This window comes from Gymnogyps californianus, chromosome 18, assembly GCF_018139145.2.
Source record: "Gymnogyps californianus isolate 813 chromosome 18, ASM1813914v2, whole genome shotgun sequence".
Taxonomy (NCBI): Eukaryota; Metazoa; Chordata; class Aves; order Accipitriformes; family Cathartidae; genus Gymnogyps; species Gymnogyps californianus.
The window spans coordinates 5,268,839-5,413,017 of record NC_059488.1 but is presented as its reverse complement, the minus strand read 5'-3'; the positions used below and the strand labels follow the sequence as shown (position 1 = coordinate 5,413,017).

Genomic DNA, 144,179 nt, shown 5'->3' with positions numbered 1-144,179 from the left:
AGTTGATGGAGAAAGGTTTGGAGTATAGCTTAGATGCACCAAGACGTCCTCTGCCACTGTCTGCTCCCGCTCAGCGAGTCCCCAGCAGATGATAGCGGATCTGCTGCAGTTCCCCATTTCCAGTGATAAGTGACGGCTCTCTCTGTCCAGGTGTCTTTTTCCATGACGTGCCCTGGCTGGTATCAGTTCCCTCTTTGAAAGCTCAACTTCTCCTCCATGGACTTGCCAGCAAATTTTGCCTCGTTGCAGTATCTGCAACCCAGTTCGGCTAGTGCTGGATAAAAGCAAAAGTGAAATGTTCTCAAAGGGGGAATTAGTCACCCGATGCGAGCTGGAGGTAAATGTGTCGCCGTGTCCCGTGCAAAGTGTAGCAGGGCAAGCACAAGGCTGCATTATAAAATAAGGGAATAGAACTTATGGAGCAGGAGACCTCTCTTCCCAGCTCGGAAGGCATTTTTCTTGCTCTATCCTAGCAGCTGTCCCTGCTTGCAGCACATTATAACTTTCAGCTCTTTGTCTGGCAAGAGTTATGGTAACTCCAAATTAGCCCGTAGCGCTATGTCATCATAACCTTGAACTGGGACCCAAATGGCAAAACCTGCCCGAAACCAGTTGTGATTACTCATGCTTCATGCTATCCCTCTCACCCGCTGGAGTTTCTGCTATGGTAATTCCACTTATTAAGCAAGGAGACAAAACACCTTTATTAAACTTGGAACCAAGCTCGGGAGCAATGAAAGAACCAGGACTTGCTGGCTTCAGACTGTCAAAAGGTTTTCTTCTCTTCAAGTCCCCTTTCCCTTCCTCTGCACAGCCTTTAAAGTGAGTGAGAGAGGAAGAAGGATACTTTTGCTGTTTGTGATGAATAAAAGTCTGCATTTAAATATGTTTATTTAGATTAGGAGAAAACTTGGGAAAGTGTATTGGGAATGAATCCTGTGATGTTGGGGCTTCACTTGATCTCCAAGCTTGAAAATGCAATGAGCTGAGATGGACGGGGGGGTCTTAGCTCAGGCTCTGTAAAGCCTCTTTTTATTAACACTTTCAGTGAGTGTTTATTAACACTGTGGATAAACGAAGCCTTTGTTGATGGGTCTGTCCCTTTGCTCCTCTGGTAGAGGAGCTGAATCTTAAAAGGAACTGCCCTGGGCACCTGCTGGAGTTACTGATGAAAGTTTTCATTCCAGATTTTCTCCACAGGCTTTAACATAAAATAGCCTAAAACCGTCCAAAGCAAGTCTGCCCTCTCTTCCTCCTTAAAAAAAAAAAGAAAAGCAAAAAAGTTGTAAAAATGCCTCTTGCTGCCTGTGTGCAGAGCTGTGCGTGGTGGCCCTCTGCCCTGTGTCTGCAGAGAGCATCACTTCATGCTAAAACAGCTGAGAAGATGTGCGCAAGCCCCTTCAGCAATTTTGTCTTGAAAGGATTTAAAGGGAGTTGCTCCTGTTGTTGTTGGCTTTTGTTCATCTTAACTGCCATGGGAGGGAGGTCTGCTCTGGAAGAGCTGGGCGCTGGGCGGAGAGGGGGTGTTGGGGTCCATCATGGAAGTGCCAGTGCAGCTGGGGGATTATCCGGTGACACGGGGGGACGCATCTGCCTGATCCTGCGGTCCATGGGGTGTGCTGGAGGAGCGGGTCCTGCCCCAAGGTGGAGCTCAGGGTCTGACCTTGCTTCTTGTCTTGCAGCAGGGTGAACCCCCTTGGTCCACCTTCCACTTCTCGTGGATGTCCAAAGTCTCCCTTTGAATGCATCTCTCATCTTGGGGAATTATTAGAGCAGTTTAAAAAGCACTCCTGCTTGCTCGGAGAGAAACCTAGGTGTGATACTTGTGCTGCCCCAAAGCTGGCCGGGCAGTTGTGGCAGCCATCGGAGGGAGCATCTGCTGCTTCCAGGAGATGCAGAGCGCTCCTCTGCTTCTCGCCGACACCTCGCCGGGGGAGGACGTGGTTCCCAGCATTTTCGTATTGAGTTATGGATTGCTTGCACGCCTGCGCCATTGCTGTTAGCATTTCCATGCTTTTGTTCTGTCTTCCCTACCAGTGTAAGAGTGACTGCTTTAATTGAGAGAGAAGGAAAGGATGACTTCTTACCACATCCATCCTACGTCGCGCTGAGCTTTGGTAACTCTGCCTGGTGTCAGTGGCGAGGGAAAGCTGCAGCTCCTTCTGTACGTCAACGGAGCACCCGGTTACCCCATGGCTACCCTTGGTGTAAAGAAATTGGGTTATGTCTTTGCTACCCAAAAAAGGTGCATTTTGCCGTGAGATCAGCCATGTGTGTTTGCCACCTCACCGGGAAACCTCCCCAGAGGTCCAAGCTTTGCAGCTCGTACTGTGATGTACCTACGTGGAGCGATGTAGGCTGTCACGGTCCCCAGCAGCTCACTTCCCTTTAGCGCAGGTTTCAGCCACAGCAGCTGATGGTGCTGAAGCAGATGTGTTATCGCCTATTCTATGATTTCTGTACTAAGCAAAAAAAGGCTTTACAGCAGCCTGAACTTGGCCGTTCCCTTTTCTTCTCAAAGGCAGTGTGAGCACACACATGGACCCAGGGCAGTGATGGCCTGGGACAGCAAACCCCGCTCGCATGCACCCGTGTAGCTCTTGGGGTGGGTGGTTCAGCAGATGCTCGGCACCGAGCTGGGTCCAGGGTGGTCTGGAAGAAGGAGGTTGGAGGCTGCATCCGTTCCTGCCGAAGCTGAATTTGACACTGAGAGAATGAGGAGTTAATTTGGGAGAAAAGGAGCTATTGCATCTGCAGGTGGTGTCAGCAGGCAAGGTCCAGAGGGGAAAAGGCTCTGGAAGGCTGCATGCCTTGCAGCAATGTATTTTGGTTTTAAGTAACTTAATTGTGTCACACAAATGTGCAGGCAGGAGGCAGCTCCTGTAGCTGGACAGATTAGTTCCTTGCAAGCTGGACAAAGTCCCTGCTTTGCAGCCCGTGCAGCTTCCCCGGGAGCGGAGCCCTGGCAGCGCGGGCAGCCCGGGGTGGGATGAACAAGCAAAAACTACTGCATTTGTGCGAAAAAGCTCTTGGATAAAGAGGAGGAGGGGAGCTTCGGCTTTGTTAGTGGAGCAAAGGAATCCTCCTCTGCATGCTTCACGTGGGGTTTTGGGGTTGAAGAAGATTTGCCCTTCTTGACTTGCAATTTGTAACCATCTTAGTAACGGAGGCACAGAGAGCGCAGGTCTCTGGTGATTCCTTCCTTAATTGCTATATATTTAAGGTATCTAGTGGCTGTAATCTGCATCTTATTTGAACTCCTTGCAAGGAAGTTTTTATTTGTTAATTCAAGCAAGGAGAAATCACTTGTATTGTTTAACTTCCCAGCACGCAGCTCTCCTGCCAGCGGGATGCTGCCTTAATGCGTCTTGATATTCACCGGGTGATGGTCAGAGCTGGTAACATGAAGGGAAAGAAGTTGATAAAGTCAGGCGAGGAGTTGTGTGCCAGCCTCGGAGGAGTGCGGTGCTTGTGTTGGCATGGCGGGTGTGCGGAGAAAAGGCAGAAGCGTCCAGCAAGGACTCACTGTGAGCGTGGCTCATCTAGCTACAATGCTGCTGTCGTGTGGAGCTGCCTTCTTTGCAGTGGTAGCTGCTTTAAAAAAAAAAAAATCAAAATAAACAAATGGTACATCTTCTATGAATCTGTCAGATGAACATCCCATGTCCAACTGGGGAAGGGCAGCCTTGTTTCGCGGTTGTCGGTGGGGTTTCTGTGAGTGGTGGCAGCCGTGGCGTGGTGAGCGGCTGCTGTGCCGGGGGAGCTGGGAGAAGCTGCTGGTGGTGAGCTGGTCCATTAAGGGGTCGGTCGTTATCTCGGAGGAGTCGGGGAGGAGCAGCGAGCCGGCAGCCTGTGGTGTGAGCCCACGGACTGGGCTCTTCACCCCTGCACTGGCATCGTCTCTGCACCGCGGCTGGCCAGCGAGCCTTGATGTGACATAAAGGAGCAAAGACAGAGAATGCAGCCTTCAAATGTTCCATATTGCTGCTCAAATGGTCAAAACTCAGGTATTCTGGGTCCTGTGTGGCCCCTGCATGAAGGTTTACCTTCATTGATGGCTCTTGGCAGTAAGAAAGTCCTCTTCTCTACTGGAGTCATCTAGAGCAAGACCCGCTGCGATGGTTTAAGAAGTTACCACTGCCCATTCTCCATCCTCTGCTGGAGGTCCTTGCTTCTCAGCAGGAGACCCATTAGGTGCTGTGGGATGAGGCCGGTGGCTGCACCCACCATCCTGGGTGGGCAGCTGATGCATGGGAACTTGTTAAGATGCTTTTAATGAGGCAGAGCCCTTGGGAGCCTCAGCTGAGGACACCTGAGTGTTTTGCACCAGTTTGTACCAGCATCAACAGTGTCTGAATCGGTCACAACAAATTAATGACAGAAGAAGGTGGCTCGAGGATGAAGCTCTCCCGTACAGACCTGACAGCATCATGGGGCTTTCAGCAGGGTCAAACGGTTCCTGCTGTTTCAGCAGTTAGTGTAGCTGGGCGCGAGGGCTAACGTGGCGTGCCAAACGCTGAGCTGAGCTTTCCGGCGTATTTGGCCGGGCAGTGATCAGATGGTTTTGTGCAAAGTTGTCTTTGTACTGGTGGAACATGGGTGTTGCAGAACTGGTTTCCCTTTCCCTGCTCCTGCCAGCCTGCTCGCTTTTGCATTTCATATCCCGCTCTTTGCTTTTATATTTCTTTCCGGTTAGCATTGCCTTGTTCAGCTGCTTTATCCCACACCGCTCACCTTCCAGCAGCACCAGTTGCAATGCTGGAGGAGCCACCCAGTTGCCCCAGTGTAGTACCTTGTTGTTAGCCCTTTTTAGTGATGTGTGAGCCCGACCAGCACCCATGGGTTGGGTCAACTAATCCCTAGGAAAGGGGACAGAGGGGAGGTCTTAAACTCCACACCTGGCTGTTAGTGCTGCCTGACCTTGGGAGCCTGCCAAAGGTGTCGGGGAGTGCTGATGCTGTCGGGGTGTGAATAACCGCTCAGGAGAGACATCTGCAACAGCTTATCTGGGGAGGAGGAGGAGGAGGGTGGCCATGCAGGCAGGGCTGTCCTGCTGGAGCATCTGCTCTCAGCCAGGCGGCTGCAAAGGAAGATCTGCGGCTGTCTGACAGGCGGTGCCTCCAACTGCAGCTGGGCAAGTAGATGCTGTCAAGTGCATCGGGAATAGAAAGTTTTGCTTGTCTCTACTGCAACAAGTTTGAGCGGCAAACCCGACTGTTATTTAAACAAAAGGTTTTACTGTGCCCTCCCTGAGATGTCACCCAGAGGAGTCTGCAGCTTGTCGCTGAGCGAGAAGGATGTGCAAATCCTTTTCTTTGCTTAACTTACAGTGATGCAGCGTTTCCCCCTTGGGACGTCACGGCACATCAGCACATCTTGGGGCTGTACAGAGGCAGCTCTTGAAAGGTTTGGACATTCACTGCAGAGAAGCATCTAAAAATTTCTGGCTTTTGAAAACTGAGGAAGGAATCGGGTACGTCCCTGGGACTGGGGCGAACCTCCTTCTGCACGGCTCTGAGCCTGGGCTGGTGTCACCTGCCAGTTTTCTCTCAGCATGAGCACTATGTGGGGCTTTAACCGATTTATACCAGTGTTGAGGGAAAGAAAAGAGATTAATTCTTTTAATATGGAAACTTATAGGCTTAAAAAGACGTTATTAGCCTTCTGTTTAAAGATCTAGTGTCACGGTAGTGTCTCGGCTTGTGCATTGCTGCTCTACTTGAAATGCAAACGTATCTGGGGGATTTCCCCCTTCTTTTGCTCCAGCCATGTCTGGGCCAAAAATTAAGGAGCGAGGGACTTCTCCTCCGCAGGGGGATTTATCCTTGGGCTCCCCTGCAGAGCAGGGTCAGTGACCGGGAGGGCCTGGCTGCCCCATTTCTCTCGGCTGTAGAAGTGGGAGCAAATCCCCCAAAGTGAGGGGTGGTCATTGCTGTCATCTCCAGATGGGTGGGTTTGGTGGCTTGGGAGATGCTCACCTGGATGACCTTGCAGACCCATGGCTTCCCAGACCGCTGAGTGGCGAGGGTAGAGCTTCCCCATCATATCCTATTAATGCACCTAAATCCTGCCCTGCAGGGTCCATCCTGGCGGGTGTCTGCATTGCAGTTGCGCTTCTTAAATAGGAAAGCAGCAGCAGTGAAGGCAAAGTAACTTGGGTTTGCACGTATGTGCAAGCCTGTGCAGGAGCCTGGAGCTGGACTGGAGGAGCCAGCCCGAGCTAAATCCCGACCCCTTCCCTCACCCAGGCAAGTACCAGCCCTGGCTGCGTGCTGGGAGCCTTGCTGGGAAGGGTGGGGAAGCAATAAAAGGGGGGGTTCATCCAAGCTCATCCTCCAACTCCTCTCCTAACCCCTGTTTTCTTGCTGGTTATTCATGCAACACAACTTCACAGCCCAAATACAAACAGTTGAAAGGACGATTCTTGTTTAGGGTTTTTCTCCATAGCACCTTTAAAGCTCCTGTATAAATTAACGCGTTCGTTCATTAGCTGCAATTCCCCAAAGCACCGAGCAAAGTTTATGATTTTAATTACTTTTTGCAGGGATCCGAGCACACGGAGACTTCAACAGATGATGATAGTTCATCTGATTCATGCAGCTTTTTTAAATCCCTTTCTCTGCTAGGACATGGTCGATAGATACTAAAATTGAAGTCTGCTGATAAATTCCCAGCCCCGTCCTGTGTGAGGTGTCTTGATCTTCGAACGAAAGCATTTTGCTGACAAAACGATTAAATTTCCTGAGAGGTGCCGCAGAAAGTACGTCTGTAAGGAGGGTACGAGCTGCCAGGGTTGCTGTGTACTGTTGTGGAGGTATTTGCTAAAGTTACATTTCATCCTGTTTATCTCTAAATCCCGAGTTGGGCTGGCTGTGTCACACGCTGGGTGGTAAAAAATACAGAGATTTTCAAACAGAAACACGGAATATTTATATGGTTGCAGATGTTTGTGGAAATATTAGTGGGAAAATCTAACCAACTAAAGTAAAACGCCAACAAAACTATTTTTAAATTAATTAAAAGGCTTGGATTCATTTTTTAACTGTTGAGATTTTAATCCTCGAGTATTTATTTGGTCTATTTGAAGTTACTGTAGCTTCTTGTATCATAAACATTTTAGGGCCACATTCTTCTTTATATGCAGTCTGCTTAGTAAGAGACCTGGCGGGTTTGTCTGCGTATGGAAATTTATTGTTATATAGGAATAATTCTTTAGCTGCAGCTGTGTAATCCATCCTGCACAGCCTTCTGCATTATAACCTGGTTCTTAATAACTACTGGACCTCTCCTGCTTCTCCTGACATCATCTTGTCTCGTTGATGGGAGCTCCTTGGGTATTTTACCCTGCTGTCTGCCCCGGCGGTGCCATGAGCTGGGGATCTCCCAGTGCAGGAGGAATACGAGGTTAATGAGAATCCATATTTTACTTTTTTTTTTGCTTATGTTTACAGGGTTTGATCCTTTAGTCTCCCAAGACAGCTTTACACCTGTGAATCTGACTTCTTTGATGCACTTTTACTGGGGAATGAGCTGGTTCAAAGCTCGCTGGGCAGGTTGCTAACTTGTTTAGCATCAGAAAGGAAGGGAAAGCAACAAAATTGCTCGGTGCTTGCATTGCAGGGAGGAGCTTTCAGGAACTCCTCAGAAACCAAATGCCTGTATGTTCGATTGCAGGTGCAGGGAAGGAATAAAAATAACTAATCCCAGGAGTAAGCAGCCTTTGCATTTGTTTAAGGTCTAAGAGTCCTGGCTGTGGGTTAGCTGAAGGAGAGGAGCGGTGCTTTGCTCAGGACTGGTGGGGTAGGAGGGCTGTGAACCGAAGCAGAGAGCGATGCTGCATCCCTTTGAAAATGCAAAGTGAAGGCAGAGGGGTGACATGGTCTGGGCTGAGCTAGAGTTTGGCTGAAACCCCAAGTCTGCCTGCTTCACGCTGATGAAAAGTGCTTGTGTGGCTGCTGGTGACCCCGAGAGTTGGGAACTTGGTTTTGTACTTCCTTCCAAGTGATAAGAGAGATTTAATCTGATGTAATTTTCCTCAACAAATATGTTTAATCTTTTAACGATATTACAAGTGATGTACAAGCATTGAGAAATCCTTGTCTTTTCCTCCCTGTTGACCCATACAATCCTTTTATGGAACAACACAAGTGACTCGTGTAAAGCTCTTAACAGCATTAATGTCAATGATGCTGTTCTCTTGACCAGCAGCACGCCCGACTCTGCAGCACCCTGAGCTTGATGGAGTCCGTAAGTGCCCTGAATCTGATGCACTCAGTAATAAAATGCATGCAAAATAACAGAAGACACTTCTATATGTATATAAAATTTTTTTGGGGTAGGCGGAGATCCTCTTCCTAGCACTCTGGCTTTGCATTGTAGCCTCAAGTGAGACTGAATTACAGGTCTGAGCACTTTAATGCACCCGCGTAACGCAAGAGTTGACTATTATTTTGTGCTGAGTGCCGTCTAGATGCGAATGAATCCTAGGACTTGGCAGCACACCTCTCTTTAAGAAGTTACAGTGCATCAGCTCATCTCTGATCCTGTTCTTGCAGGAGCTTTTAGCCCATGGCAGATGTTCTGCAGCTCCCTGCAGGAGAGCTCGACCAGCCCTTACCCTTTCAGATCTGCTGCAAGCCATGGGGTGAAGGCACGCTGCCTGCAACGGTTGGAGGCAAAAGCATCCTTACGCTGGGGTAACAGCTCCTGCATTCACGGCGTCAGCTTGGTTGCACCCAGCTACCCAAGCGAGGAGCGATGGAGTTGAATGCAAAAGCCAGTCCAGGGCAAGACTCGACCACACTGAGACGGTGGCATCAGAAATGTGGAAGGGATGGGCTGGAGCTCAGCAAATTGTTCTATAAGGGCTAGGTAAAACAGGACCTTCTCTTTTAACAGACAGCAGCTTGTGGCAAGGCTCACAGATGCTCTCTTTATCCTGTGTCCTGTGCTGGGACGGCACTGTCCTGACCTTCGTCCCGTTGCTGGGGGAGGTTTAGCGCACCAGTGGATCGTACTGAGGGGATGAAATATCTTCTCGGGGGTAAGCGAAAGAGCCTGTTGAGAGGCAAGGGGGAAAGAGCAGTGGTGCAGCACAGCTGCGCCTTTGGCTGTAATAAGCAAAAATTCCCAGTGGAAATAGCCGTGTCTAACTCCTTAATGGGGATTTGTGTGTTTGGGGGGAGGACTGGAGCTGCAACTGTCCCTGAGCAGTGGAAACGGGGAGAAAATCAAAACTGCCAGGCTGGGTCAGAGCAAAGCTTCACCCATCCAAGACTGGCCAGAAGAAGATGCCAAGAGGACAGGGCATAATCCTGACTTTTTGCAGGCAGTGTTTCAGGGACTTTCCCATCAGGATGCTTCCTCCAGATCCCTGTGTTTAACAGCTACCCAGTGGACCTGTCCTCCGTGAGCTTATCCAGTCCTTCTTTGAAGCCGTAGGTATTTCTGGCTCCCAGAACATCCCCTGACAATGAGTTCCACAATTTAATTACAAGGGGAAAGGAAATGGCCTTGGATAGATTTTTAAACCTGCTGCCTGATCCCTTTATTCCTGTGTTGTCAGAAACGGTGCCTGGAGAGGGATTGAGAATGGGAAATGAGGGAGAAGGGAGAGAAGGTAGGGCTTGAATTTGGGAATAAAGTATGGAGGGGCGGGGGAAACTGCTAAATTAATACCAAACCGGAGCCTTTCCGGGGATGGGATGCCATCATGTGCAGTGAATACACTAGCTTCATCCTCTCTGTGCAAATGAATGGGATATTGAGTCGGTGCTGTTTTGATATTTGGGAGGTCGGACTGGTGTGAAGTGAGGTTAGGTTGGTACGAACCCAGTGTAACTACAAGCATTTGGTAATCAAAAAGCGAGTGCCTCCAGCCTCGGACTGGCTGGGCTTTTGGGCTGCTCACCTTGAGCCACGTGTGCAGGGGGAAGAATTAGGGTGCAGATGATGGAGGGAGGAGGTGAGGACGTCTGGCTTTGCCTCTACCAACAAATGACAGGAGATGCCCCCAGCTTGGCATCGTTACTGCTATTTTAAATCCAGGAGGATACCTGTTGGGGTATTTGGGAGGTGAGGTTCTCACTGAGCTGTGTGTTTGCATGGTTCAGGCGAGGCTGTTGGCTTCAGCCAGCCCTGCAGCACCGCACCGCAGAAACCATGCTGGGGCTGCGCCTCTGGCTCCTGGCGCTGCCGGGGCAGTACTAGCACCCAAAAACCTAACAGTACCTCCTGGTTATATATATATATTTTTTTTTTTCCCTTCGTCTAGTCCAGAGAATAGAAAATGGCTGTCTCCCTGGGGATGTTTTTGAAGCAGGACAATAAATAGCATCCCTGGGACTTCACAGCTTGCTCTTTCAGCTGCGTGTTCTTCTAACAAAAAATGTGCATCTCGGATTTTCCATGCTGGCTCCCAGTGAATAGGTGACTCTGTTCAGGGTTTGCACTGTTTCAGGATGTCCCCAGCACATATGGTTTCATATAGACATCTTAGTGTGTTTCATAGTGTTTTCTTCTTTTGCCACTTGTAAATATTTCACCCGTTTTTAAATTATTCATTCATTAAGTGGCTTGGATGGGAGAAGGAATCATGCTTAAAATACGTGTGAAGACTTAAAACACTGCAAGTCTGAAAGGATGTGAAAAAATAATTCGAGGAATTATTTTTACACCAGAACGAGCCCTACTTAAGTACCAGGAGGGGATGGGAGATGAAGGGACGCAGCGTCACGCCAGACCTGGCTCAGGCTGGGACGTCGCTGAGGTTTGCAGGGCAGGGCTTTGCGTTGGGGTGGGATTTGGAGAATGAGCTCCCTGCCTGGGGCTGTGGGCTGGAGGGGCTGGCGCTGAGTGCTGCTGAGCTCGGGGAGCCGGCGGCCGTGCCGAGGGGTCGCAGGGCACTGCGCTCCCCGGGTCCTGCAAACCTGGCACGTTCTTGGTTGTGTTGGTGCTGCTTACAGCCATGGCGTGTACCCAATGCAACAAAAAAATAGAAATAACTATTCTCCAGTTTATTAGTAACCTACGACTTTTGCATAATAATTAATCAATTCAGGGTTGCAGCTAACTGAAATTGCGTATTAAATCCGTGTCTCCCATACAGCAGTGTGTCCCTTGCTGTCCCTCTTCTTTTACTCCACCTGCCTCTAAGCAATGAAAAATAAAGGTTAAAATGCTGCTCATGAAGGGAGCGGTGTTTGGGTTTGGATTTTTTTTTTTTCCTTGAAGGAGTGACATGTGATATGCAATTTTATAGTGCCTCTATTCCAGGATCTCAAAACGTCATCAGGCTGTTAATTACTTAAAGCCTGTCAACACCTTCATGAGCAAAGGTCGTGGTTTTTATCACTGATAGCCAAGTGCTTTGAGCTGTTGCATGGTGCTTTATGGGGAAGGAAGGGAAACCTTGATCGTTTGGAAATGGGAAACAGAGGCAGAGATGAGCAGGGCTTGGAGGCCCTGGGGGGTGGGTGCACACCCTGCAGATGGGGAAACTGAGGCAGAGCAAGGGTGAGTGACTACAGCAAGTCGGGGACAGCCGGGAGTCAGAGCTTGGACCAGTGCCCCCTCCCTGCGAGGTCTTTGCCCTTGGCTCCCATTGCTGATGGTGTTATCCCAACCTCGATACCTCCAACCACGGCTGAGCAGCCCAGCGCGGGGCAGCTCTGGGGTTCATCCACTCGTGTTCATTCCTTTGTGTTTGCAAAAGCTCTCGGTAAGGTGTTTTTGAAGGTAACCTTCAAAAGCAAAACATTTGCTTGAGAAAAGTGAATAAAGGTTCCAAAAACCCAGGCTCTGGCCAGGAGCCAGGATGATGTTCCATAATCTTCTTTTGTGGTGCTCATCATCTTTGCTGTGTTCCTAGAGTCTAAGGTAGATGTTTGTTATTGCTTTCCTAGTCTGGCTGTGGACCATTCTCGAACCCAGCTGCCATCAGGACAACAAAGTGTCTTTTAAATTAAGCCTCGGGTTTTCATAGTCTGGTACATCATCACGTCAAACCTCGATGCTGCGCTAGGCAATGGATTTTCATGCTGCTGTCTGGTTCTCCTCCGCTGCCCAACCAAAGGGGCTTTAGGGCATTTTTGGGTTGCATCAGCCAGGCGGATGCACAAGCTGAGCTGGGTGCAATAGGGGTGGCTTGGGGGTGGGTAAGGGGGGGACCACGCGTGATGCCGCTCCCCTGAAGCGGGCCACCGTCCCTCCCCAAAAATCTCTGGGGTGGTTTGGGGGAGGCAGGGCTCGCAAGGCAACAGCCCTTTTGGGAGATGTCTTCTGTATCTGCCCCGTTGTGCCTTATCACGCACTCGGGGGCGATTTTGCAGCCTCCGCAGCAGACGGGCTCAGCTCCGCGCCCCCACCGGCTGCAGAACCAGCCTCCCCCCTCGCTGCCGAGGCAGCTGGAGCCGGCGTGCCACCAGCCTGCGAACAAAAAGCTGCTTTTTGCCTGTGTTATTTTGGATTATTGCAGCGTTTCTTGCTCTCGCGGGGAACTGGCATATGCAGAGCTGGTGGTGTCTGTGTTGCCATTGAGTTTGGCTGCTGAGGCTGAGCCGCCTCCAGGTTTTGACCCGACTTTGTGCAACTTTGACGGGCAAAGACCTGGGGGGGGGGCGGGAAAAAAAGGCATTGGGAAGTGTGTGTGTGTGTGTGTTTTTGGAAAGCGTCTTTCCAAAAGCGTCTCAGCGCACAAACAGCCCTGCCGTTGGAAGGAAAACCCAGGTTGGTAGCTGGTGCTATTGCCAAGATCAACCCAAAGTCAGCTGCTTTTTCCAGCAAGGCTGTTCATGTTTGCATCCCTCAGATAAGGCAGTGGGGCCTGGCAGGATCCTGCCTTTGTGTCCCACTGCTGCCCGGCATGTGTGGGGCTCCCGTACGTAGCAATGACGTTCCCAGTGAGTTGCACCATGGTTTGGCGATGGCCGGACCCTTTTGATGGATGATTGAGGTCATTTGATAAAGGGCAAAAGAAACGTGAGGCTCTTGCCAATATATGCAGCACCTCTTCTCTGACTTCTGTTTTTTCCTTTTTTGCTATGGCTGATTTTCTTGGAAGGTAACATGCTGTCAACGTCCGTTCTCCCCCCCTCCTGTCAGTATAATATATTTGGGGACAGCCCTCCTTTTTCCCCAAAACCACGTTCATAAAGCTGCTACAGCACAGCCTTGTCTCACTAAGGGCCTTTCAGGCTCTCGCAGTGGATGAAGCTATTTAATTTTCACAGCAGTGTGCCCAGGTATGGGCTGTGCCCGTGTGTCCTTTTGGGCTCTGATGGCTCCCGGTGAGCTGTATCCATCAGTGCTGGTTTGGTGGATGGAGAGGGCAGGAGCTGGGCAGCGCTTATGGATAATCCCCATCGGTATGGAGGAACTCTTTCCCATCACATATGCACCAGCAGGATGGCAGCATTTTGAATGGGAATTTGACTTGTAGCACCCGTTGCTTTCCAGCCAAAGAAGTTCAGCTCTCGGCTGGTGCTGCTGGAGCATCGGGATGGACTCGGCGCGCAGCTGGTGGTGGCTCTGGCTGTGATGCTACTGCAGCATGGGGGTGGTCTCCGCGCGGAGCAGCTCATTGCCGCCGTGCTGGACCTGCCCTCTCAGCGCCTCACATCGCCGTTAGAACTGATACAACGCTTGTTTTCTTTTCTTAATCAAGTCTAGCAGGTTTAATGGCACGGCACGTAATGAACTTTGAAAGGTAAATTTGTTTTGATGCATGTTTGACAAACTCCAAAGTGCTTTTGCTCAACAAGTTTTTGCGGCTCCCGTTGGCTGGGAGAAGCCCAAGTGCCCGAATCGATAAGGTTCCGCTTGGATAATTGAGATGGGAATTTGGTTCATTATATGAAGTGGCTGCTGAAGTGGATAATTGCAGATCTTGAGGTGTTTGTCCTATTTGCTAGTTTAGATTGAATAAAATTTAGGTGCAATTTCACAGGTGTATAGGTACAAAATGGCGTCTGTGGGGATACTGTGCATGTATTGATAGAGTAACAAAGCTAAATAACTCGTATTTCTTTGTGTGTTGGAAGAAAACAGATGAAAAGTAAAAGCGCCGGGGGCTATTTAACAGCCAGGTGCTGCAGCCCGGCTGGCTGTTGGTTAGAGAGGTCCTGCGGCTTCTGCATGGTCCCTTTTTGGGGAGGGGGGGGATCCTTCCTCCCACTTGGCTTGTAGCATTCCTTGAAAAGTCAACCTATAATCGTGTTTTTATGTTCATTTAATGTGTCTGGCAAACTGCTCTGTAATCTGCCTTCCCGTTCTGCTGCAGTCCACAGGCCAACGTGCCCAGGGCGAGGGCTGCTCCCCAGGAAGGATGGACGTTGGGGAGCCTTTACAATGCCACTGTGATGTGGGAGACCTTATGGCTTGTGTTTCCAAAGATAGTCTGAGGTCTTCAGTGTGGTCCAATTTTAGCAGATTACTTACGTATTTATAAATTAATCTTTATTCAGTCACTGGGTTTTAAGTGTGGTTCAATCCAGGCACCCGCTGAGGTCCTTTCCATTGGATTGGGGAACAAATATGCAATATTGTCGTGGTTTAACCCCAGTCAGGGTTAAAACCAGGACGAATATAAATGTTACATAATCTGAAATACTCATGCTGACGTAGAACATTAGTGTTGGGTCTTCTTGACATGATTTAAGCTTTGTCAAGTTTTCTTGGGATGGGGACCTGGCCTCTCCCTTCTCCATGAAGTGCCCTGAATACTGGCTTTTCTCAGGGAATAACAAATACCAGCGGTTGTGTAAAGCCCCCGGTGCTTTATGCACTATTTCTGCAAATAATCCTTGTTTATAATTCACTCTTGGCAGAAAAAGACTTTAAATTATTAAGGCACTAAATATTTTGCAATGAAGGAACGGAGATAAAGCTCTTGGCAGAAACAAATTGCTGGGGAGAGGTTGTTCTCTTCAGTGCGTTTGGTGCTTTAAAGTATTATGAGAAATAATGTGCGGGGGGACTGGGAATTCATCACTTGATCAAAAGATTTGCTTCTCTCTTAAAAAAGCCGCTGCTTGTTGCATGCTTTCCATAACCCCTGTAAATAAGGAGTGTCCCCAAAGCACACGTGTGGGTCCCCAGAGCCATCCCCGCTCACCACGGGGCCGAAGGTGGCCCATTGTGGTTTAGGTGGTGATGGGCAGCAGCCAGGAGGTCTCCGTCTTGCCCCCACCACCGCCACCCCAGTTTTTAAAGCCGTTTTCACGTGCTCAGTGCTCCCCTGAGGGCAGATTTTCAGGGGAGCTTGGGCTGCTGCAGTGGGGAGCCCTTCCATCGGCCCAAACGCCTGGAGCTCCTCCGCTCCCCTGGCTCCCGGTCGGGGTATTCTGTATCTGTTCTCCAGGAGTGGGAGATGCCGATGCCGGTGCCGGTTCGTCGCGTAGGTGTGTTGTGTATGTCCTGTGTCGTAACGACCAGCCCGTTGGTAAATCAGGGGTGGTCCAGGGGTGTGAAATGGAGGATCTTATAATTAGCAATTTTGCCACCTGTTGCTGATTTTATCCTAATGTTACAACAGCTAGCACTTGTCAGCTCCTGGAGTCACATAACAAGACAACCACGACTGTGTATATGTGTGTGTGTATATATACATACAGACATTATATACAGCTACACATATATGTATTTAAGTAGTTACACCCAAGGTTTTTTAAGTTTTTTTTTTTTTTATCGTCTCAACATTTTAAAGCAAATAATCCTTACAGCCACGCTGTTTCCAACCTGGGGTAAGCAAAGGGAGGGCAGTGATGCTGGCCCCGCTCGGGGTCTTGCTGGGCACCGTGCCCCCAGCACACCGGTTTCAGCTTCTCTTTCCCCTTGCAGGAGACCTGTGCAACTGCAGCGCCGTGGGGAGCACCAGCACGGCCGAATGCAACGGCACGACGGGGCAGTGCCCCTGCCTCGAAGGCTACGTGGGGCTGCGGTGCGAGAGCTGCGCCCAGGGGTTCTACCTGGAGCGGAGGAGCCAGCGATGCCGTCCCTGCGGCTGCAGCCCCGCCGGCTCCAGCAGCGCCCAGTGTGATGAGTGAGTAAGGCGGCGTTTCGCTGAGCCTCCCGGGGAGGGGGCTGTGTGCGCGGCGTTGGGATTTGGGGATATTTTGGGATTTGGGATGCAGATCAGGCAAGAATGGATCGTGTCATCTGGTGCTAGTATTTAAAAAAAAAAAAAAGAAAAAAGGAAAAGCAGGAAGGAAGTTGGCCTTTTAAAAATTCATGAAGCATATTTCTCCTCTCTTTCAAGATCTGGATTATAAAAATATCCATAGCTGTGGCAAAAGCCCCGGCAGCCCACAAGGGAGTGAACTTGTATTTCTGAGTTGTACAGAAGCAGAACCTCTCCTCTAATGCCTTGTGCATCCATTAGTCCTTATCAGACGGGACTGCCTTCACGCTTGAGTTCAGGAGGGGAGCAGAGGAGCTTTGGAGAGGTTTGTTTTCCAAAGGGATATTTGTTACATCAGAGGCAAGCAAAGCTTTGTGCTCTGCCCTTGCCGAGCATCGTGAAAGAAGTGGCAGCCCTGCAGCAGTGTCGGCTCCTGCCTTGCCTGGCGTTTAACCCTGCCACCTCCTCTCCTTTGCTGTGTTAAGAAAGTCGACGTAGCTGATGCTTTGAGTTCTTGTATAATGAATGTATTCCTCTTCATTTCACCTTACGCACCCTCATGTCTTGCCTTTTAAAAGCCAGCACGCAATTATTTTTTTTTTTTTCCCTGCAACCAGTGATCCGTCAGTCATTAGAGATTTGTTGCCGAGTTGAGGTGGCTCTGTATTCCTGCAAAGAACAGTCTGAGCAGCAGCCTGACCCTTTGGGTCCCCTGCTCATGCTCACAGGGCAGAGGGTTCCAAGGTCTTTCCTTGGAGGAGACCCCCCAGCAAACCACCCTGCAGTAACTTCCAACCTTCCCGGGCTCCCTTCTCCTGCTGCCACCAGAAAGTCGGCAGCAAAGGTGTTCCTGGAGCCCCTGACCCTTCTCCAGGGCCCTGCAAGGGAAGCGATACCTGCATGCAGATGCAACGAGCTTCTGCTGCACTGGTTGCCTTGCGCTGGCATCAGCCTTGTTGTCTTTTAGGGTTTGGTCCAGGCTCAGCGTGTGTTGAACACCTGCACTGTCCTGCCAAGGCTGGGGCTGAGTCAGAGTCGACATGTTCTGCAGGGACATGCTGTTTGTAATTATTTTATACTCCCCCCCCCCCCCCCCCCCCCCAACTCCCAAACCCTCTGTTGATGTCCTTCCTTTTTGTTTCAATGCTGCGTCTTTCTGCTTGCATAAGCTCTGAAAAATTAGAACTTTAGTCAACTGGAGCATTGCTTTTGGGTGACCTTCTTAGTAAAAAAGGTGATTCTAAGGGGTGGAGAGTGTAGAGTTTTTCACTTGTTTTTTTTAGTGGTTGTTTTGGGTATGGGAAGATGTGCCTGGAAGCATCAGGGTTTGCCACAGACTAGAAAATCTGAGTTTCGTCAGATCTACTGGAAAGGCAAATTGTGCAGAAAGGCAGAGGAGGCAAATCTTATCTTTGAGGGCTGGGAGAGGAGGGAGGTGCTGCTGGAGCAACTGGGTTAACTGAGAGGGAGCGTTCTCGCCCTGACTGTGAGTCACCAGGCAGCAGGCAAAGCATGGACGTGGGTGACGTCTCCCCACGTCTCGCTGCATGGAGCAAGCCAAGAAACGCCCTTGGGAACTTCAGGTGAGATGCTCTGAGTTGTGAAGGAGAATGAGGTGAAGTTCACGCACGTAGTGAGCCATCACACCCAACCCCAACGTGTATGGACCCAGAAATGGCAGAGGACGTCCCTAGCTTCTCCTCTTCAGCACCATTTTACAGCCTTGAGGGATGGGGGAGATGGGGATCCTCAGGCATTTAGAAGAGGCGGCATAGGGCAAAATTTGGAGGAAGACTTGGGGAGGAGGGCCTATGTTAACAGAGATCACTCTGTGTTTCTCTTCCCTGCTCAGTGGGGTTTGCTGCAGACGGAGATGACCCCTGGGTGTTTAAAAAGAGGAAAATTAGGTCAGTTGTCTGTGTTGTAGGGCTGGGGGCATCAGTATGGCTGTGAGATGGGCAGCCTTGCACATAGCGATGTGCATGGGAAAATGAAGTGGGATGCAAAATCCGGCGGGGCAGGAGCATGGAGTCTGTCCCAATGGGTGGGAGAGCCTTTTCTGCATTGCAAGGAGATGTGTGTGTGAATCTAGGAATGAGATTTTTTGGCTCTTGTTCTGGAAACGTCGGGTCTGGAGCTCTGGGTTTGATGTCTACCTGCTGCCGAGTCCCTGGATGAGCAGCGCATGTCCCTCCAGGCAATCCCTGCTTGGGATGAGGCACGCAAGTATTGCCCAACACCAGCAACCAGCTTCTGTTCCGTTGACATTAAAAATACTGTAAGCTGTATATTTTTTTATTTATTTTTTTTTAAAAGCACTGGCCCAACTCTAACTTGCGCAAGTTAATTCCTGCGTGCTGGCTTAAGAAAAAAGTGACTGCTGTTCAGATGAGTCTCTGAGTAAAACAGCAGCATAATTTTGGACTCTGACCCTTTTTGACAGCGGCTGATTTGAGAGGCAGACTGCCCGAAGGCTGAGCTCTCAGGGCACACAAAACATGCCTGATTGATAGGTTTCAATCAGCTTGCCCAGGTTTTTGTAAAACAACCTTTTAAAGCACCACCATATGATGATTATTAGTATTATTTCTAGGCATGCTCTATGGCTGGCCAGATGGCACACCCAAGTACACTGTTTATTAACTAGACCTCAAATGCAGACCATCAAATAAAAATAAAAAATTCCCTTTCCCGAGGCAGACAGTTGATTTTGGGAGTGAACATTGACCTGACATGCTGTCGCTATGAATGGACTCCACGGCTGCTAATCAAAGGTCTGTTTTGGTGGTGTTTTAAATTTGATTATCTGGGGGAGATCTACACAGATCCCCGTCTGGGATGGCAGAGGATTTCTGTGCTGGTTTGGGTGACTTTTTTGTTAGATGAAAAGCTGTGTGTAGTTGAAGCTGGAGCTTGCTGTGGGGCTGGATGCAATCCTGGGCTGCTTGGAGAGGGCTGACATGTCTCGGAGACAGGGAGTGTGTTGTCCCTGTTGCGGTAACGCCTAGAAACCTCAGATAAAACCACATTTCACTGGGTTGGATGCTGTGTAGATGCTTGCTAAAGATAGCTGTGGCCTGGAAGTGTTCATAGTCCATAGAGGAAGGGTGGAGAAAGAAGCTGAAGTTTCAAGGGCCATGGTCAAGGTCACGGAGTAGTGGAGAAGGAGGACGGTGACTCATGTGGGCGCATGGGCTGAGCGGGAAGGGCTGTGCTCCCGCTGCAAAGCCCCGGGGAGGGTGCCTGGGAGGGGAGGGTGCCTGATGGTGGCCCCAGCCCGTGGTGACATGGCCCCAGCCAGGAGCTGCCCCCCACCAGCTGCATCTCTCAGCATCTTTTGGGCACCTCGAGTTGAAAGCTGTATTGTCCATCTGTCTGTTGTCCTCCAAGGGAGCAAGAACGTCCCTACCTGGTGGAGGAGGTGAAGGCGATGCTGCTGAAGGTCACCACACCCAGGCTGACCAGCCCACATCTCCCAGGCTTGCACCTCTGTGCATTTATTTTCCTTTTTTCTTTATGTGAGCAGAGTCCTGCGCCTGGACTCTCATCTCCCACTCCCTGTGGCCGGGCAAGGAGCCAAGCCAGAGGCAGCAAAGGTGGTCTGGGGGGACGGTGGTCTCCAGCCCCACTGGCCGGGGCAGCGGCGGGAGCGCTGAGGCTCCTCGCAGTGTTTCTGTACACCCCTGCCCTCTGCGTCCTGCGGTGCAGCTTCTCCTAAAGTGCCACTCGTGTCCCCAGCTGACTCGTGGCACAACGAGCCGGCACAGCGGCTGCTCCCCACGGCAGCCCCGGGACGTGGCGGGGCTCTGCCCGGGAAGCGCAGGGTGAGAGGAAAGGGGTTTGGATCGGGGGAAGCCTTTCCTTGCTGCAAAGAAGCAATCGTGCACCGACATGAGGAGCTGTACAGGCGCAGCTATTTAAATGCATGCGGAAATAATTTTCCTGTGCAAACCTGTCCTCTGGCTGATTTATTTAAAGGAGCAGGACTGCACGCAGGCAAAGCCCAGCCTGAAAGAGGCAGTGTGTGGTACACTGCTGGTGAGCAGATTTCAAATGACTCTGCATTTTATTTATTTATTTATTTTTACCTTGCTAGCAGCCCTGGCCAACCCCACACTGGGCTGCAAACATGGGTAAAAACTGGCCCAGGGTAGCCCAGTGCAACCCAGTGGTCTGGGGCCCCAATGGCTCATCCGCTGCATGCTGGTGCAGGGCTTTCCTGCGCCCCCGTGCAGGGAGGGAGAGGTGGTATTACCCTGATTTACCTCTTGCAAGGCATTCATTCAAGGTTTTCCTGGCCCAGTGCGTAGGGCTTTGAGGCTTTTCTCCAAAGTGTGGCCCTGCAGCCACAGGGACAGCATGTTTAGCCCACGAGCAACTGTCCCTGCGTGGGTGCTCCTGCACCCCACAATTTGGGATGTGAACGGAGGAGGTGGGCTGCGAAGCAGAGAAGGTGCTACGAGACGCTGCTGGCTGGCTGAAGGGTTCAGCCCTCGATTCCCTATTTCCCTGGGAAGTTTTGTGTTTTAAACTAACTTACCCCGGTTCTAGGGAAGACAAGGTGATGCACCCTTCAACTTCTGTTGCATCGTTACTGGTGCTAGCGAGCAAGAGGAGAGCAGCGGCCGCTGTGGGTGTTTAAGGATTCCCATGTGGTTTAGCTAAACCTGGGTTAACCATCTAATCTGGGTTAGGTTTTTCCAGTTCCCTTAAAAAGCTCTAAACTAAACACACAGATAATACGTTATCATTGTCCCTAATGAAAACAGATGCATGTTAAATTGGGGTCTGTGAATCAATTTAAGTTGATTCTGTGCCTCAGTTTCCCCACAAACAGAAGGGTGATGGGAAACAGAGGCTCCAACGCGCTGCTTGGAGGCGACGTTAGCTTTGGTTCCTGTCCGGCGCTGAAACACACTGCCCAAGTGTGCAGCACTCTGCTCCTTCGCTAACTGAGGAGCGTTTCCTTACTGCTGGCTGGGGAGACAGCTCTGCAGCGTGTGATCCTGGTTCATGCACGGTTCGTGCCGCAGGCTCGGCATAAGTCATGTTAGAGAGAGCTCCTGTCACTCATTTCCGTTTTTAAAAAAAAAAAAAAGATAAAGCATGCATATAAATGCCAAAGTGTTAATTCAGAGATGTTTTGCCCCCTCAAGGGGATCTCATGCTTTGTGTTCGCATTAGAAAGAATTAAGGCAGAGCATCCCTGAGAGCATTTATACATGGGTGTCCCCTGGAGCAGGGATGCTGCGAGGCTGAAAGGGGAGTGCTGTTAGCCGGGCAGTCGCCATCCCTGTATGCCTTCTTTGTAGTGGGCTTCTCTTTGGAGGGGCTGATCTTGTGACCCTTACTCATATGGATTTGCAAGAGCATTGCTGGTGAGAGTAAGGTCAGCAGCACTGGACAATGTTCTTTGTTAAGGTCTTTGAATAAGGGCTGGGGGTTCTGAAGGAGCTTGGGGAGCTGGGCAGGGGGTGCTGCACGCTGGGTTTGCAGAGGTGGTGGGATGTGAAAAGGTGGAAAGAGACCATGGGGGGAAAAGCAGTACAGAACATCAGTCCTGATGGCATTGGGAAGCACCCAGGTGGGTCGCAGACTAGACACGCCTTGAGCATCGTGCAGGATGAAGCCACGTGGGGCAGAATTTGGGGTGGTTTTTTTGCTGGTCAGAAAATGCAGATCCATTGAAATTCAAGGTTTTTGTGGAGCTTTACCAGCCTGGGCAGGAAGGGTGCCTGTGGCAATGGTTTGAGATGAGAGAGACCTCATGTTCCCAGGGCTTCTGCCCATCCCTACCACAGGAGGTTGTTTGGGGGAAGGCGGTGGAGTTCTCGTTTTGCATAGAGAAAATCTTCATTTTCTGTCTGTCATCACACTTCTGAAATGTCTCTTCTTTGCATGGGAACTGTATTTCCATTCTACTGTATTTTTAGCAGTCCAGTAAACCACATTGGGCACTGCTCCCCTTTGGAGATAAGACCTTGGGAGCCCAACTCCTCAAGGACTTATTTTAAAAAAACAAACAAAAACCTCGCCTTTTCCCCTTTTTTAAAAAGACTGCTCTCCCTTTTATAGACTGGCTGAGCACAAGCGGTGGCTCATTATCTCCCAGTAATGCCTTGTCAGCATCACTCGGCAGAGAACAGATTTTTTTTGTGGCGGAAATTGTTACATGTGGACGTCATAAAAGCAGAAGAATACACCGTTAGAGCATATTTTTCTGTGTGCTTTAATTATCTAAATCTCTCTCCTATTACAGACTCTGATATCCTTTACATCCAATTAGCTCTCCTCTTGTCTTCCCCCACAAACAGGTCAATATTGTACCTACGCTCATTTTTATTTGGTTGCAGACAGGGATGGGAAGTGAATGAGTGACTGGGCACAGTGGCAGGGAAAGGTAGATTGTTATCATCTCCCCTACAGTAATTATGGCTTCTCAGAAATCCTGTTATTTTGTTGATTTTCCAGCAGGCTTTGCCGTTCCTGTGTTGTCTGTTGCAGACTTGCTGCTCTGGTAAACATTGACTGCCCTCAAAAAAAAATATTGGCTCAACTTTTTAAGCTCTTACGGCTGAATTCTAGTTTGGGGAGGTGGTGCCCAGCCTGACTTCAGGCAGTGCTTGTTGCCTCTGCCTGTTTCTGCTGCCTGAGAGGAGCCATCAGTAGAGATCTGGGGGATGGAGGGACTACGTTGGGCAAAACCGGTGCGTCCGGCAGGGACCAGCCCCATCTCCCTGCCTTCCCCATTGATGTGTCCTCCTCTGCGTTGAGGTTGCCTGTCCCATCTCCATATTGCTGTGATCTCCAGGGGATGCTCTGGGAAGCCAGGAAGAACTGTTTGGGGTTGAGATTTTGTGGTTAGTTAGGCTTTTGCTGCTCTGCCTCCTGCCAAACTGTAGAGGACCCCATCCAACCTCCCTCTCCAGGGCCATCGTGGTCTTCCCATCGCTTCCTCCCTCCCCAGCCACCGAGGTCCCGGCGGGTGGTGCCGGGAGGGCACCCAGAGGAGATGGCACAGCCCCAGGCTGGAGATCCCCGGCTTTCCCAGCAGCATGGGGCATCCTCGGCGGGGGAGACAGGGCCGCAGAGGCGGCGGTGGCCAGACAAGGTGGCCCTTTGACATTTACAGAATGGCCTTTCAGAGCTGTGAAGTGTCCCTGCTCCGTCGAGGGCTGCCATATAAACAGATGCCGTCCCCCGGCACAAAGCGAGGAATGTGGCGCACAATGGCCCAATGTTTGCCGCAATAAAGCCCCACTTCTTCTGCCCTCCACAAAGGCAGCTCTGAGTGGGGCGGCGGGCATGGGGCTCGGCCATGGTCGCACTAACCCTTCCACTAAAGCGTTTCGGCTGCCAGGGGCTTTGGTTTGAGCCGAGGGAGTGGGGAGGTGAAACCCAACGTGGGGCTTCTTCCTGCTCTCCACTTCCCCGTGTGCTGATATTCAAATTAATTGACCTAAAGGAAAACCAACACGTGGGTTACGAGGGTTCTCGGTTTGCTCAGGATGAGTGTTAACAGCGTTGGTTTTCCATGGAAGTGTCTTGGAGTGTTTAGCTTTCAAATGTTAACTTTTCTACGTTGCCCAGAAAATGTGAGAGAGATTTATCCCCTGGCTGCTGTCAGGCAGCACAGAAAATCAGCACAAAAGGAGCTAGGCTCGCTGGAGAAACGCACCATTTTTAGCGACATCTCTTCTGAATCCTCCTAATCTTGTGCAGCATCCTTTTGTCTTATTCCATCAAAGTGTGACAAAGCCTTTTCATGAGGGTTGTTCTACAGATGCTTGTAGTTCAGCAACGCATTTTTCCTCATTCATACGGAGCACTGTCATTGTTGTTAATTGTATATGTTACAGGAACACCTCCGGGCCCTGCTGGGATGAATGATGGGTATATCTGTAATCAGAGGATTACATAGCAGTGGCTGGGAGGGGATGGGGAGGCAGGCGAAGCTGGAGATGCTGCTGGGTCAGGGAAGGGCTGGCAGGAGCCCTCACTTTCCTCTCTCTCAGGGCAGCATGGCCCCTCACCGGCTCTTCTGGGGATGGTCCTGGCAAGTGACGTGGTCCTGGGAGATGCTTTGGTGTGAGGGGTGCGTGCATATGCTCTGTGCTTCAAGATGAAGATGGTAAATGTATTTGGCAAAGCTCTCCTTCAAAGCCGTGGGGGGTTTTGTGTGGCTCATCTGCATAGTATGCCCTGGTTTGAGACCCATGGGAGCTCCCTCCTTCTCTGACTCTGCCCCAACATCTCACCGGTCTCATATGTTTTTAAAATAAAGGCACAAAAGCTTGGTGCTGTACCGTTTTGGCTGGCTCTAACTTGGTCAGGCAGCCCCTGGGCTCTCAATGGCAGCTGGGCATCCAGGTTTTTCTGGCAGCTGGGAAAACATTCAAAATGAATTTCTCCCTTCCTTCCTTCTTGGAAAAAAAAAAAAAGAACAAAATAAATGATTAGAGCTTGCTGAGGGTTTTCTGTTACACCATTAAACTGTGCACAGCATGCCTCCGAACAGCCCTTAAGGCTATGGTCCTCCGTCTTCCCATCCATCTTGTGTCTGACGTGTCCCTGCTAACTTAAGGATGTTTCTGTGGAGAAGTGGAGACCCATTGCAGATGCAACCGCACATTGTGATCTGTCTCAGATCACAGATATTTTAATGCTACTTTTTTTTTTTCCCCCTTGTGATGAGGCCTTGAGTTCCCGTGCTGTCCTGTGCTGAGCGGTGCAAGGTTAGGGCATTGCCTGAGCTCCCAGGTGGAGCCCGTTCCGTCAGTGTGTCCTTCCCTGGGCATCAGACCTGGCAGAAAATTATCCGCAGGATGCTCCTCGGCTTCAGGCCGGGCACAAGATGGGATTTTGGAGTTGTTACCTGTTCTTTGTGCTCTGCTCATAGGACGTTTCCAAGTAGGGTCAAAACTATCTGCAGTCTTCCTCTTTAACAGTAGCCAGAGTAATGCACAGAGTGGGGGTCTCTGTTCTATCCCCATAGCTTCTGTAGCTGTAAAGCTGCAGTCCTGTGTAAAATCCCACCACGGGGAACGTTTTGTTGCCACTAGTGGCACAAATCACTCGGCGAGTGATGGGATTTCCTGCATCCTGTGGCTGTTTCCCCTTGGTGGAGTAGAAGGGGGCTGTGGGGGGTGGAAGTGAAATCAGACTGGCTTTTGCAGACATATTTTGGGGTGTAGGCTGTTCCCCCTTGCCCAATATTTTGCTTTTATTTACAACCCCCTCCCCAGTCGTCGGCTGGCGTGCTGCTGCCCTGGGTGGCCGCATCCTGCCGGTGGGTGCCGTCCAGCCCCAGGCTGTCGCCCTGCAGGCATCGAGACAGCAGCTCCTAAGGCATAACATGAAGCCCGAGGGCTGAGGGCGGTTAGATGCACGAGCTCCTGCCTTGGGGGGTCCCAAACCTGGCGTGTAGCCCTCACCCCCGGAGGGTCAGATCACTCGGTGTTGGATGCGAGCCTTGCACATGGTCTGCCCCTGTCCCCGCCGGCTGGCTAATCACTGCCTGCTCCTTCTGCCAGGATCTCTTGTGCTGGTGATGTTTTTAATCATTAGGAAATGTATATAAAGTTGATGGATGATGTGATGGTGATATACACTACCTACATGGTCTTTAAAGTATATTCGTAAAAGTCTGGTAGAAACCAAGGCTGGCAGGAGACTTTTGTTACTGGAAGTCTGTTTTTGTCCCAACACATCCTTCCATCAATTCTTTTGTGAGAGCTAAAAATTGGCTGGCTTCAGTGGAGTTAATACTCATCTGAAATGGAGTTGAGCAATTGATGTTGCTGCATCAAAATGTTTCCCTCTTCCCTTCCCCCTCCTTCCCCCCACTTCCCCCAAAAAAGAAATTCCTGGCTGTTACTCAAAATCCAGTTCAGTTCTCACTGTGCAAGTATTAAACTGTGGGTCTTTTCTTTCAAGTTTCTGGATTTTTATGGGCACAATTGGTCTGTTAACAGGACTTTTTTTTTTTGTGGTTTCAATGCATTTATATCATTGACCTTTGCTTTAAAAAGTGTCTGACAGTCTTTACTGGACTGGAGCTATGAAAAGGAGTGTTGTAAGGGGGCTTTATTCTATGGAAGCAATGACCACAGGCAAAGCTTTATATTTGCTGAGTGATTTAATTCTTGCACATGCAGAACTTGGCTCTGTGCCATGTGTAACATGTTGAGAAAAGGTCTGCTTGAGAGGCATTAAAACCAAACTTTCCAAAACCGTCTTTTTTTTTTTTTTTTTAAATAGCTTTCTTTCCTGTTATTTTTAAGCTAACGAGTAAAATCAAGGGACACTGCCCCAAAATGCTGCATTGAGCTCTAGCAGAGTCGTTGGGGAAATAAACCTCCTTTAAGTGAATGAAGTGGGAGTCTGGATGGAAGGGTGCCAGTTGGGAGGAAGAGGAGGGTGTCATTAAGATAAAGGCTTGATCGAGGGACAGGAGAGAGTAAAACGGAGCACCCTGGACTCCAGGAGGAAGCCTGGGAGGGTGAAGATTATACAGCTCTAGTGCTTGGTCCTGTAAAGCCCTACTCATAGGGCACATCCCCAGGCTGTGCCTTATTTTCAGGCTAAATATCAGATCCCCCCAAATTAGTTGCTTTTCCCTGCTTGGCTCTGCCTCTCCCCTGCTTGCTTACAGGAATATCTGTCCAGTAGCGGTCAGAAGCAAATAAAAACAAACTGCTTTTTGTTTGCTCTTATTTTAAACACTGTGACAACATTTGGATTAATGTTAGGTCTGTGAAAAGCTCTTTAAAAGTCAAACATACTGAGCTGCTTAATAGCATCCCTTTGAATACTGCATCTGCCTGCTGCAATTCCAGATAATGGTCTGGAGAGCAAGGAAACATCGTGTTTCTTTTTCCTTCTTGTAATCAGCCCATTAAATATGCCTGAAGTTTCATATTCTGGAACTATTTAACTGTGTAGCCACTTGGGCTGAGTTTCGTATTTTGGTGTGCCTTTGAGTATTTCCTCTTCCTTTGGCAAGCAAATGAACAACAAAAATACTAAATTATGTTAATTTCAAACAGAAGCAATGTCTTCCCAAAAACATTGCAATCTACTGCATTTTAAATAAAAACAACACATCAACAGTGCATCAAGCCATTTGGAGCCTCAGCCTCTATTAGTTTTAATCAGCAGATTTTTCTAGGAGCTTTTAGAAGCAAATTGTGCATTGCTCACTGTTCCCCAGGAGGAGCGAGGGAGAACAATAGATTATCTTTGTGCAGGCACACCGAACCCTGAAATACTGAATTTAAAAAGTGTATGAATAGGGTGGAGGCTATATAGGGGGAGAGCTAAGAGGAGGGTGCATCCAGCGGTGTGCAGGGGGTGCTCCGGGGACGGTACCTGCCTTGTCCGCTGCAGCTGCAAATAAACCCATCTCCTGGAGGAGACCAAATCATGTTGATTTGGGTTGCTGTCCTGGCTTCCCTGTGCAGCATGCAGGGATTGAGGTTTCCTGCAGGTCGCCCCAGGGCTATCGGAGATGCGGAGAGGCACTTCTGCACGCTCTTGTCCTCGGCTCGGGCATTAGCGGTTCCCACGTGTGCAGGTGGGATGAGCCATAGCCGGCAGTCGCCGTGCCGGCGGGTTGAAGGGAAAGAGCATTTTGTCCATTCCTGTGACTCCTCTGAGAGTTGAGCCTAAATGCTGCTAGTATATAAACTTGCTTATGAAAGCGATAGGTTTGAAGCCTCTACGTGGAGAGACTGGCGTGGAAAGCCAAAGGAATGAGGGTAACTTTTGCTTTTTGTAGCCTCCTGGTATTCGCTCATGCCAAATAACACCAATACCCTCTATTTTAACTGTGCAGAGCTCCACCCTCCATGCATTCAGACTCGGTGCCCAAGTAAACAGGCTCCTGTCTGGGGTTAGCTGTAGTGGAAACTGCTGGGGAAGGGAAAACCCTCTCTTGTCTTTCCCTGGCTCGTACTGGGTAGGAGAAGTCGACTGGAGAGAGGCGCTTTGCCTGGGTGCCTGCGGGGGATGTTGCATGGAAGGGATAAATAGGATCATGGAGAAGTGGAAGGAGTGCAGGTGGCTGATGCCTGCCCATGCTGAAACCCGAGCGAGGCACCTGAGCTGCTGCGCTGGCTCTCGGGGGAGCCGGGAAGGCAGGTGGTGAGCAGGGAATTGTCCACTCGCCCGAAAATCTGGGAGGTGCCGCTCGGCACTGATGCGGAGGGGAGGTGATTATCCACGTGGGTGCTCTTTTATCGTTCAGGCGTAGTGATCATGGGTGTCCCAGTGTCCTGCAAGACCCGGGGCCAGTGCAGGTGCTTGATGAAGCTGGGACTGGAGAGGGGCTGTCGGAGCATCTGCTGGGGGCTGATGCATGGGGATGGCTTTGGGCCAAGGCTTTCCCAAATGAGTGAAGATTTCTGGTGCCCAGCTGGAAACTGCTGTCAGGGCAACTGGTTTTGGAGAGACTCAGGCTTTCCTGAACTCCCCATCACTTTTTGGAAATTGTTGCCCGTGGGTTTCATGTCCCGCTTCCAGCAGGCATTTCTGCGCAGAGTTCCCCGCTCTGGAAAGGGAGTCCGAAACACTCAGCATGGGTTTGTACTTTGGATGCCTCCCAGCATATCCAGATTTCACTGTTTGTTTTTCTTCTGTGCAGCTCTGGGAAATGCCAGTGTAAAGTTGGTGTCACGGACCTGAAGTGTGACCGGTGCAGTGATGGGTACTACAGGTTTAACCAAACCACCTGCGAGCCGTGCCAGTGCAACAACCACTCCAAAACCTGCGACAGCTTAACAGGTAACTTTCCTCTTGTGACCCTGGTGGGTGCATGTCTTTACCTGTCTCCTGTGTCTCTGGTTTTTGATGTTTTCATTCAACAGACCTCCGCTCTCATCCTCTTCATCTGCATCTTTATGCCTTGAGTACCCAGAATCTTTACCTTAAAACCGAAATTAAAATGCAGGGCGAGGTTGGAGCTGGTCCTCTTCTCAAGGAAGTCAATAAAGGCTGTGTTATTTACCCCAGGCTGCAGTGCAGAGCCTTTATTCTGCAGTCTCTATTGGAAATCAGTGCTCTATTGTTCTCTGCACTTACACAAACACACAACACGGGCTTTTAAGGAGCTTTTGTTTAACTGCTGTTTACCTGGAAACATATACTGTACTGGCACTGACGGAAGGTGACTGTTACTGCCACAGATAACATGATTAGTGCTGGAAAAAACTGGCAGCACCTAATTAATATTGCCCACTTTTTATACATCTGCCTTGTTCATTTTCCTTGATCATTTCTTTGAGTGTCTCTCACTCATACAGATGTTGATGGAGTGCAAATGTCGAGGCACCTGTGCTTGAATAGCTTATGGGAGGGCGGAGGGAACCGAATGGCTTTCCCATCTCCACTGAAAGGAGAGATCCCAGAGGAGCAATGTTATGTGACTGCCTGCGCAATCCCCACTTCAGCAACAAAACTCACACTTCAAAATCCAAATTCTCATCAAAACTTCCAGGCTGAAATGCAATTTTGTAATATTTATCCAGGAGCTTAGAAAGGAGCAATAATTTAAAAAATGTTGCAGGGTTTTTGCATAGCTGGCAGAGAAGCAGAGCTCATCAAATATGGTATTTCTGGGCAATTTCTGCACTGGTGTCTGTTCCCTTGTGGCCTGTGTGTTTGCAGCAGAGGAATGGGCGGCCGCAGTGCTGACTGTGCCCAGCCAATGCCCTGATCCTGCTTGGCCTCAGGGGTAGCAGCAGGCACCAGATCTGCACTCCTTGAGGATGAATTACTGCATTCATTCCTATACTGAACTTTGTGCTTATGTTCTACTAATATTGAAGGATATAAGATTGTACCTAAAGCTGTGTTACTGATTTGGAGCTGGGTGTGTGGGTTTTGTGAAGGAGTAAGATAATCTGCTCTTCCTTTTTCTCCCTCAATGTTCCCCCTGCTCTTGATTTTAAAAAAAAAAAAACAAAAACCAAAACAAAACCCAGCACAGACCTTGCCTCTGGGATGGGGCTGTTCAGGCAACCCGTCTGCTGGGGCTGTCCAGCGCTGACCACAGCATTGCAAACAAAACCCCTCTTTTTGATTAATGACATATTGTTGATTTGACAAAATCCCTTTTTTAAAATTTTCCTCCATCTGCTTTATTTGCTGCCGGGGTTGGGGGAACCCAACAGAACCAGCACAGAGAACAGTCAATTAAAAATTAGATCCGACGTCTAATAAGTAACGCAGTGCACTCAGCCTGCTCTAGGGACTGCACTTTGTGTGACCTCCCCAGCTTTCCATCAACTGTGTGTAGTCTTTGTCAAATTTTCAAGGTTTCTTTCACATTAATGCTGTACTTTGGGCTCCCTCTGCCGGCTCTGCAGCCGTCTCTGCATGGCCTCGCTCGATGTCGCTCGGCCCAGGAGGAATATTTAAAATTATTGGGCTGGAAATTGGGCAGCCAGAGCTCCCCAGGCGACAGCGCTTCCTTCGACACGACCCTTGTTGTGTCTGTGCGATGACTTTGGTTGCTTCTTCCCAGTTGGGGTACTGTGAGGTCTGATCCTTCTTGAGGGCATTATCAGGATGGGAAGTGCTATTAATTATTAAGGCTTTCCACAGTGATATCTGATTGCAAGCCCATGCATGCTTTGCATGGCTGAGCAACTTGCTGACTCATTGGAAGCGCAGCCATTTTGCAGGGTTGGTGTAGATAAATGCGAGTAATTTCTGCCGATGGGAAAGACATTGGTCCTGAAATGACCAAGACTGTACCGAAAACGCAGGTGTGACTCCAGATTTATGCCACCATTAATGCCTGCAGAGCACGGTTCAAGGCACCCTTGCTGCTGATCGGGCAAATTAACCTTCCATGAGCCAATCTGTCCCATGCATCCCGCTGAAGCAGCTGATTGAGGTTTGCAACTGGAGAAACCGAGCCCAGCAGTTAATTTTCCCCCTCTAACCCTGACACCTCTCCCACAATAACCACTGGCTCGTGTCTGACAAGCTGTTGGGTGAAGAGCAAACAGTGTGTGGGAGCTGATGCCGAGCAAGTGTCCTTAGTCATCAGGGTGCTGCCAGCCCCGCCGCGCGGGTGAATCAGCCGCTTCCCAAAAGCGGCAGCTGCCAGGGTTTGCTTCCTGCCCTTGGCACGAGGGTCGGCTGCAAGGACGCGCCGGGCTTGCTTGGGGACGCTCGGCTGCAGAGTCATCGCTGTGGAAAGAGAAGAGTAGGAGCCGTGCAGCGTGTTGGGCTTGCAAGGGAGCCAAACGGTTCCAATATTAATAAGAAAATCTGCTGTGGTTTTTTTAACAGTCAGCATTAACCTAATTCAGGATTTTTTTCTGTGGTTAATGTTGATATGAGACTTTTCCTACCCCCGCAGCACTACGAGATTAGCTCAGTGAATCTCCTGTCTGTGCTTATACATGCAGTGAATAAACTGCTCTGTGCCGCCCTGGTTTGTTAGAAGGTGGCTGTTGCCTTTTCAGAGTCTCGTACACGGGATTTAATCATATGAGCTTCCCTCAGGTCACTGCCACCTCGACGAGGAGCCTGCTGAATTACAGGATGTTCCTGTTGATGGATGGGCTTTTGGTAGAGGCTGCGTTTTTATAACTAGGGAGATTTTCCTTTCTCTGGTCACAATAGTATCAAAATGCAATTTAGAGGGCCATTAGGACACAGCCTCTGCTAAGACGCAGCACGTCAATTTTCTGATTCAGGGGCTTCCCCAGGAAGGGGAGGTGGCTCATGTCAACCCCCAGTTCTCCTCTGTTTCTGCGGGAAGGTCAGTAATCGCTGCTGCTGCCTTCTGCCTGTGACGGGGATGGAGGAGCTGGAGCCGCACTGGTGGGCTGGAGCCATCTGCCCCCAGAGCGGGACGGTGGCACTTGCTTACCCCTGACCTCCAGCTCTGTGGTGTAGGAAGAGGCCGCACACAAAAAAAGGCAAAGGCATAAACTGGAGGGACCCCTCGTGGGAGTGGGGGATTTGAAGCATCAAGATCCTGGCTCACCGGCACAGATGCAAACTGAAACCCCTTTCCTTGAGGACCATTTAATATTGATAGCATGTGTTTACCTGCACTGACCTTTTAAAGTGATACACTGTGGGCCTCTCTGCTGGGGCTACCTACTTTTTCACATTATCTGTGTGTGCATGTGGAGGGGGGACGACCATCAGAGGGTCATAAGAGGCCAGGATCGTGTTTTGGCCAGAGGGTATTCAAAATCACCTGTGAGCTCTGATAATTGAGAGCACTCCATGCAGATTCTTGCTCCAAATGTTCTGCTCCAGTTCCTGCTGCCGAACGGTTGCTTGTGCTCCTGTCCTTTCCCCAGGCACCTGCCTGCACTGCCAGGAAAACACCGAGGGAAACCACTGCGAGCTCTGCAAGGAGGGCTTCTACAGAAGCACCCATCCTGCCCACGCCTGCCATCGCTGCCCATGCTCCACCGTGGCATCGACTGGCACCTGCCGAATACGTAAGGCTTTCGTTTTGGTCTAATTCCTCAGATAATGAATGTAGCTCTTTTCAATTAAATTGCCACTCAGAGTGCATCAGCCTAGCGAGGCATTGTGTAGCCCATGAATCTCCTGTTTGTGGGAACCGGGGTACCTTGCTGGAAGTGACGCCTGCCGTGGTGCGTCCCTGGTGCTTGTGTTGCCTCTTGTGAGAGCAACTGCACAGTGGAGGGCATCAGAAATGCTTCACTACAGGCTGCAGCCTACTCTGAAGAACCTGCAAAGTTTTGCAGAGAGAAACTGCTGAGCTTGTGGCAGCCAGGAGAGGTACAGGAGATGCCCAGCAGTGCCATGTAGCCATCCATACCTCTGTGAGCCCTCTTCTGAACATCTCCATGGGGCTCCAAGCAGAGATTCTCCAATCTTCCTGCTCTATTTTCATGTAACAGAGAGAAGAAGTCATAGCCATAATAAACATACATAAGACTTCTTTTGATATTTCCTTAATCAGTTTTGCAATCAAGCCACCTCTGGCTTTGTATAGGCCAACAAGTTCCTGGAGATTGCTAGCATCCCCGATATAGTTCCAGCTGTTTTCTGAAATTGGTTGTTTGAGATGGAAGTGCTCAGGAGTAATAATCTGTTTGCTTAGCAATGTGCTGAGCATGCTCTGTGATGCTGGTACGAGGTGTCAGAAACTCCCAAAGCTTTTTCTTCCCCTAGGAACAGAGAAACTGCTGCAGTTCAAAAGTTGCATTTTCAGCTTAAAATTCGAGATTGGTTAATACTCAGTGGCTGGTGACTGTTGTCATAGTGACTTGGGGGTCAGGTCCCACAGAACAAATCCCACAGCGAGTGTTTCTCTGCAACAGGCTATGGCACATACCTGGTTTGCTTTCTGTATTCTTTAGAGCCTGGTGAAACTGCCCCAAGGTGCGACAAATGCAAAACCGGGTACACCGGCCTGAACTGCAACCAGTGCGACAACGGTTACTACAACTCCGACAGCATCTGCGTAAGATGTAAATGCAACGGGAATGTGGACCCAGCGCGGTCACCCAGCGTGTGCAAGCCGGATAGCGGGGAGTGCATCGGCTGCCTGTACCACACTGCTGGGTTTCATTGCGAGGAGTGTGAGGACGGCTACGTCCGAGACCCCGAGGGGACCAACTGCACCAAGAAAGGTAAAACACGCTCCTCAAATCAGTGTCGGAGCTTGCTGTGTGGCTCAGGTGGGCACAAGCTGCCTGAAGGCTGGGGACGGAATACTGTTAACTGTTCAAATTGGTTTAGATTCATCTGGCCTGTGGTACAGGGAAGAAAACCAGACCTTTATAACACGTTGGTGCCTACTGGCCCTGAAATCTGTGGTTTAGAGTTAGCTCTGTAACCACCCTGATTCCCAGACTGTGGCAGGCACCTCTAGCCAACAAGCTGGAAAACAAAAACTATTTGCAGTGTATTTAAATGTAGGTTTTCAGATTTCCATTGGTTGATATACTTGATCTCTTAGTGCCCAGTGAATTGTCCTTATTGACTAGTCCATTCAATAGCACTTTCTAGTTCCCTAGAAAGGGTGTTTATAATAAATTTTGTCACTCCTCATACTCTGCAAACAATAACTATTTGGACCAAGGATATTTTTTTTTTTTTGCTTTCTAAATGGGGAAGCCAAAGCTCAGAGAGGTGAGATCCAAACTTGCACAGCGAGACAATGCCAGAATGTACTGGTACCCACCCTGGGGGTGTCTCATCAGTCTTCAGTCCACATCCGAGACGCTGCATGTAGCATCTCAGACGCAAACTAGCTCTGGTACTTAGAGAGGCCACTGCACAGCAGGAGGACTCGTAGTAAAATGAGAGAAAATGGTTCTTAAGTTGCTCCTTCAGTGGTTATCAGGAGGTTGGTCCACAAGGTGGATCTCCAGCTCCATGCATGGAAACATTACCAGTGTTATGTATTAGATAAGAGAACCCAGAGTTCAGGAGAGTATCTGGGCCCAAATTCGTCCTTGTCACCAACAGAGATTTAATTCAGATCTTCCATTAGGAGCTAATGTGGTTTTCACTCCCATGCTGCTCTCTGGAGGTGCAATCACAGAGTCCTTCTCTGCACGGGGAGATGATGAATACGAAAAAAGTTGAATGCTCGTTAGCTGTAACTGTACCGTTACAGGGCTGGAAACGGCACTTTTGCATCGGGTCATCCATTATCTCTCCCTGCACAGCTCTGTCTTTGTGCAAAGAGCTACGTGACCTCGCTCCATTAAAAGCCATATGTATGGCTTTGCTTGTATACTTGCAGTTTTCACCATTCAGTTTTATTTTAATGGCATTGTTATAGGCAATTCCTGATGTGGGGAAAGACTGTCCCCTTTCAAAGGAACTGGGACATGCTCTTCTAGCTTTCCTGTTTCCTTGACACTTGTTTTTTTTCCTTTTCTTATTAAGTAATTAAAAAGGCATACAGTTTCTTTCCAGTTTCTTGCACACAATTTGCCTAAAAACTGACATGCCGAGGTACTGTGCATTAACTAGTTTTAGGTTACGATTTTCATAAACCACTAGTGCATTTGCGTGGCCTAGTTTTGAGTGGCTTCTAGAATGAAATCATCACGCAGACTCTGTTGAAGTGGTCGCAGTTGAAATAAGACAGCATGTTTTGTACAGCCTGGGCAAAGCTAAATCCACCCTTGAGTATCCACAGGGGCTGTTCAGAGTCTTTAACCTGACGAAGATTTTGATGCTTTCAAGGCTGATGGAGAGACTATTCAAAGGACCCGTGGGGTGACCAAAGTCAGTGTTTTCGACCCCTGGGTGGATGGTGTTCCTGCTGCCATGGTGAGGCATAGCAACAAGGACTGAGTGATGCAGCGTGGCACTGTGCCACCCAGCCAAGCATCGCAGCCTTCCCAGAGAGCTGGCGCGTGGGCTGCTGGCGCGGCCCCGGCTCCTGCCGGTGCTCATTCATTGCAGGAGGTAGCAGAAGCTTTGCAGAGACTGCATTTCAATCAAGCAGCTGGATATGACGCTCACGTCAAAGCTGCCAAAGCGGCCCATTGACTGAGCAGCTGCCGCTCTCAAGGAGCTGCTTTAGGACATCTGGAGGGCTGGCACGGCCCTGGCGAGCGGAAACAGGCATCGCTGTGTCACAGCCCAAAAGCGACAGTCCGCGGTCAGAGCACGGCACTGTTTCACCATGACGTTACCGTCGGTTCCAGGAAATGTTTTCACCCATATCCCCCTTGCCAGCACTTAGCTGATGCTGACTCACAAATAAAGCCCAGAGAAGTCCTGTTTCCTTGCTGGTGAATCAGCCATTGTCTCTGTTCTGTTTTTTTCTAATTATAGCTACTGGCAGGGTTTGCCAAGAATTGAGTGTTGATGAAGGAATTTGGAAAGGATGACTGAATTCCTCATGCCCTTCTCCCAAAGCTATATCCAGGAACCTTTTGCTCCTGTCACGTTGCTTCCTACTGTGAAATTCTGCCTGTTATCCCATAGAGAAATGCCTTCTGGCGTTCAGCATCCTGAGTATCCTTATCAACCGAAGGCAGGACCTGCAGAGAATAGAGGAGCTGCTGCAGGGAGGGGACTCTGAGCAGGAGCCTAAATTAGGTGTGTGATGCCCCCTCCAGAGGAGTTTCTTTCTCCATTGCCTGAACTGGGAATGTGACAGCCCCAAGTTAACTCGTGGGAGTTCCCCTGAGGGCCTGTCCTGAATATTTCCAGCTCCTGTTGCCATTGGAGATGCAACTTAGTGCAAAATTAGTCCTTCAGAAGTGACTCTCCTCCTCAGTCATAATTAGTAGACATCCTCTTCAGGAGAGGTGGGTCAATACAGCACGGCGCTATCAGCTGTAATTGCTGCAGCTGTAAGTGGATTTAAAATGAAGTTGCATTTCTGATAGCAGAAAGAGAAATGGAAGAGAGTGGGAAAGAGGGTGCGGAGAGCCCCGTGGAGCAATAGGTGTAGAGAACATTTTGGTTGATGGAGGCTTCAGCTTCTGGAGGGTTCCTGCTGCCTGGACTTGAGAATCTAAAATAGATCAGTTTATTCCTGTGAAGAAAATGCTTTATTAGTTACACTTGGGAGCCTAATACTCAGGCTTTTATGGTGCTTTCTGAGGCCTATAGCTCAACCGGTTTGAAGAAGGCATAATGAATTTGCATCCCTCTAATGAGATCTCCAGTGTTAACTTGTCACTGACTCCCAGATCTGAGAAGGGCGTTATCCCATGACTGCTGGAAGCAAGGCAGGTTCTTGGCTCTTTTGTGCCTGGGAACAGGCTGCAGAGGAAGACGGAGCTTGTGGCACAGTCTGGTAGTTCCCATGTTCTCATCCTTCATGTGCGGACATATGCCAGCAGCTGAAACCAAAACAGGATCCAAAGTGGCTTCTGCTGTGTTTGAAAGCTTCATAAGAACATCCAGTCTTTTTTTGTTGTGATTTGGTTACCTTCTGCTTCTGGTTATGCGGACTGGGGGTTTCCGTGAGATTTGTGTATGACTTCTTCATTCAGAAGCAGAACTGGGATTATTTTGCTGTTTTACATAAAGCAGTGTAAATATTGAAACCCGTTGCTAAACGCTGTGATGGCAGAATACTTATGGTTCATTTTTAAATTTTTGATCTTCTTGTACAGGTAAGGCAGAAATAATAATATTGTGAACATAATCCTACATCTAGTGTACTAACTGTGAAAGGTTTAAGCTCCTGGAGTTGCTGTGTCCTCCCAGCCTGATTGTGCAGCCCATGCAGACAACAAGTGAAACTGCCTTCATTAGGTTCAAAGTCCAAACTCTTGCTGAGCTTGGTAGAGCCCTGTTTTCATGGGCTGAATATGAGCTGGACTGGGTGGCTTGCTTTCATCGTGAACCCATGTATCTAACACTGAATCTTGGCTGCTATCCATCCATCTGCACCTATCCATCCATCGCCAGATTTTTCACAGGAACGCTGCAGTCAATGAGCACTCAGCACACAGAATTATTGGGGAAAAAAAAAAAAACCCCAAACCTAACCCTGGCTAACCATTTTTGTAACCTATTTTGAAAAAATACCAGCTTTAACAGTGTAGACTTAATTGCCATAACAACTGTGATATAAATGTAAAATCTCTTATGTTTGTGTTTGATTCCAGCTTAGCATATCTTTATCGATCATTTTTTATTTGTTTTGTAGAAGCCACTCTTGGCCCAGAAACAAGGGAGTTAACAACTTCTGCTCCGAATGCCAGCAAGGCAACATCATTTTCAACGGCAGTGATAAACAGTACGTTGTCACCAACAACTATACAGACTATATTTCCTCTAAGCTCCTCTGACAATAGTACCTCTGCTTTTGCAGATGTTTCATGGACTCAGTTTAACATAATTATTTTGACAGTTATCATCATTGTTGTGGTCCTACTAATGGGCTTTGTGGGTGCTGTCTACATGTACCGTGAGTATCAAAACAGAAAACTTAACGCTCCTTTTTGGACCATTGAACTCAAAGAGGACAACATCAGTTTTAGCAGCTACCATGACAGCATACCCAACGCTGATGTTTCGGGGCTGTTGGAAGATGATGGAAATGAAGTCGCACCGAATGGACAACTAACACTGACAACTCCCATGCATAATTATAAAGCTTAGAAGAAGTGATCCAGCTATTCCAAAGTTGGCTTAAAAAAGTTACAGGGCTTGTTGAAGGGGTATCGGGATCCGTGCCAAGGCTCCACGCAGAGGAATTTGCTCTTCAGATACTCTTATGCTGGGCATGCTGTAGCTTGCAGGTGAACAGAAAAAAGTGTAGTACATCCGAATTTCAGGTAATATGGTGAAATGCATTCAGTGTCTTGTTCTCCATAAAGATCCATAGAATTCACTGTTGTTAAAGACTTGATTATGCTGATCTGAAAATATTTTTTTTTTTATGAAGGGATGGTGGGGTGGAGAAAGCAGTACTCCATGATTCATCAGAAGCTACTTGATTTCCAGCCAACCTAACACTTATGTCTGCATCCTTTAGTTTGAAAAGTAGCTCATGAATTAACAGTGGATTTTCAGGAAATAGACCTTTGTAAAGGCTTCATATTAGTTCCTGATATAAATTTGTTTGAAAAGGAGGACAAAAAAAGGGAAGTAATTGTTCACTGTACTACCAAAAGGCAAGTAGAGGAGTGAGTTGCACACTTGAAAAAAGTCACCATTATCAGTTTCCACTAAGCAGGGAAACAGGAAGAAAATCATGAAAATATTGGAGTTAGGGAAGAGACTAAGTTTTTCCCTTTCTGAGTATTTATACAGGGTGATGATGCTATTAAAACATAGCAATCCATTTTTTTTTTCTAGAAGGAGTTAATGAACTTGTATAGTTTCTGTGCAAGGGAAGACAACAAGACATCTCAGGGTTGCCGTGTAAAAATAAAAGCTAGGCTTAATACCCTACCCTGATAGAAATGGTGTGTTCTGTATATAAAATGTAATATATCTTCTTGGAATTGTATTTGTAATTATTTGTAAAAAAGACAACCAACCAACCAAAAAAACCCCAACAAGAAAACCATGAACCCCTCCCCAACCTCCCCTATTTCCCAGGTCATATTTTATCATCTAGATTTTAATTGTACAGCGGTTAGTGGCATTGTTTAAAGAGAAAAAAAATGAGGATTGTTTAAAATACTGTAAATTAGATGGCAATATTGTTGGAGCTGGGACTCTGGCAAACACCGACTGCTTAAAGCTTTTCTTCTAGTGTCATTGAATAACTTTCTTTTTTTAGAGAAAATGTGAGTGCTCCCTACTTGCATCTGTCAAATTTTCCCGTTCCTTTAAATATAGAGTGAATACCAGTGTCGCCATGATTAGGGCCTAGTAGGTGTCCAAAAATCGGATGTACCATTCTGTTACTTGCTTTTAAATCTTTATACAAAATGCAAATACACTGTCATGAATGCATTGAGAGCCTGATTTCGATGGCCGAGCTTTTCTGAAGCAGCTGCTCATCATGTGAGTGGATCTCATTGCTGTCTCTCCCGTGCTGACACGGTGACGGGAGAGACTTGCCGGAGGGCTGAGCACAGCCTCCTGGCCTCTTGAAGGGCAAAAGCAAAAATCTCCTGGATTTGGGTGGAAACGGCTTTCAGCCGAAGAGCTCGCAGGAGCTGATCTGCGCTTCTAGGCTTAAAAGCTAAAAGTGCATGGGCGCTTTCAGGAAATTTATGTAGCACAAGGTGGTGGGGGGGAATCAGCTGTCAAAAAAACCTACAGGGGACTTCAGGTTTTACAGATTCCCCTGATTTTTGTGGGAGGCTGGCGGACTGTTAGCAGAGGGAGAACAACTAACGGGCAGCACGGCACAGGGAGGTCGCACCACGGAGCTCCCCGCTTGGTACCCGCAGCGTGGATGCATGCCTCGAGGCAGGCACCGTGCCCTCCCTGTGCTGGGGAGCCGCCAGGTCTGACCCGTGAAAATCAATACCACTACATTTAAGCAGGGCGTGAAACAAATATTTCACCTAACTCATGACCAACCTCAGAACTAAAGCTGCATTGCTGTGCGTGTTGGTGCTTTGCAAGCGATTGATGCTGAGGATAAATGAAGTACCTGCTAAAGGTCAGCAGGAGCTGACTGATGCATCCTCAGAGCCAGGCAAAAGTAAATATTTCTCAAGATGAGAAACGGTAGGAAGAATGTGGTGATTATTTATTTGCTTTCTGGTGCTGCATGGAGGCTTTTCTTATCATTGGAGACTTTCGGGGGGGGGGGAGTAGGTGCTTTAAACACATGCACAAAGATGCCATTTCTGCCTCAAAAACTTGCTGCTTGATTTAAAGATGAGGCACGGCAAGTAAGAAGGAAAATAGTTGAGGATGGCCAAGGGAAACGGTGAGGGCAGAATGTGGTATTGCATATAGGCCTGAGCCAGTGGAAAAGCTCCCGTTGCCTGCTATGGGCCTGGGTGAGGTCCCATAGTTTAGGTCATAAATTTGGCTGATGTCATTCAGAGCAATGTTACTTTTAGTTATAAAATGGGGGAGGACGGGAGGAGAAAATCTGGATATTGCTAATCCTCAAGTTACTCATCAAACTTTTAAAGAGCAGAGTGGTGACAAAATAGAAAATTTCCTAAAAACTGTCATTATTTAGCAGTGCTGATTTAGCGATACATTTGCACTTGGTCACTTCATAGGGTGGGGAAAGGTAATTTAGGAAGTGTTAGCTTCTGGGACTAATGCTAGCAGGCAAAGTGAAGGACAGATTGTTCACTTTAATGTTTCCAAAATATTTTGGTAGATCTTTTCATCTTTGCCACAAAACACCTCTTCCTCAAATTTTGGTATGACTGTAGGATACTTCGTAACAGGAATAGGCTTTGATTTTTCTCTCACTGTAGAAATAATGACCATCTGCAAAACCAGAGTGTGAGTTCAGATGCTGAGCCCTCCTAGTCCATGCCTACCACAGCACAGGAGGTGTTTGCATCTGGGCTGCTTCTCACCTCCAAATTACTCGAAATGCTTTGTGTTTGAGCCTCGGGTTTGAAAAGAGGAGGAGGTCAGGATGCCTTACGGTCAGTCTGCAAGGGAGGGCAGTACAGCCATGCTGTTGTCTGTGGGTTGCACATCTGGGTGAAGGGATCTAGACGGCCCCCGCAGATGTGATGGGAAGCTTGGTTGGGCAGGGGGGACCTGGCTGCCCAGGTTTGGACAGCAGAGGAAAGCACAGGATGTTCTTTAGCAGGGACTGGAGCACAGCAAGGATGTGGCACTGGGACAGTGCTTGTCAGGTGGCAAAATGACTCAGCAGGAAAATACCAGCCATCTCCAGCCAGCCAGGCCTTTGGCACAGAGGAACAACATTTATAAAAGGAGATCGATGTCTCAGCAAAGAAAGAATAAACAGCTTCGTGTTCGACTTTGGTGATGTGAGATTAGATCCTCCTTGCTCTCTCCATCAATCATGCAGCTGTCCCCTGGGCACCACAGGAGGTGAGGAAGAAGCTGCGCTAGTTCTATCTCCAGTCAGCTTAGGCTGGCATTGTATTTTGAGGGGGTGCAGAGCCAGAACACCTGTGCCAGGGTACTAAAGGCCACCAGGACCACCGACCTGCCGTGTGTTATAACTTGTCAGGAAGCTTCCCAGATGTTGAGGTTTGCCCTACGCCACATTGGGGTACGGGCAGGTAAACCAGAAGTGGACTTACAGGGCTGCATTGAGGCCCAACTCAGAAGCTAGGAAGACAAGGGGAAGGATCTGGGTGACTTCTAGGGCTGATGTGGCAATACAGATACATGTAGCATTCCTGAAGGGCCACCATGCATCACCGTCTAACGGGACGTGCCACTGTCTGGCTGCAGTGCTGGGGCTGTCATGGAGAAAGGCGGTCGATGGCATGGTACAGTAGCTGTAGAGCATAGAGAAGGTACGACGAGGCAGGTGAGGGCTGGGTGAATGTGGGAAACCAGCTCTCAAGGCACGATCCTCAGGGTCGTGAGGGCCCTGTGGAGCCAGCTGGTCTGGATGGGGTGAGTTCAGTTCCACAGTCAAGTAACTGAAGGCAAGAGGATGTAATAGAGCAGATAAAGGGCAAAAAGCAATGATATGTCAAAGGCGTGGGGCAGCCTGGATGGCTCACAACTTAGGAGAGCATTTGGTAAGCACAGCGTGCAACAGACATGGAAAAAAGTGATTGGGTTAATGTGAATAGATGATCTCGAATCTTTGGAACCACTGTAGCTAGAAATAACTGCATGGAGTGCTAGCCCTGGGGAGCTGTCAGGAGATGTCATCCATTGGAATGATAATTCCCTTGGACCAGCCTGAGCAAACTTGGCACGCTGGAAGCCATTTATGAAAGAGGAGGGGATGTATTCAGCATCCTTCAGGTATCCCGGGCCAGTTAACCACTGCTATACAGCATCTTTAACTCAAATGTTACATGCAATATAAATGTGGCAGAAAGTTTGCACAGTCTCCTTTAAATAAAGGATATAAGATTGAATCCTAAAAATACGTTTCTCTTTAAAGTGAAGTTTTAAAATGAGCTCCCACAGGACTCTGCTCTTCATGTGTCAGAGGGATGGATTAAAATAAGAAAAATGTGGGCCTTAAAAGTTGTACTTGCTCCCAGCTGAAACCCATCAGTCTTACTACACATCCAAATAAGGCGTCTCCTAAGCGTATGCTATGCTGACAAATGCATTTCTAAAAAAAAAAAGTGTATGATTTGAATATATGTCAGAATTTATACAGAAGAATGTTATTTAAAATGAATAAAAATAAATGTATATAATTTGTATCTATGCCACTTGGATTTTTGCATTTGTTTTTTGTTCATTAAAGTTCAGCAGGAGTCTTTCCACTGATAGCAACCAGAGCTGGATTGAAACCTAACGGATTGAATCTGATCTCATCCCAGTAATGACATTTGTTCCAAGACAATTATTCCTTCATTATACCCCTGTATGTGAGATGAGAACCATGGCACAAAAATGTTTTTGAACATCAGATATTCATAAGTACAGTTGACATTCTGTGTCAGATAATCCATCTAAAAAATGAGCCCTATGATCTCTTGTGTCTGCTTATTAACCGTTCCAGCTTTCAGCTACTTTCATTAACGTGTTTGGTAGCTAGACAGTCAATGCGTATTTCCCCATTATTGTCTGTAATATTCACATAGACATATTTTGTCAGAGATGTATGCAGTCATTAAAAACGAAACCTACAGAGCAAAGCTAGAAACTGGAAGAGGATATTGTATCAGATTTTTCTTCATGACCACAATGGGTCTTTCAAAGAAAATTTATGTTATCAGATACTCTGAGATCCACATCTGTGGCATCAATAGTTTTGAACGGTTCTGGTAGTGTCTGCAAAAGGACCTATGGAAAACTTGCATTGCTTTCTCACTTGTCAGTGTCAGGAAATTGATTTTTTTGGCACAGAAGCAAATAAAAATGCTAAAGGCTAGTCTTTCCTGCTGAATGTTATGTCTAACTCTTTGGCCCTTATTAAGCAAAGAACTTGAAGAGAGGTAAGTCAGCACCAATTAAGTGAGCGCTTAAAACTAAGTGTTCATTCCAATGTTTAACTGAGCCAAAGCTATATAAGTAAGGGCCACACTGGTGAAATTCCAGGGAGTTTATTGAGACCTGATTTGCATTAGCAGAACAGTTTGATTGTGTATGACATAGGTTAGGAAGAATTTTGCTCTGAACTGTAACAGGAGGAGCCGTAACTGAATGCTGAACCAGGTCCCCAGAGCAGGGACTTGAGAACAGGACAGCAAGGAGGACCCATGTTCAGCTGATGGTGACATCCATCCATCCTCCTTGTGCCGCCGTCATGCTTCAGCCACAGCGCGCTGAGCAGCTGGCTTTCATCCTGCTCCTTGGGAGTTCGTGGTCAACTCATCCATACCATTACACTCACCATATGTATTTCTTTCCTAGACTCCCTTTAGTACTTTGTTTCTGAGGTGGTAAAGATCTCGGGCTGCCTTGTAAAGTAGGAAAGCGTCGTCCCAATACAGCTTCCTGGTTCAAGGATTTAGCATAATCTCCCCAAATGTACTACTAATTAAGATAAGGTTAAACAACATTAAGCAGATTATCAGAAGACCGGTTGTTAACTGCTTCTAAACAATACGTTTCCCAGCCCTTTCTGTCCCTCACAGCTTCCTGGTGCTGCTGCAGATTTTAAAACACTGGGCGGTGCAGTAACCCAGGGAAATTTTCCATCATGTCTGTGTGTATATACACGTATATATCTATATGCCTTTGTCCATCAGACAACCATTTCATGAAGTGATGAACTTAACAAGGAGGGCCCTGCTGATTTCCTTTTGAAAGATAGTATATTGGGACATGAACTGTGGCTCTGCAGACACAGGTGCTGTGCCAGCCCGTAGCACACGAGCAGTGAATGATTCGTGCTGTCCTTGTGGCTGATGGATGCCGATTTAATGGCATGCATCAAATACATAACACCTTACTGTAACCTTAAACGAGAGCAAATTGGCATCATCCTCTCAGTAAGGTCTGCTCTGTAAATAAGTGAAGCCACATTTCAGACTGGCTGATCAGATCCTGGTGCCATATGGCAGACCCCATTTTGCAAACTTAACTTCAGCTTGGCAGAAGGTGAGGCCACTGCAAAAGGTGACCCAGTCACATAAGGTGACAAATGTCTCTCAAGGGCCATGGGGGAGATGAAGGGACCGAACATCTCTTAGGGTCATCAGACCCCAAATGCAAAGCATGAGGCATGTCCAGTTGGATAGGAGATGAGATTAAGAGCTTAGTTGTGCTAAGTAGTGCCTGGCGTTTCCTGGCAGCTTGGGGCACTAACAGCTGCTCCATCATGCGCTTGTACACATAAAATTGAAAGAGAGAAGTAGGGATGGGAAGCCCACTGTGACCGTACACATCCAGTGGTTGCAATGGCTGCTACCACCAGTCTAGGGCACTTTACAGGCTTACAGATTGAATCTGTTCTGAATAGCAAGTAGAGCTGGTGCACGTACATGGAGAAGATGGAGCTAACAGGGCACCATGACAATTTGGAATAATAAAACCACAAAATTACCATGGCCCATGGTCAGCTCTCATCTGTGGCCTATTTCCTGGCCAGGTAAGAATCCTCTTGAGATAGCCCAGATGATAGTGAGCAAGTGAAACCTGACACACTCAGTACCGAAGAGGAAGCCAAATTTAATGCTTCAGCAGATGGTTGCTCCTGTGCGCGAGAGCCAGGCGAGCGTCTCGCTGGAACGGAGCTTCCTCGTGTTACAGGTAAGGCTGAGAGTAAGTCCTAGCACGATGCCCCGGTTGAGGTTGTAAATATTACAGGAAAGTATTTCAATCCTACACACAGGTTTCCAATAATGAATTAAAAAAGAGGGCGAAGAGCAGGAGCAGCAAGGTGAGGTGTGGAGCTCCACCTGCTCCCGGCACGGTCAGCCCCGGCCCGGCCCTCCTCTGTGTGCACCCTCAGGGACAGCGCTGCCTAGGAGGGGAAACGATGGCAGTTATTTAATTCCGTTTAGCATTTCCAACTGTCGATGTCGTGAAATGTTCAACATAATTGCATTTTCTCCCCGAAAAAGCGGGAGAGCTGCAACGCTTAGATCTTTGCTTTACAAAAAAACCCCAAAAATCCTTCAATGCAGGACGGATTATGATAGCAGCTGGCTTCCCGGATCTTCACCCTGCCAGTTACAAAGAATAGCGACTAGAATTTGAAACTAAAGCGTAATTATTTTTCTCTCCAAGTCCGATGGCGGTTTGGCGCCGTGGAGGACATGGAAGCAATCAGCTCCAGCGGCTCTGCCAGGCCTGGCAGGAGCAGGGGGTCCCGGCGCACCCCAGCCTCTTCCAGATGCATGTTTCTCGGAGCAGGGCCCGAAGGCACCCGGGGAGAGGCGGGGGCCGCTCCCCGCCGCCGCCCGGCCGCGCTCGCCGCCCTGTCCCCCCGCCCCAGCTCCCGCCTCGGCCGGGCCCTTCTGGCGCCTCGCCACACACTCGAAAGGCGCGCCCAGCTTGCCCTCAGCAAAGATGGCAGCTGTGCCCGGGAACGCCCCCCTGCACCCTCAGTAAAGATGACAGCTAAAACATCGTCGCCTGTCCCGCTTTGAAAAAGATGGCGGCTGGCGGAAGTCTCCGTTGCTTCCCTCATTCAAGATGGCGCCCGCCGGCTTTCTCTCCCTTTGCCAGCTGGCAGTCGCCATCATCCCCCGCCCCACTCTGCCCTCAGCCAACATGGCGGCTGCCTGCCCAACTTCAGCCACCGCCCGCAGCAAACATGGTGGCTTCCCTTCAGTTTCCATTGTGCCCGCCTGGGACGCTCTTCCGCGGTGGCTTCAGCGGCTTCACCTCCGTCGACGCAAAGATGGCGGAAGCGATTGCGGCCGTTTGAATTCCAGCGAAGCCGCCAAAGCCGCGCACAAAGGAGCCGGAGCCGGAGCTCTGGCCGCCGGCGGGGCCCGCGGGCCGGCGCCGCCATGGACTCGCTGCCGGGGGAAGACCTCACGCTGCCGGTGGCGTTCGAGGGCAGGTAGGCGGGCGGGGCCGTTGGGCGGGGGCTGGCCCCACCGCGGGCGCTGGGCTGAGGCGCCGGGCCCGCCGCGCCCCCCCCCCCCCCCCCCCCCCCCCCCCCCCCACTGGTGCGTGTGGCGGGGCTGGGCCTGCCGGCCCCGAGCGGGTGTCGGGGGAACGACAACCCCCCCTGGGCTTTCGGCTCCTCAGCGATGTCCTCCTCCTTCCTCAGCGTCAGCGTCTCCCAGCTGCCAGACGTCTCCCGCGGGGTCCCCCAGCCCGGCCCGGCCGGCGGCGAAGGTAAGGCCGGATCGCGAGTGGGAGCCCCCCCCCCGTGCGGTGCGGGGAGGCGGCGGTCAGGCCCCCGCGGCAGCCCGGCACGGCGCCTCCCCGCCTGGCTCGGGGGGGGCCGAGCCCCGAACCGCGCCGTCCCTGCTGGCGGAGGAGCCGCGCCCGCCGCTGCCGGGGGCTCGGTGCTGCGTGCGGGTCTCGGAACCTGAGGAAAAAAACCCTCATGCCTGAGGAAAAAAGGCAGAAACTGTCTTTAAGTGATGCAGCTTTTCGTAAGTTCTGTCTTTTTACGGCTGTAAAACGCCAGCAGCTGCTGCAATTACTGCTGTCTGTAATGACCGCGTTGCCTGTGGTCATTATGGCTCTGAGTCTTACATAAGATGATCAGCGGTTTTGTGGAGCGTGTACTTAAAATACGTAGAATATCCAGCAAGGCAATACTACTGCTTCATATTCTGCTTAGTTTTAGGGAAGTCGCATGCTGTGTACCGTTAGGTTTTCCAGTTCAGCTGTTCAGAGTTACTTCCTGCCTGAAGACCTGATCTGGACTCAGTATCTTAGCTTTTATCTATTCATGCATTCAGAAGCCTTCCTATCTAGTTCCTGTTGAACAGAAGCTGTAATTCAGTATGTTTTTCTATATGATTACCATGTAACTATGTTCATCTTCAGTTGTGGAAGACTTGCTTGAAACACTGATTTTAAAGTAAAATGGCTGAATAGTACTATTTTGAAACCTTCTGTGTTGTTAACTGTTCCGTGTTCTGCTATGTAAATTTGAAGTGTATGTTTTTGATTTCTCTTTATGCATGCATGTATCCAGCAACATTACTTGGCTGACTTCGTTGTATAGATGACGTAGGTAATTGAAACTAAGACAAATTAGATGGTTTCCCGGGAAGTTCTGTTTGCTCACGAAAGGAAGCAAATATAAGAAACATACCCACGCTGCAAAATAACATTACTGTATCCTGCATGTGCTCTAGGAAAGCTGTCTTGTGAAATTAATTAGAATGTCAAGATTTGAAAACCACTGGCTGGTTATTCTTTGGGTTATTTTCAAGACTGCTCTACATAGTTGCATAACAATTTTGGGAGTACTTTAAACGAAATATTTTCTTTTAGTTAGTATGAGAGTCAGTCTGAGTCCTCAGCCACCTCTTCTTTATATTTAAAATGATGTAAGTGCTACATGTTTTATACAATCTCATTGTTCTGTTTAAAAGTTTGCTCTCACAGATTTGAGTGGAAATAAGTTATGCAGTCCTGTTAAATGTGGCTGTTACAGAATGTGGGTGCAAACAGAAGTTTAAGTACATGTAGATTCAGGAGGGATTATATTTTAGGAACATAGATACTGGCCATTTCCTCTGTCCATGGTTTCCCCGAGTCTAAGGTGAAGGCCTGTCCTGTGACCAGTAAGATACTGAAAGATATGAACTGCTTTCTAATAGTTTAATAGGACTTAATTCTAATATGGGATCCGTCTGTAGTTGCTCTGAGGACTTATTCTTGAAAGTGCACCTCACGTAGCTTTATTTCAGTGTACATCTTGGTTTAAATGGGTGATGTTGGAATTTGGAGGCTTAAGTGATAGACAACTTACTGTGATCAGAAAGAAATCTAGATACTAACTACTTAGTAGCGCTAACATGTAATGTAAACAAGGAGCAAAAAAATGCCTCCCTTGCTTCCCAGAAGGTGTTGTACTTTTATTATGTTTAGATTAGCGCAGGCCTTTGCTGTTTCCAAATTGAAGCCTAGCTTAGAGATTCTGCTGTCTGAACTTGTTCTGTCTTCTCAAATGTCTAGTGTTGCCAGATGTGGCAGAAGATACAGTCTCACCAACTAGAGCTCGGACCATGAAGGACTATGAAAATGTAAGCAGTTTTTTAATATAAGACTCGGTGACAGATTTATGGCCAAGATATTTCTCATGTGCTGGCTAAAGTGTTGTCTCTCTCGGCCAGGTTCTTAGTTTGTGTCAATCACACAGATCTGTTGGAGGTGTGACCAGCTGGCTACCTGTGCTTTGAACCTCCATTTAAGTATTGCTTTCAAAAACAGAGGCAAAACTTTGTTGTTGAGACTAGCCTACTGCTGCTCTTAAGTTGCGAAACAAAAATTGGCACCCTATGCTCAAAAGTTCATGCAATCACCAGAAACACAAGAACTTGATTTGCAGTTCTGCAATTGATTTATTTCAGGGAAGCATCAAGTTTATTTTCATTTAGACTAGGACAGCATTTGGCTTTTTAATTCATTGACTGCTGTATAATACCTTTTACCTTTATAATTATGTACAAGTGTGCTTGGAATACTTTTGTTGTAAAGGTCTAGTATCATTGTGACAATGCTGTAGATAAAACTGATTTTGGCACTTAATAGAATATAAAGGAAAGCATTAGATTATTTTTTAATATATTAATTGTATTGGTTGTTTAAATTGAAGAAGCTAATTGTTTATAACTGCTGAATGATGATTTGGTTGGGGTATAGCTGTGTTGCAGAACAACTCCCCTGTAAAAAGTTTTAAATTGTTTAACTTAAGTTCCTATGATTGTGTGAAGAAACTGTAGAGGGGAAAGCAATCAAAATCTCTGAGATGACTGCTACAGATAAAGGCTGTGGCTTCCTATCTTTAAGATGTGTTCAAGTGTCTGCAGTTTTTAGTGTGCTTCTGTAACTGCTGTTACCTTTTGTAGCATTATGTTTGAAATTAGTGTTTCTTTTAAACTCTTTCAGTTTCTTGTGGCCTTATATCCCTCTGAGGAGAAAGCTATGCCCTTTGCTCAGAATTTAAAGCTTGTTTTGGAAAGCCTTGGTGAAGGATGTTTTTTTTACAGTCTGTATCTATTTCACTTTCTCTTTTGTTTTTGTGTATTGGCTGGGGTAGAAAGACACTGCCTTGGCATTAGTATGTGCTTAAAATCTTTTACTGTGATATGTGCCAAAGACCTCAGTCTAGAATATACATTCTGCAGGTGTTTTATTATCTGCAGTGTTCGTTTGCACAGGGGAAAAAGTTGTAGAAGGGAGGAAGAATCTGTTGTTGTTTGTTCTGTGTGATGTAGAGGAGAAAGGGTCTCCCCACAGATCTCTGGCTTCCTGGTATGTACAGATCCCTTACGTTAAACTGAGCTGTAAAACTTCTCATAGGCTTTTATTGATGTCAGCAGTATAATGAAGCTCAAAAATCCATTCAAGTAAAGGAAGAAGAATCCATTAAACACAGAGATATTTCTATAACTTCTGTTTTGGAGTCTTTAAGGTGGCTGGTAGCTGGGAGGCTAAAGTTGAGAAAGGGAGCATTTACTTTCTTTGTCCTTTTACTATTTACCAAGCATCCAGTAGTAGCTGCGGTTAGATGTGCTTTTAGACTGACATGGTAAGGCTGTTCTTATCCCACTTTAAAACAAATCTGAATTAGCAGGTAAAGTTCCTGATAGATAAAGCTTGCTGATGGCACCAAGCTGTGTGGTGCGGTTGACATGCTGGAGGGAAGGGATGCCATTCAGAGGGACCTTGACAGGCTTGAGAGGTGGGCCTCTGCAAACCTCATGAAGTTCAACGAGGCCAAATGCAAGGTCCTGCACATGGGTCGGGGCAATCCCAAGCACAAATACAGGCTGGGCAGAGAATGGATTGAGAGCAGCCCTGAGGAGAAGGACTTGGGGATGTTGGTTGACGAGAAGCTCGACATGACCTGGCAATGTGCGTTTGCAGCCCAGAAAGCCAGCTGTATCCTGGGCCGCATCAAAAGAAGCGTGACCAGCAGGTCGAGGGAGGTGATTCTCCCCCTCTGCTCCGCTCTTGTGAGACCCCCCCTGGAGTACTGCGTTCAGCTCTGAGGCCCTCAACATCAGAAGGACATGGACCTGTTGGAGCGAGTCCAGAGGAGGGCCACAAAGATGATCGGGGGCTGGAGCACCTCTACTATGAAGTGGAGCACCTCTACTATGAAGACAGGCTGAGAGAGTTGGGGTTGTTCAGCCTGGAGAAGAGAAGGCTCTGGGGAGACCTTATAGCAGCCTTCCAGTACTTAAAGGGGGCCTACAAGAAAGCTGGAGAGGGACTTGTTACAAGGGCATGTAGTGATAGGACAAGGGGTAATGGCTTTAAACTGAAAGAGGGTAGATTTAGATTAGATGTAAGGAAGAAATTCTTTACTCTGAGGGTGGTGAGGCACTGGAACTAGAGAAGTTGTGGATGCCCCATTCCTGGAAGTGTTCAACGCCAGGTTGGACGGGGCTTTGAGCAACCTGGTCTAGCGGAAGGTGTCCCTGCCCATGGCAGGAGGGTTGGAACTAGATGATCTTTAAGATCCCTTCCAACACAAACCATTCTATGATTCTATGATATCTCCTGCTTGGAGATGGTTTGTGTATATTTATATTGCTGCATAAATTTGCTGATCTTGAGGCTATGTTATTTATACAGGGTATGAGAAGGAAGTAATGAAAAGAGTGGGCTCCTTGCCTTGCAGCTCAGAGAGAACAGGATGGATGTAATGACCCTTGAATGGGCTAAAGGGTGGATCCATGTAGAAAAGGTCATTTTCTGTTTAGACCTGGAGAAGATGCTGAGCTAGATAACATTAGAGGTGTAGATTTTTTATAGTATTTATAGTGTGTCCCACTTCCTTGCAATATGGGGGGAACCACCTTGTGATAGAAAATGTGATTACATGGGCAAAGTGAAAGGGATCTCTAATTGAGGACCTCATTATGGTTTATTAGATGTTCATGAAAAGAAAGGGTAATTGGTATCAAGTTAGGGAACTAAGTAATAATATTTGTAGGTTTTTTCCTGTCTCCCCAAACCCACTTAGTTATAGTTTTGCTGTCTTGTAAAATGGCCTCTGCTGGCAAAAACTGTGTTGCAGTGTGAAACCACAGCCTCTGCTGACAGATGCCATTTTGCATAAAAGTGGCTCTATGCAGACTTGGAAAGGAGCTAAACCAAGCTAGGCGAGTGGTATTTGCTACCATGCTGTCCATGGTGTGGAACATTCTGTGTGGAGTGTATTGCATTGTCCTGATTTTTCAAGAAGAGACTGCTATTTCTCTTCTTTCATTCCTTTTTTAAATACAGAAATCAAAATGCATGAAAGAATTAAGACTGAGTCTTTAAATGCATACGTTGAGAGAATTGCCATTAAAATCCCTTTGCAGTGTGAACTTGTTCCACGTTTTACACGTTGTCTTTTATTAAGCTATAATTTTTTAATTGTAATCTGCCCGAATTAACTTTCCTCTGAGAAACTGAATATCAGAGACAACATTTGTTTCACTTCTTGGTTTATGATTGTGTATTCTTTGTTTGCCTCTTGAAAATAGTACCCTTAAGCTCTTCAGTTTAATTCTATTGCCACTGAAATACATGTGAGTAGAATTAAGGTATGCCGAGTTCTTTTGAAATTGTTTTTTCCTTTTGACTCAAATGTATTGAATATGTGAAGAATAACTGGAAGTTCCACTGATACAATTTCAGAGTGTCTTTGGCACTTGGACTTTTTCTGAATGAACAGAGACTAACTGTTAGGAATGATCTACTGACAGCTTAAAAAAACCAAACCAAACGCTATAAGGTCTGCTCTCACTAGTTGAACATAGTACTGAAAGACATGCAGGATCTAGCACAGTTCTGTAGCCTTGCTTCATTTAAGAAATCTTTAATTTCTTTGCTTACTCTGAATAAGGATTTCAGTTTTGAGCAATATTGTGCGTTGGGCTCTGTGACTTAAATTGAAGTACAAAGTTGCATTGCTCTCATGCTTACATCTATTTGAATGTTCCAAAATAGTCATTCCAGTTACTCAAGATACTCCATGATACTCATGAGGTATCATGCTTTAAGCAGTTAAAACTTGCATAGTTCAAGTTTATATCCACTACTGTTTGTGATCATCCAGTTGGAATTGTAGGGAAACAAAGATAAAGTTAAATATATGTATTGCTACTGCTTCTAAAGGCAGGCTTCTTCAGGATGTGCGAATGGGCCACAAACTTTATGTAGTCAAGGGTATTTTTAGTTGCTTGGGCGATATTTACTTATGTGAATAATGACGAGGCATCTTACTGGGCAAAGATTATTAAACTGAAGAATTGTTTGCAGATGCAGGTTCTGAGTGCAGTTACAGAAAATAATCTTAGGTTTCACAAGCCAAATATTTTAAGAATGGTATTGCTAATAATTTTTACAAGTGGTACTATACTGTTCTGGAAAAGCCTACATAAATATTTTATTAGTAGCTCTGTAACATATTAGATTTCCTTTTGCTGAAAGCATCTGGCAGGGGACACAAGTCTTATTTGAATGAATGTTTTATGCTTAGTCACTTAAAAAAAATTTAGAGGGAGACTCCTTTCTTTAATGAAACCATCAACTATGTTGCTGCTTCTACTAGGAAGGTTAAAAACCATAAGCAATTTTTTCCCAAAGAATTGCACTATGAAATATGGGATGGGATAAAGGTTTTATTGGTGTTTGATTGGGCTCACATGCCTTGTGTGCTTGTGGCTTTCCTTCCCATGAATAAGGCTACCGTCCCAAGCTTTTGCTAAGAAAATACTTCTGTTTCAACATGATGTCTAATGTTTTGTTCAAGTTCTATTTTATACAAGAAAGAACTACTTAATATTTTTAGATTTAAAAAACTCTCTTGGATTCTTTTTGTGTAAAGTCAGACAATGTTTTAGTACTTAAAGAAGGAATGTACCAAAGAGCACTGTCTGCGCAACAGCAGGTATTATATATTTTTAAACAATGCTATTTTATAATTGTTATTTGCTTAAGAGCTAGTGTCTCAGAGTTTTGCAGGGCTAAAAATAAACACAAGCTCAATGATAACATCTTAGACAGACACAAAAAGTGTATGTGTGCTGATGTGCCTATATGTCTTAAAACCAAACCAAAACCGAAAAACAAACCCCAAAACATTCGGAAAGGGTAGGCTGGAGTGGGATGTCTTCTTTTTGAGGAATGGAGATGGGGAAAAAAAAATGTTACAACTGGGATGGGATGTTCTGTGATATGTGCTGAAGCTGTAGAAGATTGAAACCTGTTGAAGGGCTTGGAGTATTTGCAGCTCCCTGGGTGACACTATCTTGGAGGGAAGGATGTTTCATTTTGCCTTGGGTGTCATATGCTGTTATTAACACCTTCACAATTTGAATATATATGTGTGTGTATATCACCACACATGTACACGTTATGTACACAACTATGTCCAGTGGGTTGAATTCTAATCTTGCACTATGGAGAGCAAAACCAAATGATAGTAGTTTTCACTCTTTATTTTACTCGGTTTGAAACACATGACATAATTTGCTCGTTTTCTTTCTTTTTTCACAGCAAATCACTGATCTGAAAAAAGAGAACTTCAACCTGAAGCTTCGTATATACTTTCTGGAGGAGCGAATGCAGCAGAAGTTTGATGGTCCCACTGAAGAAATATACAAAATCGTAAGCATTTAGAATAATTTAATAGAACTATATATCTTTTTGAAAAGTTTGTTTTGTGGGGAGATTACCTGTTTACTTAAATTTTGAGTCTTTTTTTGAGGTTGGAAATTCTGATATGATAACTTTATTTTATTCTGGCCTAATCCTTTTCAGTAATAACTAAATTAAAATGACCATTATAAGGTGTGGAAAAATTAGTTTCAAATGCGTGAGTGTCTGTAGTTCGGGACAGACTAAGATGTTTCCAGTAAGTGGTTATAAATCTTCGGTAGTTGTGCTACTGAAATCGCGTACTGAATGGGGAATAGAAGCAGCAGCACGCTTCTGCTGAATTTGGTACATAGTTATTCTGCTTTCTACTATCGGGCAGTTCAGTTCACCCCTCTATTCTTTCCTGGGTTTATCAGATGTCAGTACAGCTACTTGGAGGTTGTTTGGGCACTCCAGCTCAAAGTTGTTTCCTTTGATGCATGTAGATAAAGTTGTATTAGGGTTGTGTATAGCTTTTAGTTTTATTGCTCTAAATTGAAAGAATGTGTATTTGTACAGGACTCAGGAAATCCATTTGATTCCTATGCCAGGTTGTAGAAGAAACTGGTATCTTTTTAAGTTGGAAGAAGGATTTGAGTCGAGTGGTATGTCTTGCATCCTTGTTATTTCAGGTTTGCAGATGATAGGAAACATTTCTTATGCCCTTTGGTAGTGCCTGTGTTCTAGAAGGGAAAAGAAGTCATTTTGGTAATGCAATAGCATGTTATTTATAACAGATGCTTGCATCAGGTCTCTTTCCTGTAATAGGATGGAAACTTAAGTCTCTCTTGATGCTTGTTGCAGTAGTTAAGTACATAAATTGATGTTTAGCTGGGTCACGGTTTCAACTGAATATTGCTGTTTGGTCTTCTGTCCTGGTCTTCTACACTGGTATCTTTCTTGTAATTGCTAATGTATTGAAATGGTGTCCGTCGACTTGCAGGCCAAGTAGTTCTGTGTACAATGTGTGCTTATGTCATGAGTAGTTTTCTCAGGCTATAACAAAATAATTTAAAGATTATTAAAAACCTTGATAGTTGATACAATCAGGATTTTAAAAGAAAGAAAATATTGCATAGCTCAAAGAAAAACCATGCATGGAAGCCCTAGAAATTCCCAAGTTGATCTGCAGTACTCCCCATTATAGTGGTTAAGTGTGTGTGTGTAGGGGATTTGTGTTGCTTGAATACGATGGTCCTAAATGCTTTTTGAGACTTCTGAAAGTCTTGAACCTTGCAAAATATGTCCTTTAAAAGCTAAAATGTCTCTGTTATTCTTAGCCCAATGATACTTTATATTTGCTGGTCCAAGCAAAAAGTAATCTACACATTGCCAATAACTTTTGGCTAGGGTGACCTCTGAATTCTTTCCAGACGCTTTCATTCTTTTGTCCTAGAACATTGAGCTGAAAGTTGAGATAGAAAGTCTGAAGCATGATCTGCAGGAGAGAGAGAAACTACTCATCAAAGCCTCGTAAGTACCAGTATATTTCTTGATGTCTGTTTTCCAGATTTCCAGACTTAGGATTTCCAAGATCTTGCTTCTATTTGTTTTTTCCTAATGTTTTAGGAATATGAGGATCCCAAAGTAGTATTTTAAGGGCACTTAGAAATTGCTTCATTCATTACAGAAATTACATGTGTGAATTCTTAAATGCACAATGATGTTCATGTAGTTATACTGGATGGTGCGACTTTGATATTATCCTTCATTCTACTGTATTTTTCAGATAAATAAATGACTCCCTGGTTGGGAATGGCTTAGCATTCCTATTGTAGAAGTTAAGCTAAGAGCTTAGTTGTCTCAACAGGTGAAGAGGTGAACTTTTTTTTTAGAGCACTGGATTGAGAAGACATTACACAAAACACTTCTCAGTAAGGCTGAGAAAGCAGATCAGAATTAATGTGGAATGAATCTTGTGGGTTTTAATGATATAAAAATGAATACACTTAAAATTCCTGCTTTTCTGTTAGAAGCTCTTTTCTAAATAAATATTACTTACTTAATTACGTAGTGCTACATTGTCTTATGGCGTGGGCAAGGTGGAATATGCTTTGGGGAGGGAATGGATGACTGTAGGGCTGACAATAGCCTGTTAAACTGCTTCCTTCTAGGTCTCTGGTTCAAAACTAATCCAGGATGGCAATGACTGACAGCTACTGACTGCTACATGGGCATCAGTTTCAATGGAATTTTCTTTGTGTGGCCTACCTCACATGGCATTGAATTGTTACCAATTAGCCTTTTTTCAGTAGTTCAGAGAGGCCTTGTTTCAAGTAGATCCTGAGGACCAGATTAATTTTTGTTTGGTCTCTCCAGGTAGCTGTGAAAGGGTATTGCTGGGCTTGGAATGGAACCTTGCACAAGTTCATAATAGGAAGCAAAATTTAGGGGGAAATCATAAACAAGTGGTCATCCTTTTTTTAGTAAGGAAACACTAGCTGTTCTTTTCTTACAAGGTATTAACAATTACTGAAAAGGCAATTGGAGAGATCTCAGCAGCCACGTATCTTCAGTTTATTCCAATGCTGCTTTCTGTAGAAAATACAACTCTACCAAAGGTTTGATACTGTATTTGGAAGCTTTAAAAACATGAAGGTATTTTACACTTTTTCATCATACATATGAAGCGCTTGCTTATCCACTGTGACAAGGCTTGTGTGTGGAACTCTCAGACTATACCACCAAAATTGCTATATAGTGTGTGGATGTTTGTATCTAACCTTAAAGCGACAAGCAGGTACAGATAAAGTGGAAGACGCTTGTGCATAATCTATCAGCTACTTGCACTTCAAATGTTTTCCACTTTGATATGCAATGGGATTTCTATCTATATTATGGTCTTTCAGTAAGGCAGTTGAAAGCCTGGCCCAGGGCGGTGATGCTGAAATACGGCGCATGAAAGAGGAGGCACAAAAGAAGATGCAAGAAATGGAAGAAATCCTGACTAGCAAAATAAACTTTCTGGAAGAGGTGAGTGGCCAAAACTGAAGGAATAGTTAGAAATCAGTACTGTCTTTGTACTATTGTCTGAGATTTGGTAGTGTGATCTACCTATATTGTCAAAATTGTTTCAGCTTTCCTGGAAGAATAGCCAGTGCAAAACCACAACCCACCCCCTTCCCCCAAAACCCCAAAAACCCAAAAACCAACCAATGAAAGGGAAGGTGTTTTTAGCTGCTCTTGAAATGTCAAATATGAGGATAGCAGTTCTTCAGCTATCCTCATGCATTCAGCACAAACCTTTGATTCCTGAATTCAAGTGTGAGGAGGCTACATTTTCAGAACTATCTCTGTTTAGAGGAAGAGGGGCTGGATTTTGAACACTTTTACTGATAAGGTCTCAGCTTCATAAATAGCTGAAACCACTCTGTAAGCGCTGCTGTCATTTCCCATCTTTATATGGGACCTCAGTATTGCAGTGTAAGTCTGAGATTCTGTGGCTTTCTATATCTCCACTCCTATGTGTTCATTATAGGCTGAGAGAGGCCACCTACTTAAGGCAGCTTCTGGGTAGGTGAACCAGTGGTCGCTTCCCTCTGTTCTGCCTGCATGCCTGGCACTCTGTTGTTGGATTGACCTTTATCTGCCAAATATTGTTGGCTTCTGCTGTCACTATATCACCTTTTTGCATAACGTTCTTCTGTTCCACAGAGTTATTCTTAACAATGCCTTTTTTTAATTCCTTGCTGTCTGTGGTTGAGACAGTTTATTCATGTGTTTATTGTTGAGCCATTGCTGATATCTTTACAGGGGAATTGCTTCATGTTTTCCTCATTTTGTAGTGTAAAGAAAAATTTCTTTGTATGCATAACGTGCTTCCTCAGAAGCAAGGAGAAGTTCAGTTTCTTGTAAAGAACAAATTTGATATTGAAGGGTTTTGTGCTGGAAATGTTTGGGTCAAATTCTAGAAATACATAAGCTCATGATTGTTTTGCATCATTGACTGTATACACTTATCTGGAGGTGTGGGATTTTGTAGCTGTGTTTGTGAGGGGGATAGACGTCTGGTGCTCTTTCTGTAAGGAAATAGAAATAGCACAAGTGGGTATATTCCAATATTTGCTTTCCTATCCCTAGAAAATGAATTGTCATGGAAGGTATTGGTAGCAATCTCCTGATGGTATTTTCTATCAGGATGATTTAGCAGTATTCATAAAGCAGTGAGCTCCTTCAGGGAGGAGGAGGAGGGAATCTCCATGACTTTTTTTTCCGTTTAGTGGAATTGGGATTTCTTAAAGCATTCTGTGTGCTATTGGATAGGTAGAGAAGTTCCTAAATTACTTACTCTGTACCAAAACAGCCGGTCAGACTGGTGTTTCCCAGATCTGACGGGTAGAAGGGCAAATATTCTAATCTCATGGTGATATAGTATTTTCTGTAGCCTGAAGATAGTGTTGGCCTCTGACATTAATTTTATTATGCTTATGAATGTAAACACTGCAGAGTAGTATTAGTCACTTGTTTATGTAGCACCATATAATTATATAGATCCAGGTGACGCTAACAAAGATTAATTTCCTTCAGAGTTCTTGATTGAAAGATGAATGCTGACAGAACAGCTTTTCAGGAGAGGCGTTGAGTGGTGAAGTCTAGTGGTGAAGGACCTTTTCCTCACCCTCCCCCAAAGAGATACGCTTTTTAGTATAGACTTGAAGGAGAGAGGGGAATTACTTGTTAGGCTACAAGGTGGCTTTTATTTCATAGAAAGCAAAATTCAGTGAGCGCAGCAGGGAAGCTTACAATATAAAAATGAAGACCTGAAACAAGTTTTATGTAGTGTATGCATGGCGGGTTGACCCTGGCTGGATGCCAGGTGCCCACCAAAGCCACTCTCTCACTCCCCCTCCTCAGCTGGACAGGGGAGAGAAAATATAACGAAAGGCTCCTGGGTCGAGGTGAGGACAGGGAGAGATCACTCAGCAATTACCGTCACGGGCAAAACAGACTCGACTTGGAGAAAAAAATTTATTTAATTTATTACCAGTCAAATCAGAGTAGGACAATGAGAAATAAAGACCAAATCTTAAAAACAGCTTCCCCCCACCCCTCCCTTCTTCCCGGGCTTAACTTTACTCCCGATTTTCTCTACCTCCTTCCCCCCAGCAGCGCAGGGGGACGGGGAATGGGGGCTGCGGTCAGTTCATCACACGTTGTCTCTGCTGCTCCTTCCTCCTCAGGGGAGGCCTCATCGTGTTCTTCCCCTGCTCCAGCGTGGGGTCCCTCCCACGGCAGACAGTTCTCCACGAACTTCTCCAACGTGAGTCCTTCCCGCGGGCTGCAGTTCTTCACGAACTGCTCCAGCGTGGGTCCCTTCCACGGGGCACAGTCCTTCAGGAGCAGACTGCTCCAGCGTGGGTCCCCCGCGGGGTCACAAGCCCTGCCAGCAAACCTGCTCCAGCCTGGGCTCCTCTCTCCACGGGGCCACAGCTCCTGCCAGGAGCCTGCTCCAGCGCGGGCTTCCCACGGGGTCACAGACTCCTTCGGGCCTCCCCCTGCTCCGGCATGGGGTCCTCCACGGGCTGCAGGTGGATATCTGCTCCCCCGTGGACCTCCATGGGCTGCCGGGGGACAGCCTGCCTCACCATGGTCTTCCCCACGGGCTGAGGGGAATCTCTGCTCCGGTGCCTGGAGCACCTCCTCCCCCTCCTTCTTCACTGACCTTGGTGTCTGCAGAGTTGTTCCTCTCGCATATTCTCACTCCTCTCTCCAGCTGCAATTGCTGCTGCGCAGGTTTTTTTCCCCCTTCTTAAATCTGTTATCCCAGAGGCGCTACCACCGTCACTGATGGGCTCGGCCTTGGCCAGCGGCGGGTCTGTCTTGGAGCCGGCTGGCACTGGCTCTGTCGGACATAGGGGAAGCTTCTAGCAGCTTCTCACAGAAGCCACCCCTGTAGCCCCTCCACTACCAAAACCTTGCCATGCAAACCCAATACAGTATGACAAGTGTGGTTTTTTGGTGTTCCCCATCTCCATGAGTTGGGTCACCTAGAGGAAGTTGACTGGAATCTCTGGACGTTATCTCTGTTTCCATTGCTGTTCAAGAGAAAAATGTCTCATTCATACTTTATCAATTTTTGCAAAATATTATAAATTACGTTGGGGGAGTTACAATTAGCTACAGCGAGCCTGTGAATATTAATTTTATCTCTAAATAAAAAAAGCACTTTAACCTCTTTAAGTGTAGCTATTTATTGTGATAGTGGGAGGACAGTGGGACAAAGCCAAATTATAATAGCTAAATCTAAAGCCATAGCATAGGGGCACTCTTGTTTCCAGTTCTGCTGTCAGTTAGGGTGTTTGTTTTATTTCTTTGAAACAAACTTCCCTTCTTTATGTACCACAGAAAATGGGTTAATCTTAAAAATGCAGACACAAAGAGTTCAGATGCGTTTGCGAAGTGCTTGAACTACTTGGTAATAGTTGCTAAATTCAACATACCAACATATGTTTGGTAGAAGAAACTTCAGTATGTGAAAAATCTTGTGAGCATTTTGTTCTTATAGGCATCAGGATTGTGTGTTTTAATTACAGAATCTTAAAGCTGCCCAAGAAGATGTGGAAAAAGCCATTGCAATGACGGACAAGGAGAAAGCTCTGAGAATAGCTGCTGAGCAGAAACTTTCTTCAATTATGAATGCCCCTGCAAAGGATGTGGATATGATTACAGGAGCTGAGAAAGACAGGTCAGAACTCTTGCTGGTGATGTTTCGAACTACTGGAATTCTTTATTGTTAAAGTGCAAAAAGTTGACATGGATATAGGTTTTAATAGTTTGATCCTACCCTCAGATACATGAGTGAGTGTTACTGGCCATCTTATCTATTCAGCTATTAAATGAATAGCAACACAGCAACCAGTTTACATGCTGCATGACAGCAAAATCATCTTTAAAAGTTGCCTGAAACTGTAAAAGGATCAGTATGCATGTGACATGAGCACGTCCTACTTTAAAGCATCTCTGTAACTTTGCTGACTTACCTCCCGCTTGCTGCTTTCTTGAACCATTGCTGAATAGAACTTGACTCTACCATTTGTGTTCACTTACTGCTTTCATGGTGTCTGTGTACTCTTCAATCCCAGTGATGTATCTGTTGAGGTTGGTAAATCTAATGGGAAGAGAAACATAGCGTATTTGAGCTTCATGGTTTTGATTGTGCTTTGCAAAGCACTGGCTTTCCTTTGTTTGGCAGGTAGTTGGAAAGGTGTGTGAGTTGTTCAATAACTTTAGGTGGGGAAAATGTATAAACTCAAATTTTAATACTTTGGAGGATTTTTTTTTTTAGATATGTAGGGTAAAATACATGCCTGGCAAGCCCTCCAGTAAAGCTTAGCTAGTTTGAGGATGTGAGCCCGGAGTGGAAATCAAAAGATTGTTGTGATTCCTTATACTTTGGAGTATCCTTTCCTGTCCGTTTGTGACTGAACCCTGCAGGTAACTGCTCTGTAAGTAACTGCATAATTGGTCTACCCTGGTTAACAGGAAGTTATGTTGGCCTGAGGCTTTCATTTCATAGGTTTTATATTATGGTAGGACCCAGGCAAGGTTTGCAGTGTTTTCCAGGCAGTTTTTGTAAAAGCATACAGATTGAAAACTGCAAATCTGAAATCTACAGTGGCATAAAAATTATGAAACTGTCCTAATAAGTTTTGATACTGCACCTTATGTGCCATGACAGTAATTATAACCCGGCTCTCAAGTTATCTCCCTCCTTTCCCCTTTCCCTTCCCTGTCTTCCTCTTTCTATCTGTTAGTCATCTGTGTGAACACAGTTGCTCTCCTGAGTGACTTGAGCCGGGAAGGAGTTATAAAACCAGTCCCTTTCAGACGTACTTTAGTTGCCAGCTCTATAGCTTGTGTGAAAACAGTGCTTAAGGTGTGGAAACAAATTGTCAGGATTGGATCACTGAAGTGAAGGCTGTGTGGAGTATGATGAAGAATGTCTTCCCCCGCCCCCGTGATCCAGTGTTAGCAGGATCTTCTATAATTACATGCTGGTAGATCAGTGTGAGTATTCACAGGACCAGAAAAACATAGTGCTAATGGAAGAAGAGAATATTTGACTTCTTGAAGTGAATCAAATATTAATGTGCAATGCTTTAAACTTGTCTGGGAGTAGCACATCTGGAACTCATATTGTGTTAAGAAGATACCTTTACCATCTAGGCTACAAATTACTAAGAGAATCACAGCTGGCATCTTATGCCAGAAAGTTTTCACTTATAACCCTTAACATCTGCCAGAAAACTCAAGCATTGTTGTTTTTATCAGTTGGAATACTGGAAGTGTCAAGATGTGTATTGACCAAAGAAGGTAGTGCTGACCTAACTTTTTTTTTGCTTATGTGAAATGAGAACCAGCTTAGGTACAAGTATAAATGAAACTAGGTACTTGAGGGACACTTAGTGATGGCATGTAAGGGTATGGTGTTGTATGTGCTAAGAAGTGGAATAGATTGATAAGCTTTTTGTGTGTGCTATAAAGGACAATGTAACTAAAATATTGAAGCTTAAGTGTTGACATTTGAAATGGTACTGGAGGAAAATAAGAATGAGCACTTTGCAGAGAGCTCAACCTTGTTTGTTGCTTGCTTTAAAGTTACGGCACCTTTTCTGGTTCCTCTTGAGGAAGAAGGGGTTGTGAAAGTACTCCCCTAAGTTTTACAAGTACTGTCTGGACTCTTCACCTAGGAAAGTTGTCTGCAAGATTTACTGCAATGACTGGAGAATTGGTGGTAGATGATGCAAGATTAATATTAAAAATCTTATAATTTTAGACTTATAGAGCAACTGAATCTGTCATTGAAAAGTAAAGAAGCTATAATTCAACACCTCGAAGAGGAAAAGTCTCAGAGTGGATCTTATGATGGGAACTTATCAGCAGAAAAAATCAGAGAACTTACCATTGCTTTGAGGCAAGAAAAAGATAGTGAGATAGAGGTGAGGAAACTGACTGAACAGTTATGTTATAAATCTCATGTGGTGTAGGATTTTAAAGGATTTGTGCATGACAGTATGTGAGTGACTTAAGCCAATTTTTTCAAACATTCCTCTCCACAGTTATTCCCTCCCTCCCTTCTCCATTTCCTTAACATTCATTGGTTATATTGTGGTTTGGTGGTCAATATTCATCCTTGTTATCCATGCTTACCATTCGTGCAATGAGAGGTCATGTTTCCCATTGACTTTATACCTGTATTACAGATACTGTGCAATTGCTTTACAGAGGTATATATAAAAAACCGCTGTATGTTAATAGATCCATCAGTAGATGACATCATTTCTACAGAAGTTAAGAATGTGACTTGAGAGTTTATTTTTGGGAAGTATCTCTGCTGTTATGGTCTGGAGAAAAAGCTGTGGTAAGGGAGCTAGGCATAAAAAAAAATCTCATGAAATAAAGTGAAAGTCTAGCCTTTAGCTTACAAAAGGTGCTAAGAGTCAGTCTTTTATTTCACTTGGCTCTTAAACAGGAAGACAGATATCCTGAAAGCTGAAATGTAGAAACAGGTCTTAAGGCTTGTTGTCCCCCCCCACCCCACCCCCACTGGTTATTCAAACAATAAATTAAAGCTGGCAGAATTAAGAAAGTAATCATGGAGGCTGTCATGCTTCTGAGAAATTTTCTTCCCTTTTGTTTTGGAACTTAATATTGATCAGTACCTACACACTTTTTTGTTTATGTCAAGAATAGACAAGAGAACCTTCTACGATTGGACTGATTAGTGGAATTAAAAGTTTTCAGTTCTGGGTCTTCTTGCAATTAAATCAATATGTGTCAGGAAGAACTACCCTGGTTTCACAAGAGTATTTGTGTGTCAAGGTGAAAACAGGGTCATCTTTAATAATTTCATAGGAGGTGGACAGACTGTATGATCATTTTGGGATGCAGTATTGGAGAAAAAAATCTGATGAATACCTTTGCACAAGTCTGTTTTTATATATGATTACTTTTTTAAAAAAAAAAATTCTGTAACCTCCTCAAGGAAAAGTGCTGATTAAAATCTCCCTTGATAGAAGTATCTTGCTGACATAGATAAATGTCACATAAAAATGCATTTTTATTAACTCAGCAAGTACAGTTGTCCTGTCTCATGGACGAACATGTTGTATGGGTTTTTTTGGTGTCTGGTTTTTTTTTTTTTCTTCTTAATTTAGACAGGCTCATACTGTGCCCAGGTAGATTTGTAGACTTCCAGGAAGCAACTGATTCAATATATTCTTGCCAAAAGGTGTACACTAAGTTTTTGGTGTCGTTTTTTTTTTTTTCCCTCCTCAAGGTTTTTAAGCTCATTTTGCTTCATTTTAGTGCTTAATGAGTTACACTTGTGTTCAGAATGAATTTACTTGACTGTAACAACTGTTTTGTTCTTATAGGCTATTAGAATGGAGCTTAAAAATGAGAGAAATTCCTTTGAAAAAAAAATTCAGGTAAGTTCTAGTTTTGCTTCTGTTTCCTTGACCACTTATAGTGCGTGTTGGGATCTCTTCTGTTATGCATTCATAGGTACAGAGAGGTCTTGACTCGAAAGGAAGCAAAGCAAGTCCTCTGATAAATCCTCTTTTACGTTAGATGACAGGAAGGCTCACCTTGTTTTTGAAGCAATTTTCAGTAAAGCTGATAGGCACGCTCATCAAATATTGGAGCTGATACTCATGGCTAGCCCATGAGATTAGGCTTCTTATACTATATTCCAGGCACATCTTTAAGATGATGACTTGCATTTTGGGACTATATTTTATGTTAGTAATCTGAGTAATAAGATATAAGAACTCTGAGAGAATGTACTTATTAATGTGCAGTTACAGTATCTCTTAGTGGGAAGTTAATGCAACTTTCACATAATCTAATTTAGTCACTTCAAGAAGAGCTACAAGAGAGAGAAAATGAGCTTGCTGTTGAAAAGAAGAATGGTTTGAAAAGGGATAAAACCATTCAAGGGCTAACTGTTGCATTAAAAGCAAAGGAAAAAGAGGTATGATGATTATGATCTTGCTGGTTTGTTGAACTATCATTGGGAGGGGAATGTATGCGTTGTGTATGTGGCAGGGGTTGACTGATCTCGCTGTAATCATTAGGAGGCTTCTAGTGGGTCCCTAATTACTGCTGTCATATCTGTAAGCAGTTCTGTTTATCTTGAGTTTTGGGTCTTGGACTGGAGGACAGAGGAAAAAGATACTTAACTGATATTTTCTCCCTTAAGAACTTTGAGGAAAAATGTTTTCAGTTGCACACTGATTTTTATCAGCTCTGAGCTCCACTTAAAAGGTATGAGAAGTATTTTATGTTGTTGAGTAAGCGGAGCTGTCGTAAAGACAGCTAAAACAGGAGAAGTCAACGTCATTTGTGGAAGAATGGGAAATATTTAACTTGAGTGGTAGGCAGTTTAGTGAGTGTTGTATAAGAACAAGAATTTCTTTATACAAGATTTATTATGATGTATTTGGTGTTTTTGTTCTTTAAAGTATTTGTTTTGTGTAGTTGGATGAATGGATAATGAGATGGGATAGCTATTACTGAATCACCATCCCTTGGAAATAACTCTTTCTACATAGTATTCATTTTACTTTACTTAAAGAATGAGGAGCTTGGTTCTGAAATTGAAGATCTAAATGCTTCATTGGTTAAGGCAAGAGAGGCAACTCACAAAGCACACATCCAAAAATTCAAGGTAAGAAGCAAGCAGTTAATGTGGCTTCCCCATCCCTGCTCGTCCCTTCTCCATAATTCCACACAGTGGGTAGAGCTTTGTTTCTTTGAAAGTAGAGGAATGGAAATTAGTTTAAAATGTTGTTTAAAATGTTAATTTTTCTTCCTTTGGAAAAAATTTCCCAAATCAAATTATTTAAATGATAGTGTTAAAATGTCAGATTGCTTATCTTGTTTCTTGAGTTTTTTCTTCTGCAACAACTGAGAATTATTAAGGGAGAAATGTGTCAAAGCAAAATGAGTTAAAAATAAAGACACAAATAGTTGTGGAGCTGAGATGATATTGAGCTTTCTTTGGAATTAAAAACAAAACATTGTTAGGTCAACAAAAGTATGGTGACAGCACACTCTTCACGTTAGTGGGGTTGAACTGGTTATGAGACACTTGTTTGGGTTTATATAATAATTGTGAAACCACTGTTTATAAAATAGTGGAATGTTGTTTGTGAAAATGTGATTTACTAATGCTTTCATGTGTGTGGAGGAGAAGGGGCTTTATGATGATGATTTATGCATTAGAAAGGTCTTAAAATGTAAAATGGGAGAAAGTAAGAATTTGATATTAAAATAGACAACATAATGTCTCTCAATGTTTTCAAACTCATCTAAAACTAAGTCTGATAAAACTAACTAATACCAATTAGAGGTAGTGATGAACCTTCCATTATCATGTTTGTTCATCCACTTGGTCTCTTAGCTCAGCGGGAACGGAAGAGGTTGATACGCTTGCCTCCGAAGTACACACACTTAAAGCTTTTGTGACTGACTACGGTTTTTTGATTTCAGAGTCTAATGGAGTAGTAGTGTTTAGTTCTCACAGGGCATCTCCATTTCGTCAAAAGCCATTTACTTCACTTAAGCCCAAATTTTAAATGTGCTCTATTGAGAAAAGTATATCCTATTTCTTCTTCAGGTGATTTTGGCCTGCATGTGAATCTATAGCTTATGTTTGCTTTTTCATGCCATGGAAGTCCTGCTTTGAAATATTACTCTGATTTTTAACCTTTTCATTTTTGAGAGCTTGATTATTTTTGAAAAGTTCTAGGTTTAAAAAGTGTGCAACTAATCCCTCCTGTCCACAGAATCCATATTGCATGGTGGGTGACAGAGCAAGCCTTTCTCCTCATTACTCTGCTACTTAGCTACAAACTTGAGTTGAAGGCAGTTCTCTGAGTAGATCATGCTGCGTAGCCCACTACTCCTGTCATCTGTGTTGTGAACTTCGAGGCCAGTTGTAACAGTATGTGATAGGGGAAAAACACAAATCGGACTTGCTATTTCATATTAAAAATATGCTTATGACTTGGTAACTACTTGACCTAGTCTGGATTCAAACTGACCCAAAAGTAGAAAGCTTTATGTAATAAGAGCTTTGGGAACCAATAATAATCATATGATCTCATTTGCACTATGGACTCCTTTGCAGGTCAACTGTTATCTAATTCTTAGTTATCTAAGACTTTGTTATCCTGTGCTGGATGTCACTGAAAGCTGTGTTACATTACATTAGTTGAGAAAATTTTCAGTGTAACATTTTCCCTGTTGTGTGAGTAACTGTCATTTCACTGTATTTTTGCACCACAATTTTGAAGTACTGGAAAGAGGTGCGGGGGAGTGGGTTTGGACACAACAGGAGTAAAGACTTCCAGTCTCTACAAAATACCCTTATAGAACTTGAATACTGCTTTGTTTCAGGGTGCTGAGGATTATCAAGCTCTTTTGATGGAAAAAGAGACCCTCTTAGCAGAGCTGCGTTCAGAAAACCTTACAAAGGATGCTGAGAATCGTAAACTACAAAGGAGGATTAAAAGGACCGATCAAGAGCTAAATGATTTGAATTTAGAAAGAGAGAAAATGGAGAAGGAGCTGGATGAAGCACAACTACAGAAGAGCAGGAGTGACAAAACCATTAATGTTATTATCACTTTTTTCCTTTATTTCATAAAGTTTAAAAATAATTTAGCACTTCTAGCATGTCCTTTTCTAACAAATTTAGGTTTTTTAATTTGAATAATTCTTGGAAAGGTAAATGCATTTGCCTAAAGCCAGTGTTCAAAAGAATGAGGCCAAGATGATTGAGGAAAATTCTGGCACATAGGCTGCACAGAAAAATCTTTTAAAATAAGTGTCATTTTGATAGTCTTAGTTAGGTCTTAGAAAAAATCATTAGCCTTTGTAAGTGGTAAATGGTAAATCAGTTTTTCTGATGGGAGAATCTGAACATGCATGACAATGTACGTTTTATTTCTGCTGTATTTGTCTTGTTACATGTCTATACATTATCTTAAATTACACTACTTAATTAAACTTTCTTCTAAGTTCTAATGCAGAACAGGAGTAAGTAGCCAAGTTGTTGCAACCTTAAGCCAAACTTCAGCTTGCTTTTTGCTATCATAGCAGGGTCACTGTAAAGGCTGTATATTTAATAATTTGTGCTTGTAAAATTCCCAAAGCACAGGATTAGTTGTTCGCAATTTAACATAAAAATGATGTGCTGTATCTGTTCATTAATTTTGCTTGCTTCATATTCTGGTTAGGGTTTTTTACCTTTCTGTAGGCGTTTAGATAAGCACTTCTGCTTCCAGCACGCACAGCTCATGCAACAAAGTGAATGATCAGGTTTCTTCTTTTCTTCCTTTGAAAAAAGGATGCACCTTCTGTTGAGTGTTTGACATAAAACATACTTCCCACATGTATGTCTTGTCACATGGATTTTTCTAGTCTTCTCACCATTGCTTCCATTAGGGCAGCGTTTGCATAACAAGTAGAGTCCTGCTTGCGTGCAAAGTCTGGTCCTCTTCAGTTAGGGATTAGTCTCCTGCTATATTAAATTACATAAAAGATTAAATGAGCTTGTCTTTATTCAGTGGATGTTTTGGTTCAATTATTAAATAAGGACCTTAATAAAGCAGGTATACGTGGAAATTGCTGTTCCTGCAATATCACTTAAAACCAGTAGAGGGATCTCTTTACCTACAAACAAATAAGTTCTCCCCCTCTCCTGCCCCCAATTTAACTTGCATTTTTGCTTGATTGTCAACTGTGGTTAGGCTGCTGTCACAAAGTCTCTATCTTTGGTGTGCTTTGAAATTTCTTCAGGGTGTTGAGGTTAAGGAGAGAAAAAACAGATCGCTCCTGTCAGTAAAACAGCCACAAAGAACATATTTTATTGATTTAAAGTATTTCATATTTAACTGTCTTCTTTATTCAGAACTTTTTTCATCTTTCAGGGGAGCTACAATATAACTCTGTATAAGAAAGACGGGAAAAATAGGACTGAGTAGGGAGTTGCCAGGGGATTCAAAGTTACTTGTATTACAGAAGCCTATTTGACTCCATTATGTCCAAGTTTTTCATGTAAATGACTAGCTCCTTGGGGAAAAGCATTCCTGCCAAAAGATGAGCAGTCTTATAAAAATTATATCCCTAACCTATTTCCTACTCCTTGCGGAACAGCTGCTTCAATTTCAGAGTTGCTAGTACATTTGGATATAGCAGCATTGCCTGTGAAATGTTGCCCATTAAGTAGTAGATATGTGGGAGTAAAAAAATATGCTGTGATATTTTGCTCTTTGACAAATAGAAAACCACTTCAGTGATCTGATGCAAACTTTTTATGAGACAGCCTTAAAAATTCTGTTCTATTTATGCCCCAAGATACCTATTTATCAGTGTTTCTGTTTTGTTAGAATAGAACTAGCAAGGATGTGCATAAACTGCAACATCTGTAATGAACTGCTGTCTTAGCTCTTCACTCACAGGGAAATTTTCAATGACTTTTCATATACTGTAACTGGGATAATCCAAATTTTTGCATATATCTGTTTTTAAAGAAAACGAAAAACCTTAGAGATCCAGAAAAAGTACTTCTGCCCTGTTGTAAACCAAATTTGTCTGGAAATGATTTGGGCATTACTATCCTGAAATGGAAGAAGGTTAAACTAAATTAATTAGGACTGCTACCTGTGAGCTGATCATCCAAATCACAGACTGTGCCCAGTATTAGGAGTCTTCTGGAGGAATGGGCGTAGATGTTCAAGAACAATGTCCCTGCCTCAGGGTGGGCGGGTGCCCCAGCTTTTTATTAGGTCAACTTTAAAAGCAAAAACTCTTTCAGTTCTGTGCTTTCCAGATGCTGCTGTTAAGCAGTAGTTCAGCATCACTTTAAGTTCTTTGAAACAAGAGACTTTGGGCATATATTCTTACATACAATTGATGAGGAATAAACATCAACTCATCCTTAATGTTGCTTGTGTCCACCATGTTACTGTGTCTGTAACAGACATTCAGTGCTTCTTGATCGAAGAGTTTGTTCAAATTTACATGATTAAACACTTTAAGGATCCATTCTCTCTCCAGGCCTGAATGTAGACAATTAGAGTGTATTTACTAGGTATTCATATTTGATCAGTTGGTTGGGGAAATGCAGAATAACTCATTAGGCAGAATTTATTATTTAGTCTTCCTACCTGTAGTTTAGCCTGAGAGGGAGGTTTTGGAGCTTCACAACTTAATTATTCACCAACCTGTTTTCCATCTGACAAGGAGGGGGAGGCATCTGCTCCAGTCTTCTACATTATAGTCTTTCACATTCATTTTTCTTAGTTCAACTATCATTAATCATAGGAAAGTCTCTTGGGGAAAAAAGATGGCAGAGGGAATTGCAAAGTTTATGCTCTGAGAACTGTAGGTATTATATTATCCTTGCAATTCAATGTATAGAAACCAATAGATTTTCTCCCAGACAATTTAAGTGGTCAATGAGTTCAAGCAACCTGCTATAGTGATGGATAGTTTTGTGTGTTACAGAATTCTAGCTCATGCAAAGAAGATAATTTTCAGTCTCAACTCTACCTTGTTTTGGGAAGGGTTTATGGAACTTTGGGGGCAGAAATAGTAGAGGCAAAGTATCTGCAAATTGCAAATCTCTCACAGGCTTTTTTACTTTTTCCGCAATTGTATGCCTTGTCAGTCCACCTCTTTCCATAAACCTAGCCATAATATTTGTGGTGCTCTAAAGGCAGAAGTGTAGTTTCTGTACTTTACAAGTGTCATACACCAAGACAACAGAGATTAGATAATAGGGGGTGTACTACTGTTATTGCAGCAGCATCTTTTCTATCTGTGCATGTCTATCATCTTAAAGTTGTTTATGGTTTTCATAAAGAGAAGTCACAGATTATTGGTCACTTGAAGTTATAGGACAGGTCAAAAGCGTTCCTTTGACGTTTAGTTACCTAATGGGTAATATACTCACTTAAAGCCTCTCAGTGATGTAATAGTATAAAAACAGTGTAAAAATAGAAAGCCAAGGATGAACTTTGCAATGCAGTGAAAATCATAACACTGCAGTTGATCCTTTGCTTCAATTCATGTGTTGTATACGAGTAGGCTTAATGTGACCCACGTGAAGATCTCCATAACTTGAAGCCAAAAGACTTTGCAGTTATTAGGCCATTACACTACTTCCAAAAGAGCTGCACTACACTGCAGTTTATATTTATAGTTAGTAGTTAGGAAGAAATAAAAACATATTTGAGAGACAAAACTTGGACCTGATTCTACAGTTCTTCAGTTTTCTTAGTCAAGCAAGTAGTTCTTTTGGTCCTGGAAAAACTACCTTTATTAGTTTGCAGAACTGAAGTCTAAGCTTAATCATTCTTTGAAATTGAATAACATTTGAGGGTTTTTTTGGGAGCTGTTAGGGATTTCTTAGCTGAATCCTGGTAATGAAGCTAAAATTAAGCAAGTAAACCAAAAGGCATTGTAAATGACAATTTGTATTTAATGTGCAAAATAAACAGAAGTAAAACTGAAGTAGTAAAATGATGTTAAGGATTTGATGTGAACCTGCATGAAGCAAGGTAATTAAGTCAAGAAAAGGACATAAAACAGTTTGTAAAGAGATTGCAATTAAAGTGTCACTAGTGCTATTTCTTTGTACTTAGAATAAGAGACAACTATTGAATTTTAAATCCCAGTGGAGGTAAATGTAAAGTTTATAGGTGACTACCATATGTGCGAACTATTTAAAGGGCTTATGATACTTCACAAATGGGCCCTTTTTGGGAATAAATGGAAAACATTTATTTTAAGATGTAGACTGTGTTACCTGGTTCTTGGAGTCTGAAGAGAAGTTTAGATAATATAAAGTCTATTGTAAGTTTTAATTGTTTAATTTTAGACAACAGCTCCTTTGTTACAAGTTTCTACTCCTCTTTTTCCACGCAATCCATGCAGTAAATGCTCTAGATCTTCTTGTAGAGTAAAAGCTTATAAAATGAGGCTGTTGTATATGCAAGCTATGCCCCCTTCAATTGACAGTGTTGAAACTTCCAACAAATCAGCAAAAAAGTTTGAAGTGACACAAATAGTGGTGGTGGGAGAGAAGTTGGAAGGATAGAGAAGGCACGTTATGGATTTTCCTACTGCCCTGTGCTCTTGCATATTTTCCACTCTGTAGCTGGGAACTGACTATTAATTACATGCTAATAATTTCACGTATATTTCCATCAATTTAGCGATTGTCCCAGTTCATAGCAAAATGTAAGGAATAGCAATTGTTTGATGTTACTGCTTGGAACCCAAGGCTTTATCAGGTGGTCAGACTTTGAAGCCCCATAGATAGTTACATTTTCAGATGGTGGATTTTCAAGTGAAGTGGAACAGGATCTGTAGGAATGCAGAGGAGAAAGCTATAATTGTGTGCATCAAGTGTGTGACCTGTAAACTACGAGATACTGCTTTTTACACTGCAGTAGTCCATGTTGATCCTAACAGATCTCAGAGTCCTTTGGACTTGCTACTACATAAGGCTGTTGAAAGAGATTGTTTCTGTGTTTTAGAAGCAAAAAGGACAAAAAGTATATGTTTCTCTGATGAGGAGCTAAGATGTGGAGATGATGCAACTAATCTTGGAGCTGCAGGAAGTAATTAGCAGAGCCAGAATCAAGATCAAGTTCTGTTTACAACTTCTAATCACGAGACTGACCTGATTGGTCATTTGAAGTTTGTGCTCTTGTCAAAAGAAAATGTTTTAACATTTCTGACCTTTTGTTTGATGCAAAAGTAACTAGTAATACAATGTTAGTGCAAGAATTTCCATGGTGTGATGAGAAAAAGAGCAAATGACAAACTGAATCACCCGTAACCAATTTCCTCCTATTTCTAGCAAGAGAGTAAATTGACTCATAAGTGAGTGTTCATTCTGACAGCAACAACATCTACGTGCATGATATTCCCCGCAGCCTTGGAGTCCAGTCATTCTATATGAAAAGCATTTAAACAAGTAACAACCTAGATTTTTGGAAGACAATACTGACGCCTCATCTAAAAGTTTTCTTTCTCTAATTGTATTCATTGATGCCAAGAGAAAGATACTGGCTTAAATGCATTCTCCAGACTATTCAGTGACATGAGTGATTTAAAGCCATGGAAAGTTAAGCTAATAATGTGGGTTGTTAGTCTTAAACTTTTTTTAAAGTTGATTTGCTAAATATTCAGTTTCATTTTTTTTGTAGGACCTTAGAAATCAACTAGAGAAATTACATGGTGAAATGACTGAGAAAGAAAAAGCAGTTGAACATCATTACAATATTCTTTTGAGTGAAAGCAATCAGAAGTTGCAGAGCCAAGAACTAGTTATCAAGCGGCTAACAGACAATGTCAATCAGAAGGATCTGCTGCTTCAGGTAGGTAGACTTAAATTGAAATGAAAAATGGAACGCTATCATTTGATTTTGTATGAGGAATTATTACAAAATCACATTTGTATTTGGAATTACTGTTGATTTTGATGATAATCCTTCACTTATTATAATACTGTATTTGCAGAACAGACATATAATTATAGAGTGTGTGGCATTCAACAAGATTTCTTGTTAGGGTTTTATGAAGCGTGTGGACAGAGGAGGAAGAAAGCTTTACTAATACTTATGTAGAATTTTCACTGTTGTGGTAAGATACTTTAAAAGCTCTGAAGTGCCTATGATTTTCGGTTTATTGTGCAGAAACTAGAAGTTGAGGAATAGGTATAGATACTGAAATATTTTATCTTCTTTTTTTGGAGCCCATTCAAAATGGCGTATGTGAGAAGAGAGCTGCCTGAATGTTAACAGACCCCTGCTCACTTTTTTTTTTTTAATAGCTGGAGGTATAACCCTGAAAAGTACTAATGGTATTCAGCCAGCAATGCAAAGAGTAATAGTTGAGGTTGCTCTCTACCTGGAGACCAAGGTGCATGCCTTGACTTATTTTTTAATACTTAAAAGATTGGATAGCTGGAGAAAGCTTCTATTCAATCTTTTTTTTTTTCTTCTATTATGTTAAATTGAGCCGCTCTTTTGCGAGGTATGTAAAGAACATGTGCCTGATCATCCTTGGATATTCTCCTGAATTTTGTTTGTTTGTCTATTTTGCAATATAAAACTAGAGTCAATTTTGTAAAACTGTCTCATTGTTTTCTTTTGTTAGAAACTTGATGGAACAGTTAAAGAAAAGGATGCAGAATTGCAGGAGCTCCTGAATAAGTACAAGAACCTTCTAAGAGCCAATGAAGAACTTGAACTGAAAAATGAGGGCTTAGTAAAGGAAAAATGTGCTGCACAGTCTCAACAGTCAATCATCAAGATAGTCAGAGAGTTAGAGGTGAGTTTTTCGTAACTGATCATTTGCAGATAAATACCTTGACTTCAAATTGAAGAGAATTTTGACTTTGGCTTCAAAGGTGTGGACTCATATATGTTGTAATTCACCCATGTAGCAAGGGGCTGTTTTTCCTTCATATCAGTACCATATCAAAATGTTCTGTATTATTAAAAAGATAACAATGCCTTTATTAATAATTGTGTCATATGATTTGTATGATTGTGGTGGTATTGATCTGGCATCAGACAAGTACATAGTATCATACTCTGATGAGTTTATATGGCATCACTAAACTCTTTACTCTCAGAAAGCATGTAAAATGTTTTGCCTGCCATAGAGGTAGAGTTTTGTGGTCATTAGGGCAGACACATTTCCCTGAGCAGGAGGGTATCTGTGTTTCTGAAGAGAGGGGCAGAGGAGAGTTTGTGTGCTTTTGATAGATAAGGGGAAAGATTGCACAGAGCTAGTGACCACAGGAGATAAATTGAGTGTGAGGATAAAAAATATAGGTAGGAGTGAAGATATGTCTAGGGCAAGAAGACGACTACTTTGAAGCAAAGAAGAAAGGAAATAGTACAGAAATATATATATATAAAAAAAAGTGGACAATATATGCCCATTATTTTATTTGATGCTATAAATTGAAAAGACTTGTCAGTACCTGAAATCAGAGGTCAAAATTCAAAGTCTTAAAATGTAGAGTTAGTTCCTTCCCCCTTCACCTCCCACTTCTGTGCTAGCAAAAAAAAAGTCAGGTACTGTTAAGTTTTTGAATCACCTGCTGACTCCATCAGTGCATTTTTTTATTATTGTGTACAGATTATTGAACAAGTAAGCTGCTTTTGAAGGTACACTTGTCTTTTTTTTTTTTTTTGTGTTGTTTGTAACCTAGCACGCTAAGGTCTCCAAAAGCATCAGACAAAGTAAAAAGAATTAGACTAGTACGTACTAATGATGGAGAAAGCTATTTTGTTTCTTTAATAATATATCAGTCATTAATGAGATTTTCCTCAAGGAAGTTTAAAATAAAGTGAGCCAATGGCACAAGAAACATGAGTGCTATGTCTTGTGTCGCATTCTGAACACGCTAGTGATGAGATGCTTAATATGTTATGGGCACTATTATTAAACAAGGTAGATGCAAGCACACGTTCAGTCATGGGTTATTTAACAAGCTTAGAGTAAAGGAGCTGCGTCACTGTTTGCCAGGGTACGAGTGCAGAGTATATCGAAGTATATATGAATATACATGCAGAGAAAATAAATTCTGTGAAAGGTTGAGTAGAAATTCTACCTCTGTAAAACAAACTGCAGTACATGCACGTAACTTGTGTCACAAAGGGACCTAAGAGTGATGGTAAATCATACAGAATTAATGAAAATCAAACACTAACTTTCCTCTGTACACCCCACTTCCAAGACAGGTGTATAACCAGGAGAGAGAACAGTGGCAAGCGAAGCCATGCATGGTAATGACCCAGTACTCACCTTCTAATCACAATCTATTCTCTATTGCTGGTTCACTTAGTGATTGTGAACAATACCTAATCACAACCCATTGTCCTCTCAGTTCAACCTCTGTGTAAGTTATCTCCTGTAAGAACCCACTTCGGCATATTAATCATAAGTTTTTGGACACAGATTATCCAGAGCTCTGCCCTCATTGCCTGCCTTAGACTCTTTGATGACTTTACAGTGCTGCACCAACTCTCAACAAATGCACAGCTGGATCCTCCCCACCACAGAACAGAAACCAAGCTCTTCTAGCCTCACTGATCTTTAAAGTTGAAGAAACTGAATTGAGAGATGCAGAACTCTCTCTCTTTCATCATACCTTTTAACTTTATTTTAATGTAATGATAAATTTTAAAGCAACCAACATCCAAAGCTCTGCTGGGTGCCTTGGCCAGGCCAGGGAAGATAAATGACAGTTTCTAATTACAGTTTGGATTCTTGAGCCACTGTCATGGGCTAGAGAGAGAGTGTGCGAGGGCACTGATAATTAGGTTAGTCATGCAGCTGCTGACTCTGGTATCTCTGAAGTCTCAGAATGAAATATATTTTACAGCCAAGGAATTTAGAAGTGCAATGGACTCCATACAATTTTGGAAACTAGTTGGTTTTGTGCTTAATGCTCTTCTCTCACAACCAATACTCCCATACTTACAAAGCTCTTTTTGTTGGAACATTTGTTAGATAAGTATATTTCTAACACATATTTTTTAGACCTTTGTAGTTCATTTTATTACTGAGAAAAGCAGCAAAATTGAGAAAAGTGGCTCTTGCTCAGTCCTTGTGCTGTGCTTCTGGATTCCGTTGTGTTGCATGTGTAATCTTGCACACAGCGTATACTGCAGTAAGGGGCCACAGTGATGGGAGTTTTAATTCTAAATTGATTTCTCTAAGTGTAAAAAAAAATTCTTGGATTTGCTGTTATGTAGCCTCTCTGTGATGTCCATTTTTGGGAGGGAGAGCTTATATACCACTTGAGGGTGGAGTAGGAAATGTAGTTAGCTGATACACTGCAAGGCAAATCTGTGTTTCTGCAGACACAAGTCACTTTCTAATTCCTGTATGATCAGCACGTTATTTGACTTTGGTTATAATTACTCCTGTATTTAGGGAGTTAATACTGTGCAATCAGGGAGCTGAAGAATACTGTGTGCATACAGTTGTGATGTGATTTGCTGCAGCTGGAGAAATTATAGTCAATGCATGGAAGTTATTGATGTAGCTAGAGCATTGCAGTTGATGGGTGTTGTGAGAATTGGAATTGGTGCAATTGTTGCAGTACTGCAGACATGTCTTAGCTGTTGAAATTGATGCAGTGTGCACACTGTTGCTGAGTCGTCGTGATTATGGAAAGTGATGTAGTTGTCTTTTTTTTTTTAATACAGGTGTCCTGTCTATTAAATAGTGATCAGTGCATTGTAGTTGTTGCTTTCAGTCTCTTGAAATTGATGTTGTGAACACATAAACAGGGTGATAGTTCAATTTCTGATTTGACGACATTAGCTTATAGCTGAAAACAGCAATCTTATTTGTCAATATCCATGTCTTCACACACTTTAAACATGATGCTTTTTACCTGTGACACTGAGCATGGCCCGGTGATGGGAATGGATGTGGTTGGTGTGTCTCACCATTTCCATATTAGCAGAAATTTCATCTTAAAGGAGTTAGCCTGATGAAGTGGTATTTGGAGATCCGTAGATAGCCCACTAGTCTTGCCTCACATATCACCAAGAAGGGCCATAAGTTCCTCGGAGCCAACAGCTTTGTGACATTTTCTGTGGTTGAGACGACATCTTCTAAAAGTCACCAACAAAGTCTTTTGCTATAGTCTTTGTCGTCTTTAGATATATGACTCAGTGGCCTGTAACAATTTTAATGTTATTAGCAATTGTTTCATTTATGGTAGACCATACATAAAGTTTACTGCAATGTTAGAAGAAATTACCGAATTCTGGTACTGGTGGTTGGATGGATGAATCGGTGGTGTAGGTTATGGCCTTCTCTCAATTATTTGTCCTCTAACCTTCAGAGATTTTGAAATGATCCTGGTGATTGTTGTAAGCAAGAGAGTATTCAGTGAGGCAACTGGATATTCTTGTTGCCAATAAGTTTTTATTGTGGAGGTATAAACCTTTTACTTTCATTGCTTACAATTTGAGAAACCTTTAATGAAAATAAGTTATGTTTTCCACCACTACTGCTTAGCAATAGTATTTCAGACTTAAATATAGACTTTAATGTATTAGATTGCCTCCTTTCATGGGAATATAAATCTTTCACTGCAATATGGTCCTGGATGTCTTGCAGCTATCTCCTCTAACACATTTTCCCTCATACCATGTGTCAAGAGGTTTAATGTTTCATTAACTCCCACAGCATTATGGTCTATTTAAGTTACAGAGCTGCCTTATGTTTTGTGTACCGTTGGGGAGTTGATTGGAATAATTCACTCCTACGCTTTATTTAGAAATGACAGTAATAATGTACAAAAAAAAAAAAAAAAGATGTTCATGCTGTATCTTCTCATCCTTATTATTCATGAAAGATTCTGAAAAATCAAGAACACTTCTTCATGATTTTGCTAACCTCTGCCTAGCTAGTTGAATTTAGAATTTAATAATTTGTGTATAATCTGACATTTGGAATTAAGAAACAGCTCATGTCTCCTGTTACGCACAAAAAAAAAAAAAAAAAGAGTTGGGAGGATTTCATGAGCTTACTGAGATTTTGGCGCAAATGTAGAACTAAATTAACATGTGAATTCTAAAAGAAACATAGGAAACCAGAGCATGGTTCTGTGTATAACACTGCTTTGTTAATACAGCAGTCGTAGACCCTGCACAATTGGTGACAACCGTTATCTAATTTGTGTACCGTAAACTCTTCAGAGTGACATTACTTTGCCAGTGCTTCAGAAAGAGCTTTTAATTAGGATCTAGTGCTGTAGTGTCTTCAGTAATAATTGCAAGGCCTGTATCAGACATATGGAAGAGTTCACTAGAACTTCTAACAGACTGTTAACCGACTAAATTAAGTCAAAAGATTTATTTCTTCCTGTTGCTTTCTATGTCATTGATCAGTGTCATTGTGATCAAGCTTTTTCCAAGTTAAATTGCAATCTATGTATTTTATGTTTAGTGACTGTTCTTGAAAGGCTGAGATTCCAACACACTGATAAGACTCCTTAATTCAGGCTGTAAGATGTACTTTTTTACATGGGGTTTTTTGTGAGGTTTTTTTATTAATGGACTCTGAATCACCCGCCTCCATCTGTTTGCCTTTGTGTTTCTCAGTGCTCGGTCAGCAGAGGCCATTGCTGTGTGCTCTTCCTCTGCTCATCTAGATAATAAACTTGATATGAAGCTCAGTATTTTGCACTTCACATGCAGAGTAGTATTTAATGTATAAATTCCACTAGAACCTGGAAACATTTGTTAGAATACAGCTACCATTAGGAATGATGGTAGCTGAACATGATGCACATGTACAAAGGCAAGGTCACGTCTTCAAAGAATCTGTAGTGTCCGGTGGTAGAAGCTACTCTTTCTGCAGTAAGATCTGACATGCGGATTACCTTAACGGGAGTAACTTGATCAAAACTTGATTACACTTGCAAAATATTATTTAACGTATTTGCTAGCATACTGTGAAGTGTGAGTGTAAATAATTAAAAGTAAACAACAGTTGTCCTTGCTTTTGTACTGTTTACTTTGCAGAATACTGAATTTTTCACATTAACAGTCTTTGCATCGTTAGTGTGAATTAACGAGATTCTACTGTAGCAGAATTTTTGTTGCAATTCCTTCCTTAGGAATTGCAATTGGAGTAATAACAGCTGCTTAAAACTCCTGGGTGTAGATTTCTTCCTTGTTAATGATCTGTTCACTAATGATTTAGTATCTCTTGAGAGTTCCCTTAGCTGAGATTCCCCCATAGCTGTGGCACTTTTTTTGTTCTTCCTTTCAGTTTTCAGTCAAAAAAGAAAACTGAGAGAAGCAACAAGGTCTACTATTCTTCTCAAACACAGGCAGAATATATGCGTCTGACATAAATACATCTAGATTTGCTATAGATATCCCAGTTATTTTCTCTTCTGAGACGGCTGATATGTTAGATATTTTTATGTAGTAAGTGCAAGCAAATACTCCTCTAAATAGCTGCATTTTTTGCCTCCTGCTGAAAAAGTGGCTGTGTGGTTGTTTTGGAGTGAAAAAAGTCTTGGGAAATTAGTGGATCCGTACTGAGAATGTAGCGTAAGAGTCTGGATTTATTTTAATAATAGTAATATACTTTCTGTGAGCAAGACTGCAGGTAAACAATTTTCTTTTCTCTGCACAAGTAAAGAAGCAGCTTGTAGTGACCCAGCCGAGTGTGCAGAAAGCTGACTCAACGAGTGTGTATCTGACATGTTCATCCTTTATTTGTCGGCTCGATACAGTCCTTTTTGTTCTGAAATGGAACAGAATTTGCAGACCCTCCCCCCCCCCCCCCCCCCAAAGAAAGCCAGTTTTATCCAGAACGCAGAGTGGACTGTTAGGACAATGTTCTAAAATGTATGCTTGGAGCTTGGGCTTGTCTGCTTTCCCTTCCTTCCCTTCCCCTCCTCTGAAATAGCTACCTGCCAGCTTGTTCCTGGGTTGTTGAGTTGTAAACTTTGGAAGTGAGGATGCTCGGGTTGGGGAGGAAAGCTTTTTAGAATGTGAAAAAAATGATGAACCACTGTTTAGATATGTGACTCATTTAGAGTACGTAAATAGTGAAACAGTATTTGCCTCCTTTAATAATAGCTGGTTTTAGGTATCATGAATAGTTTCCAGATTCATGTTAGGCATTGGAGGCGGGCAGTCCTGTTCAGCAAATTTGGATTTCTACTTCTTTCACATTTTCTCCAGGACACAGGTATACATATAGTTGTAGACATGCAAACTTAAAAATTACATTGTAAGCTTAGTATGTTCTTGTTTTAATTTAGGAAAATAAAGAAGCTGAATATGAAAAGCTGATCCTTGCTTTAAGAAAAGAACAAAATATTTATTCTACACTAGTGAAGACCTTCAAAGAATCGGACAGGTAAAGTACTTTTTCCATTTTGGTGGATAATCTAAACTCAAAGGGCAGAAGTCAGAAGTTGTGAAAAAAGGTGCAGCTTAACTGGAGTGGTGATTATTTTATGCCGGCCAATTGTTCATAAGGCATAAACTAGCTGTAGTAGTCTCCTTAAAAAAGAAATATTTTTAAAGTGAGGTTATATTATCTAAATTACTTAAATGTTTCTGAAAATATTTGGAATCTCAGATGAGCCAGATTTCCATTTAGGTACCAAAGTAAGCAGCTAGATTTTCAGGAGTTACATGTCCTGTGTTGGAATATAGGAGAAAAATCAAATCGCAGTGAACTTCTGGGTGCTGGACGATTTGCCATGGGTTACTCCTAAAATGCAGATAATGCTTATCTTAAAAGTGACACTAAGAATTTTGATGAGAATATAAGCCAGTAAGATTTTGGAGTAGGTTAAACAAAACAGAATAATTGAAGTTTGCATAGTATGCTTTCAATGTAAAGCATTCAGAAGTATGGCAGGAGCAAGTGTGTTTTAACCTTTTAAAATCAAAGAACACAACATTTTAGAAAGACATCTGTGACCTACTTTGTATGCTATTATTGCTTGGCAGTTGAGGAGGAGACGTTATGATAAAATAAAGAAAATTCTTAGCCTTTAGGTAAAATAAATTTAAACGTTTTATAAAAACCTTACTTTTACTGTTATAATTACAAATACCTTAATTAGGTATTGACAGCATTTGAGAGCTAGCTCCTGACTCTTCCTGCCTGAAGGCAATGGCTTATACCTGCCAACTTTGTGGGAATGTGTGTTTGTATTTTGCAGTTGGTTTATAGACCACTAGAGTTTGGAAACCATAAAGTGACTAGCACTAGAGTAGATGAGATCTGGTATTTGAATTAAGTGCATTTATAGTAATGCCATCTTGTGCTTGGCCACAGCTCAGAAGTTGTTTTAGATACTAGAATCTTTTTCATTAGAAATAGTGATAGAAGTCAGATTACGGAGATTATTTCCTATCTCTGGGAAAAGAGCAATGTCTTTTGTGACTTTTCTGTTGAGCAATCACCAAATGAAGGAAGAAGCCAGTTTATTTTAATATTCCACATGGAGGGAGTGACCTGACATTGAAACACGTTCTGTGGGTAAGGCAATTGTCAACAGTTTGTTGACAATTACTGTACAGTAATGACAACAAAGTAGCATAGCTCTGATACTAGTTTTTCTTAGAATATCTTTCAAATGAGGAGAATTATAACTGTAGTTATAATCATTAGGGTAATAGGAGCTTTGCAATTAACTTCTGTAGGATCAGGAGCAGGATCATTAGTTCTGTTTTCTTGATAGGGAGTTATAGGATGCACAGAGCAGTGCATGTTATGCAGCGATTTGCAGAGGATGCGCAATGATTCAACAATAGAGCTGGAAGTTGGAGGCAGGTCTTCTTATTTCTCCTCCTCGTAGTTTTGTGAGCTGAGATGTGCTGTAAATCTCATCATGGAAGACTTGAACCCCCAAAGTTCTGGGGAGCTGATAAACAAGCCCTGCAGATAAATTCAGCTTCCTCATTTGTGTAATTGCCATCAGCGGTGACATGGATTTTAGGCAAACATCTGTTTTCTTGCTGACATATCTTCTTGTAGGCATTATTTATTTTAAGCAACCTGGATGGTTATTTTTCAAAATAAGCTACCGAATGTCAGGACCAAGACATTTCTTGTCTCTCCAAGCGGGGAATCAATGCTTTTTCTTATAAAACCTTCAACTCATCAAAAGGAGAAAATGTGCTTACTTAGCTTCTAGTAATGTGTTGGTTTGTTTTTATTCTTAATTTTTTGCTGAGCATTTAAGAGAGCTCTCTCTTCAAAGATACTCTTGAACGAGGGAGAATTGGTTAAAGCAATAGTTTCTTGTGCAGGAAACACTGACAGCAGCACACTTGTCAGAAGACAGACTGAGAGTCTTTTCATACATACTGCCTTATAATTAATATGTTTCTACAATATGTTGTTATTCTCATGCAAGTATGATGTGCTGTATGTTCCTGTATAGTCTCCTGTAAGATGGATTTAAATTTTTTTAAAAGATTCCTGAATTCTCTGGCATTTAGTGCAGTGGATTGGAAATTCTACAGCAGCTTAATTTATCTTCAAACACTGAGGTTCTGAGTGAAGTAAATGTGAAAATAAATAATACAATGAGTTCAGTAACACTTTGTTATTTATTTATTAAATCCAATTTATTTCATTTTATTACAATTTCAGTTTTTAGTGTACTTAAGTCTTTTTACGGACTGATCAGAACTGTCTTGTCGATATTGTTGAAGGCTATGGGGAAGATCTAGCAAGGGACAGGTAGAGGTGCTGACACCGTGAGGCCTGAGGGGCAGTGACTGATGCTAAAGAGCTTCAGTGGCCACCTTGGAAGAAAGCTGCTTAAAGAATTAATTCACCTTGACAAATTATCATTTGTAAGTTTTGGCATTTACACCCTATTGAGATAATTGAGACAATTTAGACCTTAAAAGGTCTTTTTACAGACTGTCAGATACATGAAGAAATAAAAGTTAGTTGTGTCTGGGTCATATTTTCAATGAAACATGATTTTTTGTTTTTTTTCTTAAGTGGAGCATTAGATTTTATAGTATAGTTCTGTAGCAAGGGAACAAAGTTTCCATGGTCACCATATAATGGAATGCACAATGCCATCGGTATTATGTGATAATGATATTTTTTTGGCATACTTTTCAGAAGTTAATGATTTTGATTTTCCTTAAAAAGAATTACACAGAAGTTGGCTGGTAGAATATACCTGTCATGTTCAAGCTGACTTACAAGCAGCACAGCTCAAAACAGCAAGAAAAGGCTGTATATGTAAACGTTTAGTCTCATCTTTCTATGTAGGGATTAGTTTGTGCTATGGATCAAAATGATGTAACTGTGTGATGAAAAACAGCGATGGCTAATGTGAAATGGGCTCTTTGTGGAAGCCCAGATGTATAAGAGATGCTGAGGTGCACAACAAAATGTTTTGAATTGAATCTTGAAGATTTTTTTTTTCTCCATTTTTTTTTTAGTATAAATAGCTTGCAAACAGAACTAAACAACATTTTCATGTTGCGGAAACAGCTAGAAGACGACGTTTTAGCTAATCGGAATCTACAGAAGGTCTTAGAAGATCAGATTAAGGACATTAAAAACCGACAAGGTCTGTATACGTGTGCAGCCCATCCCTTTTCTTGATCTTCTTGCACAAAAGAAAACTGGTTTTATTACAGTCAGTTTGCTGTGATGGAGAAGAAAGGTTTGAGAGTAGAAAAAGGTGTGAAAAGACTTCTTTTCGGCTTTCTATACTGAAAATTATTTGGGGGATTTGTAACAGAATGTCTTTGAGCAATCAGGGCATATACAGAGGGACAGCTTTTCTCTTTCCATGCAGCAAATGTTAGTAATTCTATGGCAATTCTGCTGCAGTGATCATTTCAAGCTGCCTACAATTTTGTACCCATAGAATTTACTGTTTTGTGTGGAAGTCAGAGATTCCTGGCTTTGAATAAGTCTATGGCCATGGGATCACTTTCTGACCATGGAATGTAATTATTTCACAATACTTTGGTAAAGAGCTTGTGTCTCAGGAAATGGCTAGACTCCTCCTAACAGAAGAAGTATTTCCAGAGAAAGAAAAAAATAACCAGAGGTTTTGTTATTTTGTAATTCAGAAATAGTAGAGCTTTTAAATATAACTTATCTTCTAGCTTTTTTATTGTACTTCTTTGGAGGTGTTTTTAGTATATACTTAAATATAGAAAAGAATAATGTAAGTGGACATTGTTAAATACAGTTTACTGCATATGTACAGATGTATCTGTTTTATTCCATAGGGGATATATAAATAACAATAAAGCCTGTTCATTTACCCCTTTCAACTTAGACTTTCAATTTTAGCATCACTCCCTTGACAGCTATGATAAGTGACAAAAGGTAAGCTTCTGCCATTTCAGTTTCCAACCTCAAAAGCACAGAGATGATGAACAACCAGGGTAGGCCAAAGGGTCTGGTGGATACTCCTGGGTTCTCAAGAGCAGTTGTGTTGAGGGTGAGGCTGCTAGGAGTGAAGGCTCTGAAGATTAGCAATCATTTGTGAAGCTTTGAGTCCGTGCAGCAGCCATGGGATCAGTGTCAGAACTGGGAGTAGGAGTTGGATGTCTCTTCTTTGTCCTAATTTAGATATGCTTTCTCCCTATCTAATGAGATATATTTATAGAATTAACTGTCATCTATATTGTAAATGAACCGATGTTTATTGAAACATAACAAATCATTCCTGCAGTTATAGAGGATATTAATAAGTAGTTATTTTCAATTCAATTAATGCAATCTTTTGACCCAAAAGCAAAATAAATTCAATAACTTTGTCTAAACCGGCTTTTCGCCTTGAGACCTTGAGTTCATGTTCACAAAACTATAGTTAAAACAGAATAACTATTCATGCCTTACTTATCCTTCCTAAAAATTATTTCTAATTGTAATGCTAAATATGCAAATTATAATTCAGAATTACATTCACAACTCATGCTGATAACCACAGAAAATACAGGCACAGAAAATACAGCATGTCTATGTGTCAGAAGCACAAAGAAATATGAGGACAAAATTTGTTCAATTAAACAGAAAGCTTATTTTGGGGGATGAAACATTTTAACTGGCCTCCCACAGACTTACTAGTAGGTTCTTATTCGAAAAGTCCTGCCTTTGCATTTTATGCTGTGTTTTCCTGCAAATAGAGTTTCTGAATTAACTACTGTCCTTGGTTATTTTGACAGATGAAACACTATCTTTCTGTGGAGATCAAACATCTTATATGAGTATCTGTTTAGGAGAGCAAGATCATTTAAGCCTACAGATAGACCATCTGTCCCTTGAAGAACTTAAGAAAAAGGTATTGATCTTTTTTATTATTTACTGTTTCTAATGGCTTAATTCTGCTTCGTTTATAGTTTGTGTATCTCTCACAAAAAGGTTTATTTAGGTACAGTTGGGTAGTTCTGAAAGGATTTGAAGTTCTCATCTCTGTGGTTTGTGATCCACCTTTTATGAACTATTTAGTCTGTTACACCACGTGAGCTTCAGAATCAGCTGAAAGATAGGTGGCTTGCTGCAAAGGTTTTATGATAGTTAGACACCTGGGTTCCAGTTTCAGACTCAATACCGTATTTTAGTCATCATGAAGTATACCAACTCCAAAGAAAAGTTTTTGCATTAAGTATCCTACAACGCGTATTTCATGCACTTTTATTAATCATGAAGATGGTAGTGGTGTCTATACTTCTGTATAGCACACTCCATCCCAGGATTTGCAAATCTTTTGGTAAATATGGCATGTTATAAAATAACACTGAGGTAAGTTAACGTTGTCTCCACTCTGCATAAGGAGAACTGAAATTCACAGAGGCTAAATCTGCAGACCATTTTCATACAATAAATTGGTATCAGAGTTCAGAAACTTGTTCTTCTGACTCCTTATCCTGTGCAGTGACCTCTGATCCATGCACCAATTTATGATAAGGAATTATTTCGAATATGGTCGTTTGGGAGTCAACATAAGTGAAGTTTTATATTTCTCATGGCCAGCTGAATTGTAGGCAGGTGTTCAAAATCTGGAGGTGGGTAATCTGAAGGAAAGAAGTTTGCCTTACACTGAACAGGTGTCAATAAAAAAGCCCCAGATTGTGTCCCAGTCCCATTCTGGGTTTATACCACTTTTATCTCTGAACATATTCCCTTCAGTAGGTTCAGGGACACTCATTAGCAAAAGACGTTTATAAACCATTTCTGACTTGAAAAAGGGTTTGTATGCCTGAAAGCTGATCTGTTTTTTCCAAATATATTAATTGGTCTAATAAAAAGATTTCATTTTCTTCTGCAAACGTTGCCTTCTTGATATACTACATGAGTCTGTGACAGTAATGTCTGTTCCAGAGTTTTGAACATGATTGTCCATTCAGATTTTGTATCTGTGACACTACTCAATATGATATTGGCTTATAAAGGGTGTTTAAGATAGAAGAACAGGTTGTTTCTGAATGCTACTATTCCCTGTAATGCTGGTTTCCCTTGCACTAAAATGTTTCTTCTCAAATCAGCCTGTTGGTGTGAGGTGCCTTCAGGTTTCTTTTTGGTACTGAGTTGTGAAACTTGATACCTCAATAACATGGCTGGAAACTACAGTCTTACAGGTTAAGATTTCTTGAACACTAACTCACAAATATATAGCCATGTTTTCATACATGGGGAGATTGCCTCATGAGCAGATATAGAAACCCAGGCTTTCCAACTCTGCAGTTTAGATTTAGCTGGAGATTCATATCTCATCATTTGTTTTCATACTAGTATGGATGTTACCAGTTTTGCTTATTCTTCCTTTGGTTATTTAGGTTACTGACCTTCTCTTGATGGTTAAGGATCTGCAGTCAATTAATCAAGAACTTAAGAAAAAACAGCTTGGACTTTGTACAACAGATTCTCAAGGGAATGAAGCACTAAAAATATTAAACCACAGTGAGGTAGGTTTTCTGTGTTAAAGTAGTGAATCTGACTCTCACATCTAATTTACCTTGTGGAGTCATTTACATCAGTGCAGAATGAGTGTAAAACCCTCGGGGCTTAGGTTGCTAATGCCTTATAATAACTTTTTAAATTAATGATGTAAACAACTTTTAAGATGTTCGCACAACAGAGAATCAGCTCAATGCAAGTGTTCAGTGATGTGTCAAGTTGATTTTTAAGGAAACAACATACGCATTAAAATATTAATTGGGTCTGTGATCTATTTGTTTTGTCAATTGAAAGGGGAGGAAATAGTTAATTCTACAAAGAAAGCAATATCTTATATAGCATTTTCGTTATTACTGAAAGTCTGCTTGTCTACTGTTCAAGAGCCATTCTCACGCTGTGTCTAGTTCTGTAAGAGCTTAGTTCATATCTCCTGTGCATCTACAAAACAACTGGGGTTCACTGTAGCCAAAAAAGAGAGACTAGCACTTCAGGTCACTTCAATGCATGGCTGTTCCTTCATATAGAATACAGAAGTATATGAAGAAGTGGCCAACATGATGGTAGATTGCTGAGAGGTGCAAGGAAGTAATCATTGCTGGCTGTTTCATTCTTCTGCCCAAAGCTAAGACTGGTTTTAGCCGTGGGGAAGAAGAGGTCTTGGCAAAATACTTCCACTGAGAAGCATTTCGAGTACTGCATCCCCATGTGTCTTACTGTGTGTGAATGACGAAGGATGTTCAGGAGGCTCTGGTAGAGTCTAGTGAACCTTCTAGCTTGTTATAAGGTATTACTTGAATGTGGCTGGTAGTACTTTTCTTTATATTCTGTTGTGATTTTTGCTTTCGGTTACATTGATGTGCACAACATACTGAACAGGAAGGAAAAAATGTAAAAGGAGTAATGACGGTGCTAGTATTTTGTGTCTTGAATTTCTGAATTAAATTCAACAGAAAATTAGGAATAGTTTGAATCAGTTATGTGTAGGGATTGCCTAATCCAAGAACTGGGACCGTGGTATTGATGATTTTTCTGCAGGACAGTTTATTCTGCAGGACTCTGGAAAAAGGGTAATGTCTTTTACCTTATGTGCTGCAGATGCACTGGGAGCAATCATCAAAAGTCATGAAATAATCTGTTTTTTTCAGTTTTAAGACATACTCATGCTACCTTTAATTGAAATACGTTTTAAATTATAGATCGACCTTTAGGGGTGCCATGGCTTTTATTAAAATAATGAATTTACATGTTACTGTAATAGGTTTGCATGAAAAGCTTGTGGGCAATCTGTTTCAGAGCGCGTGCACTTTCTATAGATTAATATTTTTAGCAATTTGCCTCATCATCCTGCAGAGGGTGCTGCCCCCCCACTGATGCCATAGTTGATACCAAAGGAATTCGTGTCCTGTGCTGAGATTATCGTGACAAAATACCGTGCGCTCCTGCGTTTATCTCGGTATGAAAAGTACATATAGGGCTACTTACTTAAGAAGCTGTCTACATGAAATTAGGTGTAGAATGACAAAGAGTGAAGCTTGTAAAATATAAATAAACCTCAAAATTCTGGTGAAGGAAATAGGAAAGTAAAATATGGTATTTTAACCTGTGCCAGAATGATAATAGTGCTATGGAGCTCAAAAGGGAAAGGATCTGTAATTAAAAGTTTTTAGTTTAAAAGGTACCATTTTATCAGTCTTGACAATAAATGGCAACCTGGATTTTGCGTTATGGATTGTGACAACAGTGTGTTTTGCATATTAATAACCATTATCAAAAACCCCTAAGTTCTATTTTTTTGTGTGTATTTTGGGCTAGAATTTGTTGGCAGGTAGTGCTGAGATGACACTAACATATGTGCTATAAGAGGAATTTGGACAGACACAGGAAGATGTATCCTTCTCAGGTTCTTAAAATGAACCCATCTTTCTTTTCCTTCACAAAGCCAGAGCACAAATCAGATGAATCTGCATGTTGGTGCCTCTGCAGGGCATCTCCCAGAGGTCTGACAGCCTCTAGTACTCTCTTTCTTGGCTTCATGTTCGGAAGGGAGGGAGAAGGAGGAGAGAAAAAGGTTGTTTTTGTACTGTCCTCCGAACATCTGCTTTCTCTGAGAGAAGCAGCCTCAGTGATTTCAGCCTTCAGGGCTCCAGGGATCTTTGCAAACCAAGCATAGCAGTGGTTCATTTAGGAAAAACATTCTCAAGGTTTTCAGTCTCCAAGGAAATACTTTAAACAGGCAGCTTATTCTTGGTAGACTTTTTTCTGGCCTTAAGACACTTATTTTCTTTTAATATTTTGTTGAACATCAGGTTGTATTCCTTGGAGCACAGAAAGTTTCTTTTCAGCCTCTCAGACACAGGACCATAGGACCAGGCTCAAACTGCAGTCATTTGTTGTAATAGTGTGCTATAACCTGTTGGTCTTATGTAATAGTTTCATTCTAAGAATCATCACTTATTAAACCAAATACTGGCCTGGGAAAAGCATATGCTAAAAAATGTTGAGTCATAAAAGGTAGTTGCATTGGGTGGATAAGTTATATGTGTAAATAAATTTATTTTTAATACACAAATGCAGGGTCTGTCCTGAATCTACACATGGAAGATTAAACCTTAACAGGTTTTTTTATAATAGCTAACATTATTGGACTTTTGGCATCCCATGATTACAACAAAAAGATCTTTTTATAATGCATGCCCTTGCTACATACCACAATACTGTCTGTGTCTTCTCCAGTTTTCAGATTGTCTTTACTTTGTGTTGTCCTACAAAACCAAGTCTGAGTGAAAATACCAAAATGATTCAAACATGACTTGGAAGTTAGTTTTCAATATAGATTTCTAATAATAAAAGGCAAATATATTAATATGCTGCACCATCCGGTTTCTGCCTTTTAAAATTCATACTTGAAACCATTAGAGTTGCTTATACTGCTAGGGATTGGAAGATAAAAAGGCTTTTCTCATTTATTTCATAGATAGATATATATGCATACATTCTATGCATACTCAATTAAAAAAATCAAAACCCACACATGCATTCAATTCCCAGTGTTCTCAGGAAGCAAAAATAACGCTCCTTGCAGAATCCTGTTTCTCTGCAATTGGACTGACATGCTGTGAGCCAAGACTTTCCAGCATGTGATACTGGGGAAGCAGGTTTCTCTTTTTGTGCCATAAGTTTCAGCACTGCGCTGTATATCCGTCGAAGCTATAAATATCACATCCACAACCCCTAGGCACCAGTTTCTCTCCTTCCAGTCAGTCATCTGAGTCTCTGTACCTATAATCTCAATTCTCTGTAACTATGCTCAAGATTCTGCTTTTCTTGTCTTAAGGTAATTTTTCTTTAGCCCAAGTCACACCAAAATATGACTGTTATACACAGCAGTGCTATATTATTGCCACAAGTGCTTTAAGACTAAAATTTTTATCCAATGCAGGTTTGAATCCTCTGTGTCAGTGCAGTATCCTACCTATGATTTAGGCATATTAGGCATAGCATCATTGATATTTACCATCGCTTTTGCATGTTTCTGCTATTTAATGAGATTTTAGCAGCAAAGATCTTAAATAACTATTTTTTTGTATTAGATTGGGAAATGTTGCTATAAAACAAGATGATATAAATATCCAATCTGGTCTTATCACAGGGGAGTGGTGGAATGTGGTAACTGCAGGTCACTCATGGTGGATCCCAAAGTGGGACGAAAGACTGTCCTTGTACTCAGGTTGTTGTCTGACAGGCTGTCCGAGAATGGGGCTACTGAATATAGTAATTCTTTGTAAATAAGAGATTTTCTTATGATCAGTATTAAACTGACATAGGCAAGGCTAAATTCAGTCCTCACTTCCAGAGCAAACTGAGTAAAGGAGGTGAGTTGTAAGCAAAGTGAAAATATTCTGTGAACTGTGTATAAAAGAAGCTCGCTCCGTAGTGGTCTTCGCTGCTGTTGAGAGAGGAGCAACGTATGCATCTCATCCCTTGCTTGCAGATCTGTTGCTGGGATGTAACATCCAGCAAACCAAAGGGATGCTGGTCTTCCTGACGTCAGCATTACTGACAGTAACTTGGGTTCTGCTACTAAAAAAGCTGAGTCTTCCTCCTCTTTGCTCAGGAAATATGAGTGATGGGAGATGGACTGGGTTCTGTGGAAAATAGGGAGAAAAAGATGATTTGGCACCATTTGCTACAAATCGGCAAATTTAGGCAAGACACAGCAGATTGTAACCTTCGGTGTTACAGTAAATCTTTTCAGTGTACAGCAAGCTGCATGTGCTTTGTTTTAAAAGCGTCTTTTCCTTGGATGCTGGAGAAGAGCCTAAATTGTGTAGCAAATGAAAATAAATTCTGGAAATTGGAAAATAAAATAGGCACAATGGGAACATGACTGAAGATATAGAGGTCCTTTGCCAGAAGAGGTTAACTGATTTTTATATTTTTTGTAAATTCTGAGGAGAAAGGGTTAAATAGAAATGAAAGAATGTATAAGATGAAGTTTCACTATATTTAATATGAGTTATTCCTGGGTTTTATATTAATTTTCTTTGATCTTGTTGAAGAAATCTAATTCAGCGTTTGTTACTTTGTATTACAGGCTTTTTTTATTTTTCTTTTAAGACATGTCACTGACTTATTTATGCATGTTTCATATCACAGTATTTTTTTTGTGCTACATTTTCACATCATTCCATACTTTGTGTAGTGTCTTGAAATAACAGAGGAGCCTGTGATGCAGACTGAAGATGGTGACAATGACAGGAAGATGCAGAACAGTCAGTTTTCTGAGAGGGTCAGTCAGGTAGGACTCCGCTTTGGGTACATTATGTTACAGTACTCTATTCTCTGCACGCCTTTAAAAAATTCTTATTTTCGTAGAACACAAAGTGTTTTGCAAACAAAGCATACTTTTCTTGGTATCTGATTTTGCTTTCAACTAATTGGTATCCTAAAGAGTTTCTGAAAGCTTTTTCCTATATTTTTCTGCTGCTAGGGTTTTGCAGTCAAGATAGCTTTCGTTCTGGTCCTTGTTTGCTCTTGTTCAAGTACTCATAATCTTCCTTAATGGGGATGACAGAAAGTCCCTTGAAATTGTGTTTCTTTACATACACACACAGTGATCTTCAGCCTCCATTGCAGTCAGCCCTATAGTACAATTTGTATAAGATTCACTTGCTGCTATGATTGAGGAAAAAGTACTGTAGATCCTTCTTCAGGGTTGAAATACTTGATGTCTTGGTAACTTGTTGACTACATTTTCATACATACAGGAATCTGCTGTCCTTATATTCTATCATTCTAAAGCAATGTAATATAAAGCATCACGGAATCATAAAATAATTCAGGTTGCAAGGGATCTTAGAGGATCGTAGAGTGCAATTAAAGTTGAACCTTTCTCGTTTAAAAATTATAACATGCTAAAATATGACACAAAACGGGGCATTTTGGTTAGTAATGTTGAAGCATAATGATGTTCTGTTCTTTGAAATTTGTAATTTCTGTGTTTCTCTGTTTGCTAGGTATGCCTTCAAGTATCTTTGGATTTTCCTTGTGAGGTGGATAAGCAGGTAAGTGATGTATTGTAAAGGCTCTCTTGACTCTTAAACATCTTATTCTCTCTCTGCTGATGTCTGCTGACGGAAATTGTATCCAAATGGGCCCAGTCTGAATTCTCGTGTAATTGATACAGAAGAATTTCATTGATTTAAATGGGGGTTGAATTACTGGAGAGATCCCATGTAGAAATTTCCTAGGACATGTCTACGGTGTTGCATACAAAAAGTTGGCAGTTTGTAAATACTTCAAGTTGCATCCTGTCCTGGCCATCAGGGCTTGCATCTGGAGATCCCAGGACAGAATTTGTACTGTAAAGACAGATGATTCAAAGGTGAACTAATAAAAAGCTGCAACCTGCAAGCAACATTCCAGAAGTTTCATCCTCTTCATAGATAAAGACCTTCAGGGAAATCTACTTACTACTTACTAAACAACTGATCACTATGAATTCATCATATGAAATAGATGTTAATTAGTTTTTCTATTAATAAATAGTAAGAGAAATGTCTGTGGATGCTTCTTAATGTAGATAAAGAGCATCAGGAATTACAAAACCTGATTACAAAAAGATTACAGCCCTGAATTTAATAGAACATTACATACCTGTGTAATAAGAAAATGTTTGCAATTTTTTAACAGATAACTCCATCAGGCTATTCAGAGAGTTTCTGCAAAGATAGACATTATAGGAGTCCAAATAAGCTTCAGTTTGAACGTGATACAACTGGCAAGCACTTTGGCAGACTAGGAATGAGTGAACATGAAACAGAAGAGAACTTGCTCACATCTCTTTTAAGAGAAAATAGAACATCTGTACTGGAATCTACGTAAGTATGAGGGATATGCACTGCTTTTGACAGTATTTCTATTTGAGAAGAGAATAAAGTAATTTTGCTAAAGTGAATTTAGATAATGGCACTGTCTAATTTACCTGAGAGATTGGCAAGGTGCCTTCAGAGCCATTTTAGTCTATCATGCAATTAAGTAATTAGGAAACATACTATCAGTAGAAATCCTTATGAAAAACCCATTACAAGAAAAAAACTCTCCAAAGTTACTGATATACAGAGCTTTACTGTAGGGACTGATTGTTTTCAGGATGGGGTCTAGCAGTGTTAAAGGGCTTAGATGATGGAAGGTGGTACCTACTTTTTTTTTTTTTTTTTTTTTTTTAAAGTAAAACATCTGAGAGCACAGGCCAGTGAAAGGTGGTGTGGTGGAAGGGACGACACTGTGCTGGTGTAAATATTATATGTGTAAGGAACTGAGGATGGAGGAATTGGAGTTATGACGACTGTTTTACAGGGTTAATTTTGAATGGACATTACCGTATGCTTTGTGGCCTTTGCCATTTCATCTGAACTGCTTGGACAGAGGTTTGCTCTCTGTCAGCAGTTTAGGGAGTCTGGGCCCGTGTCCTGCAGTTGACTAACCGGTTATTCCAGTGTAACCATTTCTAGGACTGTGCTGAGATGAACCATGTTGTAAGTACTTGGGTCACTTTTCATGTAGGAGAAAATACTTGTGTAAATAAATATGTATAAGCCCTAGCGTAACCAACGTTTTTCAAGTGTGTGTGTGTTACACTATGGTTTGATCAGTTCCCAGCTCATTTCCATAGGAACTGGACAATAGCAAGCAAGAAAAGGGTGTATAGAAAAACCACACCCCGACTAGTTTTGTCTCCCCCAATTTCATACTTACACGACTTAATCTCCTGGTTGAAAACTGAATTAGAGCTTTGGTGGAGATCATTCTCATTTTCCTTTCCTAGTTCTTTCCACACTGTAATGACTATGTACAGTATTACATGACTTGTTTCGTTGCCCGTCAGTGCTGTTCCTCCAGCTAGCCATAGTGGTTTCTGGAGAGCAATGGGAATGACCTTCCATATACATTGTGCTCAGCAATACTGGTAGCAGAATATCCTGGGGAGCTACCCAAGTCAAATCCTGTTTTCTGTGTTCATCATGCACTGCACTTGACTTTACTCAAGCAATTCTATATTTTTACATTACTATTTAAAACTCTCCAACGGGCGTAAATGGTCTTAGTTGTCAAAGCACTAGTTAGTGGTAAATGAAGAGATACTGCTCTCTTAGAAGATGAATAGATAACATTGTTTTATTTGTTAACTTTACTTAAAAGTTTGCTAATGAGTGATTCCAGCACCATCATCTGTACCACTCTAGTGTGTAATCTTTTCTATGTTCAAGTATAAATGACCAGATTGACTGGTGATGAGTCTGTACTTTGCATAACTGAATTCTCACTAATGGCATTAGATGCTAGAGAAAGACGTAAAAAGCCTAGTTAGCTTCTACCATTTCAAATGCTAGATATAAAAATGCAGTTGTTTTAAATGCTGGTTTATATGTTTAGTGGCACAAACAGCTCTCTATTAGATGCATGAAATCATTTATAGAATTTGAGGGCTTGCTTATGCTTTAAATGTCTCTTATTTGGCTTCAGTTTCACTTAAAACATTGCTTTCCAGACTGTTGTCCATGGACCACTAGTTATCTGTGGGACAGTTTGGTGGTCTGTAGTGAGCTGTTTTTGCAGGCTTTTGGCTGCCTTCTCAGTTTCCATCTTCCCTGTTACATTAGAAATACATGAAGGGATAGATTTTCAGAAAAACTCAACATCTAGAGTCTCCTGTGGTTTTGGTAGAATTTTATTTTTAAGGTAGTTAAATCAGAGAGTAAACTCTTTTGAAAATCCATTCCTATTTCTTATATTGCTATGTTATGTAAGCAATTGATTTAGTTACCAGAGGTTTAGTATCTGTTCATGAACGGGGAGAGGGACGGTAAAGCATGTATGGTCGTAAATAGGAGAAAAGCATTGATGAGATAATTTATAACTCATGTGAAAAGGTTTCAAAAACTGTTCGTTAGTAATTCATTAGTAAGTAAAACGGAATCTCCTTGGAGTTTCAAATATGTCAAGACATTGCAAAAGTGTTTCTTAGAAGGTATTCTTGTTTGCTTAAATAAAAATCAAAATTCATGCCTTTTCTTTCCTCCTTCCTGAGTATAGCAGACAAGAACAAATGAAAATTGTAAATGAACTGTTAGATCATCTGAACACAACTGAGGAAGAATGTGCAAGTGAAGATATAGAGAAGAAGGATGAAAAAGATCTTAGGCAAATGATTATTCAACTAAGAGCTGAACTCAAACATTTCAAGCAGGTCAATAAATTCTTAAAGCAGCAAGTAGAATTGAAATCAACTTTTGATGGGAAAGAGCAGCTTTATCCAGATGCAATGCCACAGATTAATAAGGATATTGAGTTGTTGAAAGTGGAATTGAAAGATGCAGCTACACAAACAATGACTTTAGAGAGTAATGTCATGAGATTCAAACATGAAGGCAAAAAAGGAGCCTCAGAAGAAAAGCCAAAATATTCAAGATTAAATGCAGAAAGAGAACATCAGCAAGAAAATGTGTATAAGAAGGGTGAACAGCATGAAAGACTTTTTTTTACAAGGAGAACAAATGAAGTAAGTTTATTTAAGATTCTCTTTTTGGTACTTAGGGAATAGATGTATAAAAGAGGAAAAATATGTTTCATTTCTAATATTAAAATCTCGCTTTTGTGTAATTTTTAAAATTAGAAAAAGAGATGTAAGCCAAATATATTTTAGATAATTGTTCTTAATGTTCAGAGCTTTTCATCGCATACTTCAGTGTGCTTTAGAACATTAATTAATTGAATTTCAATCCTCACCGGGACCAGATACTAGTAAATATTACAGCTTTTGGAAAAAGAGATAGTTTATAGCATAATGGCCTGATTCTGTACTACCTTCTATCTCTGCATAGATGTTCATAAAGTGCAGAACCGGAGTATTCTGAACTGATAGCTTATTAAGTCTAAATGGCAAATGAGGTCCACAAAATTGAATATTTGCATGATGTCTGAGAGCATGCTGGTGAACAGTTAATGGTAGATTTCAGCAAACTCGAATCTTAATTCTATGCTTTTATTAATGTCTTACCATTGTGTCTTGCTTTTAGAGAGGTATGACCAGTAGTAGTCTCTAAAACTGTGGGGGCAGTTCTTCATATTGGTTTGGAACCTAAGTGCACAGAATCTGTTTTGTGACTGCAGACGTAATTTGCTTGTGCCAGATAAGCTTTCAAGCCTTTTGTATGCAGGCAGTCTGTGATCCCAAACAAAGATTTGGGAAAACAGTGTCTACTAAAGAGTTCATGTGTATTGTTTCAGTAGCAGTTACAGAAGTGAAGTTGAAAACTCTTTGAAGATCTTAGCTCTTGCAGAGCAGACAAAGGAGAATATTGTTTTTGATTTTGTGCACTGCTAATAGAGAATGTTGTAGCACCTTTTGCAAAGAATGGTTTCCGTGACTTTAGTGATCAAGAGATTTCTGTGAGCTAGCAATTGGGAACAATTCATTTTTATTCTGGCTTGTTCTTGTTGGATTCATTTTTCTGAAGGAAGGGGCTTGTAAACCAAGAGATGTTGATAAGACTTTGTTCTGTACAGGCATAAGATGTATGTATGTATGAATCGTATCTTTAAGGAAAAGATATTGGCATGCACAGTTGGTCCCTGGCAAACATCCTAGAAAATTCATGCCAGTCTTAGCAATAGGTTATGATACCCCTGAAAAAATCAAAACCTAAGTAACTCACAAAAACTATGTCTTGTTTCACCAAACAATTTACATGTAATCAAAATCTATCAGAGTATCTTCAGGTACATTCTTAGTCTTTTAAGCTTTCCTTACTGGCAGTACATTTTCTACCTTTTAAAAAAAAAAAAACATGTTTGGGGAGGAAAGAGAATAATAATGGAAATGTTCTTGGGCTGTTGTTAATGTTCTTAGTCTATTAGGCATTTGGTCAGTCGTGTTTGGCAGGTTGGCTGCTGTGATAGCTGTTGCTGCATCTTTGGGATGCCTTGGCTAGTCTGAGACAGAAAGGAGTGGATGTGCTTTCTCACCTGTTTGTGTTGGTGCTATCTAGGGCAGCTGACCCCAGGAACACATGAAGAGGTGAGGGCAGGTGGAAGTCAGGAAGAGTAAAGATGGGTAGTAGAGGGGGAAGGGGTCTGAGGACCTAGCTGGTCTGTTAATGATGATCTGCTTGTGATGGCTTGCTTAAGAACACTAGTGATGTCTTTGAGTTGCTGGTCTTACTTCTCAGGAACGAAGGACAATCTCTCTGAAGGCAAGTAAAGGCCTGTCTGCCCTCCACAGGGAATACCTAGAGTTCTTTCTGCGATTCTCTTTTTTTCAAGTTCCTGTTTTCATTGCGTTTCAGTATGCTGTTTTGATTCATCATTTTCCAAGTTCCTCTCTAGTTTAATCAGTTGCAACCTCAATGCAATCCCTGAGTCAATTGCTTTAAAAGCTTTCTTGTTTGGACTAATGCAGTGTATCTTTTGCTTCTGAATGGCTTTTATAAATAATTTCATGTAGCCAGCTGAACTGGACTTTGGGTAATCTGGGTGATGTATATGTCTGTACAACAGCCCTGAGACAGCTGGAAATTGTTCGACGTTATTAGTGCAGTTTAGTAAAACTAGCAGGAAGTTCATCCCGCCTGGATTTATTTTTCAGCCTCCAAATGATATTGTATTCATGTATGTACAAAAGGAATTGAGTATGTCATTAGGAAAATGGAACTTGGCTTTTTATTATTTTAAATTGTGTAAGGACTATAATTGCTAAGAAATGAATGTGGAAAGGTATTTCAGAATACATTGGGTGGTAAAAGAAATTACGAGACTTATGACACTGGTGGAGCAAATGAACAGCAAAAAAATAATCTATCTGAACATGCCATTATTGATTTTTATTATTATTACACACAATTCCATAAGTCTCATCAACATATAGCATGTTTTTATCTTTTTGGATATAGCACTGTTTTATGCTCTGTGGTTTAAACAAGGACACATTTATTTTATATAGTCTTTAAAAGGTGAGAGGCTAAAATGTAGTGACTTAAGAAATTTAACTTCTCCCTCGAACTCCAATGAAACGGGAATCCTGCGGAAGCCATTCATAGAGTGTACGGGTGAAGAAGCTATTCTTGTTCATAAAGAATTTCTCTATGGCAGAATAAATTTCCTCTGTGGCTGATGCAAAGCTATGTTGATTTTCTCAAAGGAATGAAAGTGAGCTGGTACGAAGTAGGGCCTGTTGGGTGGAGACAAAAGGAAGAAAGGAAAAGACATTCAGGAATTCGTGAAAAATTAGGAGGATCCTCAATTTAAAAAAAAAAAGATTTAAGGAAAACAGTTACTGGGCTGTCAGACATTTATGATATAAATGAGGAGAGTGGGAAGTAGCAGTTAGAGAGGTCAGTTTGGGTGAGAAACTATTTTCCTAGGGCATACACAAATTCAGAGTTAACTAATATACCTACTGATTAAAAGCCTTTGCTAGTCAATGGTGAATTTGCTGTCTTGCTTCATGAACTGGAAGCCATTCACTGTGTGGGTGTGGATGCATAAGCAGCAGTTACAGAAAATTGAACCAGTGGGATAGGTTTTTATTCTCTCTGAATGTTTGTTTTTCATGTTGCAAGGGTATTGCGATCTTATTTTCAAAACTAACGTGACAGCTGACTGATCTTACAGCAAAATTTTTATTTTTCTTGGAATGTTTGTTTATACTTCCTTTACTTGACTGTTACATGCGAGCTACCAACTCCCCATTTTATTCCATGCCTTTTTCAGACTGAGTCAGCTTACCTGCCCAAGAAGTCCCGTCTACCCATTCTCTTAAAATCATCTAGACCATTAAAAAACATGCCTTTGAACTCTGGTATGCAGAAGTCAGATTCAAAACTACAGCATCGCACCAGGGCACCTTATGAAGGTCTGAAAGCATGTGAAGTACAAACCAAACAATTTCAGCCACAAACAAATGGAGAGTTATTATTGAATGAGTCTGTAACTGAAAACCTTCAAGAAGAGCCTGCACAGGAAAGCACATCAGTGACAGGTAAATAAAGAGCAGACATAATGACTTGTAATACTGCTTGAAATAGTGGCTTCTTTTCTTGTAGTAGAAAGTAAAAACAGATCATTTTTCCATATGTACAATGCTGCTTAATCTTACGATTTTCTTGGGTAGGCAAATAGGTATAGATCTTGAAAAGCACCTTATTTTTCTTTTATCTTTGCCGCTAGAATGTAAAACAGCTTTAATATGGAATAGAAAGTGCTGTGTATACATGGCATAAAGTATATAATAAATAATGACCGTTTCACAGGGTGCCCACACATGCACACATATATGTCAATGTTTAGGTAAATGAAAAATTTCCTTTATAGGATGCCAAGTCTAATGAAAACTGTCTGTAATGGAGACAGGAGAGTACAAAAATACCATATTTGTTTATGCTGCATAAATAAGTTTTTCCAATATTCCACTGATCAGTCAAGTCATCTGTGCCTGTTTCCAGTGTGGCTGGGTTAATTTAAACTCAGTTGTTGACAAAGTATCTGGATTGGCAAAGTATGACAAATTGTAAGGCAGAGAACAATGGGTATTATATAAAGATTTGGAGCGGTAAAAAAAATAAAAATGCGCTTAGCAATTAGATTAAAAACTGAGTAGAGACGTAAGGATAGGTGAGGGAGAGAGGAGGTGTAAATATAAGAAATAAGATTCAATCAAGTAGCAAGTGAGCCACTGCCAAACGCAGAGGTTACCAGAGACTTTGTTGTTAATGATGACATTATTATGGTAAGGGACAGATAGGGCACAACTTTATTGTAAATACTTAAGCTGATAGGACCGTAGCAATTAATTTTGGTAAGTGCAAAATCCATGGAGAATTCTGAGAAGGGCAGTACTTTTGAATTGGATCCTGAAACGAACCAGAACCTGTTAGGACTGCAGTCCTGTGATTTCCTTTCCACACTGATTTCTTTACCCTGGATAGCAGTTGTACTGCACACTTAGTAATTCTGAGACTTGATGCAATGGGAGATTGCAGAAGATTAGTTTATGATCGATGCTCATATTGGAGAAACTTTTTAGCCTTTTCTCTAAGCTTAACATAAAACATTTAAAAATGCACTAAAAATTGATTAACTGTTACATTGCAAAGGGGACTTGCAAATGCTTATCTTCATTTGTTGGTAGGAAGCCTTTGCAATTCACATTCTTAGTAGTTATCCTTATAATTAGTTCAAGTATTTTAAAAATATGTGCAAACACTGTTTCATATGACCAGTAATGTTTGTATTACATTCTCAATAGTTGTTCTTCCTTTGATGATTTTCCTGTTCCAAATTGTCAGAGAACCAGGTTTGGGTTTGTGGAGTGGGTTTTTTGGGTGGGTTTGTTTGTTTGTTTGTTTGTTTTGTTTTTGTTTTTTTTTAACTATCCCCACTGAATTTTTTTTCAGTTACTTACTGATTTCTGTTTTACCTTCCCATGCTATTCTCCAGTTGACTCATTGCTCAAACTGGATAATAGTGAGGTCCAGGTGGACTTGCAAGGTGTTGATCCAGGTACAGGAGGCAAGAATGAATATGCGATGGACAAAAATCAGCAAAACTATCAAGGTAGAGCATTTCTATGGTATAGTATTAAAAAAAAAAAAAAAGAAGAAATTTTAAAACGCTAGTTTCTTCAGAATTGTGCAAAATTGTAAATTACTGCAGGTAATTGTCTCCCTTGCTATTATTTGTGGTTTTTAAATCTCATTTTCTTAGCTAGTATGGATTAATTGCTCGAAGAATCCAAGCTGGTCTTTTAAGGGTTATGCTTTCAGAAGGGCCACAGGGATTTATAAGTCTGGTTTCCAGTAAAAATGAGTTGTATGCCTAACTCTGATCTCTATTGCTAATGTCCTTACTTCTGAACTCTTCTCTGAATTAAATGTTTGTTACTTATTGCTTCTGCATCTAGTTATGAACTATTGGAATGAAGCAATTGAATGATAGAATTTTGCTTATCTGAATTATTTGAAGGCATTCAGCTAGGTTGAAACCTAATGGAATCGTTTAATGAAAATGTAAATAGGCTTAATACTGTGTATTACGTATTTCTGCATCATCTATTAGTCTTTTTCGGGAGGGCTTGAATAACCTGGTTAACATGTTGTGTATAGAGTACAGAGGATATGGCCTATTTTGTAATCCTTTGTCACATCATTAGTTTTATTTGTATAAATAGTTTCACTGAAGCCGGTCAGTTGGTTTGCAGGATCGTGCTCTATGTGTGCCTTTTGTGTGTGTATGCATATATGCACAGAGAGCTTATTAGTTCTCCTTTAATTAAAGGGCAGTGTTTCATTAAAAACTATAACCAGTATTCTTATCAGAAATATTTCTTCCCTAATATCTGTTTTTATTTCCTCTTTTTGTTATCTGGAACGTTTGCATGAAATCAGGATTGCAGAGTTTGTTTTTTTAATCTGTTTTTTTTCCATCTCAGTCCACAACCTTCTTTGACATCTGTGTTACTGCAGCAACCAACTGGTAGAGAGGGAGGAGAAGCTAAGGAACTGAAGTGTTGCATTCCCTTACTCAATGTGTCATCTTGAATTCATACATGGGCATTTTCTTGGAAGCATTTCTGTCCTGTGATTCTGTCACCTTTCAAATGACATACATAATGGTGTGCAGCAATCTGCGTACTGCAGAGAACGTCATCTAGCCTTAATTTCAAATCTGTTGATATCCCAGTATCGCAGCTTCATTTTTTTTCCAGCTTTTAGGTTATATTTGTTTTTATTCTCTTGTGCTTGGGCTTGACGTGGGCCTTCATATACAGCTGCCCCCCCTGAGATTTTGTACTGATTTAGAGCTTGAACCTGGCCATTCGAATTCTCCATGGAAACCAATTTGAAAGTATTAAGACCTCTGCAAGATCAATGAATGATTCCCAAAAGGGAGGTTCTAATTCGTAGTGATCTTTTGCAGAACTAATAGAAGGGGAAAATTTAATTTACTGGTAACCAGAAAATAACCATTTTCCTAGATATTTACACATACAGCTCTCAATGTACGCAGAACTATAAACATAGAATATATGTAGGGAATATACAGCTTTTATTGGTCTGAATCTGGGGTGACTGCATTACTTATGAATGGCAAAGTCAACTAAGGGATGTGATGTGCATGCCAAATGAACACCAGTAAAACCTTTAACACCGAACATGGATTTTGTTCAGAACACATTTTAAAAAGTTATTAAAGCCCCTTTTTCAAATTTTACTATTTTGTTGATAATCTTTTGAAAATTCCACTGACTTTATGCTCCAATTGGTTTTGTATAGATTTTTGAAGTGAGGAGAAAAAGAATATTTAATTAGAAGTTCTAGGAAGAACCATTTAAAGTCATAGAGTCTACTTTTAAATCTCAGTGCCTTATGTTTGAGGTTATCATCTTTGTGACTGCAAAGGTCTGGGCTTCATCGGTGTCTGATTCAGGACTGCATATAGCAGAAGTAATTTTTAATCATTTGGGAAAAGAAAGCGGGTGTATTTTGAGTATTGTTTATTTGAAAGGTGATAAGGGGTTTGAAATATTTGACGTGCAAGTTGAATTAATGGGCAAATCATAGAGGTCAAAAGTCCAAAACTAATATTGTATAGTTCATAATTAGTCTGCATTTTTATTCTGTTACTGTAGAAGTAAATGAATTCATTCTAGTGCTGTTAAGAACAGAATGTCAGGTAAAGAAATATTAATATTCACACGCAAGCCTCCTGTTTTTCAGAAATGCAAAATCATCATAACATTAGCAACGTGAATATCCACCGTTCATTAAAAGAGATAAATGAAGAGTTTTATTCCACGGAACATGAGGACGTTGACTCAGCCACTGCATATTCAGGTTCCAAGTGCCTGCGTTCTCTCAAATTGAGTGTAACAAGTACAGATGCACTTGATGACTGTGAAGTCATAGATGATATAGAAGAATTGAAACAAAGAATTAAGAATATGAAGTCTGAGCTTGAAAAGTACAAAATGTTCGTGTTTCATTTACAGACCTCTGACCAGCTTTTATCGAGTGGTATTTCCAATGTAGTTTTGAGTGACACAGCCTTGCCCGTGGAAGGACATGTTACACAAGCGCAAGATACAGCTATGCAAGAAATCAAAACATTTTCTAGTGTCCATCAGCTGATGGATTACGAGATCCACACCGAAAATAGGAATTCAGAGTCTTCAAAAGCACCTGATACATGGACAGCACAAAACCTTAAGGAAGTACTATCAGCAAATGAGGCAGAACTTGAAAAAGAGCAAATTGCAAATATGCATCTCGATGAAGTGTATCATCTTCAGAACAAACTGAGAGAAACATCACCATCCAAGTGAGTAAAGCTATTACTGTTCCAGGTTCCTTTTCGTAAACAGCAATACCAAATAACATAGGAAGGCAATATGAAGATAATTTTATTCACGCAGGAGTATGTTGTTATAGGAAAGGCTAAGTTTCACTAACATTAACATAAAGTAACTGAAACATTTAGTTAAAAGACACCTTGAAGTACAAAACAGTATTTCTCTTACAACAACACTGCTCCTGATAAGCTCATATCATCCTCTGTTACGATTCTGTGCCAGACACCTGTGTCTCTCCCCACACCTCAGGTCCACAACTCTCTTTGCCGCAAGACATCCTCTCTTGAGCAAAGTCAGATCTCCTCAGGTTATTCTGTGAGACGGGCTGACTTCTGTAATCAAAGTATTACAGTTTTCCCTCACTCAGGTTTTTTTCAGGTGACAAGTGTAAGAAAATGGAACATTCCATTTAAGATAGAAATGTTTCCGTAGGCAGTTGGCTGGCAGATTCATGCTAGCCCTTCTGTTTGTGTGACCAGACTTTATGTGTAAAATAAGAAGTTTACGCTCTAGTTATAATTTATTTTGCAGTTGAGTGCCGCAATGCCTTCCTTTGAAGGATGTTAAAGTAGATATATATAGAAATTAATGAATGAAATTTTATAGCATAAGCTCATAAGCTGGAAAATCATTTATGGGAGGCTGGAAAGTATCAGTCTTGTTTTTTGTATGGTAAGACTGGGGGCAGCATTTTGCCTGGCATATATACAAATCACAGACATAGAATGGGGTCCCATAAGACCAAACCTTTTTTAACTCTTCCTCCCCCCCAATATTGTTATTGTCCTGAGGGCCTATAGAATGGCAGGAAGTATAACAAAGAAAGGTATTCAGCCTTTTGGCTTTTTTTTGGAATGCTTGAGTAGAAATATTTGGAGACACTGAGCAACCACCAACATGGACTATTGTATTTCTCTTAGTATTACTATCATAAAATACAATTGTGCTACATAGTACATATAAATTTACATACCTTGAAAATATACCTCATCCATTTTACAAAGGAAGATCTAACTGTAAATTAAGGAATGAGGCAGTATGGATTGCTGTAAAGTTTTTATGGCCACTGTCTAGGACAACTGCATGAGTCACAAGTGACAGACCCAAAAATGAGTTATGCATCTCTTCCTATACAAATGACAATAAAAATTCTATAACAACCCACACCATCATAGATTTTGTTTATGCCCCATATTTTGTTTGATTCCCTGCATCTTTTCAGATCCTCTCCCTTTTTCTTTCCACTAATCTGTGATTCTGTACAAAGAAGTCTATCTGTGATACCGACAGTGGCAGTATAAAGGGGATGTCTCTATTTGCAAGTGCAGAATAAATTCAGTTGATCTGAGTTGAAATTTATATCCTGGCTTGTGGAGTACAAGAGTTTGGACACTACAGTGGTTGTCATGGTCATGCCTCTGGTAATGAACATGCAGAGACATGCAGAATTTTCAGACTGGGTGAAACCATCAGCTCAGAATGTCCAATATTGTGCTTCTGGCAGGAAATACATAAAGTTTCAGAAGAAGGGACAGCTCTATCTGTTCTTCCACAGTGAATTAAAACAAACAAAAAACCCCCAAACCCCCCAAAAAACCAACCAGTCAGGAAAAATATGTGTATTCTTAAAAATTCTTTTCATGTATTCACTCTTATTTACTTTAATTTGGCACCTTTGGATGCCATCTGGGTTATTTCCAAGCAGACAAAGAAGTCAGCACCTTAGTTTCTGCCCATCTTATAAATGAAGCAGTTAAGTGAAGGATAATAACCCACAAGTTATGCCCATAAATACAAAACTCAACAGTTAGAGACAATACCTTTCTCATTGTGGCTGTAAAAGCATTTTAAAAGAAAATTGAGTCACATAAAATTATAGCTTAGGAATACAAGTTTAATTCACCTTTTTATTTATATTTAAATGTTACTTATTGTCAGAAAATTACTTTAAACATAATTTCATTTTCTCAGATATGATTCATTAGTTCATTCACAAGCTCGAGAACTCTCCTTTCAATGCCAACAAATTAAAGAGATCCGCAGTGGTTGTGTCGCTTACCATCAACATCTGACGAGCCTTATTAAAGCTTTTGAGGAACTGCTTCAAGCCAGTGATGTAGACTATTATGTTGCTGAAGGCTTCCGTGAACAACTGAATCAAAGTGTACTATTGTTCGAGAAGCTAGAAAGGAAATTCCTGTATGGTAAGTAGCAGTATTTTGTGCTTATTGTCTGAGATATATTAATGTTATTGAATTTGAAGGTGGGTTTTTTTGTCTTTTTAGTGAAAAGGAAGCCTTACTTCCTCTTGGTTGCTTTTAAATGATTTATAGGGAGGACTGTCTTGGAAGGTAAAATTTTAGTGCTCCAACAAAACTGGATTTTGCTTTTGTAGTTGTCCTCTGTATTGACACTTTCCATTTTGAGTTGTTTATTCTAGCACATGCATATTTTAACTGTTCAAAATATAGTGGTTATAGTTTAGTAAAAGTTTAGTTACAAGTAGGCTTCAGAATTTTCTGTTTCAGGAAATAGCCCAGCTGACTTTGTTGAGCCTAAGCACTGGCTATCTCCATTGAAGGGTTCTCATGGACATGGTTCACAGTTGGTTTTTAACACAATCTATGTTTAACTAAAAATTAAAAATTACAGGTTCCTGAAGTTTTTCCCCTAAAGTGCAGTCGCTTGCAAGATGGGTAAATGCAGTGCAGAGATCTGGGCTGTGCTTTTAGAGTGAAAGAAGAAATTATCACATAGTAGTCCATCTAGGCAATTTTCTATGGCCAATGCCTTTAAAGAAACTGCAAGGAATCCTGCATTGGACAGTTGGAAGATAATACCATGCTGATTTGCACATTATTGATATTCCTGTAGAAATAATACAAGTTAAATTGTATGCAGGTGTAAAATCACCTGTCACTGGATGCACCAAGAAAAAGAGCCGTAGACTTTATGGAGCAACCCACCCAAACGGTGCACATAGAAAATTAAAATAAGGGGGGAGAAAGGGAGAATCTATTTGGTTAGAAGGCAGAGGATAGTAATTCCTTTCAGAATTTTGAGTAGCTCATGAATTTAAGAGACTGTGGTATTGCAAATCAGTGCGTATTTGAGGGTTTCTGTAGGGCCTAATAGTAGAACAAGAGCCTCCTGACCAGGGGTCCTAGGAGAAATCAACCAGAGAAATGTCCTGGTGTTAGAGAAAGCCGAGTGCTGAATGGAGTGTATACCAGGAAAGGACATCGTACTGTGTACCAGTAAGCAAAGCCCTTTTAATTGTCAGCGAGAACTGGCATATTATCTGAAAAATGGGAGCTTACACATCTGAAAATGCTCTTGTCCTTTGACTGTTTATCCCAGTTTCCCCACCTATTGTTTGGCAAAGCATTAAGTTAGAAAGGCAAAGCCTTAAATGTCTAAGAAGTGGGACCATATCAGGAGATGTATTATTGCTAACATTTCTAATTTTTTTCCGAAGAGACCTGCATCTTGCTGCCAAATAGTCTAGCTGGTTAAGAAAATCACGCTATCTTTCATAACAGAGCGCTAAAATACAACCATGTTTTGTAAAATGAGCATCAAAATCGACATTTGTCATCTGAAGGAAGAGTATATCATGCATATTGCCTTCAGTCCATAGTTTGAAGAAAGTTAGCAGCAAAGCGATGGAAAAGGGATGTTAACGTGAGTGAAATTCAGGAAGAAAGACCTTTTCCTCTCGTCGCAAGTGTTGCTCTTTCTCACCCAAACAACCAGCAGTACTTCCACAGATGTCAGCTGCAAAACTGACATTTTCAGCGAAACACTTGAGGTGGCCTGAAATAGGGACCCTGACCCCAACGTCTTCCTGGAATTGGCTCTAGATCACTTTGTTCAGAAACATTCAGGGCCCAGCCATACAATGATCTGTATTCTGCCTTTCATTAAAGATAGTGGCAGCATGTTACAGTTTCGATTGCTCATATAAAGGAGTTGTATATGAGAAAAAGGTATTATGGCTAGTGTGTCATAGCAGTGTAATAAAAGATTGAGTGTATTCAATGATTTCAGTGGCTACAGAGATTCCTTGCATTACAAATGAGAAGACTGTGTAGTGAATAAACATTAAATGCCTTTAAACCAACAGATGGTATCCTATATACTATGAAAAGTCACTGACAACCGAGACAATTCAATATATCTAACACAATGGTGTTGCATTGAATCACACATTAAAATAAAATGATGTTTGTGGGGTTATAAAGAACATCCAGCGTACTAAGAATTGACTGTAAAGAAGAAGCATAAACAACCGTCTGTCTCTGCATTTCCATCCTGACCTTCAGTTCATTCCCCTGAAATTTCAGCTGTGCAACTCTTGCCTGCCACCTTTGCTTAATTGCACAAAAATTTTAAAATATGGGGAGCCAAGGTGACACCACGAAACTCTTATTACCTTATTCAAATTAGTGTCTGAGTCCAGGTCTCTTGCACTGAATTTTGCTTGTGCTCACACACTCTACCACTGAGAATATTGCAGGCAAAATCCCGTGTATTCCCCTTTATTAAGGATAACTGGTTAGCCTGACTCTGGGTGGACAAAATCCAATGCGATGGAATTGGTTTTATATGATTTTTATTGAAGAACTAATGGCATGTACACCTAATCCTTTTGTCATATAGCACAATATTTTACATCTGTATGCTAACTAAAACACCAAGGCTATAAAATCTGGCACCTGTGGTACCTAGTAATTTTTTTTGAAACCCAGAGAAAGCTATTGCTTTGTTGCTGGGCTATAAATAGTTTTGCTCATGTACAGCATTTGACACAATACACAGTGTGTTGAGTATCTGTTGACTTCTCTAATTTCTCATTAATTTACCACTCTATATTTAAATAGTTTAAGATGGAGGGGGGGGGGGGGGGAAGTATAATTCTCAATATCTGTTTTTAATCAGATATTTCTGCTTTGCAGGAGAATCAATAGGTACAGAAGTTACTATACTTTATGAATTAGCTCAAAGGTAAGAGTGCAATTGAATGTTTATCAAACATACGGTTGTTTGACAAGTTGATAAGGATGCTCCATGTTTTATAGCACAACTTCCACTGTTTTCCTTTTTGGGAGGGCTTTGCTTATGTTGCTTGTTTCATTAATATCCATTTTATTAATAAAATATCCATAGAAAACAAACTAAGGCTTTTTCCCCCACTTCACATTAAACAGCTGAGATACTGAGAGGAAGTATCATGCTACCAGGATTGTTCCTTTCAAGAACAAACAAAACATGCCATAATACACTGTTGTGTACGATCAGATATTTTTGCAGCTGCTAGGAGGGACAGTCAGCTACCTTTCCGTTTCTGTGACCTTGGGGGCTGGCTGAGGATCACCGAAGTACAGTGCTGTTGAAGTTCATTCTCAAAACACCCTTATGCTGAAGGTGAAGAGAGCAGGTGTTGTTATGCTGCATATGTTGGTTTTATGCCAGCCTGGGATTCTTCTGTGCTACAGAAGTCCTCAGCTGCCTGTTCAAGGCAGCTTGAGGTCCCCTTAACGTGAAGGTGACTACGTAGCGCTGCAACATGAACACTAGGCTGGAGGTCTGTTGATTATTCCTGCTGACTTCAGTGAGGTCTGAATATCAGTCTTGATAATATACCTCTGATGTGTAGTGGTTTGTCATGTTCTGTCATTCAGTTGCTTTACCTGTGTCCTGTAAATTTGACACCACACTCTCTGTTCATGCTTCCAAAGTAATACAATAATTTTTGTATTTTAAAACCTTTTGTTTGGCACAAAAGGGATAATGAGAAGAACACCACAATGTACCAGCAACTGAAGGATGAATCACCTGTACCATCTGCTCTTCATAGCTTGTCTGACTTTGCTTTGTCAGATAAGTCATCTCTTGGATCACCTGAGCACAGGCATGACCTAGAAGGACAGCATGGCACACTGGCGCTTCTGCCAAACAAGTTTCCCCCAGGTAATTTTTTTCCCACTGAAGATTCGCTAGATATTGGGAAAATGTGATAAATAAGACACAAGGGAACTAATTAAGAAATAACGAAGAATGTTTGTCTGCTTCAGCTTTCCAGTATCTTGCATAATCATTGCAATTTCAGTAATAAGGCATACAGAGATGACAACGATTTGAACTGCCTCCTGTTTGAAACAAAATTAACTATGATATTTTGTCTCTGTTGTTTTAGACTATCATTTTTTACAGTACTCCAGACAGTCTTTAAATAGACAAGTTATAAAAGGAAAATAGACAATTGTCAAGAGATTATTACATTGAGAAAGAGAGATTTTCTAATTTTATAAAAGCCAGTGTTGTGTTTCCTTGAGAATTGTAAGTGCTGCATAATTAATAAGTGGTGTCATGTTTGACCTGGATAGTTTCACTAAGCACAAGCGATGCTTGCAGTAGTTTGTTATAGGCAGTGATGAAAATTTAATAGCTGAGATAGCACATACTGTTCAGGAGAAAAATATTGCAGAGTATACCAGGAGTGTATGACATGGATAAACTGACAAATAAGATAGTGACAGTTAGAACAGATAAGTTCCTGAGTAAAGCTGAAACTTACAGCCAATGGAAGAAAAATTGTAGAATGGCAAAGCAAGAAGGAGAAGGTACGGTAATGAAACTTGATAGAACAGATTTATTTATTATGGTATGCATTGTGTAACTCAGATATAAATTTGACTTTGACATACTCTGGTAAGCTTCCTATTGTTATAAGGAAAAATGTATACTATTGGTGCATCGAGCCTGAATGTGAAGCTGCATTGCAGAACTTTGGATTCATTTCCCAGTACGGGGAATGTTTTAACTAGATAAAATTGTTATCTACTACAGTTAGGAAGAAGAAATTTAAAGAGCCTTAAAACTGGACAATTGTTTAAGTTAAAATGTAGAGTGGGAGTTTTCACTAAATGCACGGTTTGGGCACTATATGGAAAAAGACTGTTGTGAAGTCAGATATTTAATGTCTGCCATTTTGAACAGCTCTGTATCTTTTTTTAGTATTAACACACATTAGATTTGACAGGAGTACATAGTGTAAAGGAATATAATCATTTACTCTAAATAAGAAGTGGTCTCTTGGTTTATTTAGAGTTATTAATGGAGCATCTGCAAGAAATTAGAATCCTGAGACAACGTTTAGAATACTCCATAAAAACTAATGAGAGACTGAGGAAGCAGCTTGAGAGACAAGTAACAGACAAGGAACTAGATCAAGGTAAGAATTTATTTAATGACAAATTAAATCCACCTTTCCTGCTTAAAGCCTGAGGGATCAAATGCTGCTGGAAATGTTTTGTGTGCTTTTTTGAATAAACCCCACCCCTTTACAGTTGGAAAATGATGTGCCTTTTCTCTGAGTACTGCTGCATCTTGAGCTCCATCAGCAGACACAGCTTTTCCACGCTGCCTGTAGAGTCGCATAAATACAGATCTGATATGCCTCTTCCTTGAGTCCATTGCTTGAAGTGTAGCCGGTACCGATGCACAAATCTTTTATGGGATACAGGTACACCACACAGCCTCAAACCTACAATTGCACATATTGCTAAGAGAACAGGACTACCAGGTAGTTTTATGACATTTGATGATGCTGTGGTTGAATTTCATATGGAGAATTAAAAGACCCTTCAAGTTCTGTCATCAGTGATGTCATCTTCTTTTAATTCTCTGCCATGTCCAGCCAGGGACAGTTGCAGGAGAGGAAGCCCATTTTATCAACATAATTTCAGTGGGGCCTGGACCCAGTATGAATATAAGAGGAGGTGCTTTGCTCTAAATTACATTGCTGCTATTGATCCAAAGTAGGAATTTTGTGGAATTAGCTTTCCTACGCCTACTCTGTGTATACCTGGGGTGGTCAGTACAGCACCACTGCTAACAGGACTGTTGGAGATGCCTTCTCTGGAATTTTCTGACTGCTTTAAAGCCAGCTTGTGTTTACATACAGGGACAAAATATCTGTAAGACAGAGCCTAGGTCATGGTGTTCAGCTTGTCATTTGAATTGATTGGTGTGATAAATGTGTTCTACACAAAATGACATCGTGAGTTGTTAATGAGAAATACCTGACAGAAACTGATGGAAATTTTAACATATTGAGTTGGTTTTCATTCCAAACTCTAATATAAAGCAGTGGATGAAAAATACTAAAAATAGGTATGCAAATTCAGAGTCACTGCTCTCTGTTGCTAGTGTTCAGCATCTTTGAAAGCCAAGCTCTGTGGTGTGTTTAAAACTTTTCACAAGAAGGTAGCCAGGCTTTCAGTAAGGATGCTTTTGTAGCACCTTTTCAAGCACACCGTACCAGGCATACTTTCCTACACTTTACTCTGTTCTTGCTCTCCTTCCCACATTTCCCCCCATAGGACAATTGATTAATATGCAATATTACTCAGACTGGAAGCAGGCAATAAATACATACATGCTTTCCTTTTACTCAGTTTCACTAATATTGACATTAGATTAATTATGTTTTACATCATCCCCATGATCCATTTCTGTTGTTGTTTAAATGGAGACTACCTGCAAATGGCAGTTTGCTTTCAGGAATAATTTACAGTGATGGAAAGGTGTATAAAAACCATCCATTTCATTCATGAAGTATTTACGCTGCTGGAAAGGCATACTGTTCTCGTGAAATAACCACACTGAAACACTTCCAACTCTTTTACAGCTTCATAAAGATTCTGGCAAGGGCATCCATTAATGCAGTGAAAGTATATTTTCTTTATAAACTGTCTTATGCCTTCCATCTGTCTTCTTGTTGCCTTAGCGCATCTACCAATGCATGGAGGAGAAATTTGCAAAAGAAAGGAAAAAAGCAACTACCTGTTAGAACGGCTTCTTTTTGTTACTGTGTTCTTTCAGTGCTTCCTATTTCTCTCCATTTTGAAGATCTCTTTCATGTTATCAGATATGTGTATTCTCTCTTCCGGTAATGATGCTACTTTTTTTCCTAATAGATGGGCTTTTTTTGACTTTCAGTGTAAAAAGAAGTTCCTAAGTGAAGTTGAAGCAGATTCTAGCTTTGAGACTTAAGAATTCAAAACAATTTTTTTAGTCTTAACTTAATATCCTTAGTTTGTTTTCCCTTAAAAAACAAAACCAAGTTGTAACATACTTAATGTTGATGAGAGCCTGTTAAATTCACGTGATATTGAGTTCTTTGTTCAACCAAAGTTAATGCATAGAATTATTCTTGTCTGACAAATATATGGATGTATATACACACATCTGCCCACTATTTTTGACATGCTATTTTTAATATTTAGATTCTCTAAGTATTTAAATGCCTCTGGGCTTCTAGTATTCTACAAATGACTCAAGTGCTGGTAATGACTACATCGTTACTATAGAGCTGAGGTTTGCAGTGCAAGTAAAACCAAAATAATTGCTTCAATCATTTCAACTGTTAGGCTTCAAAATAAAATCAAAGGTTTAATTTTGAGTTTCCTGGGTTTCAAATGTCATTAACGGCAGTTAACATTAAAAGGGATTTTTGTTTGCTTTTGTTAACCCATAAGTAACTACTGTATCTACTCAGATTTATCTTCAGCTTTAGTGTGCCTTTATTTTGCTTTACCTGGGAATGAGTATTTCCTTCCTCTTTGCTGTGATTTTTCAATAGTGCCTGTCTTTCAGTCAGTGTTTCCTTTGAAACCTTCAAGATACGCTTCCTTAGCACTCACTTTTTCAGCACAAAACATAATGAAAACTCAAGTGTATTGCAATTGTAGGCCCTGATGCTCCACTTTACTCTGGTTAGATGGACCTTTGCATCTATGGAGAGCGTAATTATGTCAGCAGGGCTCTGCATAGAAGTAGTAGTCTCAGTAGTGGGTCAAATTGCAGGATTGTGGCCTTATTACCACTGGCTCTACATTATCCCTTATTATGTAAGATAACTAATAGTTATATTCTAAAGCCTTTCAGTAGAACTGTGATAGCATAACTTTTCAAATAGGATAAAGCTGGGTGATGGGCAATAAATTAAATTAGAATCAAGATGAGGCCATCAAGCCTTGCCAATTCAAGTTGAATTGCTTTGTTAAAATCTGAAAGGAAAAAGCCTTTTGAGTTCACATAGCTACCTCAACTCTTTAACATATAGATAGTAAAATGCCATTAGTGCTAGGCTTCTAGAGCCTTTGAGTCTTTCAGTAACGACAAGAGGTGCATATCATGGCACACTACATCCCAGTTAGGTAGTGGGTAAAAGCTTCAATTGGGACTACAATAAAATGAGATTACTCAGAGGAAGTGCGGCACATCAAATTGAATTGAACTGCCAGAGCTGAAAGGCATCCTCCTCATACATTCAGCTAATTTTTTTTGCCAGCTGGTTATTTCTCTATTAACCAAATAGTTGACACTCATGTACTTATCTCAAGCTTTAAAGCGTAGGAGATACTGGGATAACCAATCAACTGAAAAATACTTTTAATAGTAACGTTAATTCCAGTGGGTCCTGAAGTGTTTTATTGACTGTAAGCAGGTTATAAAGGGCAATAACAATTACTTGACTTGCATTTCAGAGGCAGCCACCTTGAGAGTGGAATGTGGCACTTTTCAGACTGTACTGTAACATTACACATCGCTGTGGGATGAGTAGCATAAATACAGTACATTATGAGGATTACCTAGGCTGGAATTTGACTGACAGAATACACGATTTAACACTTATATTCATACAACTAGCGCAATAAGATCCTCAGAGTAGGATTCATCACCCTTGAGTTTCTAAAAGTTAGACATCTAAATCTGTGCCGGTTACCCAGAGCTTCTCATGGAGGCACTGGAGAGAAGTTTTTGGAGGATAGGGCATCTTATCCGCAGAGAGGTGTGTAGAGGATACATTGGATGAGTCGCTCTCTGGAGCTGCCTGTTTCTCCCCATGACTATTGATGGTTGATCGACACTGACTCAGTTATCTGAATTTTAGATACACGAATTTAAGAGGGATGAATTTTCATCCCTGTGATCATAACGGGGTTCTCAGTTTGTAATCAGAGGCAAAGACAGTGACTCCAGCCTTATGCTCTAGACTGGTGTGGTAACAAATCTATTACCAGACTATTTACGTTGCATTACCCACTGTGGATTAGCTGGCAGAATCTAGTGGTCCTCTGCAATGGTGTCATTAAATACAACAGAGTATGAACAGAGCAAGACTGAAATATATGGTAAACCTTCCTACAGTTTGCATTATTTTCAAAGAATAGCAGTGTCACAAAATACTCCTGCATTTTGTCCTGTTCGAATATTAGCTGATAGGTAAAGACTGCCAGGGATAATTTTGCACTTTTGGTAATGGTTGCTCAGCAATGAGAGGTACTTGTGATGCAGGGCTTTGGATTACTTGGCATTAACCTGAACTGCCTTTTAGTCTGTAGGGATAACCTTCAAAATATATGGGGGAGAAATATCTTTCATAAGATGTTTTTCTGCTATTTTTTAAATTGTTATTGTCTGGAAAGTTTAATCTTTAATGACCTAGAGATGACTCATAAATCATCTTTTATGTATTTATTTATAGGTTCTGCAAACATTTTTATCCATGGCTCAGAGCAGCATAATTCCCTGACTTCTGAAATACATTTCCTGAGGAAGCAAAATCAAGTTCTGAATGCAATGCTAGCAAAAGGATCCAGAGGTAAAAATGTAAAACTGTGCTTTACAGGAGTAGACTGCAACTCATTCGAGATCAGAAAATGATAAAATATTAACAGTTCATTCATTAAACTGACTTAGCCGTTCTTCCCATCCCTGAAATTCCATACTCAATCATAACCATTCAAACTGGGGGTTAACAATGATAAAGGAGTAGCAGTAATGCTCCTTCTTTCTGTTTATTTGTAGCATTTTCCATTTGATATTCACTTCCATTTCTTCATTCTTTTTGCATTCCTTTCTTTTTATACATTCTTTTTCCTCTTCCCCCTGGGCCTTTTATTACCATTTTCTTGCTCCGTTTTCCCCATGCTTCCATTCTGAAGCCGGCGGGGGGGGGGGGAGAAAAGAAAAAAAGCCATAGAATAGCATTATTGCTGAAAATTAAACTATTCAGTACAGAATTGTTGCAAAGGGAAGCAAACTAATTACGCTTAGGTTCCAAAGTCTGCTACAGAGACTTGACAGAACAGGCCAAGTCATCGTCTTTTTGGAACCACTTTAAAAGAGAACAGAACTGAGGGAATCCATTTGGAAGTATTTGTAATCTCTGAGATTAATTTTAAACTTTCCTTATTTTCACACCTGTAAAGAGAGAATATTAAAGTCATCCCTCTTCTTTTCCCCCAAGAAAATCAACAATTAGCCAACTAGGTTCTTAAAAGCAGCTTAAGCCACAATTAGCTTATAAGTCTCCATATTTTCAGACTGTTTGTATAAAAGTACTGGTGCTTCTTCCAGAGTCATGTATTCTCTTATCTGTTTTGGTGCATCTTGGTGCTTATCAGTTTGTTTAAGTTCTACTTTTTTAATTAATATGTTCCCACTTTTGTTTGTTTCCACGGTTGACAATACGATCTGATAATATCAAGGTTTCTTTTTTATAAGAACCGTGATGAATAGAGCATTGTCGCCCTTGTGTTTAAAATAATGTTGGTATCTCTGGAGTTTGTGAGCTGCTTCTCCTTTTATTCCTGGATGCACTAGAGAAAGAAAAGCCTCTTAGATACCTCCTGCATGTTTTGGTCTTGGGTGCTTTCTGTCTATAGTCTTAGCTTAGCCCTTCAGTAGTGAAAGGCTGGTGATGCACATTTTTAACAGCACGTGGGGATTACCATTTTCATATGCTTTCAACAAGACTACTGAAGATGAGGGAATGATTTTCTAACTGTTGGGAGATGGAACGATTCCTCCCTACTGTTTCTTTGCCAAGATTGCTGCCTCCTTTTCCAATGCTAAACATAGGGTCACAAAAACTTGGGGTCCCCATAAGCCTCTCTGATTGCAGCTGTCTCCAAATGCTCAGTTGCCCCTATCAGCAATTCTTTGTCGCAGAACCAGTTTGGGGAAATAGCTTGTGCCAAGGAAAGAAGGACTGATAGGATACATTTGGCAGATGAATAGGGCTGGGAAGGAGAAGACAGAGGGATTTCTGTGGGACAAAGAGGAACGTGGATGCAACATGCCCTAGAACAATCCCACTGAGTTCTTTTCTTCCTAAAGAGAAGTCAAATCCATTATTTTGTGAGGATTGGCAAAATTCATGTGCCTGCTTTGGGATCCTGCTGCCACTAGTTGTTGAATACTATCCTTCTGACCAAATTCCAAGACGTGTTGGGGGCATTTGGCATATAAGGCTGTGCACAGGTTTTTATTGAGCCTTTGTGAGTCCTGGGGGTTAAATGTTGCACATTACAGAAAATGCATCTAGCAAAAGTCATTAGAAAATTGAAATACTGAAATCCTAAAACTCATAAGAACAGCTGTTATTTTCTGACAGTCTCTGAAAAAGCTGGTTTTGTTAAAAAGCATAGCTTTAGTGGGTTGTGAGCATTGCAAATACCTTGTGTTTCTTCTTGTTTCAGATAAACAAAAGGAAAATGAAAAGTTAAGAGAATCTCTTTCTAAAAAGAATGCAATCATTGAGCATCTTCATGAGGATTATGAATGCATCAAGAGAGAAAATGAAAGGTTGCAAAAACAAATTGGCCAAAAGGAAGATGAAACCAAATACCTGACATGTCAAATTTACAGCAGTCGTAATGAATTAAACAGGTATTGATTCTGTCCACATTTAGACATTCATTTAGAGAAGAAAATTGTCAATGTGACAAGCGTGTGTATAGCCATAGCCATTAACATTAATGAGGTGTATAGATATATTCAAAAGGCAAGGGAAGAATTATGGAGGAAAGGGGAATGGATTTTAGATTTTGAAACAAAATATAAGAATTTAACTTTTAACTTAGCTGTTTATTGGGACTTAACAGGTTGCAAACAGAAATTAATGTAAAGCAACGTCAGCTCTCTGAGAATGAGAAGTTACTGCAGTCACTCCGAACTGAGATCAAGGTTTATGAAAAGTTGGAAGAAGCAAGAAGGAAGAGGACAGGTATAAATGCACAATTGTTTCTATACCCTTAGCCCTTGCAACCCTTCCCTCTCTGAATATGATCTTGTCAAAGACTGTAGGGCTAGGTCACTCTTTCTTTGTTTCTACTTGTGTCTGCTATGCAAAGTAGAACTGACAACTTGATGATAAAATGCTGCTTTTTACTTAGGAGTGTAACTGCAAGGTTGAGATATGTGATATGTTCTGAGTAGGCACACCCAAGTTTCCTTTATCTTTTTAGCTAAGCTAAAAACAAATATCAAAGATTCAGTGGCTCAGGCTCGATAAGCTTCATGGGGATCTTAGATATTTACTTGTCATCTAAATACATGCTGCTGCATCCTCACAGGTAGTGCTTACTCAGGTAGCTTGTGCTTTCTCTTGTCTGACTGTGAGGGTAGTGTCTTCTCCCTAGGGCTGGGGAGAAGTGCTGGCACTGCTTTCTGAATGAGATATTTAATAATTTCCTGTCTGCTTTTCTGTCACTAAAGGTGAGGGGTAAGAACGAGACTTACATGAGTTCTTCCTACCCCTTTTAAGGAATCTATACCACCATATAGCTGTTGGTATGGTTAGGTAAAAAAATGGAATGCTGTTCATTGCTGCATACCCGTTACAGGATCCAGCAAATTTGCCATTGGAAGTTCTTGTAAAAGTTGATTTTTTTTCTTCCTGCTACTTTAAGTAATATGCCCTGCCGTCACTGTATTTGATGCCTAGCTGCAGCAGAAGAGCCCTGTTGGCATAAGGCTTTAAGCCAAAGTTGGCTCAGGGATGGAATTAAGTCTCCCTGCAGAACTGGTAATGTAATTAGAGAGTAGCAGCACCCTCCTCATGCAGTTGAGCCCCTTCCCACTGTCTGGAGAACAGCTTGATTTCAGCATGAAAGAATACACGGAATTGTTTGTGTACTGACCTCCTTCTATGAAAAGACAAACACAGCCCTTGCTTTTTTCAGGTTCAGATTTGTTTCTCTGGTTGCCAGGTGATGACTGTTTTCTTTTTTCTTCTGTGTATGAAATTAAACTCCCAATTCTACTCCATCCCTCCTCCGCACTCCGCGATTACCCATTCCTTTTTCTTTCCCCAGACTGTGCATTAATGCATCAAATTTTGTAAATCCTCTTCATTCTCTTTTTATTATATTTTTTTGCTTTTGGCATGAGACTTATTAGCTTTTATGGACAAAGTGAAATATAATTTTCAGCTCTTTAAATCTTTAGAGGGTAGAAGCAATTAAGACATGCTTTTTTGTCAAACCATTATCTTAATGCTGTTTGTAGTTAATTCTTAATATTGAGGATAACACTGGCTATAATTTACTTGCTCAGCATTCTGATAATGGCTAATATTATTTTAATTGTTAAACATGTTAAGTGTTTCTTTTGAAATTGTCTCAGATCCCAGATGTGATGCATCAGAAGAATTCCGAAAAGATCAGAATAATCCACTTGACTTACATGAACTATTGACTGAAATACAGAGTTTGCGAGTGCAGCTTGAAAGAAGCATAGAGACAAACAAGTCTTTGCATGAAAAATTAGAGGAACAGCTTTCAAAAGACAAGAGAGAGGAAGTGGGATCAGTATCAGCTGTAAATATCAACTATCTTTTCAAACGAGAATCTCAGCATTATGCAGGAATGAATGGTACTGTGCCATACATGCTTTTTTTTATACTGTAGAATCTGTGCCTTGTTCTTTAAAGATGCTCTTAAAGCCTTATACAATATCAGCTGTACATTTGGGAGCTGCTCATCAGCTTTTCAGATCCCTTTCCTGTTAGAGCTATTAGTGCATGGGGAGGTGAAATGCCCATTGCACTGTCTTATAGCCTCCAACTGTCACTTCCTTTTCATTCAAGAAAAGCATTTGCAGACAGTCTCTGGGATGGAAGGATGCCTACATTAAATTGCCATAAATTTTGCTTACCTGGCAGTTCTTTTTTTAATGCAGAGCTCTATAGCGTTTGCTAAGGGTGAGTATGTATTACTCAAGAATGATCAATAAGTGCACTAAATGGTCTTTGTATAAAGCAGTTGTCCCCTTTTTGCCCTTGAGGAATATTTTACCTTTATTTCAATCGCTGTTAAGTGATACTGTTTTAGCAAATCAGGGAGAATGTAGTGTTTACACTCAGGGTTAGATTATTGTCCCAATATAGAGGTACAGGGGATACAGAGGTCACACGAATGTTCTTCCTTGCTGCTAAAGTACTCTGCGTAGTAACAGCTTTCCGTACTTGCAGCATACAGCCACCTCTCCTACTGCCTGTACAGGTATACATCGTGTTATGGGAACCAATAATAATGGGGCTTTTTGGGTCCATACACTTCACCTGAACATGCCTACCTAAATCTTATGCGCCACACAGAGCAAGCAGCAGCGGCCAGAGGATTAGTGTGAGGACTCGTGCAACACAACAGGGTTTTTTTTACCACCTTACTACTTTTGTGGGTCCCTCATGTCCAATCAGAATAATTCTTCAGATGGAATACATAATGAGCATAACTCTACGCTACCCTGTACAAGTAAGAAGGATGCTGAATGTAGCAAATAACATTTATGGGTTGCTACCATTCTCTGTGCACTTTATACTTGAACACTAAATTACAGTCATGTGCTCCATATGGGGATGGTTCCTTAGGGCCAGTCATGATCAAGTAGGTGTGGAAAAGCTATTGTGGGGAACCTGTACCACCAGTATCCCCAAACTGCATTTGTTGCTGGTTAGTTTCTAGATAGAATCCTAGATGTTGCTTTTGACCTGCATCAGGTAGGTAGAGTAGATAGGAGCTGGAGAAGCTTGTTATTTCTTTAAGAAAATGGTGAATACAGTTATAATAGCTTGGTTTGATATGGACCAGAAAGACTCCTTGGAATGTCAACAGCTGAATTTGTTAGCTTTTTAGATGTACTGTGATTAAGTCATAGGTACTTAGGGAATTTGGAAGGTCTGAAGAGGGGGGATATAGATACGATCTTTAGTATAGTATAGCTGTGGAGAGTGTCATACTTTTTGTGGAGTTAATGGGAAGCTTACATATGTTGATTAAAATATCTTCATCAGGATGTATTTTAGATTTTCTGACTATGACTTGATTTTGGGAGATATCTAGAACTTTGGATAGATGCTAAAAAGATAAATGTAGGTAAATACTGGAAGATACATGGTGTGGTACCAGAAAATTAGCTGTGTTTCACTGCTTCCAGAGTCCAAGTGCAGCATCAGCAAAAAAAAGGAACAGAAGTAGAGCTAGGAAGTTTTTTTAATGCATGTTAACTTCTACTAATATACTCTTCCTTGTCCCGTTTTTACACACAGAAAATCTTTGCAAATGCCCTGCTGCCAGCAGAAACATTTGTGAGCTGCAGAAGCACGGACATTGCATTTCGCTAGCGAAAACAGGTACATCCAAAAGGATCTTAAATGTGCGTGTTATCAGTATCCCAGACTTGCTGTTTAGGAGAAGTCTAGCGTCAATTAGTTCTACATGTAAGGATAAAAAAAATTAAACTATTTTTCTGTCCCAGGTATGCACTCAGCCTCTAAAGACGATTTAGACAGCACTTCACACGGCAGTAGCACTTCATCTTCCAGTACAGCATGTACCCCTCGTCTTGTGCCTGGACATCGTATGTGGGCAGACAAAAATGGGCGCCACGTTCTTGGCTTGATTGAGGATTATAATGCTCTACGGAAACAGATTTCAGAAGGGCAACAGGTTTTAGCAGAAATGGAGATTTCTTTAAGAGAGGTCACTGGTACGAAACTGCAGGAGCCTGGAATAAAGGTAAACAGTGAAAGCTGTAAAAGGACGGTGAATTTTACCTAGAGGTGCAAAATGTGTAGGTTACAAAAGCAAAGAACTAGGTTAATGGTGCAGCAGGCACGATTAACTGAGTAACTCTGTCAGGACACCTCAACCTTGACAGTCCAAGTCTCATCTAGATGCAGGCACCTATTTGTGATTCTGGGTTAATGAGGCTATGGATAAATTAGTTAATTCTGGTCCTTTAATATTTTACTTGCAACTTGAAATGAGGTGAAACTACTTGCTTTTACTATGGAAATTGGTGTTTGTTACACTGGAAATGATAAAAAAGCAAACAAAAAACAACAAAAAAAAATCCAGATAAAACTCTAAAATGCTTTAGAAAGGACTTAAACTAGGGATATGTATCAGTAACCTGAGGATAAAAATAATTAAGGAGATTCTCTTGTAATGAAGGCTTGGGATAAACCCAGGAAATATGAGACAGTTAAAAGAAATCTGATATACAGCTGATAAAGTTCCCTACTTAGTTGTATTCAGCCCTTTAGTAACACAAGGTGATAACTGTACGTTAATGACTGAGGTATGCTAATGAGGGTTGTTTCCTATTAGGGAAGCTTCTTAATATTTTTTTCCACTTCCTGGTATCAGTTGAACACTTTAGCAGTATCAGTAGCTAGTCTAGAAACTTGAATATCTCATTAATGATCAAATATTGTCTTCTAAGACATAGTGTATCATCCTTTCTGCATCATGTGTGACACAGTGATATCAAGTCATGGTGCTCCTGCTGTAGTCTTAAACGTAATAATTCTTAAACCAATAAAATGTTTGCCTTGTATTGAATGTCAATCCTTTTCCTCTAGAATCAGGAGAACAACTAGTGTTTACTTATGCTAATTTTTCCTTACTTAATATTGGCAATTTGTGGATACAGTTAATGATAGCATATTTGGGGTGAATTGAATAAGACACATCTACCTACAAGCTTCAAGAAAAAGGAAGGAACAATCTGTGGCATGTCTGTGGCAGCTCATAAGGAACTAAGAAACTTAAACCACAACAGGAAAGGCTTGGATCAGGCATTTAAAACAACATGCCAGTGGTAAAAATAATGAAACACTGGAATGGAGGGAGCTCAGAGACACTGTTACTGGAGGCGCTTTTAAGAACAGGTTACGTGAATGTTTGAAAAATTACATATAATGCTGTCCTGCCTTGGAGTGGGAAAGTAAACTAGGTGACTAATGAAGGTCCTTTTCATCCCTATGATTTTATGACAATATAAATGTTGTAAAAAACCATGCTCACTGCTCTTCAAAAAACCAGAAGATCTTAACTGCATGGATAAATTCACGCTACCTATTTTTCTAGCTGTAATTATTAAAGCTATTGAAGATGCAGTCTTTTTGTGCAATTCTTTTTGTGGTATCACATTTGTGCTCACACAGTAAAATGATGTCTGAATGACACTTAAGACTCTCTGAAGTATCATATCTTTTCAAATGACCTAGTTAAGATACTGATAATGACTGAAGAAGTAATCTCTCTAAGTTTTTAACTTGTTTTGTTGGTGTAAAGATAAAAGCAGTAAGTTTCACAATTTGCAGTTTCCTATCAAGCTTTATATCACTGAAGTTTTAGACTACTTAGCAAATGGGATATTTTATGTGACAGGAGGATTCTGGTTAGATAACAATGCTAAATAAGTATTCAAATGATATGCTGCATGGGGCAGGACCTGTGAATGCTTTTCTTTCATTACCCTTCCCCCTTCTATATCACCATTGCTGTGGTAATTTATTTGCTCCCCTTGCATTCTTTCCCTCCTTTATTCCACATTTATGCAATTTCTTCAATTTGGTTTTCTCATCTGTCAGCAGAGGAAAACATTTTATGTGTGTCCTGATAGTTATTTTAGCATTAAATGGAACAGTTTAAAGGGTCTGCTAAGGACGAAATGTCTATATTGCTTAAATTGATGTCTGTAATCATTTGACTTTCAAATAACATGACATGAAATGCAAATGGAGAAAGAAGAGAGTTGCCAACTATTACCATGTGGCATAGCAAATCTAGTAAATATAATCTACTATTAATCATGGTTATTGATTAGGCTAAATCCCCTCCCTCCCTGAAATTCTCAGCTAATGCGTAATTCAGCAGTCTTTGTAAACTAACAAATTAGCTTTTGTGGCACACAATAGCTGTGTACATCATCTTAAATATGAAATCATACCAACTGGATTTAAACCATTAATTAAGATTATATTTTCATAATGTTTTAAGTGTAAAATATAACGTCTCTAATCCTATGATATAGGTACCAGACCAGGCATCACTGCATAGCTTTTCTGCAAATATTCACACAGTACAGCAGATTTTAGAAGAGGCTGCACGTTTACTGAAACTTCTCTGGAGAGTTTCCCTTCCACTGAAAGCTGTACACGGTACTACTCATGGCACTCAGGTACTATTATGTTTCATTTTGGGTTTTTTGCGTTGTTTGGTTGGTTGGTTGGGGTTTTTTTGAACTGTTGTAACGTGTCAAGGAAGATGCACCAGTTAGGAACATGTCATTTGGGGAAATCTTTTGAAAATCATGAACCCAGGATGCCCAGTCTCTGGACACACGGATTTAGTCAGCTCTCATCGCTGAAGGCTGAGGCTGAATGTGTGCTGGCTTTCTATCCTGATCATATTGTATACCAGGGTGTTTATTTACAAAATACTTTATATTAAAGAAGATGTAATCTGTAACCCTGTTACATGATATTCAGGAAACCTAGGCAGGTGGCAAACGTTCCATTTCAACAAGAAAAGGTTTGGACTCCTTGTTACAGAACCAAATTCAATTTGATTATGTATATACTAGTATAACAACAAAAACTTCAGCAACTTTGATGTAATCTGAGCTACATTTTCCTTTTACGTTTTTGATGCCTAAGCTGTAAAATAGGATGCTTTTTTAAAAGTGTGACAATCACAAAAGCAGTAAGAATGAACTGTGCTCTCTAATATATTCACTGGTGTTTCAGCTCTGTATTTGGGGTGTCTTGACAAGTGTGTATACTTCCATTTTTATCCTCATGTGTATAATCTATATAGACAGCTATGTGTTGGCTTGGACTGCAGTATCTGAACATCTCTCTCTCTCACACACACAGGGCTTTCAGTATGTGGGTGATGCCTCTAATGCTTTACGGCCATACTGATCTAAACCTTCTTGATCTGTATCGGTCACTTCTGAAAATCTGACCTTAATGTGGGGGGGATTTGAGTTCCCAGGACTGCACCTAATTAGAGCCTAACAGAATCTTTTCTAGAGTTTCTTATCCAACATCCTGAGATCTTAAGGATATTAGATTGCTTCTGATGTCTTAAATGCAGTATATAAAAGAATGTCTCTTGAAGCTTGATTCTAAAAGATACTGAGCATTCACTGCCTTCTCTTCAGCCCCACAGGAGCTGTGAGCAATCAGTTCTTCTGAAGAGCTAAATGCTAGGGGCGAATTCCAGAAGATACTATTATTTAACAAGTGGCACAACAAGAAAAAAAAAAAAAAGCATAAGCTTAAGTTTGCATGAGGATCCAGATCAGTGATACTGGCAGATTGTCAGGGCTACTCATAGTCCTGTTTTACAAGATACTAACCATAACTTGGTTGGAATTGGTGGTGAAAACTGAACCTTAAATAATGATACTGTCAAATAATTTTGCAAGAAAACTGTCCTGGTCATTTGTACAATGCCTTTTAGCCCTTTGATGAAGGCAGCATCAACAGAACACTGGGGAAGGAAGCTGGAAGTTCTGAACCTGGCACACACGATACTTGCTGGTCCCATAGCACTGGCCTTCCTTATATTTTCTAGTTGGGGGGGGGGGGAAGGAGAGGAATGGAAGTTTAAAAACAAAAAAAGGCGCTGGTGTTAAGACTTTTCTCAGACTAGCAGAAACATTAATTGCACTAAAAGCCAGCTAAAAATTGTAATTGTCACTTGGCAGATGTCATAGAATCATATATCATTGGGGATGTGAATGTGGAAGGACAGGCACTTGATGTTTCACTCCTTTAAGTTGTTCATACTCTAAGGAAGCTTGAGGGATCTTGTCCAAAAGTATTTAGCAATTCACAATGTGCAAAGTACTTTTATATAATACTTTAATATAATATTTTCTTTTCTCAATTTAGGATGAAGGAATGAAAGCAGAAATATTTAGATTACGTAAGAAACTGTCTGAGCAAGAGAAGAAGTTACATAGCACAGTGAAACGCTTGCACTCCACAAACCAGCTGAAGGAAAACATGGAGAAAGTCATCATTGACCAGTGTAAGTGTATGCTTTATTACTGGTTCTTATTTTATTTTTGTAGTATGTGGCTACCTCTAAAATTGGAGAAACAACAAAATGAGTATAGGCACCCGTTCTTTTGCAGTTGCTCTGACTGGCGTTTCCTTGTGCGCTCTCAGTTGTTAGTGACAAACAATTCATGAGGTTCAGACCGTACAGAGCTGATGGAGCCTCATTCAAATGGAAAGAAGTTGCCCAACTTACAAAAGCCTGCACAGAATATCATGAGAAGCAGTTCATGGTTTTACACAACCAACTGATATTGTGTCAATCCATGCAGCTGCCACTAATTGAGTTATTCCATTTCAGATACTGCCATTCCCCAACTTTTCTATCCTACAACAGCTCCTGACAAAGTTACTGTTGCTGTAGACCATTCCAGCCAAAGTTTTTGACATTGTCCTTCTCAAAATTGTGATTTTGCCTCAGTCTTGATAAATGTGGAATTAGGCTTTTAGATTTTCTGAGGTGCCTGTCTGTTGCGTGTATCACACTAGATATAGCTGAATACTGAGAAAAGCCAAAGCAGCAGCAAAGGAGATTTGTCAACGCTCTACACTAGACTGAGAAGTGCAAGAGAACAGAAGGCTCAGAACAAGGGAAACAAAAGCTTGCTACGAGTCATTTTTTTTAAAGAAAAATTAGGACGTGCTGTGAAATGATATTTTGCCCTTAGCAGCCGTATCTAGAAAATTATCTGGAAACATGAAGACAAGTGGGCCATGGGCTATAGTGTAGCTGCGTTAAGCAAGGTGTCCGTTTGAAGAGATCCATCATCTCTTCTGCTTTAGAGTTTAATCACTCATCAGAAGAGATCTGAATGGAGCTAACCTTTTCTCTACCTTCATGCTATGGCAATATGTGTATTGCAGGAGAAGGATTTAATTTTCTTAAAAAAAAAAAAAAAAAATCCTATCCTTACCTTCTCTTAAGGGGTGGGACTAAATGACTCATTAGTTATGCTGGAATGGCACTTATGTTATCAGTAATTCATTTAGACCGCAAAATGTTACACGTCATACAAAGTTAAGAAAATGGCCATAATACTATAAGTTACTCAAGTAATTTAAATCCAATGTAGAGGAATAAATGTTATTTTGCTCCATAGCCTGTATTTTTTAAATCTAAGGTACATGTATCTTCTGCCTGCAGTTTGGTGTTTTGTTTTGTTTTTTTTTTAAGCATTTATGGGCTGGTTTTTGGTCACTTCTTTGAGAAATGTATTAAATGATGTACAAGTTGTTACTCATTAAATCCAAAATTATGTTTTGTTCAGGTTTTAAAGTTAAATAGCTCAGTTTGGGGTTGTCGTGTAAAAATTAAAGCTATTCTATTATGTCTGTCCAAATAATACCCCTGAGGTAGATTTACTGGTTTGGTTTGGTCAGTTCCTAGTTCCAGTGACATCTCAGACATACTGAGTAATTTCAGTAGGGCTGGACAGAGTATAAATGAACAGAGATTTTACCCTTACGGCCAAAATGTTATCCCTACAGCCACTCCACCCACCCGTACTTTCAAAAGGAAAACAGTACCTCTCCCCCTTATTATTTTGCTCCCTCCTTTTCAGGGCATTCAGCCTCATCTGAACTAGGTCCTAATAAAATGAAGCCTGCATTTTCTGAAATCTCCTTCATGCAAAGCATTGCCTGGCCAGCAGCAGCTTTGCTGTTAGTGTCACATCCTCTAAATTCCCTTCATGCACTGAATTTAATATTTTTGATTTAGAAAAATCTAGTTTGCCAGGTGAAATGAATTTACTAGCAGAGTTCTTTATAAGCAGAGAGCACTCTGCTACACAGAAAGACCTAGATACGATTTTCTGTAAGTTTCATTGATTATGGGAATTATGGATGTCAAGTTACCTTTGCCTTAAAGAGCAATTTCAGAAATGTTTCTAAATTGCATCTGTACACAAAGTCCTGACCAAGCATGCAGCAAAACTGGTGGATCATATGAAGCTGCTGGATTCTGTTAGGATGCTTACACTTGTTTTTGATATTTCTTCCTTTCTCCTTTTGCTAGTAAGAAAGCAAAGGCATTGCAGTAGGTGACCTTGCCTGCCTTCATTCTCCAAACATCCTGTTAGCTGACCACTCCACTGAGGATATTCAGGTTCCCTCTGTTTAGTTGAGCATTCCTAAATATATTTAGAGGCAGAGACTGGAACATTCTTGTGGCTCAGTCTTCTCTGTGCTTTCTCTGGCGAGAGAACTCATTGCTTATAAACCTCATCTGAACCTCTGAACATGTAACAATGCAGTGCCAAATTGCAGTAATCTGCCAAGGGTATAATTATCTCATGACAGCTATACCCTTGGAGTTGTTGGGTTCTTATTATTGTAATGAAAAATCTTTATTATGGCTAAATTGTTTATTTTTGAGACTGGAATATTAAATTGGTACTTGTGAATGGTATTTTTCAGCAGTTACGGAGCTGACACAGATTAGAGAATCACATATTTAACCTGACATTTCCAAGTATCAGTTTTGTTTAGAAGCATCCCCTCCTCCATTCGCAGGTCTTGTGCTGTCCCCACAGAGGCAAACTAGCTGGATGAATAGAGAAAACTTGGAACCCTTCAGAGCAAGCCACTGACATGATTTCCCCTAAGCATATATAGGTTGCTTTGTCCTTGAACTGCTGGAGAAGCTGGCTGACTTCTTTTGCCATCTGTCCTCTTCCCAGCCCATCGTCCCCCATAACTTCTCCACCGCACAATTTTTCTCCCCCTCCTGCTAACTGCCCCTTCCCCCCAGCCCAAGTAGGCTACCTAATAGATCAAATTGTAGTTAGATCCTACACCATCTCCCCTTAAAATTAACAGAAAGTCTTCCTTTAATGACTTAGATCAAGGGAACCAGGTCATCAGTTTTGCAGGGGGCTGTTCTTATCAGTGATGTTAAATGTAGTTATGAGCTATGTGTGTTTTCACATGGATTGTTCTTGGTATGGTAGAAAAACTTTAAAAACACTTCCCTGATGTTTAGATTTGAAAAGCAGATTATGTGCTAGATGGAACGTAGGCCAGGGGGTAGGAAACGGCATTCTGGTGGTGGCATGGCTTCGGACCTGCCCTGTGGTGCTGAGTGACGACTCCCGCTCTTCCCTAACTCTGCCTGCTTGTACAGCATTGCCCCTTCATCTTGGGTTGCTGCAGCTGGAGGTTTGTGCATCAGCCTGAGCTGATGGGCTTGGCAGGGAGGAACAGTTCTGGATTTTGGTGAGTAAGAAAGTTGAAGTGGTGGTAGGGGGCTGGGTGTGATTGCCTGGTCGCTGCCCATCGTGTAGATATGAGTTCATACATTATTTAATATTTGGTCATAAGACTTGAATACAGGGAATATAGAAAGACTGCGCAGTATTCTTTTTAATCTCCTCTTTCTTTCCAGTGGTTTTAACTCATGATGTCTTGAAGAAGGCTAGAGGAAACCTGGAAGTAAGTAAAATTTTTGCTTGCATTTAATTCCTTGGTATATACTCATTAGAAATATGCATTGCTGTGTCAGCAGTATTTTGCAGAATTAGTCCAATTTGCTTTAGGTTTGCTACCTAATCAAGTCTGGGTGACAGCAGTTTAGTAATATAAATATTCTGCAATGTTTGATGTTTGAATTAATTAAAGTTTTATGACTGACCACAAAAACTGCTAAACCCTCTCCTTTCTGATGCTTTCCCTAGATTAATATTCATGTCTGTCATCTTCTTCCAGTAGTTTATTTTCAGCAGATCACAGTCCAATAACCTGTCTACTGAGTAAGTTCACAAAAGGCACCCTTATTTAAAGCTTGTGTATGTGTTAATAACTGGTGGTGCTTTTTTTTTTTAAATATAGACCCAACAGGCAAAGCTTTTGCAAACAGCTATTTGCTAATGCAGTGTATTAAATTACTTTGAGTGTTTAAGTAATCACTGTTCAAATTTGATTTCTCCCAGAAGGTTCGGACTGCTCCCAGAAGGATGTAATACACTTCTTGACTCCTAAATCCCATCCTTCTCCTCACACCACTCCACTCTGAATGATTGTACATTCCCCAGCCCCTCCCTAAATGTTCCTCTAACCCTTTCTGTGAATCTCTTCTCCCTTACCCTCACCAGCAGTGCCTTCTTGAACACTTCCCCCTGCAGCTGCTCTGCTGTTGTCTCAGCCCTACCTGAGCTAGAAAGTGCTGACATAAAAAACTGCTCACAGAAGTCTATCACTTTAATTTGAAGATCTGCTGAACACAAAAGCTCCTCTTTGCAGATCCTTTTGCAGCTTTATGGCCCAGGGGTAGGGACAAACTGTGTGCGTTTGAAGTACTGTAAGATAGTAATAATTATTGCTTTTGTAACCAGGTCCCACCAGCTGAGAATCAAAAATCACCTTCCTATACCAGCAAAAAAAGGATTCTCTGAAGGAGAAAGTTCCACTAATAAAGACTGGTCCTGTGATTGTTGTTTGCTTCTTTATGCCTTACTATTTATTGACGGAAAAATGTTTGTTCAGCTCTTTTAATGGAATCAGCCTTTGACCAAAAAAACAAAAAAAAGAAATCTTTTGGTAAATAACTTATTTAACATTTTCTGTAATGTAAAAGATGTTTTTTAATATTTATTACAGAAGCAAGGTACTGGAGGTATTGAAGAAAAATCCAGATTTTTTTTAAAGTTGGCTCATTTGAAATTTTATATTTGTACTTGTCATGTTATAAAACTATTTGTTGTTATAGTCAAACAGGTCCTGAAAGAATCAAGAATGTGATCCACCTTACCTTCCAAACTGTTTCTCTACTGCTAAAAGAATGTAGCTTAAAAAAAAAAATTCTGCCAGTTGTCATTGTTTTGTAATAATGTGAGAAATGTTCAATATTTTAAAGCATTTTAAATGTATCTAGAAGAGTCTTCTGGAAGCTGCCTGATGCTGAGCTTTCTTATTGCCCTGTTAGAAACTTAGATTGATGCTAGGTCTGAAAATGTTACTTAGAATCAGACAATTAAAATGAAAAATAATCACAAATGTGTGTGTGTGTGTGTGTGTTATTTTGTTTAAAACATCAGACTTTGAGCACTTACTGAACGAAGAAGCCACATTAGAGCGTTCGTTTCCTGAGTTCAACTAAAATGAATCCAGTCCTTACCGGCAGTGTTTGTAAGGTATGGCAGCAGCGCTTGTCGGGGCTCAGTGGGGCTGTTGGAAACTTGCTTTCAAGAAGCCATAACTGAAAGATGTCTTGCTGTTGGCAAAACATTGGTGTCATCCCCCGCCCGAGATCTGTACAGAGAGGACAGAAGGCCAAACAGTTTGGAAAGCCATAACTCTGAAAAATATTTCTTAAATTTAAATAGATCTCTTACTACGGGTTTTTATGTCCCACATTGTTACATGTAACAGTGATATTTTGGCAAGGCCAGAGAACACCAGCACAAAACGTACCTCGGTGTGCGCCCCTTGTGCTCCACTCATCCTGCCTGCTGCCTTTCCAATTTTGCCTTTGGTTTGAGCCGCCCAAGCACTCAGGTTCACAGCAGAGCTGACTGCCTGCACCCTGCTCGCAGTGAACTGGGAAAATAGTTTAGTTTAACCCTAACAAGACCATAATTTAAAGTGATTTTTGGTTACAAAAGTAGACTTTATGGTGCAATCATGGCTTTATTGAACTAAATGAATTTCACACAAAGTGTGATTTTTTTTTTTTTTTTAAATCCCCCCCCCCCCCCCCCCCCCCCCCCCAAGTTGATGATGTCCCCATTACACAAGATAACTTGCCCTTGTCATCCAAGAAGGTTAGCAGCGGGTCTGGGAAATCTCAACACAGGATTGTGGTTATATTGGGTCCTTGGCTATTGCAGTCTAGAGAATAACCGATGTGTAATAGGCTTTCACAAAAAATGAATTTGTGATCAGTGAAACATGGCTGAAACAGTGAAACAATAGCTAGCTATTACACCCGTTGAGTTGGCCAAGAGCCGGGGGCCGTTCTGACTGGTCTGGTAGTACATGCACAACACGTAGAGGCTAAGACGAGTCAGAATAACTCCCCTCTTTCCACTAACGCTTTGGTTCGTTCAAATTAGTTTCCCAACAGTTTGATGGTATTCAGCTAACTCCGAATACCTCAAAGATGCTCTAAATCACTTTGCTTCTAAACTGCAGCTTGAAAATGGATTTAATGGGAGAGCCCACAGCCTTCGTGGAGGTGCCATGCTCTGAGAAGCGTTACGTGCCTTGGAGATCCCAACCTCCAGTCCTTACCTGAGTTGGCCTGAACCTCCATCTCAAGTCATGGCTGCTGAGTACTTGCACCCCTAGGCCATCAAGGGAAATTCAAGCTGAATAACGAAACGTGGTTGTCTGTAGCTGACAGCAGGGGGAGGCAAGCTCATTTGTCTGGATTAGAGGAAAGATGCCAGAAAAATTGGAAAAGTTAAAAATAAACTTTGCAAATTGAAAAAGGGGGAGGTAAGGGAAGAGCATGCAGTCAAACTTGTTCTTCAGTCTCTTCACACATTATTGTCCTCACAGCTCACTAAAAACGTCAAGTTAATTTTACTAAGTAGCTAAATTATAGACACTCAGATGTAATCAGAATCTGCTATACATTTCAACTTTCAAAATTAATCATCCTACATTTTTGAGTTATAACACCTGAAGGAAACAGCTGTACATCTATATATAGTACACCCATGTCTCTTGGTCTTCTTGCAGCCTTTTTTTCCCCCCATACCATCTGTACTTAAAAATAAATAAATAAATAAAACACCTCCCTTTCCTGAGATGATTTGCCACTTCTTAATGGTCCCTGCTGTGCCCTCTCGGAGCTCTTCTCCTGACCCCTTTTTCCTTCCGATCAGCTCTGATTGCTGCATTCAGTTCCGAGCAGAGCATGCGCCTGTGCGTGTGCTGGGCAGGTCAGGGGGACGTATTCGCTGTTGAGATTCGGTTAACTGGGGGGGAAAAAAAATGTAGTATATCATTACCTCTTTAAAAACAGATGATCCTATGCGATCAAAGTATTTCATCTTAATGAGAAGTGCCTCTTAAACACACACAATTTACTGGGCTGGTTTAAAAATAATTAAAAAAAAGAAAAAGGCTTACCAGATGGAGGGCTGCAGAAGACAAAGCTTATGGAGTGTTAAACTTTATTCCCATTAAACAAAATTAAATTTTCCTTTAAAAATAATTATGCAGGAGAAAAATAAGCAGCGTAAGCAAATGGAATTAAAGGAGGGACTCATTTGCTTAGTGAGTTCCTGCTTGTACTTTCATTATATGTGCAAGGTGATTTGAAACATTACTGAGAGAGTAGTTCAGGAACGAGCGTTCGAGTAGGTAAGGGGAGACCTGCGGGTCTGTTGTCTTTACCTGTGACCTTGAACCTCTCCGCTCTTTTCCCAGGCTTGCAGGCAGTAAACATGCTGTGGGCTCTCTCATATAGGATGCTGAAGGCCAGCCGAGATTAAGGAGAACATTTAAAAAAAAAAAAAAAAAGAGAGAGAAAAGAGAAAAGAAAAGGCTTCTTCCTTCTCTTTAGGCCCCCTACAACATGTGCAGCTACATAGGAGCACTGAATAAAGGAAATAATACTTAGTGTCATTGGGGGCAGAGCAGTGCGTTACAGATACGCACAAGTACCTGGTGCTGCTGGCCAGCCCCGAGCCATCCCTTCAGGGCAGCACGGCTGAGAGGCTGCGGCTGCAGCTTAAGAACAACGTTGTAATTACCTCTGCCAACGAGAACAAATAGAAATAATATTCAAAAATCACAGGTGGTTGGTCGTATTAAAAATAAATCAATGCTAATGCATTCAAGCGTTTAAAAACAAAAGCGCAGCAGCTCTATGTGGTATTTTAATCTCAACAAAAGCTGCCAGTTCCATTTTTGCGAGGGAGCCAGCGAGGCTTTGCGGGATGCCGTCTGCCAGGGTGGAGAGGGATGGGTCCTCACGGGGCTCCTGGGAGGGGGACAGTTAATGTGGGGATGGGGCAGAGCGCTTGCCACCAGCTGTGGCCTGAAAAGCCGAGCAGAGGGGAACGCGCCCTCCTTACATTTTGGGTTTATTTTAAACACTCCTGAACTAGACGGAAAGCAAATCCTGTCATCACTTCCAAATTCAACAGAAATGACAATATGGAAAGAAGAATATAAAAAGAAAGCGGCAACACTCTTCGGCATTCTGTTTACACCAAAATCCCGATTTACAAGCAGCCAAAGCCCGAGCCCCACTCACCCGCGGACACAAGCTGTGTGAAGCCGTGGGTGCCCAGAGCTTTTCCACCCTGGGTGGGTGTGGGTTAAAGCACAAACCTGGAAGCAGATGCACGGCTTTGCTGTGAGCAAGATCACCTGCGAGGTCAAACCGCTGCAGTGCCAACGAGCCCATTCTGCTACTCGTATTAAAGCCCTTTGATGCGCCCCAGCAACCTCTTCTAGGTGGCTGTGCACAGCGATTCGCAGCCCTAGACACGGGTTCTGCTGCTGGCGGAGGGCACTTGGCCTCTGGACATTGCAAACACACGCAGCCGAGCCCAGCCGGGTCGCAGGCAGCGTCGCACTGGGGATGCCAGGTCGCAGGCAGCGTTGCACTGGGGATGCCGCGTGCTGGCTGGGCCTCGCAGGCTGATAACTCCAGCACTAACCTTCAGCTCTCAGCAGCGCGCTCTGCAAAGCCTGGCATGCTAGTCTCATTTTCATGTCTGTAACCACTTGGAAAAAAAGCTGCTTGAATAGCACAGATACCCCCCCCCTACATTTCTCCCCCTCCCTTTCCCTTCCTGACCTCCTCCATCTCCGCCTTGGCTCCCCAGGTCCATTTTTGAGCCTTTCTGGGACAGCCACTAGATGGCAAAAGCAAGTTGTGCTCGCAGAGAAGCAGGGCCGCAGCTTTGGGAGCCCATGTTGGACGAAGAACCCAGCATGTACCTGTGGCCGCGAATCCTCCGGCACAAAGCCGCCGCTCTGGGTTTGTGCTCCTGCCCGTCTTGCACGTCTCCTGCTTGCAGGAAGCTGAAATAAACCCAAGCACACCTTGCTGGATTGGGCCTGGGCTCATTAGTGTGAATGACATTAAAAAGATGAGATTTGGAGCCAGGGCTTCCTACCTTTTTATTTCTCAAATAAAAAAAAAAAACCCCATCCCAGTCTTAAAATATGCCCTACATTGAATCATAATGATCCAGAAGCCACTGGTGTTATTGTCAGGGTGCAATTATCAGCACGTTTAGTGCTTGCTGAAGTTTTGGTGCTGCCCTTTGCCTACGGTACCGCTCCCCTCGAGACAAACCCCCCAAGCCCCTTTCAACAGGCTTTGGCTTCCAGAGGAGAAAGCGCTCAAGGGTGCCGCATCCTCGGGAGGGTGCTGCAGGCAGCCCAGCACCAAACCACTCACCTCTGCTTGCAACAGCAACCCCGCTGGGTTGATGGGCCAACCCCCTCACCCTCCAGGGTGAAGCAGAAGCAAACCAAACCCCTGTCTGCCCTGAAAATGCCATTTTTCTCCACCACAAAGTTTGACACTGAACCCACAGCTCAGCATCCGGGTTTCGCACTACGCACCGACCACAGTGCACGGCTCTGGAGGGAAGTGCTCTTGGAGAAGGGCAGTGGGCTGCTGCCTCTCCTGCCATCCTGCAGTGAATAATTCGGATTTAGCAGGGGGCGAAGCATGCACGCATGGGGAAGGAGTTTGGTCACTTACTTCGTGCCTTCTTGCAGAGGGAAAGGCTGTAGCATCTGTTTGCAGAAAATACCCCTTGCAGGGAGGAGAGGCTGCATCCTCTGGCTTCTCCGGGCTGCAAAGCAGCAACTGGCAACAGCAGGGGAAGTCAAGGCTGCTCCTGGGCTGGCAACACCAAGGAAACAAGAAAGATTTCAAGTCACTTTAGTGGCCCATTCCCACCTTTCTGTCCCCCTCCTCACCATCCTCCCACACATAAAATCTGTATTTTGCACGGCTCGCTCCTGTCTCCAGAAAAGCAGCACAAAATCTAGCTTCAAGCATCAGTGCAGAGTTGCAACATGTCTTTGCAAACCAGCAAATCGAAAGCGATAAACCAAGTCACTCCTTTTCCTACCTATCTACCCAGGAAGTCGCTCCTCTAATAAGCTCCCAACACCACAAAATGAAGCTCTCAGACATCTCTGCAGGCAGCTCTGGGCAATCCCCGTCCATCCCGGGGCTACGGGACCCGCTGCTGCCCCTGCCCCATCCTGTGTTCAGACCTGCTGCTCCGCGCTCGGCAACCACATAAACTTTATCTTTAATTTTTGAATTGACCCCTCTTGAGAAAAGCTCTGCATGCCTGTTTTTTATGTGTTTATCTTGTCATTTCTTTAGAAAGATACTTGTTACAATATTTTTCTCCCCTCCTTCCTCCCAGCCCCGTCGGAGGAATCTACTTGGGTAATTTGTTGAAGCGGGTTGCTGGGGCATGCATTATGCATGAGATGCAATCTTTATTTTTGCACTTCACTGTGTGCATTCTGAAACAGGAATGGCATCGCGTGCCCGCACGCAAAATGAACATTAGCAGCTCAAAAAAAAAAACCCAACCAAAAAGAAAATGCCCATTTATTTAAAGGAAAGCAAAAAAAAAAACAAACCCTCCACTCTTTCAAGCTGTTCTAGCTGGGATTGCTCAAAGCAGCTAAACAGCAAGAGCAGTCAAGTTGTTCCCACTTATACTCCGCTGTTGAATAAACTGGCTCAGAGCTGCTGTGTTCAGTGCGACACATACAGACAGCGTTGATGGCGAGCCCGAAGGAGGTCACTGTGCAACATCACCAAACACCCCCGCAGCGATGGAGCTCAGGTGGCACAGCCCCTCTCCTAGAAGGAGGCTCACTCTCTCCATCCCTCTTGGTATCCATACAAATATATACACACATATACACATGTACACTGGCATTTTTGAGCCCATTCTTTCTTGCTGCTAGAGATAAATAAAACCTATATTAGCCACTCCTGTTCACGTGTGCTGCAACGGCTTTCAGAGCACGTCACGGGGCCAAACATTTTGGGCAAAACCCCAAAGGCCACATTCACCAAGGCTTTGAGCCTTTTTGCCAGATCTGCTCTTATTAGTCCACCTCTCCCCCCAACACACACCCCTTTACCTTCTCCTGCCCGAGGGCTGGATGCCCGACTCCTTGGCTGGTTACACTGGGAGCGGATGGTTTGCTACGCAGTGGGGATATGGTAGGAGCTGGTGACACTGGAAGGTTCAAATGACTAAGGATACATGCTGCTAAGCGTTGTGTCAAAAGCCTTTGGGTTAAACGCATAAAGCAGAACCGAACCAAAAAGATGCAGAAAATTCATAGGCCATCAAAACTACCCCTGCCCCCCGTCCTGCTGTATTTCATGCTTGGAGATCATCTACTATTATTTTAAAGGAATACAATGTGTAGCTCATTTTAAAGTCCATTTAAAACCCAGCTGCGACACTTATGTCCTTACCAAGCTCCGCTGCAGCGCAGCCCTCAGCACCTCCATCACCTCCCCTGCACAGGAGCGCAGCAGCCGCGGTGGGCAGGGGGTTTCTCCTCCAGCCCCCCAAGGTGGGCTATGGCCAGCACCGGGACACGCTGCTCCGGGAGCAGGGCACCGGTGTGGCACCGCTCACAGGCACGGCAGCTTGAAACGGCTGGAGGAGAAAACGAAGGACAAGAAGCCAGGTCTGTTAACCCCAAGAAGAGCACACGGAGTGGAAAAGAACCAGAAAGTGGCCCCTGAGAAGGAATAAAGGGGAAAAAAAAAATGTCAGAGAATGAATAAGAGGGAGAGAAAGAGGACACGTGGAAAGGAAAAAGGAACAGGATAAAATAAGGACCAAGATATAAGGCCAATTATTTTTGATTCTTTGGCTTAGGGGCTAATTTATTACAGCAGTAAATCATGCTTAGGATAGGTAATACGGCGGCCAGAGCCTGGACATTATTTAGACAGTGTAATCCTGGTATTAATGCTCAGAAAAGTGGAAAATTTTAACTGCCTACAGGCCACGTCTCGCTCTTCACGGTCTCCCCTTCTGCTCAGCACGAAGCAATACGGCACTTTCCCAGAGCCATGGGGCTTCACGCGGGGGCAGAAAGGTTTTGTGAAAAGGCACAGGGTTGGTTTCCTCATCGTAACATCCCACCCCTGAGCCGGGCTCAGGCTGCAAAGCCACATTTTCCTCTCGCCCTGCCCCTACGCGCTGGTGCTGGGGATGCGCCCACCCACACGTGAACCCCAGCAGCTGCTCGGGCACCCACCAGGGCAGATATAAAGATTAAAAAAAGAAAAAAAAAAAAAAAAAGAGAGAAATATATGCTAGCTGATGTACGTCCCCACCCACCCACACAGGTGAAGGGGAAGGTGGGGATACGAGAGCTTCAGCCGTGATTTCTGCGGTGGAGATTGGCTGTATAAACTAACTAGGTGAGGCTGAGCCTTTCATCACACCTCCACAGCGTATCTTGGTTGACAGGGAAAAATCTTTACGCTATATAAAGACGGTGTATATATAGAAAGAAACTTTCTAGGGGTTAGAAGAGGCGAGGTGGTTCGTTACAGATACCGAGAAGTGCAGGAGCCACCCCGTTCCCGCAGCCCTCCTCCATCCATTCGTGGTTAAGCAGGGAGAAGTACACTGAAGCAGCGGTTCGTTAAGGCTTCATTAAGATATCCGTGCTGCACAGGGCTGGCACGACTCAGAGAAATCACGCCCTGATGCTTCGCCTGGCTCTGCACCAATCTTAGGGGTGCCGTGTCCATCCTCTGCCCCTCTCCTCCTACCCTGGCTGCAGCGTGACCTGGGGTGAGCATCCCACCGCTGTGCCCACAGCTCCTGCGAGATGCAGCCGGGGCACAGGCAGGTATCCGAGTGCTCAGCTCTGAACCATGCTAGCCCTCAAGGCAGCAAGTGATGTCAGCAGCCTTGAAAAACGATGTCAAAGATATGAAAAACCAACCTGCTTTGCCTCAAGTCGTCAGAGCAAATTATGCATTCTCCAGCAGCCATGCAATATGAAATTAAATAACCGCATTGTGCGCCCATCTTGCTGCGAGTGGGAGAGGCAAGTTCTCCGCTTCCCCTGAGCATAATTTGAGCCCATTTGCTCATGATTTCCCTCCAGTATCACTTGCTGTGAAATCCACATTGTGATCCTAAGGTACTATTTGGCAAACAGATAGAACAGCATCCCCTTGCAGCTCAGTGTTAAACTCACAGGTCCCGCAGCCCTCCCCATATTCTTCTGCCCTCAAGGCATGAAAAAAATGGAGAAAGAGATTGTACCATCCCACCAACCCATACCAGTCTTGCCTGTGGTACACACTGGTGCTCTGACAGTCTCCACCAGTATTCTGCTTGCCTAAAGCCACGGCAGGATTTTTTTTTTGTAGATGGGAATATATTTAAGAAATGTGTTTACTTATACCCCGTAAAAGCACAATAAACTTATCTCCAGACACTGCATTAAAGAAATATTGTGATTTTAAAAGTTACTTTGTTCTAAAACTCCTCCAGGCAGAAAAGATAATAAAAAATAGCAAGCCACTGGTGGTTAAGGAAAAAAAAGAACCATGTGGTTATAATTTCACTCAATGGCCTATCCCTAACTAAGCAACACACAAAATGCACGTGTAGGATAAGTTAAAATATCTTGGAGAAAGCTATTAATTTATAACAATGGTAAATAAGGGTTGATGGGGACAGCAGAGGTGTTTTAAAGTGCGGTTCGTGTTACTGAGTCCACCAGATGTCATATTGGCACTTAAAAGCCTAAGGTGGTTTGAAATGCAGTACAGATTGTCTCGCATTTGATCTTCTAAACCTGTCTCCATCCATCATCGTCAGCAACTGTCAAGATAACAGGGGACAAGTTTTGCTTGGAGCCTGATTGTTTTTTGTTGGTGTAAAGGCCGAGATGCATATGGTCCTGAAATCTGACATTTCTACCTCTTCTGCTGGAAGAACGTAAGTTTAAGCAGAAACAGGGCTAACTTCCACCCCAAAACCAATTTGTTTGATGGAATTCAGCCTGCAGAACAGGAAGGATATTTGTACTTATGTCTGCTTGAATGCAGGCTTGCATGTACCCGCTCCTTGATTGTTTTTAGTTACATCTGATGATAATGCAGAGAAAAAGATCAATACGAAGTGAGTTGGCCTGATAACCTCCACAAACAGCGCAGAATTTACACTGAGACACGACACAGGGAAACTGAGAAACATCATGAAAATTTTATGCAGCCAGAGCAGCTTTGTAATGATCTGCTCTCCGTGGAACCTCAAGGTCTCTTGCATTGTGCTGGTTTTCCTTCCAGGCTCCGCTTTTCAGGAGTCATTTTGCAGCTCCTGCCGGAGTTTGTCAGCAGCGCTCTACCTGCTGACGTGTCCCCTGGGAGACGCCCCAGCAGCAACCTCAACGAGACCAAGAGTGGAGTCCCACCAGCCACCTCCATGCTCTCCTGCATGCAGAGGTGAACCTTGGAGCTTCTCTGGTCTAAATACACTCTCTGCCCTTCAAAGGCCTGGGCCATCCCGTGCTGCAGTGAGTGGCCACCCTAGGCATTGCATGGCCATCACCCTTGCTGCAGCTCCTCCACCAGAGACTGCAGCATCCAAGCCTACTTGACTTGATGTTTCTACAGAAACCATGCACTTTACCCCAATGCAAAGAGGAAAGAACCACTGTCTTGTGAAAGAGAGCAAGAGCACATTCCAGCCTGGGGAAAAACGAAGCTTTACAGCTGCACCAATTACGGGGTGGGGGACCTGCGCAGCCCACCGTGCCCCTGCGCTTGCACGGTGCTAGTGCAGAGCTGTGGAAGCCTCTCGGGACCTTGGCTTGGCTCCCTCCCCAGGGAGCCCCACCAGCTCCCCGGGGATCAGTCGTGTGAGTGATGGCAACAGGATTTGGCTCAAGACACCATAGTAATATGGTATCGATTAAAGGTTTTATTAGCATGAGCTTGTGTCGTGATTGCATTGCTTACAAGTGCCCGTAAAACACTTATACCACACTATTAACTGGCCTATATATGCCACATCACTCTTCTGTAAAATACTTCATAAACTGTTTTACATTTTTCTGTTGTCTTTTTTCCTTGTACCTCTTGGCTATAAAACCAGGCTGGGTTTAACAGCTGAGAGCTCGGCTGAACAGAGCTTGCTGGGAGGGGGAAGCCACCTTCACTTTTTCACTTATTCCATGGTCTTCAAAAAATTCTTAGCTACGAAAGCATGAAATAGAGTAAAATTACGCAATGTGATCTCCTGTGTAAAAATATGCAATCCAAAGTCATCCTGTAATTCCTCATGAGCCTGACAGTAAAAGCCTAGATGCACTGTTTATGGCTGGTGTTTTGGTAAGCCTTCAACTTCACTGGTTTCACAGAGCGAGGCAGAGGATGCTCCTGGCAAACTTGGATTTTAAGTCAATTTTTACTGAAGACTCCAAAGGACCAATTCGAACACACGTGCATGTAGAAACAGGACTCATCTCCAGCAGTGATGGGAACTATTTACAAAATGTCAGGGAAACAGACCGAAAAAACATCCCCAAAAACCAGCCCAGTACTGAGATGCACACAATCCAGCTGACCTCTTCCCAGCATTCATCAGATGAGCACTGAATTTTTGGAGAATCTAGGAATGAAAAACCCAAAACCCAACCTAAGGTCAGTCAAAGCAATCTGGCTTTGTCCTGAGGGCCAATGAATGTATTAATATTAGGACAAAATACGTTTGCTTTAGCATAAACCTCAGCCAGGATGTTTTTCTGTTGACACGGGAAAAGATTAGCATGTGGTCACTCCAAAAATCTCTCGAAAAAGGGAAACTTTACAGGGCTGGCAATGAGGATAACGCAGCAGTGCATTAGACAGCCCCTATTATTCCCGGGTAACCCCCAAAACCACCTCTGCAGTGGTGGTGACCTTAAAACCTGCCCTGACCTCCTCACCTTCTTTGCCTGCAGGCTTTTGGTGTGGCAGAGGGCCAAGAAGAGACACGGTCCTACCCAGAAAGCTTTTGAATACGCAGGTCTGGGACTAGAGTCAAACAGGCTCAGCCCTTGACTGAGGTTTCTGGTCAGGAGGACAGACACACGGACACCTATCACATCCCGCAGCGCATGTGCAGCACGACCAGGGCCGCACAGAGCATCGCCTGTGGGTATGAGCGATGCAGGTGTCCTGCACCAAGCTTTCCTCCTTCAGACCTTCACACCCTCCCTGGTCTGTCTTGCCTGAAGTTGAGACAGATCTTTTCCAAAGAACCAATTTCAAAACACTTCCTTTTTCTAACCTTGGACTACCGCTCCTAGCCTGTTGCTTTAACTATCTTTTCTTTTTTTTTTTTTGTCCCTTCAGGAACTGACACAGTTGAGAGAGCAGAGAAATTAAACTGTGCAGGATTGCCTCCTGCATTGATAGACTCAGATTCTTATTCACACAGAGACTTAAAAAAAAAAAAAAATTAAAAAATCATTGGGATCTCTCTTTGCTCAGAAATCTGTATTCCATTAACTCTGACATAAGGCACAATGCAAACCAAAGGAAAGAGAAACTCACACCAGTGGGTAGCTAGAAAACAGAGGCAGAGTAAATTAGCATACTCAGTATGCAAAGCGAACAGAGGACTTCGACTCATACAGAATGATCCTGATGGGAGGAACAGTCAATCCCTCCTCGGAGCTGCAATAAAAGCCTATGGCCAAGAGGGTCTGTGTGAATTTGGTAGCAGAGATAAGACGGAGCCAAACTACAGTGAGCATCACTTTCTTGCAATGGATTAGCTGCTCTACTTGAAGCTGGAAAACACATGCACCACACTTGGAAAAATAAGAGTCGAGAGCACCCTGACAGAAAACCACCATGCACAGACATCTGAAGGAAAGCTGGTAAACAAGAAAGTGACAATAATCCCATTATACAGTGACAAAACTTTTGGTTCTGTCCCTTGCAGGGAAGACCTAGGCAGAAAGCGGAGTAGGGTCCATCCAGGCCTGGTGAGATGCCGGCTCCCAGGTGGCTCCGGTTATGGGGGCCGGCAAGCTCAGCACCAGGAGGGGCTGCAGGAGCAGCCCCAAGACACGAGCGTGACAAACCCTGCTCAGCAGTAATTACCGGCCTCGCTGGCACCGGCCCCTGAGAGCTGCTGGGCATCGTGCCCAGCAGTGGGCATGCGGCACCACTGGGACAGGGGAGTTGCACTGCG

General features: G+C 42.3%; 2 protein-coding genes across 2 annotated transcripts; both read left to right on the top strand.

The window, feature by feature from the left end:
- Nucleotides 1-15,367: 15,367 nt before the first annotated feature.
- Nucleotides 15,368-39,680, top strand: MEGF9 (multiple EGF like domains 9). The gene is made up of 6 exons (XM_050908146.1): nucleotides 15,368-15,398; nucleotides 15,838-16,039; nucleotides 28,761-28,900; nucleotides 32,446-32,589; nucleotides 33,481-33,753; nucleotides 37,755-39,680. The coding sequence occupies exons 1-6, from the start codon at nucleotides 15,368-15,370 to the stop codon at nucleotides 38,207-38,209; spliced, it is 1,245 nt and encodes a 414-aa protein (XP_050764103.1). The 3' UTR covers nucleotides 38,210-39,680.
- Nucleotides 39,681-46,569: 6,889 nt separating this feature from the next.
- CDK5RAP2 (CDK5 regulatory subunit associated protein 2) lies at nucleotides 46,570-131,982 on the top strand. Its single transcript, XM_050907693.1, has 39 exons — nucleotides 46,570-46,616; nucleotides 46,830-46,897; nucleotides 48,701-48,768; nucleotides 54,245-54,355; nucleotides 55,782-55,858; nucleotides 57,235-57,358; nucleotides 60,919-61,070; nucleotides 63,162-63,324; nucleotides 64,762-64,815; nucleotides 65,241-65,360; nucleotides 65,964-66,056; nucleotides 67,790-68,008; nucleotides 73,615-73,785; nucleotides 74,567-74,740; nucleotides 81,228-81,325; nucleotides 84,394-84,524; nucleotides 86,140-86,255; nucleotides 87,751-87,879; nucleotides 92,574-92,669; nucleotides 93,388-93,435; nucleotides 94,064-94,251; nucleotides 96,467-96,932; nucleotides 100,142-100,409; nucleotides 101,867-101,983; nucleotides 104,146-104,746; nucleotides 106,749-106,981; nucleotides 109,736-109,784; nucleotides 110,566-110,750; nucleotides 111,889-112,014; nucleotides 116,335-116,451; nucleotides 118,334-118,523; nucleotides 118,739-118,860; nucleotides 120,261-120,509; nucleotides 122,185-122,268; nucleotides 122,394-122,653; nucleotides 124,959-125,105; nucleotides 126,829-126,967; nucleotides 130,382-130,428; nucleotides 131,328-131,982. The coding sequence occupies exons 3-39, from the start codon at nucleotides 48,751-48,753 to the stop codon at nucleotides 131,385-131,387; spliced, it is 5,742 nt and encodes a 1,913-aa protein (XP_050763650.1). The 5' UTR covers nucleotides 46,570-46,616; nucleotides 46,830-46,897; nucleotides 48,701-48,750; the 3' UTR covers nucleotides 131,388-131,982.
- Nucleotides 131,983-144,179: the final 12,197 nt, after the last annotated feature.

Excerpts from the sequence above, each read along its gene's own strand:
- CDK5RAP2 (XM_050907693.1), top strand. Across the intron at positions 84,525-86,139 it reads GGACATTAAAAACCGACAAG|ATGAAACACTATCTTTCTGT; the intron begins GTCTGTATACGT and ends TTATTTTGACAG. Across the intron at positions 109,785-110,565 it reads CTTTATGAATTAGCTCAAAG|GGATAATGAGAAGAACACCA; the intron begins GTAAGAGTGCAA and ends TTGGCACAAAAG.
- MEGF9 (XM_050908146.1), top strand. The coding sequence starts at position 15,368 with ATGCCGATGCCGGTGCCGGTTCGTCGCGTAG. Across the intron at positions 16,040-28,760 it reads AGCAGCGCCCAGTGTGATGA|CTCTGGGAAATGCCAGTGTA; the intron begins GTGAGTAAGGCG and ends TCTTCTGTGCAG. Across the intron at positions 32,590-33,480 it reads GACTGGCACCTGCCGAATAC|AGCCTGGTGAAACTGCCCCA; the intron begins GTAAGGCTTTCG and ends TGTATTCTTTAG.